The sequence below is a fragment of the Emys orbicularis genome, chromosome 3 (genome assembly GCF_028017835.1).
Source record: "Emys orbicularis isolate rEmyOrb1 chromosome 3, rEmyOrb1.hap1, whole genome shotgun sequence".
Classification (NCBI taxonomy): domain Eukaryota; kingdom Metazoa; phylum Chordata; order Testudines; family Emydidae; genus Emys; species Emys orbicularis.
This window is the reverse complement of record NC_088685.1, coordinates 82,651,290-82,773,185: the sequence shown is the minus strand read 5'-3', so window position 1 is coordinate 82,773,185 and position 121,896 is coordinate 82,651,290. Positions and strand designations below refer to the sequence as shown.

Here is a 121,896-nt window from a genome sequence, read left to right as displayed (position 1 = left end):
CACTGGTGACTAACTTTTACTCTATGCATATTTTCAATATAGTTACATTATTCCATAAGTATTAGGAATACATGTATTAGAAAATACATTTCACCGTGATTGAGTCTTGATCAGTTATGAGTTTTCTGTAGATACCTCACTTGCTGTTCTTGATGGATAAATAGACTGCAAGACATGTGCTTGGTGTAGTGAGTTTGTCAGGCCTGAGGTGAGAGTTGGTTGTAAAGAGCAAGGGACTCCTTGCCAAGGAGCCTCAGGATCACAGAACCTCCTTCCAACTCTTTCTCCAGCTGTGCTTTATCATTAATTAGGCCAGGCCCACCCTCCTGGTGCAAGCAGGCAGGTTAATTTGCCTCTCAGGCCCATTTTTACCCTTTTTATGAGGTGTGTGGGGTAAACACCCCATCACAAAGGGAAAATAGTTCTTTGCAGGTGCTCCCAAACACAGTCCTTATTCTGGCAGCACACAAATCTTCCAGTAGGTAATTATAAGATATGGCTAGAACTGAGGCACTTTTAATCAGTCACATGCTGGCTTCTGAGCCATGTCACACTACAGCTCCATTACTTCCATCCACAGATTTTCTGCCATCTTCTCCACATCACTAGTCTGCTGATTCAAAGCCTAAAACAACTAGAACAATTTTGAGTCGCCACTTAATGATATTTTGATTGCATTTTTGTTCATTACAATGGCAGGAAAGGGCTGGTTAAATTAATTAATAACTTTTTTACATGAGTAGTACTATATGGATATTCAGTGGCAAAAACCTACATTAACATGGAGTTAAGTGTTAGAGATGGAAAGAAGAAGCAGGAGGACCCAGAGGCGGATTGAGTAAACGGACTTCTTTATTGCGGTACTTGTTCCACTCGACCCAATCGTCAAGTAACTCCCGAGTTAATCACATCACACTCTTTTATCTAAGTTAATATGTAAATACCCACATTTACTACAACGCCCCCAAAACCCTTATTTAATAATATGAATGCCCATATAATGAATATTAATAGCTATATACTGAATATAATTATACCCACCCCTGTTTACTGCATTAAACATATTATACATTTTTACCTTGAAGATACATTTCTTTGCAGTAATTGTAGTCACAAGTTCCCTTAATCAGCAGTTCACAGGGGAGGGAGGAAGGGGCCATGACTCCGAGCTCGTTTATGTAGCTGGGAGCGGAAGGGAGGGGGGAGATAACACTTCTTCACACAAAGGGTATCCTTCAGACAATCATATTCCTTATGCAGCTACAACGCTTATCTATCCTTAACAAGCAGAAGGGAAGGGGAAAGGATAGCAACTTTATCTATCAAGCGAAGATATAGTGCTTGCCTGTGCCTTACTCCCTATTACCATGATAGCGGTTACCCAGGTCTTTACTTAACCCTTACATACCCCAACATTAAGATTGCTTGGTGGTAAGTCTTCTCCTTGCAGGATGCTGAGTTGAGCAAAACTCAAACTTTGGAAAACCAGGAAACGTACAGTTAAGGTTGCCCATGCAACCTTAACTCTGTCCTCTTCCAGCAGTGCCCCAATATGTTTTGTTAATGTGTGTAACTTTACTCTGCCAACCCCACTGTTGTTGAAGTGTACAAATGCCTCCTTCTACAACCCACTCACTCTCACCCATGGAATTCCATCTAACGCTCTTAAAAGACAAAAAGGAAAAAAGAAAAGGTTTCCCATACTACCTTCCCTCTACCCTCTTCGAGCAATGCCTTAATGTGCACATACTCACACTGGCCCTTGGCACTATAAGATTCAGGAGGTTCCAGATCGTGGCATACACTTACTGACTTAGCCAACTCCCCAGAAAATACTGCATGTGAGCAATTTAAGAACCACTCTTACGGCCTTTTACAATGTTCTCACCCTGACAGTACAATGTACATTTGAGCTGGGCTGTGTGATTCCCAGCTTACATAGATGTACCTGTGCTAGCTCAGCTTGAGCTAGCATGCTAAAAATAGCAATGTAGCTGGGGTAGCATGGGCAGCAGCTCAGACTAACTGCTTGAATAGATAAGCAGGGGGGTCTGCGCAGGTTTGTGCCTGGGCAGCTAGCCGAAGCCACTGCCCATGCTACCTTGGTCACACTGGTATTTTTAGGATGCTAGCACAGGTACGTTGATGCAAGCTGGGAATCACACCTCTCAGGTCAAATGTAGATGTACCATTCCTCACAGGATACCATATCAAACTACACTCAATCATCATTAAAGCATTAGAATCCTCTCATATTCCACTGCTGCCAATATCCTTTGTAATAAAAGCCCTATGCCTTGCTACTGACATTGCCTACACCAGGGATCAGCAACCTTTGGCACGCGGCCCGTCAGGGAAATCTGCTGGCGGGCCGGGATGGTTTGTTTACCTGCAGTGTCCGCAGGTTCAGCCGATCGCAGCTCCCACTGGCTGCAGTTCACCAATTGATTAAGCTCTTACAATAAGCAAGTATTCTAATTTCTGGGATGGCTACCCTACATCTAACACCGGCAATGTTGTACATTGCTAGACCCACTGACTACGACACGTTGAATATGTGCATTGTATATGTACATGCAATATTGGAATTTCTGATTATACACATGTGATTATCATTATCCTTTACATTAGGGCTATTTATTGTTCCCTTTCTGGAAAGATTTGAACTAGTTGCCTCAATTATTGGAAAAATCTATCAAGTAATACAAGAAATGATATCCTAAAGGCCAAAGGGACGGAAGTAATATAGTTCCTTTTGGTGGATTTGCTTTATTCTTTGTCAATAAAGTAAATTTGTTTGACTAACAGAAAGGAGATATCCTTCTGTTGAAATAGGCATTTGGAAAACAGTTTATATTAGAGCTCTTCCGAACAGCGAATGAGCCAAAATGATCCCTCATGTAACATCAAGAGCGTTCCATAAAAAGGTCAAACTCTAAGGGTTTTAAATTTACCCCTTGATGAAATATTGGCAACCACATTATCCCTTCCCACAGAATGAACTGGAATAAAAAATAAACCCAAACCTCCTATTTTACTCATTTCAAAACCCTTAATGGTATTTTTTTCATCCAAGGAGACTTGATTTTATCTTTCCTTTCAAGTGCTACTGTCTTAATGTCTTGTCAGTACTTGAACATGCTGAACACTGATCTGAATCTGAAATTTTGGAAGACATTTCCAAATGACTTAATCCATTTTGTTGCTAGCAACTTTTCTTATACAGACACTTCTTCATTCAGTTACTTATTTTTGTTTTAATGAGACTTTCCAACTTACTAGTGAAACATTGGTCTTTAAAAAAAATCTATGGGAGATAGAAGAGGATCAGGGTACTGCTGAAAAAGTGTCAGTTGTGCTTTCCAACACATTAAATCCATTATTATTTATAACACACTAGCACTTGAAGGCTTTAATTAGAATAATAGGCCATTCATTGTGCTAAGCACTGTACAAATATGATCCCTGCCTGCAGAGAGGACAAAAGTCACAAAGATCTGATCCAAATCATCCTACCACATGGCCTCCATCACGGTAGTATCTGAGCACCTCCCAAGTCTTTAGAAATAGAAATAAGAATATACATTTCTCTTTTTCTGCCTTCTCCAATGGTAGTATACATAGTGTGTGTGTGTGAGAAAGAGAGAAAGAGAGAGAGAGAGGAATGCACAGAGGGAAAGCTAAGTCAAAGATCTGAGGTTTTAAAAAATAAATAAATAAAAGAATTCCCAATTAGATCACAATCACGTGTACTGCAAATCTGTCTGGAATAAGACTTACTAGCTAGATCCAAGCTTACTAAGTCTTTCAACTTTTCTTGAAATAACATACTTTTATATCTCTATGAAATAAAGGCTGATAAAAAATAAGTGCAACCTTGTCCATTGTTTTAATTGTCCCGATACTATTATCTCTCTGCAAAGAAATGCAATATCCTTTCTGTTCTCTCTAGGATATTCAAGGTTATAGACAATGAACTTACTGTAAAACCCAGGAACACTATCTCTCACAGGACTAATAACTGACTTGATTTAATTTATTATGAAAGAGAGAAATTTCAACAAATGTTTTAATGCCTGGATAATGACATCTTCAGATATCCTATTGGGTTGGATAGATATATTAATATGTGCTTTTTCTCTGTGCTAAAGAGAAGACTGCTGATTGCATTCACTGTGTAAAAGACTTGGGCTTTTGATAAGCTGTGACTCTCTACCTTTCATTGATACAACAACTTTTCCCTCTGGCACTTGGCAAGCCTATGAAACTCTGAAATATTGTTGATAAAATTTGCACATTTGTCACTTGACATTTGTTATTTATACTCTCCAAAAAGCCTGCACCCTTCAGTCTGTCAGCAATCTAATCCACTCTAATATTTTATTTTGATAAATTCTTAACAAAGAAGAGCTTAAAATAATATTCAGGTGTTCTGCCTCACTAAGGGTGTAAGAGCTCTAGTTCCCTTTCTTATTCCTCAAATAAGTGTATATTAAATACAAATAACTTTGTTCACGAAGCCTTCTAGGGCTTCATTCAAGCCTTCACTCCAAAAACATCAACATTAGCAGGAAGACAGGGGTGGTGAATTCAGGTCAGGTCAGGATCCTACTCTTCTGTCAGACCTGCAAGATCAGCAGGAGCTGTTCTACGGTACTGGATTAAGGCCTGGTCTACACTGGGGAGGGGATCGCAACTAAGTTACGCAACTTCAGCTACGTGAATAACATAGCTGAAGTCGACGGACTTAGATCAACTTACTGTGGTGTCTTCACCGCAGTGAGTTGACTGCTGCCGCTCCCCTGTCGACTCCGCCTGCGCCTCTCGCGGCGCTGGATACAGGAGTCGACGGGAGAGCGCTCGGGGTCGATTTATCGCGTCTAGTCTCGACCCCCGCTGGATTGATCGCTGCCCTAAGAGACTTACTGGGGCAGCAACAGTCACATGGACTCTTCTGGGACTCTTAAGGTCTCACCAACCACCAGAAGAGCTCTCGCTCCAGTGGCAGAAACACAAGGAGAAAGGCATGCCTTTGCAACTTTCAGTGCCTTAATCCTGTGAAGCTACAGGAAGGAATGGGGAATTATTGGTTAGAAGGGAGCAGGAAATATTCCTGATAGAAATGAGTTTTAAAGAGGGATTCAAAGGAAGAGAGCAGGCAGGCAGACAAGATGATGGGGATTTTTCCCAGGGAAGGGAGCACACAACACAAGGCACAAACCTAAAAGTGTGAGAAAGGTAAGAGAGAAGGGGTGTAGGGAAAGCAGGTGAGTAAGATGAAAGGAAGGAGAGGTAGTTGAGCAAAGTTATGAAGGATTCAAGGATAGGAGTGACAAACTGAGAATCTAACTTGCAAAGCACATGAAAAGGAACTTGTCTGCCCTACAAGCAGACCTTTTGGTTTCTTGCCAAAACTCAGACAGCCGCTCTGGTAGAATATAGCTGTGAGCTGACCAGACCTTTTTGGTTCTGATCTGCAAATGGGCACATTAAGCATCCACTAGCAGCTCCATATACAAGACTTACTCCAAATTCATAGGAATACATATAGTCAAAGTGGTCAAAGACATCTTTGCTACATCCGTTTATAATTTAGTAAAAAATATGTAGCTTGTTTAAACATGGCCTTAAACAGTAAGACTAACATTATTACAATTCTAATAAATCACTTCAAAGGAAACATAGACTGTCATCGTTTTTGTCTTTCTTGAGTAAATTTTGGTACCAAGCAAGCATAGTCACCCAGTCAATGAGCCTGATCATTTCCCTTAGATCCACATATGGAGGGGATCCTCTACTTGATGATCTGTCCATGCTCACTTGAGAGGGGAAGCAGAGTCAGCTGCACCCCTGCGGAACAGCTCACCTTTCCCAGAGCCAGCACAGCATTCCGCATTGGATGCAGGATCATCTGCACAGGTGAATGGGTGATGTAATCTGGGTTTGGGGGCAGGAATGCCCACTGAGGAATCTGCTCAGGAGATTATACATTCAGAAGCTGTGTTAATTCTGAGTGGAATCCCTTTGTACCGTGGAATTCTCCTTTACAGGAAGCTCAAGAGGCAGTGGCTGGCAAGGAGAGCCCCAATCAGCTGAGACACAGCTGACAGGCAATAGGGGTAGAGCTGCAGCAGCCCAGGAAATTGTGCAAAAGGCTCAGGCCTCCAGATGATGGTACTACAATTTTTTAGAGCTGACCCACCTGCTCTACTCCAGAGGCTGGGTAGAAGCCAGCAGCCCCTCCTTCTATCCACAAAGAGAGTTGCTTGATCTTCTTCAAGCCTGAGTTGGCATAAAGATGTAGAACTTGCAGGCATATGCACTCTTGCAATATAAAAGGCTTTAATTTAAAACAGGCAAGATCCTTAAATTCATATTATTCTTTTGACTGGGTCAGTATCCCCAAAGGGGTATTCTGGTCTGTGAAGACAATGAATCTTACCACTGAACCAAATATATAGCAGAGCTGTCAACCCTGAGGGTGTTCAGACCCTCCTACAGAGTCTGCTGGAAAATCTACAGGGAAAACTGATTTGCTATCTTCCCCCCTCACCCACCTGCTGGGGAATGCAAACAAAGAGAGGTAGCAAAGTCAGAGAGATTTCTTTCCCCTCAATGACCGTGGGACTGACACAAGTTTTTGGGTAAAGGGTAGAGAGAATTAATACCATTTTCACAAGTGGGGAGATAACATAAAGACCCAGCAATTCAGGGCAGCTCTGCTTTCTTCTTCTCCTTGCCTCGTGTAAAGTGGGTCAGCTCCCCTCTGTTCCTCCCATTCTGGTCTTATCCTCCCTACAGCCCAAGTTAAAACTGCCTGGGGGAGAAGGAGATGGTGGTGGTGGTGGTAAAGAGCTGCCTCTCCCCTCCCCCGAAAGATAGTGGGAGGTTTGAGTGAAAAGTCTGGAGTTGCTTTTCAGGCCTGGGAGGAAGGAAAAAACTGCCATAACTGCAGGAGGAGCAGTGGTGCTGGGGGGCAATGAGAAGATCAAAGGCTGGGGGCGGGGGCAGTGCAGAATTGATGGTGATTGAAACAGAGGTGAGGGGTGGAGAGAGTACAGAATTAATTGACTTGTTGCTGGGAGGTGCAGAAGTGATTTAAGGCAGTGACTGGAGAGTTGGTATGGGGTGTGTGTGTGCAGAATTGATTGCTGTGAGCAGCTATTGGGCTGGAGAGACACATAATGAATTAATTGGTAGTTTGGAGTTTCCAATCAAGAATCCTTTTATGTAAATTTGTGTGATTTTATGCAAAATAAAATCTACTCTTTTTTTTTTTGACACAGGATGTTGGTAGGTATGAATGGTTAAGTGATGTTTGTAAACAACCAATGATGACTAATTCAAAGATACTTTTAATTGTCAATTTTCTTATTTTAATCTGCATGGTTTATATACTATTTTATCTTCAGAGGCTTTCCTGGCTGGGCTATTTTCCTTAAACAAAATACATACATGGACGGAAGGGACATCCATGGAAATTATATCAGATTAATGTTTTACGAAGAGCCAAGTAAATTAAAAATCACAAACAGTTCCTTCCATCTTGTCCGCAAAAAACCCTGACACATACAGCAGTGCCTGGGAGAGTAGTGAGAGGGAACAGACTTTTTGTTATCTGTTCACTGACTATACCTCCAGAAAGCTTTCTGCCTGACTGACTGCAGGTTACAGACCAGTTATGTTTTAGAAAAACAACATCCTCTGTTTAAAAAGATGTTAGCTAAGGATTTTACATCACTGATGTAACCATCCAAGTATTCTACACGCTAAATGAATGTCTCAAATTCTAAACTCATTTAAAAATGGGTTCTACTATGCTCCTAAAACTGAAAAAAATTCAGTGACAAATGTAACCTTTTGCAGACTATACTAACTTAAATATCTGTGCCAGTCATGAAGCTTTTCTGCTTCATTCATTGTGTGTTCTTGAAGCGGAATACATAAAAACTTCCACCATAAATCCAGAATAAAAAGAGAGAAGCAATCACTTAATCTTGTGATTTATTTAAAAAAAATCCCTTTAAAACTTAACAGAAAAGAGCTGAATCTTTAAATTCTATCCCAAGACTTTATTAATAGTCCCTGTAGCATACACATGGCCTTATTTAACCTCTACATTAAACCATTAGGGCAGATTGTGAGATGCAATGGGCTTTTGAGACCAGGAATACGATGATGACACCCAGCTCTCTTTAAAATCTAGTGCAGACAATGCTATTACTTACACCATGCCATTATCTCTCTGTCCCAGTGCTTGTAAGAAATGAACACATAGGTGAAAAGTAATTGGCTAAAGCAAAACTGGGGGAAGACAGAGATGCTATATATTAATGCTGCTCCCCTGGACACCATACAGCTGCAGCAGTCGATGCCTTTTTCCATCTTCAGTTGGCCAGAAGCCTGCACCGTTTGCTTAGGTGAGGAATACCACATCCCAAATCACTGTGCACAGTTTGCTCAGTGCCTCCATGCTTGCTGGGAACAACAGCCCAGGCAGCTAATGGCGATGGAACAAAGTGGAATGGGGTTGCCAAATGTGGCAAAGTTCAGGAAGCAGAATCAAGTGAATGAGGGAAGAGGAGGGCCTTGCTGCATCTGCTATACTGTAGGAAAGGGGGACTTAGTTCTACCCTCAAGTGAAGCTGTGTTGGACAATGGTGGGACCCAGAAAATCCAGCCCGGAGCATGCAGAGACCTTGTAACCCTTCTGCCAGGTAGTGTCGGCAGGAAAAGGGCTGGGTTCTATATTGAGGGGTTCTTCTTAACATTACAAAACAGAAGAGGATCGAGCCCCAACCCAGCAATCTGGGAAAACTACACACCACCAAGGAGCACCTCTAAGAGGCAATACTGCCCCACTCACAAGCATTTAATCAGTGTATAACAAAAGAAGACTTTTACTAAGAGCAGAAGGATATAATAATTAATTTAGGAAAACATCTCAACAATTCAAAAGGATGCACATCATAAGTAAACACCTGTCCCACAGCATCTTGGGCAGTGTCCTCTGCTCAGTTTCCCACCTTGCAGCTTGAATGTCTGATGGACTAATGTCCCTTTAACATGCCACTCTCCTTTCCTTCTGCTCCTTACTCACAGTTGGTTGTCCAAGGTCAGCAAAATCTCAGAATTCGGGGTGCATTCACATGGGTTCACCTCCCATCCCTGAAGGGGAGGTTTGAGCAATGCCTCTGCTGTTGCCGTTGCTCACTCTGCTGCTGACTGGTGCCTCTGGCTGTGATGCTGTGTTCTGAGGTTCTGCACTTAGACCAGTTCTTAGTGATTTCACTGAGTAATGGGGGAACTCATTGCTGTTGCAGCCTCTGTGTTTCCTTTCACTGCAATACTATCTCCACACCAGGTCTAAGGTTCACCCTCGCACCCCCAGACCTGCCCATCAGTGTTTTCAGCTCTAGTGATTCGAAACAAGGACTCTAAGCTGATCCTGATCAGCTCCATCTTTAAGCACTGGAGGAGGGGCAAGGGGTCAAATAGTATCTAGGACTGTTTAAACAGATTCCTTATGCCCAGATAAGAACACCTGTGCCCACCCTCCTCTGACTTTTACTTGGATTTGCTTAGTGAGGTTCAAGTAGGATGACCCCTCAATTAGAGCATATTAAGTGTAGTTCTGCTCCCTTTAGTTGTACAATGAGGATAACAACATTTCATAACCCCTGTGCACAATACTAAATGGAATTTAAACCCAAAATGGATCACTTGGACAAAGCTGTTCACCTAGGCATAGTAGTTGTGTCTGTGCACATATGGTCTGCTCCTGCGGTCTTTCTCCCCAGTTCATCAATAGATGGCAGGGGAGAGCTCATTCAGATCCTGGCTTACAGGCACAACCTTGATGCTCTCCACAATTCACTTTGGCACCACAGATGTCCAAGTGCTGAGCCTCCTCTCAAATTCACAATAAAAACAACTGGTTTTCTTCCTGGCTCCTGAGCATCTGTAGCACACTTACAGTGCAGTAAGAAAATCCAAGGCCTCCATCTCAGAATACCTAATACCCATCTGGGCTAGATGCTCAGTCACCGGAGTTCAGCAGGGTCTGGATCTGTATCACCCCAAAGCTGACCACGAGCTTGGGCAAACTAGTAGCACAGTCATAGGAAGGTTTCTTTTGAGAAGTCATGATCACAGCTCCAAAGTTTGCACTATAGAGAACAAACAGAGTGCTGGTGAAAAATTTGGGCAATGAAAGCTAAGGTTTGTGGAGCCCTCTTTGCATGTGTGTGAGAGACCCAAAAACAGGACTGCTAAGCATTGCAGTACAGAAACTCAACCAGAGATGACACCTTGGTGGTGTCCAGTGCACTGTGGGACCACCAACTGAATTGGTGCAATTGCTGTTCCAGAGTTTGATATTTACACTAGCACTGATGCATAGAAGACACACTCAGGGCAAGTGCAACCACAATAGTGCTGTGAATCCCTGTGCACCACTGCAAGCTCTTTTTGAGTGTGGCTGTGTTGTGTGTTACAATTAAGCTTCGGGATTGCAGCAGTGCTGGCAATACCAAAATGCTTTAGTAGAAATAATTCCCAGGATGCTTTGGTTTGACAGCCCAGCCAGCCAATAATGCCTCCTGACAGTTCTTAGAATCATGGAATCATAGAACTGGAAGGGACCTCGAGAGGTCATCTAGTCCAGTCCCCTGCACTCAGGGCAGGACTAAGTATTATCTAGACCAGGGATCGGCAACCTTTGGCACGTGGCCCGCCAGGGTAAGCACCTTGGCAGGCCGGGCCAGTTTCTTTACCTGCCACGTCCTCAGGTTCGGCCAATCACGGCTCCAACTGGCTGCGGTTCACCGCTCCAGGCCAATGGGGGCGGCGGGAAGCGGCGGCCAGCACATCCCTCGGCCTGCACCGCTTCCCGCCGCCCCCATTGGCCTGGAGCGGCGAACCGCGGCCAGTCGGAGCCATGATCGGCTGATCCCTGATCTAGAACATCCCTGACAGGTGTTTGTCCAACCTGCTCTTAAAAATCCCCAATGATGGAGATTCCTAGGCAATTTATTCCAGTGTTTAACCACTCTGACAGTGAGAAAGTTTTTCCTAATGTCCAACCTAAACCGCCCTTGCTGCAATTTTAGCCCATTGCTTCTTGTCCTATCCTCAGAGGTTAAGAACAATTTTTCTCCCTCCTCCTTGTAACAATCTTTTATGTACTTGAAAACTGTTATCATGTCCCTTCTGTCTTCTCTTCTCCCGATTAAACAAACCCAATTTTTTCAATCTTCCCTCATAGGTCATGTTTTCTAGATCTTTAATCATTTTTGTTGCTCTTCTCAGGACTTTCTCCAATTTGTCCACATCTTTCCTGAAATGTGGTGCTCAGAACTGGACACAATACTCCAGTTGAGGCCTAATCAGCGTGGAGTAGAGCAGAAGAATTACTTCTCATGTCTTGCTTACAGTACTCCTGCTAATACATCTTGCTGCTTTCCACTGCATTAGTGTTCTTTCGATGCTGTGACCCTTGTTCATTAATTGAATTAATGTAAAAGTAAAATAACTGTATTTGGTGAAATTTTAATAAGAACGTTTGTTTTCTTTCCTATTTCAAATATTCAGGCTTTCAAGAGGTGCTCAATTCACTTAACAGTTAGAATTGGTACTTTTCAAGGCATTTAATCCTCCTTTCTGGATGCATGTGATTTGGGATAACTATAGAAACATTTGTAAATTTAAACTCCATATTCAGCCCAGGAATTTTAAAATAAGAGCTGAAGTACTTAGAGTGGATAGACTGTTTATCTTTCTGTGATTAACTGTTGTTTCATCATATTTTAGATATTATTATATTTTGGGCAAATATTTGGAACACAATAATAGCATACATTTAAATACTTAGGGTTTGAATAATATCAGGAAGTATTTTTCAAATAAGTCCTTAAAGTCATAGATCCACTTTCATCCATGTCTATCTAAGGTGAGGTATCTGACCCCCATTATCTCAGTCTCTGAGCACCTTATAATCTTGAATGTATTCATCCTCACAGCACCCGTGAGGTAAGGAAGAAGTGCTGTTGTCCCCCATTTTACAGATAGGGAAGTGAGGTTTGCCCAAGCCACACAACAAGGAACTGAACCCACATCTTCTATGCTATGGCTTGGAATCCTAACCACTAGACCATCCTTCCTCTCCCTGCTACAGATCTCTTGAAATGGCCAGTGTTTCCCTTTTTTCTAAGGACATGTCTTCACTACAATCTTAAGCAGACCTATTGTAACACCGACAGACCCCGGTTGTCGGCAGGTGGGATCAAACCTGGGACCTCTGGAGCCTAGTGTATGAGCCAAGAGCCATGTGGCTCTTAGCTAAAGCCATAGAACAGACTCATTAAGTGCTCTCTCTCTAAGTGGTCTCAGTACCAGTAAATGGGACAGAACACCACAACCAGGAGGTGTATGGGTTACATACTTCCCTTAGCTGTGGAAGTGCATCCCGAGCTTGAGAGACTTCCAAGTTGAAATCCCAGATGAGCTCCCAGTTGTAACACCAATAGACCTCGGTCATCGGGATCGAACCTGGGGCCTCTGGAGCTTAGTGCATGAACCTCTACTTCATGAGCTAAAAGCCATGTGGCTCTTAAATAAGGCTGTAGAGCAGACTCATTACTCTCTCTCTAAGTGGTCTCAGTGCCACTATATAGGACAGAACACCACACCCAGGAGCTGTGTGGGTTACACTATGTTAGGTTGACTTACAGCCACCTCAGTAATTACTGCGGTGGCTGATGTCCACACTACCTTCCTTCTGTCAGTGGTGCATGTGTTTACTAGGAACACTTCCACCGACTGAAGAGGAGCAGTGTGGGGGGGCTGAGAGTCAGGGCTCTCAGCTCTGCGCAGCTCCCCACCATGAGCCCAGCTGCTCCCCAGCGTTTCTTGCCTCCCCACTCCCAGCCAGAAGAGAGGTGGAAGGGGGCAGCCGCCCAGGGCTTCTTGTCTCTGGCGGGGAGATCCGTGCCCGGCGTCCAATTGGCTGCAGTGCTCCCAGCAGGGAGTGGGTAGCTCGGGGGGCAACAGGGCTCCTAGCGGGGAGTGGGGAGCCCGGGTGGCAGCCCAAGCTGGGAGCCTGGGTGGCAGCCTGGTTTGGAGCTGGGAGACCTGGCAGCAGCCCCGCTGGCAGTTGGCTTCCTTGTCAATTCCATGGCTCCTCCCCCGAGCCGTGAAATTGACAAGACAGCCAGCAGCCTATGTAAGGAATGCAGTGTCTACACAGACACCGTGTCGCCCTAACTACACCAACATAAGCCCTACGCTTCTTGTGGGGGTGGAGTTATTATGTCGGTGTAGTAAGCATAGGTGCAGGAGCTGGGGGTGCTGCCACAACCCCTGGCTTGAAGTGGTTTCCATTATATACAAGGTTTACAGTTTGGTTAAATGGCTCTCAGCCCCCCCACTATAAAAACTGTTCAGCACCGCTGGAGGTATGGCACTTACATCGGCAGGAGCAAGGGTGTAGTGTAGACACTGACATAGTTAGGTCGAGATAAGGCAGCTTATGTCGACCTAACTCTGTAGTGTAGACTGAGTCTGATCTTTCATTTCATTTCTACCTTTTTTTCTCTTGTTGAAGGCAGCCTTCAGAATTTAAACATCTGCTTTATTTTTATCTGTTATATGTAAAGGAAAACTGAGCCTTAGAAAGTGTGAATTTCCCTTATTCATCATCAATGGGGTGTTTATAGTCTTGTCTGCACAATCAACATCTCAATTACCTTTTAAAAATGTTGTGAATAAATATGATACAAAAACTAGAAGCCATCTGATAACTTCTAAGGATATGTCTACATGACAAAATTATGTTGACCTAAGTTACATCAACGTACAGCCACTGCAGTAATTAAATTGCTTTTGCATGTCCACACTATGCTCCTTGTGTTGTCCTCACCGGGAGTGATTGCACTGATTTTACTGTCAGTGTGGGGCACTGTGGGATGATTTCTGAAAGGTAGCAACATGTAAGTAATGCAGTGTCTACACTGACATTGCGTCGACCTAACTACATTAACATTGACTTTACACCTCCCAAGGAGTTGGAGTTATTAAATCAGTGTAGTGGGCGAGTTACATCAGTGGGAGCAACAGTTTAGTGTAGATGCTTACAGAGTTAGGTCGACATAAGCTGCCTTACATCGACCTAATTCTGTAGTGTAGACCAGGGCTAAGAGTTGACTGCAGTCTGGCTATAAACACACAGAGTTTTGTTTGAGTCAGGATTGGATTGACACAGGATACCATAATTTTTCCTTTTTTAGATTGACCAAAAATGTAAACATAATATAGTCAAATATTTAAAGTTGAGCACACAAAACTATGCACTTATAGGTTTCAGAGTAGCAGCCGTGTTAGTCTGTATCCGCAAAAAGAACAGGAGTACTTGTGGCACCTTAGAGACTAACAAATTTATTAGAGCATAAGCTTTTGTGGGGTACAGCCCACTTCTTCGGATGCATATAGAGTGAAACATATATTGAGGAGATATATATACACACATACAGAGAGCATGAACAGGTGGGAGTTGTCTTACCAACTCTGAGAGGCCAATTAAGTAAGAGAAAAAAACTTTTGAAGTGATAATCAAGATAGCTCAGTACAGACAGTTTGATAAGAAGTGTGAGAATACTTACAAGGGGAGATAGATTCAATGTTTGTAATGGCTCAGCCATTCCCAGTCCTTATTCAATCCTGAGTTGATTGTATCTAGTTTGCATATCAATTCCAGCTCAGCAGTCTCTCGTTGGAGTCTGTTTTTGAAGTTTTTCTGTTGTAAGATAGCCACCCGCAGGTCTGTCATTGAATGGCCAGACAAGTTAAAGTGTTCTCCCACTGGTTTTTGAGTATTATGATTCCTGATGTCAGATTTGTGTCCATTAATTCTTTTGCGTAGAGACTGTCCGGTTTGGCCAATGTACATGGCAGAGGGGCATTGCTGGCACATGATGGCATATATCACATTGGTAGATGTGCAGGTGAACGAGCCCCTGATGGTATGGCTGATGTGAATAGGTCCTATGATGCCACTCTATATGCATCCGAAGAAGTGGGTTGTAGCCCACGAAAGCTTATGCTCTAATAAATTTGTTAGTCTCTAAGGTGCCACAAGTACTCCTCTTCTTTTTGCGGATACAGACTAACACGGCTGCTACTCTGAAATCTGCACCTTACTCACTTACTCGCACCCCCAGCTCCTGACACACCCCAGCCCCCCTCCCACGCCGCTGAGCCAGCTCCTACCGGGCTCACCCCTCGGCTCCTGCCCCGCCCACAGCTCCTAGCCACGCCCCCGCTCCTCATCCTCCCCCCGTAGTATTGTTGGCAACGCTGGGTGGGCGGGGCGCGGTTGCGGGTAAGGGCAGCCACTTCAATGAGGCGCCCTTCCGCTGGTGGGCACGCGCGTAGGAGCGCGCATGCGCCGCGGCTCTGGGCCCGTGTGGGTGTGAGCCTGCGCAGAGGGCCGTGGGCTCCGCTCTGGCCGCACGCAACCGGCGCCGCGATGGGCTGAGGCGGGTCAGCGGCTCTGGGCGGAGCGGGGCCCCCCGAGGATGGAGAGAGCCATGGAGCAGCTCAACCGTCTCACCAGGTCCCTGCGCCGCGCCCGCACCGTGGAACTGCCCGAGGGTAAGAGGGGCGCGGGGGTCCCTCGGTCCAGCGCCATCCCCATCCCCCGGCGAGGGGCGCCCGTGCCCGCTCAGCAGCGGGAGCTGCGTTCCCCCGCCGGCGGCTCCCAGCGCGGGGTGACTCGCTGCAGCAGCTGGCCCCGGGGCCTGCCCCGCTTCCGAGTACAGAGATTTACAGCCCCATAACCCCCCGCTTGGCAGCCCCCGCATCTGCGCCGGGGCGGGAGACACCGGCGGGCGTTTCCCTGCGGCGCCCCTCACCGCAGCCCGGCTTGCCCCGGGGACTGGCTTCTCCTGGCACGTCGCCATCAGTCAGGAGAGGCCTGCCGGCCATGATGCCTGTGCCAACTTCTTGGAAAAACTTGGGACGTGTCCTGCCACCTCGGGCATCAATCTAGGACTTGATGCCCCTATGGGCAATAGCTTGGGATCGCGAGCCAGGACCAGGGCAGAGTCCAGTCCGGGCCCCACCAGGCTGCTTTTGGGCATGGGAAGGATGACTGGGATTCTGAAACCTGGTCCGCACCTAAAATGTAGGTTAATTTAGCTACGTTGCTCAGGGGTGTGAAAAAAAGATGTAGTTCAGTTGACCCAGGGTGGATACCACTACGTGGACAGAACAATTCTTCTATTGACCTAGCTAGCACCTCTTGAGGGGATGGATTTACTACAGCAGTGGAAAAACCCCTTCCCTTGCTGTCTACGCTACAAGCACGACAGTGGCATAGCTGTGGCACTGTAGTGCTTGTAGTTTGGACAACCTTACTGATGTACTGTCCCTGGACCCTACTAAGGGGCTTGTTTTACACTGTTCTCTGGCTAGTGGCTCTCCATTCCTCTCTTTTCCTACTGGAAGGGAGGAAGAATTTCTTTTCCTCTTCCTCCCCCTTGCCCTGCCTCAAGCATCCTGGCTACTGGGGGGGGGGGGGGTGTCTTCCCTCATGCTTTTAGTTACTATGGTAAAACAAATAAATAATACTGAGGGGGAAAGGAGTTAACCTCTAGCTTTTGAAGAGCAGCAGTAAAAACTGAATAATCCTTTTAGGCTTGGTCTAAACAGGAAGTTGTACTGACATCAAATCATATAACCTTTAATTGTACTGACTTTGTTAAACTGTTGCAACTTTGCGTGGACAATACACAGATGTGCTCTGAATTGACATAAACAGTTCTGTGCAATGTTGTCTTAGTTGGGTTGGTCCTAGGCATTAGAGAGACAAGATGTGTGAGGTAATATTTTTTTCTTGAACCAACTTCTATTGATGAGAGAGACAAGCTTTCAAGGTTACAAAGAGCCCTTCTTTGGGTCAGTTATAAACTGATATAAAAGAGTTCAGGTGCAAAAGTTGTACTGATTTAAACCAGGTTATGTTAAACTGATGCAATGTCTGTGCAGATAAGCCCTTATTTTCATTCTGCAGCTGTTTGGGAAATCTGTGCAGAGGCATGAGTTTTTTTACATCTGCAGACTCAGGAAGATACTATCTGTTCATGTTTAGAAGGTTGTTGTAATCTGTAATGGATAGAAACTTCATTTTTAAATGAAAACTTTAATTCTCAGAAGCTAATGGCTTAGGCCCCCTCAACTTGGCAGGAAAAAGACTTCTACTCATCAGTAATGAGTAGGCAAATATCTCTTTAAACAGTTTTAACGCAAGGCTTTGTGTCTACGCTGACTTGTCAATCCTTAATTTTAAAAAAAAAAGACAGGCTTTGTTCATTGCTTAATTTTGTTACAAAATATTCACACTTTACAAGTAAATCAGTGTTTTGTTTTTTTTATAACTGACAGCCCTGCAAACTCAACCCGGGCTTTGAGTCAAATTGCGTTTTCATCTCCAGCATCATCACTAGTAATAATGGTTCTTCAGGGAAAATTATGCCCTTAGTGATACTAGAACATCCCCAAAATCTTCAATAGTAAACAAGTTCTGTTGCTGATATGCAAAGTGGAAGAGAATCCAGCTCATTCACTCTTAGTTGTGTTGGCTGTGCAGGACTAAACGGAGTTTAAAATATATATACTCTTTGTCTTCAAGCATATATCACTCTGCACAAAGGTTGAATAAAAAGCTTAATTTCATGGACAAATAAGAGTCACATCGTAAGTTTCATTATTTAGCTAAGTAAAGAAAAGATTTCTCTCTTCTTTGTGCTGTACCTGTTCTTTGAATAAATAGGACTTTGTTTACTAATTCCTCTTAAGGGCTGGATTTACCAAAAACTTCACAAAACCAACCCTAAACCACCCTTTCTAAGAGCTTGTCTATGCACAGTTTTTATAGTGATTTAACTATATTGGTTAATTGTCACAGTTAAATCTGCCCAACCATCTAGTATGGAAGCAGTTACACTGGTATAAAGGTGCTTAAAAGAGGTTGTGCAGATTTAATTGCTATAAGTCTGTTTCTAAATTGGCACAAACTGTATATGGAGTAAGACCAGTCTTAAGTTTCTGAGCCAAGTTTAAAATTACTAGAGAAAAAGCATTTACAAAGTATATTTCATACTAATTCACCTGTTTCTATTTATATTCTTTTGTTAATGCTGAATATTTTGATTCCTTCATATCTTATAGTATATCAAAAATCAGTTTAGGTATTGCAATAAAATGTTTTGGGTTTTGTTTTGTTTACATTTTCTTAAAAGCATTAACTTTTTAAAACAATAATATTCCAATACTCCTAGGGGAATTCTGCACCACTGCACGTATGCGGAATTAATGTCCCCTGCAGATTTCTTTGCTTCCCTGCAAAAAAAAGACTTCTGATTGGGAAGCAAAGGGAAGCTGCAAGAGCAGTCACGTGCCCCTCCTCAATAGCACGGGTGCGTCATTTTGGGCACCTGGAGCATCTGGTGGAGAGAGAAATCTTGGGGAGAGGGGGTTAGGGATGCCCTGGTCAGTGGCTCCTACCCTGCAGCAGGCTCAGCTGCTAGTCCTGGCTGGGCTGGGGGCAGGGGAGGACAGGACTTCCTCTTCCCCTGCAAGGAGCGGCTAGGGATGGTTCAGACCCACCCCCAGAAACCTCATAAGGTGTGCCCCTCCTCCCACTTCCTTCCCATATTGTTCTTCAGCTGCTGGGGGAGGGGGCACTGTACGGGGAGTTGCTTCTCAGTCCACCCAGAACCCCCTCCCGCCAAGTCACCTGCACCCAGAACCCTCCCACTGAGCATCTCCCCCTGCATCTGGACCTCTACCTCCGTTCCCCCTGATGAGCCTACATTCTCTGCACCTGAACTACCCTGATGAACTCCCTGCACCTGGACCTCCACCCCACTGAGCCACAACCAGCTGCACCTGGACACCAAGCTCCACTTCCCCAGCGTCCAGACCCACCTCCCACTGAGCTCATCCCCTCCATACCCACCCTGCTGAATCCCCATCCCCTTCTCCTGCACTCAGAACCCCCCCCCCCCAATGAGTCCCTGTGCATCCAGATTGCCCCTTACCTGGATCCCCCCCATACTAAGTTCCTCCACACTTGGATCCTGCCAGGCTGAGCCTGCTTGCCACACACCTGGATTGGAGGCCAGGGCTGGGCGTGCATGTGAGACTCTGTTCCTCTTGCTCGCTATCTTGGTGTGGAGGTGCAGGGCCCTAGGGTGTTTCTGGGCCAGGCCCAGGCCTTGCACTGTCAGGGTCGGGTACAGCCTCACCGTTGAGTCCATGTCCCGGGGCGGGAGGGCTGCAGGGTGATCTCCCATCCATTGACCCATGCTTCCCACTGCCATGTAGGCGCCTCCATATTTATTTGACAAATAAAATATGCAGAATTTTACAGAATTTTAAAATATTGTGTGCTGAATTTTTATATTTTGGTGCAGAATTCCCTCAGCAGTAATTCTACTACAGTGTTTGAACCCAAACACTGTAGTTTTGTGCTAGTCAGAACCAGGTTTTGTCAGAACCAAAAAGAGAGAAGGTCTAGAAACAAAAGGGGGAAATTGACTATTTTTCAGTGTACAAGTTGAGACAAAAGAGTTGACAGCATTAATAGTGTTAAGTAGATTAGATTTGAAAAAAAATCATTTTTAGTAACATCAGTAACACAACTATAGAAATAATATGTAAATACAGGAAATCTAAAATATCCTTCGCTTTTAAATTAACTTACATGATACTGAGACAATTCAGTAATGAGAACTTAGCAGCAATCAGAAGGATAAAAGGATAGACAAAAAAAATTAAAAACTAAAAATAAAATTAGCAGCGTACATTTTTCTTATTTAGAAAGAACAGTTTGCTTTCACCTACAGTAATAGCAGAACTACATCATAAAATATTATTTTAACATATTTTCCATATAAATGTTAAACAGCAGTAGCTTTTCTTTTAGAATTGTTCAATAATTTATTTCAGTCAGTTCCATATACAGATCTATCATACAGTGTAAATAGTCTATTCATCTACAGTAACTTCTAAAAACAGACAATAACTACTGGATAAATTTACACATAAGATTTTATGGTAACTGAATAATCTAATTTCTGCACAGATAATGAAACTGCTGTCTACACACTAATGCCAATGGTTATGGCTGACCAGCACAGGTGAGTGTTTCTTCCTACATAAATTACTATTGTGCATAAATTACTATTTTTTAAATTCTCTTATTTGTAAGGTTGCAAACATAAGTCTGTAACATCAGTCTAAATGGTAATAACAATAAACATCGTCCATCGTAGCAGTCTACAACTAAATATTTTTAAGGGCATAGAAAGCAACATGTTTAGTAGAGCTGTATTTATTAAAGTAGTGTTGGCTCCGGGGTTTCTCTTGCTGAGCTGCCATCCAGGGTCACAAAGGCCAGGTCTGTATACATACGTTCTTTGGTATAAGTACGTTGCTTACTGGTGTGGATTTTTCGCACCTCTATCAACGTGGTTATATTGACTGTAACCCCCTGTGTAGACCGCAGTATGTCGGTGGCAGAGCTTTTCCTGCAGACATAGCTACTGCCTTTTGCGGAGGTGTTTTCTGTCTAAAGCATCTTCTCCAGAAGCGCTAAAGTGACACATCTGCATTGATATAGCTGTGCTGATGCAAGTTTGTAGTGTAGACCTGCCCAGAGAGAAGATTTTTGCATAGCTGGGGCCCAGCCCACTGAATGCCCAAACTTGCATATGACTATGTATATACTTTATGTACCTGAGAAATCTGGTTGACTCAATCCTGGAAATGCCTGGGTGTGTGCTTAAGACCAGGAGTTTGAAGTGTGTCCAGTGATGGAGAAGGAGCCAGTATATAATGAGTACTGGGAGAAGAGAACAATGGCAGTTTCTTTGTGAATGAGATGTAGCGCTAGGAGTTGATGTACTGTTGGTATTGAAACTCATAGTATCTTATCTGTAGAGGAGATTGTCCAACACGTATTGATCAGACAAGACTGATGGCTGGGGGACTTCTTAAATGACAGCTGTTTGGGAAGTGGGGAAGCTGTTGGAATCTGTCTGAGGGATGTGTCAAGCAAGTTTGCTGCTACTTCCCCGCCCCTGTTGAGTTTTGTAGGCAAGTAAGAAGCGCTGAAATTTGTTGTTCTGATATCAGCGTGGATGTTGGTCCTTCTCCACAATATGTTTATGCGGACAGGTATACTAGAGTTCCAATTATGCAGCCGCCTGGACAGCATAAACAGAACTGCAAGTCACCAGGTTGTTTCAGCCTGAGGCTAATTTGAAAGGTGTGTATCTTGTAGTCAGACTTCTTGCATAATAATGGCAATTCAGTCTAACAATCTTCCTTACATTTCATTATACTGGCACTTTTTCCTTCTAAACTTGGTGTATGCATAGGGAACTTGCCAGAAATGTGGAAGGGAACATGTAGTGGAGTGGGGAGAAGTATTGGCATACATTTATTTATAATTGCCCAAAGCAAAGTCAGTATAGTGCTTAGCACAGTAAAGAAATGTCTTGAACATCTTGTCCTAGTCCACATTAATGTACATTCAAAATAATGACACAATATGGCATATTTGCTGATGTCAGTTTGAACTAGGAAGTGGAAGAGCAAGGGCGTTGCAGTTTAGTATTCAGGTATTTTAACAGAGCTGTGGAGCCCTGCCTTTTTTATAGGCTGTAAGGGAGAAAAATGGTACCCTGAGATGATTGTAAAACAGATAAAGTATTCAGTCATGCAAATAAAATGTATGTTGTGATGCATATCTGAAAGTGGGTGAAACTATCTTTAGACTTTTTTCCCTAACGCACAGTTTTATCTGCTTAAGGTCTGTTTCAGAGCTACTGTCAAATTCAAAATTTGATGTGAATTATGCATTTGGACGTGTGAAGAGGAGCTTGCTTCATATTGCGGCAAAGTAAGATTTAGCACTTTTAAGTAATCAGGGAGATGACTTAAAGGATTACATTACCACAGAAATCTAGAGCATTAAACTGGAAAAACCTTCAGTGCATATTTGTTGCTATATTTTTTTCCTCACTTTTCTTGAATTAATTACCAGTGTGCACACTTGCCCCTTCAAGAATAACTTTTAACACAAAACCAGGCAGCTTACACTCAGGATTTCAAGTGGCCTTCCATATCCTAACAAGCTTGTGTATAGGAAACATTAACTACTGATGGTTGCTTTTTCATCCTTTTTTAAATAAGACTGCTGTGGGAGGAATACAGCCTGTTTATCGTGTATGTTAGTTAAAGAGTTATCTCTGCCATTGCTAGCTGCCTGAGCTTTGCTATTGCAGACTTGCTTTCTCCCTCTCTAGTAAACAGTTTTGCTTTTTTTGTTTTGTTTTTGTTTTGGAAGCATTCAGTCATTCTGTCTCATGGTAATGACATCAAGGAAGTGGGAAGTACTCCACTACTGATTAGGTGCTTTGCTGTCATGTAGTACCTGTATGGTGGGCATGTACTTCTCTGCTCAGTTACGAGCAGACAGGGAAGAATTTGAGGCTGTGTACTGAATATTTCTAATGCTTTTAGATCCAGGCTGAAGTCCTTGCCTGTAAATATGAAACAGATGATGTCAAATTATTTTGAATCTGTCAGGTAGTAAAAATAGGCTTGTCCCCTGACCACCCTCCTCCTCAGAACCCCCCACCCATCCAACCCCCCCTGCTCCTTGTCTCCTAACCGCCCCCTCCCGGGACCATCCACCCCCCGGGACCCCCCCATCCAAGCCCCCCTGTCCCCTGACTGCCCCGACCCCTATCCACACTCTCGGCCCCTGACAGGGCACCTGGGACTCCCACGCCTATCCAACTACCCCTCTTCCTCATCCCCTTACCATGCCGCTCAGAGCATCAGGACTGGCAGCCCTAAGGGAGGGAGGATAGCTTAGTGGTTTGAGCATTAGCCTGCTAAACCCAGGGTTGTGAGTTCAATCCTTGAGGGGGCCATTTAGGGATCTGGGGCAAAAATCTGTCTGGGGATTGGTCCTGCTTTGAGTAGGGGGTTGGACTAGATGACCTCCTGAGGTCCCTTCCAACCCAGATATTTATTCTATGATTCTATAAGTAGTACACAGTAAGTAGCACATTCCTATGGGGAGCAATTTAATACACTACACCCAGCCCCGCTCAGCCTGCTGATGGTCTGGAGTTCTCAAAATATGTTCTCGCACCCCTTATCAAAAATTACACTACAATTAGCTTTAAAACTTTGTATATTACAGTAATCGTTTAAAAATGTATAATGTTAATAAATACATAGGTTTGATGAAACAAAGTAGTTGTACTTATGTGCCTGTGCTTAATTTGTGTTTTTGATGATTTACCTTCTAAAAAAATCTTGCATGTCTCACACCCCCAGAAAGGGCATATCACACCCCCAGGGGGTGCGTGCACCCCAGGTTAAGAACCACTGCACTAAACTGATAAGATTTGCATTTTAATTTAATTTTAAATGAAGCTTCTTAAACATTTTAAAAACCTTGTTTACTTTACGTACAACAATAGTTTAGGTATATAATATAGACTTATAGACTGGCACGCGAAACCTTAAATTAGAGTGAATAAATGAAGACTCGGCACACCACTTCTGAAAGGTTGCTGACCCCTGCTCTAAAGTTTTATATTGTTTTATTTTTTAATGCAGTTATTTTTTGTACATAATTCTACATTTGTAAGTTAAACTTTCATTATAAAGAGATTGCACTACAGTACTTGTATTAGGTGAATTGAAATATACTGTTTCTTTTGTTTTTTACAGTTCAAATATTTGTAAGCAAAAATAAATATGAAGTGAGCACTGTACACTGTATTCGGTGTTGTAATTGAAATCAACATATTTGAAAATTTAAAAAACATCAAAAAATATTTAAATGGTATTCTATTGTTTAACAGTGCGATTAATCGAGATTAATTTTTTTATTCGCTTGACAGCCCTAATAATGACCAATTAAATTGCAAACAGAAAATAAAGAGAAAGCAGTTATGTAACAAAACTAATGGCAGACTCAGGTATTTGGATGAATCCTGTAACCCTCAGTCTTTGTTTTTTCTTTTTGCTGTGCTTACATTTGAGTATCTACCTTCCTTCTGAAAACTAAACCTTTTTAACATATTTTTTTAAAACAAGTAATATTGTAATTAAAGTGTGTTAGAGGTTTGATGGCCAGTCCAATGCTGCAAAAGGACAAATTGGTTGAGGGAAACATAAACATAATGCCATGGGTGGGCAAATCCTATGTCTTTGAGGTTTCCTTGCACCTGCGTCTGCGATTTGGTCTTGAGTCCATTAAACTAAGATTAGTAACTCTTTCCCTGTAATGTTAACCAAATATTCTAGAATCAGTTCTCACTCCAGCGGAGTGTCCTTTTTTTTTTTTTTTTTTTTAAGCTTTCAAGTTGTAAAAACCCTAGTGACATTAGAGCCAAATTTTGTGCTGACTTCAACCTATGGAAGTTAATGAAGTTGCATGATAGTGTAAGTCAGTGTAGAATTTGACTCTTAAAGATGCTTGCTGTGCTTTATCATTAAAAAGCAACAGAGAGTCCTGTGGCATCTTTAAGACTAACAGATATATTGGAGCATAAGCTTTCATGGGTGAATGCCCACTTCGTCGGATGGATATTTCCATTACATGCATCCGACGAAGTGGGCATTCACCCACGAAAGCTTATGCTCCAATACATCTGTTAGTCTTAAAGGTGCCACAGGACTCTCTGTTGCTTTTTACAGATCCAGACTAACACGGCTACCCCTCTGATATTTATCATTAAAGTTTCACTTTACTGATTTTGCCATTTCCTTTCTTTCTTTCCATACCTCCATCCAAGCTGTGGATCAGTTGAATGTCTAGTTCTGCTGTTAAAAAAGGGAGCAAATCCTAACTACCAAGATATTTCGGGATGTACACCCCTTCATTTGGCAGCTAGAAATGGGTAAGAAAACTTTTACCTTCTCAAAGCATGCTGATTTTGCTTAACACAGATTATAGACCTGTTTTAAGAATGTTTTATAATTTTGGTTTGCATACTGGTTAAATTATATATTTTGCACTTTTGAAAGTACAAGTAAAACCACAGAATGTGTACCAGGAATTTGTAGGATATTTTTTTTTTTTTAATTTTAGAATATTGATCGATCTAAATACAACCAAGCAATAAACATAAATTTCTATGACTATTTAAGCATTTTTGCTAATTATCAGTTTGATAGTTGGAGAGATTTTATTTAGTGGCTAATAATAATAAAACTCTTATTGCAATATTGTAATTGTATGTAATACAACACATGACAAATACATTAAAGGAGTAAAGCATGGATCTGGAAGACGAAGTTGAAGGGGTTTCACTGTTTGGATTGATATTTAGATATCAAGCAATTAACTGTGTTCCCTGAAGGATCATCTTCTGCAAGACAAAGAAGACTCAGGCCTTGTCTACACTACACAGTTTTGTTGACAAAAGTGAGCTTTTGTTGAGTAAACGGTGTAGGTGTAAACACTGAAATGCTCCTCCCACCGATGTAACTCCCCTGCTATGCCGACATAAGACAACCACCTCAACAAGAGGCTTAGGGCTTATGTTGACATAGTTAGGGCGATGCATGTCTGTGCTGACACTGCAGTCCTTATGTTGGCTGTTGGCTGTCGCTCTTGGCTGCTGGAGGCATGAAATTGATAAGAAGCAGGTTTCTGGCTCCTGAGCCCTGCTGCTTCCCGGTCTCCGCTCCAAGCCGGGCTGCCACCTGGGCTGCACACCGCTCCTGGCATGTTTGGCCTGGCTCTGTCTTCCACACTGCCCCTCTTCAGTCGGTGGAAGTGCTCCTGGTGAGGATGTGCACCACTGACAGAAGTAGGGTAGTGTGGACATTAGCCACCACAGTAACTAATGCAGTGGCTATAAGTCGACCTAACATAGGTCGACTTATCTTTTAGTATAGACATGTCCTACTAATGCCATACATGTAATATTAGGCTAAGAGGGCTTGGCCTAGCTGTGCTCCCTCTTATCTGGTAGTGGATTTCTCTAGCCATCCTGCTGATGGCTGGTTAAGTGTGGGGTTTTTTGGGCATCTTGAGAATAACACCACTTAAGAGCTCTGACTCGCTGCCTCCCATCCGACCCTTTTCTCTGTGTACATGCATGTCTGTTGCTTCTTCACTCTCCACTTTTCTTGTCGTGTGACTGGCAGAAACCCTCTTCAAGGGCCTGGGAAAGAATATACTTATAAGTTCTCTAGGGCAGCATATGTGAGTGATGTTATGCTAGTGCAGATGATGGGAAATGCAATTAACCATCAGCTGTGTCAAGTAAACAAAGTGAAATGAAAAAAACTGAGAAGTATTTTCTTCATTCATCTTAAGTGATGGTTGTAATGGTAATAGTTACAGAATTTTCAGAAGGAAATCTGACTCTTCAAGTTGTCCCTTTAAAGGTAGGTGCAATATTAGCAGTGATTCTAGGACTGGATTATTTTGTTAAAAGAACAGATTATTGCTGTCAACAATCACACTTGCTTGCACTAAAGCAAAAATCCACATGAAATTAACAAGACATGCCTATCACCCTGACCACTTTGCTCTTTGAAGCCTGGAGACGGGGATGGGCTTCATAGCCCAAGCTCCAGCCTGAGCTGGAATTTGAAAGCACTGTCCCTGCAGCTATTTGTAGTACGAGCCCGAATCTGTTGACCTGAGCTTGGACGCATGCTGCTGCATGCTGTGTTGACATACCCAAAGGGACTAAGTGTCTTGCCTAAGGTAACACAGGTAAACTGTGGTGGAGCAGGGAACTTAGCCCAGGTATTCATCCTTCCTTCCATATAGAGTAAAAGCTGTTTTATCCGGCACTTCACCAACCGGAAAGCTCTATAAACTGGCATTTCTGATCTTCATTGAAAGTCTGGTTTATAGTCCGGTTGGCACGGGGACGGCAGGGGTTGGGGCGTGGGAGGCAGTGCGGGGCGTGGGACAGGGTGTGGAGTGCTGGATTGGGGGCTGCTCACCTCGGTCAGGTCCTAGGCGGAGGCACGGCAGGCAGCTCTGTGCGCTGCATCTGGCCACAGGCACTGCCCCCACAGCTCCCATTGGCCGCTGTTCCTGGCTTATGGGAGCTGCGAAGGCAGCGCTCAGCACAGAGCAGGGGCAGCGCGCAGAGCCACCTGCTGTGCCTCCGCCTAGGAGCAGCCGGGACAGGTCGTCGCTTGCAGGGAGCCACCCGAGGTGAGCACCCCTGGGATCTGTCACCCCGCACCTCTTCCCATGCCCCAAGCCCCCTCCTGCACCCAAACTCCTTCTCAGAGCCTGTGCCCCGCACCACCTCATGCACCCAAACTCCCTCCCTCTTAGTTAACCAGCATTTTTTTGCTTCTTGGCACCCCGCATTCTACCAACATGCCATATAAAACAGCTTTTACTGTATTTTGAAATAATGTGTTAGAACAGGACACTTAAGTATTCTGATACTTGTAACATAGAAACCTATCTAATCAACCCACCATTCTCCCTCTCCCTCCTATAAGCTAAAACTCTTGGCTGTGTGTGTCTTCTATGGCATTGGTGAGCATTTGCTTTTCTTTAAATATCAGTTAATGGTGTACTGTTATGAAGAAAACTTGCATACTGCAGTTGATGCATGTGATGAATTAGTCTGAAAGGGGCATGGGGAAGATATTTGTTTTCTGCAGACCCTTTTTCTTTTTTTATGACTGGAATTGCATATGTTCTTTCCTTTACAGACAGAAGAAATGTATGAGCAAGCTCTTAGAATATAGTGCAGATGTCAACATTTGTAATAATGAAGGTCTGACTGCAGTAAGTGCTATCCATTTTAGTTACTGACGTGCTTCTCTTGAAATTAATAAACCAGTGATATGCTAACTTTACTGAAAATGCTTATAGCTTGTGCCTACTAAGTGTTTGACTAGCTCTGCAATCATTAAAACTGGAAGGGTCCCTGTTAATATATAATTGTAAAGTATTGTGGAACTGTTAATTTAGTGACAAAATTGATCAAAATATTTCTAAAACAGTAAAATCTTTGGTTCAAATAAAACACTTTCAGAAATGCAACTTTATATGCTCAGGGTTAATTTTTTGTTTTTTCCACCTCCTTCCTCAGTGACCAGGCAACATAACAAATTTTCATTTTTATACAGGATTTTAACTTTTTTCCATTCCTCTGTGCTGGTATTGTAACAAACTGCTTTGACTTGAAATTAAGAAAGGTAAAGTTGTGGAACCACATGGTATTATATTTGCAACTGCTAGTTTTGCTGGCCTGAACAATGAATGCGGACTTCTGATATCAAAGCAGAGGGCTCCTCCCTCAAACATTCTTGATTGTCTTAGCTGGCACCAATCCCTCTCTTCTTGTGCACCTCATGAGTGTCAAGAATCTAAATTTAACTCTGTCCTCTGGTTGTAGCTCCTGTCAGTAGGATATTCAGGCAGTCTACTGGTTACGTTCCTCAGCAGGTACAGTGTTTGAGGATCCTTTCTTAAACGCATTCTTGTAATCTACTCGTGATCAAAGGGAGCTGCTGTGATTTCAGGCACAGATTTAGACTTCTAGATGCATATTTAGGCAGCTAATTCTAGGATCCTATTTATGAAAATCTTGGCCACAGGGCCTTAAGTTTTGTACACTTGTGTTTATGAAATATATGTACGTATTGAATAATAAGAATATTAGTAATTTGATTTTTTTATTTAGATTCACTGGCTTGCTGTCAACGGGCGAACAGAACTACTTCACGATCTTGTACAGCATGTCAATAACGTAGATGTTGAAGATGCAATGGGACAGACAGCACTACACGTGGCTTGCCAAAATGGTCACAAGACAGTAAGTTCATAAAACTCATTTGAACGGACTGTAATTGTTAAAACCTTGGTAATACTTGTCTCAATTTTTTTTTTTAATTGAAACTATGGCTAGTCATACACCTTTATAAAGGTTAAATGATAGTCATGTGAATAATTCTATCTTAATACACCTCTACCCTGATATAATGCTGTCCTCGGGAGCCAAGAAATCTTACTGCGTTATAGGTGAAACCGCGTTATATCGAACTTGCTTTGATCCGCCGGAGTGTGCAGTCCCGCCCCCCCAGAGCACTGCTTTACCGTGTTATATCAGAATTTGTGTTATATTGGGGCGCGTTATATCGGGGTAGAGGTGTAATTCTTAACTACATGTACTCGTATAGGAATAAGTGGTTTATTCTTGTGTGGGTGATCCTGCAGTCTCCTTTGAGAGTTTAAATAATTTAATGCGCATTCCACAGCTGTTCGTACAGTTGATTAATCTATTATTGCATAGTTGATTGCAGATATTGGTGTAGTGTTTCATTTTCTTGAATATTTTTTTCATGCATTACTCACTATAATGTGTAGTATTTTGAGCCATGTTTGTCAGAATGACTACATACAGAAAAGCATATATGGCAGTTTGGTTACTTTTAATCCGATACAGTTAAGTGTTTGTATTCTATCTTGGGGATTGATTTTGCATTAGGATTAAGTATATACATGTAGAATAGATGTGTGCAGATGTGAAACTTTTTTTTTTTTTTTTTTTTTTAAAAGGATTTTAAGATCATATGGAACAGTGATCCTGTTATCCAGTGATAGACCACTTTGAGTAAGAAATGGTCTCTAGACTGGTTTCAGAGTAGCAGCCGTGTTAGTCTGTATCTGCAAAAAGAACAGGAGTACTTGTGGCACCTTAGAGACTAACAAATTTATTTGACCATAAGCTTTCGTGGGCTACAGCCGACTTCATCGGATGCATGTAGTGGAAAATACAGTAGGAAGACGCGCACACACACACACACACACACGGTGTTACCATACACACTATAAGGAGAGTGATCAGTTAAGGTGAGCTGTTATCAGCAGGAGAGAAAAAGAACTGTTTGTAGTGGTAATGAAAATGGCCCATTTCCAGCAATTGACAAGGAGAAGTGAGGAACTGTAGGGGGGGAAAAATAAGCATGGGGAAATAGTTCCCAGCCCAATTCTCCATTCTACCACAGTCAAAAAGTTACTCTGTGGACCACCAGACAGGGCTCCTGATGGCAAGCTGTCAAGGGTTACAAGTTTCAAGACATCAGCTAGCAATCAGACTGATAATTATAGACACATTTACCTCATGTGGATGGGATAGAGTTGAGGTTAAGTACCTTAGCTCAGCATTTTCATACTTTACAGTGTTTGTTTTTATTTAGAATTTCCTCTTAATATATTTTTCAAAACTACAATATTTTTTTACCTCAATTTACTGATAAATATTTAAACTTCAATATAAACTTTTTGGGAGGATCTGATTTCACTGGTCTTACAGAATGGCCAAAGTCCTATAAAAAGCATTTTTATTAAAAAGCCAAGTCCTAGAAATAGAGACTAATGTGAAAGCTTTTCAGGGTGTAACTGTCATAATCCTTTTCCTAATGTTTAGGTATCTTGTTTTTGAGATGTATTACTGGAAATTAAATCTACTCGTGTAACTGAAGAGAGATGCATAAAACTAAACAGTTTCAAGCCAAGTGATATTTTTGTTAATTTCTTTCTAGTTTTGACACTACTTTTTTTCCTTTTCCCAAAAGACAGTGCAGTGTTTATTAGACAGTGGTGCAGATATTAACAGGCCAAACGTGTCAGGAGCAACTCCACTCTATTTTGCTTGCAGGTATGCTATGTTTGACTTCCAAATACTGTACAAAATGTAAAATTTTAATTTTTAAATACACAAAACTACACTAATTCAATGCATAGTAAAGAACCCAAATCAGGAAATATGAAAACTAAGAATGTATTTAGTCTAAACTCTGCCTCTTGCTGGAATGCTGTATGGTATAGTATTTGAATATTTTGTCAACAGTTTTAGACCTGCACATGTATATAAGATTACATGTCTGTTAATATTACAGGCGAAGCACCTTTCTACCAGGGTATACCCTAATAAACTAATGAGTCATAATTTTAGATTTAAAATAAGGAAGCTGTTAAAATAACCAATATTTAACCAGCTTTGCATGCTGGGTCAATATTCTAGGTATACAATATATTCTTGGTATACAATTCTCAAACAACACTGTGGATAAAAAAATCAGACAGTCAAAGGTACTAGTCTTCCAGGAAGGTTGTATCCGTGGCAAGTTTAAGACTTCATTGTAAGGCTAATTTTGTTCCAATTCTGTTTTTAAAACAGTTGTTTGTTAAAAAAATATTTGAGGGGGTTGCAAATTGAGCATGTGAAAAAGGCAGATTATAATGGAAATGGTTTGGAACCATTGCTGTAATGGATGCTAACCTATATTATGGTCAAACGTGCCTTTATAAATCATGCCCTGTTATAAACTAAGCAACATAAAGTGAATCAGCTATCTAAACTGCTTTGTCATAAAATACACACCCATGTCCTAAAGCAGGGGTGGGCAAACTTTTTGGGCCCAGGGCCACATCTGGGTGGGGAAATTGTATGCGGGGCAGGGGGTTGGAGTGCGGGAGGGCGTGCGGAGTGTGGGAGGAGGTGTGGTGTGCAGGAAGGGGCTCAGGACAAGGGATTGGGACAGAAGAGGGGTGCGAGGTGTATGAGGGGACTCAGGGAAGGGGGTTGGGGTGCAGGAGGGGTGTGGAGTGCAAGAGGGGGCTCAGGGCAGGGGTGCAGGAGGGGTGTGGAGTGCAGGGGGGGGCTCAGGGCAGGGGTGCAGGAGGGGTGTGGACTGCGGGAGGGGGCTTAGGGAAGGGGGTTGGGGTGCAGCGGGGGCTCAGGGGGTTGGGGTTCATGGGTGCAGGGTGCAGCAGGGAGCTCAGGGCAGGGAGTTGGGGTGCAGCATGAACGAGGGGGCTCAGGGAAGGGGGTTGGAGTGCAGGAGGATTGTGGGGTGTGGCAGGGGCTCAGGGCAGGGAGTTGGGATGCAGGAGGGGTGCATGGTGCAGGCAGGGGGCTTAGGGAAGGAGTTGGGGGGCGGGGTGCAGGAGGGGTTCAGGCTCCGAGGTGGCAGCGGTGCGCACTGGGGCCAGGGCAGGCTCCCTGGGGAGGGGGGGCGAAGGGTTCCGCGTGTGCTGCCCTTGTCGCGCCTCCAGGTACCTCCCCTGAAGCTCCCATTGGCCGCGGTTCCCCGTTCCCAGCCAGTGGGAGCTGCGGGGGCGGTGCCTGGAGGCAAGGGCCCAGGGGCCGCAGGGACATTGGGCCGGCCGCTGCTGAGAGCAGCGGGGGCCCATGACACCACGGGGGGCAATCCTGCAGGCCGGATCCAAAGCCCTGAGGGGCCGGATCCGGCCCACGGGCCGTAGTTTGCCCAGCCCTGTCCTAAAGACTTAGTATTGGAGTGAAATTTTGTTTTCTACGTTGTTTAATTCAATTTCCAATAGTTCCTTATTTTAATTGGATCCGTTCAGCTATTTGTTGGGACATCTACAATGCTATAATCCTGGTGCTTTGATTACAGGTTCAACCTGTGGTGAAATTATAAATGTAAACAAAGTGAGAAATGGGCTGACCTGGTGGCCTGCTAAGAGCTAAATTGTGGGAGACTGGTCTGCTGGAGGTCAGACATACGCTGGCTCTTGGCAGTTGGGGAGAGGGGAAGGAGAGAATAAATAGCGGCTAGCTAATTGAAGGTCTCCTGGCACTCAATTTAGGGATTGGTATTGATATTAGAAGAAGCAGCTGAGTTGCTCCAGATTAGAGGCATTTAAACCTTTCAGAAAAGAAAGGATCATGTGGTGGGTGCAATGGTGACTTCTAGAAATGAAAAATCCTTGGTTGAGAAACTGCCTGGTTCAGATTAAGTCAAGGGGAGAACCCCAAAATGCTAATTTTATATTCCAGTTGCATTCTAATCAGGGTGGATTTGCTTTAAATCAAATTGGTTTAAATCACTGGTCAGGAAGACTCGATGTAATCATGGTTTTCTACATAAAAGTGCATTCTTGTTGGTTGTTATAACCTTAATACATATTCTTCACAACTCAGAGATAGATGTAGGTTTCATTTTTAGAAGGTACATACTATACATTTTTAAACAGTGATTTATTCTGAAAACTTTTCAGATTAGTTTTACAGCTATATCAGAAAATGAATGACAGAAAATTTCATTTACCAAAGGTAATTGAAGCAGATAGTTCACCTCCCAATGACTTCATAAATATCTCCAATTCAACAGGTTAATCATTAATATTTGGAGGATTTTCTTGTCATGCTGTATTAGGAGGAGAACATCACCAGACAGACATTTAAATTGTTTTATTTAACTAAAACAATAACATTAAGTATTCTGGATTTTTTTCTTCAACAGCAAACATAATATTTTAATAAAAGAAGCACATGTCCCTCACTTCTCACATTTATCTCCAGACTTCTTCTCCTTGTCCAGATCTATTCCACCCCCAAAATTCTTCTATTCATTGAACTTTGCACTTTTAGAGAGAGGTAAGGGATTGACTCTGTGCACACAAATTTGCAGAGGGACAATAGAGTTGAGGTCTGTTGTTTGTTTTGTTAATAAGCAAACATTTTTCCTGTTAACAAGCATGTTACCTCTGGAGACCCAAATCCACAGTTTGAGAACAGCAAAACTAAGCATCTCTGATAGTGCTCAGTCTAGAAGATACCGAGTCCCATTGGGTAGATAGAAAGATTAACCTAAATAATCTATACAGACGCCTGTGGAATCCCTAATCAATAAAAAAATCAGATTTAAAAAAAATCATTGATTTTTGTCCACCCTGATTCTAATATTGTGTATATCCGAAATAAGACTGCTAAATATTTTCTATTTTTAAGGGCATACAGGGGTTAAGACTAATTATTTTCGGAATGAAATTCATGTAATACACTTAAAGCCACATTACTTGGGCGTTGTAGGAGATGTTTAAGGGCTGAACAAATCTAGGATTAGGGCATTGGAATGCAGCATAGAGCCTCTGGCTGGAGTAGTAATGGAAGCTCTCATGCAGGGTTTTAGGCCAATTGGTTTTGAGTAGTAGTCAACCTAGTAATCCTCTCCTGTGCAACTGCTTCATTTGCAGAGGGTAAAGATTGTCCTTGATTGCTGTAAAAGCCTTTGTGCCAGGTCTTCCTGGAGGGCTGAATTTCACCCATTCTGAATTAAAAACTATAATTGATGGTATATGCCTAAAAATCGAGCATTTGTAAAGGCTAACACCAGTTTATAACAGGCTATTATAGTATTCTGGTGACTATAGAAGCACTTATATCTAATCTTTCCTTTCTCCTTTAACATTTAATTGGAAAATTAATTTTCTTAAGTGCAGCCATATGGAATGTGTGGCATAATTACCGCTTTTTGGTCTTTAATGGGTCACCACCGGCTGCAACAATAAAGTAGCTGATTATATGTTACATAAAGTAGTTATACTGTTTCCTTGACCCAGAGCTTTGACAATGAGATGTATTAGACTTTGGAATAGTCTCCCAAGGGAAGTAGTAAAGCCCATCACTCTGAATACTTTTATCTAGATTAGTCAAAGCATGAAAAACTTATTGTAAAAAAACCACGCATGCACCACATTATTACACTGTCAGGATGATGTACTAGGTGACAGAATAGGTCTGTTTTGTATTTCAAACTCCACTTATGCAAATATAGTATTTAACATTGCTGTATTTGACGAGAGTTTTTTTTAATAACAGATAACTTCTGTTTTCTTACCCTTATAGTCTATTGTAAGAACATGGTTAGTTAGAGACAAATTATATAAGTGATTCTTTTATTTAAAATGTATTGGATGAAAGCTTACTAGGCATCTGGAAACAATCATATCTCATCTTCTCTAAGTACACTTTTCCAATGTAAAAGTAGCATTAAAATGCCTATATTTTCCCTTGTGCTCTGTATTAAACTCAGGAACCATCAAATGGGCATAGAGTCTACTTCTGGTCAGAGTGTTCCTGCATGAATATGCAAAAAATTCCAACTCAGGCCAGTGCTTGTAATATACCTTTGCAGTAGGCTGGAGAACAGCCACTTAACAGTGTGTCAGAGGGACCAGAAGAGGGGTCATCTTCCATGCTGTGCTTCTACTTATGGATTTCTGTAATGTAACTTTATGCATTTGGTCCCTACTTTGTATTGATTTGGGAATCAAAGTTTGTGAGGAACACCTATTGCACTGTTAGCTATTTAATGTAGACATATGTACCACTCATGGGCTAAATACTTTTTGGTAAACCTTCTCCTGTGTTTCATGTAGCCATGGTCAAAGAGACACCGCACAAATCCTTTTGATGAGAGGAGCCAAATACTTACCAGACAAAAATGGAGTTACACCACTGGATCTCTGTGTGCAGGTATAAATTTGCTTTACATTAACCAGTGTTTTGTGTAAAATTGATATGAAATGACTTTTTTTCTCCTCCTTTGTTTCTGCTATCTGAAAACAATGACTTCATCCCTAGAGGTCAGAGACCTCCTTTTGAGGAGTTTCAGGGAAGCAGCTTCACCTGACTCTTTTGGTTTGACTTCTTGGATTAGTTCAGAATAGCAAAACATATGCAGTTTTTTGTCTATTAATTCCATTAGAAAATGTTTTATTCTTCTTCTCGTGAGTAATTAGGAAGAATGTATATTCTTGCTACTCTCCAGATCAACCAAGATTACCTTCTTATTAGGGTAGGCATATAGAAGATTGATGCTTCTGTCACAAAATAGCTGCTCACAAGATTAGGGTCTTAAAAGAAGTAAACAGACAGCCATTCACTTAGTCTCTTCTTAAAGGCCACATTTATTCAGACCATAATTACATCATCTTGGGGTAACAAATTCTTTTTTAGGTGTTCATGTGCAAACTGCTAAAACAGCTAAGAGCCGAAGGCCTGTATGTAAGAGTAACTTATTACTTCAGATGTTAACTTTTCAAGGAGCTCAAGAAGATTTTGCTGCTGAGCCTTCAGTTTTTCAATGGTATTGCGATCTCTACATCCAGGCCTCTATTTTAAAAAGGATGAGGATGTTATGACTTCCTGTTCCTACACCTTTTCAGCTGCCATGCAAAACAAAATCTAGTTTTGTCAGAAGTCTACGAGGTTTTATAGAATGTAAGTAGATTAGCGAGTATCTTCAAAAAAATAACAGGAGTACTTGTGGCACCTTAGAGACTAACAAGTAACTCCAGTGACCTGTTTCTTTTTGTTTGGCAAGACAAAGGGTCAAGATTCAGGATATTAAATACACTATTTCCAAGTCATCTTTAAAAGTTAGGAAAGGTCTCTTAGGCAGCAATTCTGCTATTCATGCTTCTGGAATCTTTTTAAAAAGGATGATTCTGAAAGATTTATTTAATAGATTAATCTGTAAAATGTCTTGCTCAATTCACAACACTTTTAACATCACCTTTGTATCTAATAAGTTTAAGGGTTTTAATTACTATCACTTTGGGCACAGTTCCTCAGCTCCAGTACACTGCTTTCCCTCAGTCTACATCTTTGCTAGCATTTCTTTTGGTTCTACAAAAACCTTAGGGAGTAACATACCTTTAATATAATTCCAAATCAGGTTTAACCTGTAAAGTGTCTTTTAGTTTATCAATCATGAGATCAAACTGGAAGAACTCATGTAACACCATTTAGCATATGCAAGATTCTCTGTAAGTGGAAAATTTTGACATTAATTAGAAAAATTAAACAAATAGCTGGTTTGTTTCCAGCACAGTAGGTGGAATCTACACAGTGTAAGTTAGGAAATGGGTAAATGATACATTGATATCCTAGAGATAGGAAAGAGTATTAAGGATGTTGCTGCCTCTAGGACAGTACTAAATAGAACATCTAGAGGCTTTAAGATGCTTTATAAGAACGGCCATGGCCCATCTAGTCTGGTATCCTGTCTTATGACCGTGGCAAAGGCCAGACACTTCAGAGGGAAATGAACAGAACAATTATTGAATGATCCGTCCCCTGTCATCCAGTCCCAGCATCTGGCCGTCAGAGGCTTCAGGACACCCAGAGTCTGGGTTGCATCCCTGACCATTTTGGCTAATAGCCACCTATCCTCCATGAACTTATCCAATTCTTTTTTTAACTCGCTTATACTTTATCCTTTTAAATACTACACTAGGCCATCCTTAGCATGTGCCTTTCCTATATAGTTATCAAAACTGTATTTCCTAACCACTACTGATTTATATTGCTCACTCCTAATAGTTCTGCATTGGTAGCTCAACTCATTTGTGATGAGAAGGGAGTGCTTACTGCTCCTTTTGGTGCATTTAATTTTGAATATATCATTCTTCTCGCTGTCTTCCCCTTGCCCCCGCCCCCAGTCTGAGAAACCAGATTGCAGAACTAAGACTTATTTTAGACTCTTATAACAGTCAGCCAGCTAATCTCTGCTGGGATTGTGTTCTGTGCTGAGTGAGCAGTGAAAGGAATGCAAACTGGGGATTCCTTTAATATGTATAGTTTCTTATTTTGCATATTTTCTTCATCAGCCAGCATATTCTGGCGTGACTCTAGTTTGATACCTGAAGTACTGTCCTCCGTGGACTGACAGGAACTTGGGGTGTGTTTGTGCAAGTGCTCAGTTCTGGGGGGATTACACTTGGCTGACTTCTAAAGTGTCATTTACTGGTGCTTAAAGGAGTCCTGTCTAGTGAGCTTTGTCTGTAAAGATGTTTGTGACACAGGACCTTGAAGACGGTGCTGGTGTGAAACTGTTGAGGAAACTGAGGGTTATGGAGACCTTTATTAATATTATAATACTTTTAAATATAATTGAAGCATAAGTGCTGTTGACTGGTAGGGAAATCCAAAAAGTCATCTTAGGGTAGATTTCCTGAAACAAAATTAGAGATGTGATACAATTCAGAACTCCAGATTTTGGGAAGTTCGTTTCTAAACCTGGTGTCTTGGGCACATATCTAGTCATAATACTTTGATTTTTTTTGTCTTGTTCATTTTAATTTAAAAAATTATACATTGTTTATGGGATTATCCTATTGCCAGGATCTATAAGATTAAAAAAAATAGTGTCCAAAGAGCTTGTGGATTGGGAACCTTTAGCTAAGGCATCTTAACCTGGTTTTGGGGAATTAGTTTTCTGGGTGCAACAAGCTAGATACTCACCAAATGTGAAAGCAGGAGCTAATTCCATTATGATTTGTGTATAAATCTATTGTTTTCAGCATTCTTCTTAATTATCAGTTAAAATGGCTGCTGGAATGTAAAGTTATTGTAGTTTCTCAAGGATTAAATTGATTACTTTGAGAAGAGAAACTGAGATTACTAATGATTGACACATGAATGTTCATTTATCTGTATTAACAAAGAATCCACTCAATACCTAAAGTCCACTTTTTATTTAACTTTCAAAAATCTTTACTTTGAGATTAGGACTTTAAGAGTCTTTTGCATTTGCTCTTTAGTATCGGTCCCTGAGGATGGATTGCCTGGCTATAAGTGTAAATATAGCACTTGTTTTTAAAATCGTTTTATAATAGTTGCTTGCTTTAAAAATGCTGTCTTACAGGGTGGGTATGGAGAGACTTGTGAAATTTTAATACAACATCATCCTAGACTCTTCCAGGCAATTATTCAAATGACACAGAATGAAGAGCTACGGGAAAACATGGTAATACATATTTTCTATGCTGTGTCTACGCGTGTGTCTGTGTCTGTGTGTGTCTCTCTCTCTCTCTCCAAGTCCCCTAAGGCCTTGCTCCCTCTGTCTACTTCTGTATCTTTCCCTACAATTTAAACATCTCAAACTTGATGTTTAAACCCAAATTCAGTGAAGTTGAACCCCACATTGTCACATTACAATGTGTCCTTAAACCTGAAATTTTTGTTTGTTTGTTTTACATGCAGCACCTCAATGACAACTGGAGACTTCCAGCAGTTCTGGGGCAGAACCCATTAAACATGGAGAACTGGGGAGGGGGGCGTATGTATGTATATATTGTACAGAACTTCATGTTCTGATAAAGATGTACTGATTTAACATGAAAATGTACAATGAGGTAGTCCAGTGATTGTTAATATGTACTAATTTCTACCATGGAGTGCTGGCCTGAAATTCAGTTTAGGTTACAAGTAAATGAGTTTGGATTCTATCTAGAGCCCTGTTAATGTGCTGTCTGGTCTGGACAGAATAAGAACTGGAAGAGTAGCCTTCTGTAGGTTCTTAGCAAAAAATCTTTGGTACAGCACTCTAAATGCACATCGTACTTCAGAATGAGGCATATTCTCCTTAAATAATAGCTTCTGCAGATACACTCTAAAATGAGTATGTGATATATGCCCTGAATCATTTGGAAGATAACGATTATTCACGTCCCTCCCTCCCAGATTCTTCTCTAATCTGTACCCACAGTTGATAGGTCTTGAAATAATTTCCAGCCCATTTCCTTCTCAGTAGTTCTCTACCTTATTCCCTTGACTAGTATAAATAGGATCAGCCTTAGGGAAAATGGCATCATGGGCAAACTCGTATTTTGGTGCCCTGCGGGCTCCCCACTCTCCCATCAGCTCTGGCCCCCACAGGCTCCCTGGGCTCCCCACCCCCCTCATCTCCGTGCCCCACTGCTTCCCCACAGTGCTTAATTTGTATTGAAAGAGGTGCCAGAGGTCAGCCCCAGCACCAATTAAGCACTGACTGGACAACCTGATGGTGGCTGCTGGTCAGGTGCCCAGCTCTGAAGGCAAAGCCACTGCCAGCGGCAGTGCAGAAGTAAGGGTGGCATGGTATATGGTGTATTGCCACCCTTACTTCTGCGCTGTTGCTGTGGCTCGTAGTGCCTGGTGCTCAGCCTGCAGCTCAAGGTGAGCTTTGTGCTGTCACATGGGGGCTGTATCTTACCAAAGCCCACAGCCCTTCTGCAACCCTCTGGCCACTCCTGGCTCACCAGGGGCACCATTTCAGATTTTGTGGGATGGAGGGCAACTTCAGACGTGATTCCAGGGGCTACTTAGACATCTGAAAACTCTAGGTTTTTTTGCAGTTAATAACTTAGGAATTAGCTGACAGGAGCACGGTATCTAATTGCTATATAAAGAGAGAAAAATATATACAAACTCAAACTAAAGCCACATTTTAAGTTTATATGTAAATTTAGAACAATGAGGGGATAATGCAGCAAGATATTCCCAATCCCAAGCCTTGAGGAATCCATTCTGGAGCTTATTTTATATCTTATATATCTTAATACAGATATCAGAAACACAAGTTTGATATTTTGGACGTTATCTTTAGTAGAGAGAAATAAAATCTGCTTACTTTCTCTAACATACTCTATGTTACTGCCATTATCTACTGTATTTTAGTCAATTGTTTTTCACTCCATTAAAAATGTATTTATTTAATTTTAACATATGTGATTAAGGATTCTTCTCTTTTAGTAAGAATGGGAATTCTCCTAATTTATTTTGGAATTTGTTCACCGATGACAATCATGTACGTGACTCACTAACCTTTGACTCCATCATTGCTATGAGTATCCTACTTTGAACTGCATTTATTTTCATACAAATTTTGTTATTTTACCGATATAACTAAAAATAAGTGACCTTCCTCTGCACGGTGTCTAAAGTTATGTGTTTAGCTAACTTTTTTTAAACTGGCTCTGCTAAAGTGAATACAAACTAAATTTACATTCTAGAAGGATACCGTTATTTGGTTGTACCACTTTAAATAATGAATTACAAAGCACAATATTGTAATAAAAGTAGTAATGATAAATTACTCCAGCCAGGCATTTTAGAACTCACTACTTTTAAGCATAAGAGAGAAATAAAATTATGAAATGCGCAGACCAGTAAAAAAACTAAAATAACAGTACTGTAATCCTTAACCAGCTTTGAAAGAATAAAATTACAGAGAATATATGTGCATTGCGCATTTCAGCAGGGAAGTACCAAGAAGTAACAACAATAATACCAGTATGTGTTGGGGGGAGAGTGTGTGTGTGTGTGTATGAGAGAGAGGGGGAGAGAGAGACTGAGACAGTGCGCTATCTCTTTAAGCACAGCACTCACTAGTCTGAAGTCCAGCAGCTCCCACTCATTACTAGGGCCCTACCAAATTCACAGTTCACTTTGGTCAATTTCACGGCCCCAGGGGGCGGAAGCCTGGAGCTTAGGCAGGAGCTGTCGGGGGTGAAAGCCCCGAGTCCTGGCTGGAGCAGCGAGGGGTGGCAGCCCCCAGCCGAGGGCTCCGAGCCCAGGTGGGAGCCAAGGAGGTGGGGGGGTCGGCAGCCCTGAGCCTGGCAGGAGTTGCGGGGACTGGAGCTGTGGGGGTGGCGGCAGCCCCCAACCCAGGTCCCTGAGCCTGGGCAAGAGCTGCAGGGGGTGGAAGCCCCAAATCCCGTCTGGAGCCTGTCTGCCTCCAGCCCCAGCAGGAGCTGCTGTGGGGGGCAGGGGTGGCTGTCCCGAGTCTGGGAAGGCCAGCCCGGGTGCCCTGAGCTTGGGCAAGAGCTGCAGGGGGAGGCAGCCCCCAGCCCAGCTCTGGGGCTGCTGCAGTGCAGAAGTGAGGGTGCTGTGGAGGTGCGTCTGATCTCCCTCTGATAACAGCTGTGAAGGGGAAGGACAAGTCCTGTCCCTCCCCAGCCCAGCTGAGTTCAGGGAGATCAGATTTCACTGGGAAGGGCTTATTTCACAGTCCCTGACAAGTTTTTCAGGTTGTGAAATTGGTAGGGCCCTACTTATGACCCAGAGGCAGCAGCACAGACTCCTGCCCCCCACTCCAGCTCAATGGAAACTGGGTACACGGGTGGGGAGATGGGGATGCCCCAGAATCAGCCGCCCACTTGTGCTCTGCACAGCAGACAGGATGGTCTCAGGAGCAGCTTGGCCGGGGCAGCTCCAAGCTGAGGTGGAGACAGGAGAAGCGGGCGGCTGCAGATGGCCACGGAGCAGCAGGGGGAGGAGGGGGAGGATACCCTGCTCTGAAAGTGCCCCCCTCAGCAAGGCACCAGGGTCAGTCACCCAGCCCACCCACCCACCCCAAAGTCGGGTCCTGAGAATAAAGTAGTTGTGATGGAGTATACAAACCCCATATTGGCCAGGAAGGGGTTAATAAGCTGCAGTGACCCCAGTCAGCCTGGGTGTCAGGCCGGAAGGAGGAGTTGGAAGGAAGAAGCACTGCTCAGCTGGATGCTGACCTGGAATGAGAGGAGACTGGCAGCTACCACATCATGCAAGAAACCTGGGTAGGGCTGGAAACTGACTAGAGACTGTAATGTGCCAGAGACTCCCTGCGGGAGGGTAGGTCTGACACAGACTGTTCATTTGAATGGTTACCAGAAATCCCTTGGTGTGCATGAAGGCAAGAAGCTGCAGCTGGGGTCTGTATGAAAAGAAGAGGGCTGAAAGCTGAGCTCAGCAGGGCTGAAGATTCTTTTGGGTTATGTTTGAGGGAAAGTTTTGTTTTGTTTTTTGTTTTTTTGGGGTGGGGGGGAGAATGGATGCAAGAATATGCATGAAGAGAAAGGAATAGGAAAAGTAACAAGGGATGACAGCAGGCATAAAAGGATGTAGTGAAGAGCACAGATAGATTTTTGTGACTGGGAAAACTTCCAAGGTCCTGGACAGTGAAGGGTGCAGGTGGGTGAAAGGAGGAACTGAAGGTAGAGAAGAGACTTTGGATGTTGGCAAGATAAGTCTGCTTGGGAGAAGTAAAGTTGTTTAGCAAGGAAGAGGAGAGAATGAATTTAAAGAGCTGGTGGTTAGCACAATTTGGACTTTGGAGCTCATCACTATTTGAATAAGAATGGAGGTAGTGAAAGGTTGAGATTCAAAATTTGGGATCAGCCAGGCTATTGGTATAACATTATAGGGCAGCAAAGGAACAAATCAAGAAACTTAGTCATATTGGCAGAGTGATGAAGCTTGTGCTGGACTTGAATTTGCATTCTTACAAAAAAAAAAAAAAAAAGAATGGCACTTTGCTTAATGATGAATTTTATTAGTACTTTCAGAGCATTTATTCATGCTATATTCTTAAGTCCTATAATACAAAAACTAACTTCTAAAATATACATTTTTGAATAGATTTTCAGTTTAAAAGATCTTATTGAGTATTAGTTGCTAATTATGAAATGGTTGGGCACATACATATTACTGTTTCTATGGGGTTCCTGCCTCACCTAGCTATGTTATGTTTTGGATTAATCTGTAATAGAACACTTAGTAATATCACATGTTATCTTCTTTATTTTATATCCAGTTGCGGCAAGTTCTAGAACACTTGTCCCAGCAGAGTGAAAGCCAGTACCTTAAGATCCTAACAAGCCTTGCTGAAGTTGCTACAACAAATGGTCACAAACTACTGAGGTAAGTGTCAAAATATGTAAGTAGGTCAGTAATGAAAAATATGTTTAAAGACACTTGTTATATCAAGAACAGAATATTTATTTTCACTTGATTTCTTGCCCGACTGGCATGAAGACAAATATCAGTCATATTTGATAGAAATATTTGAAGAAAGGCCAAGCTAGTGGGGCTTTCATATTGCATTTTAAAAGAATCTCTTTAAAAGGTTCTTTAAAAGAAACAGTCCAGTTTTTTTTAGTGGAGATCAGCTGGTATTATGATTTTTGGGGCTCTGTAGTGCCAGATCTAGGATCTAGTGGAGTTTTCTGCCACCTCTTTTCACTTGAAAGGGCAGATTAGGGTCAGGTAGTAAGCTACAAAGCATGGGGCCCATAGTCCTTTTTTGAGATTTTAGGTAAGTACATCTTAAGGATGGGTTTATTATGGGTTAATGCATTTTGTTTGGTTGTCAAGATCATCCAAATTCAACTGTTGGACAGATTCGGTAAGCTGTCTGCCGAGCTGTGAAATCCATATACCACCTCCTGGCCCTTCCTGCTGCCTATTTCCTAGTCATCTCTTTTGTACCTTTTTAATCTTAGCTTGTGTACCTGTGTTGATAATACTCAACCATGTGTCTTAAGAATCCTTAATGACTGTGTGATGGGTTAGACCCCCTTTGGGATGCCACCTGATGTATTAAGGTTTCATGAAGACCCTCCTCCTGCTCCACTAGCCTGGACTCCCTCTCCCTGTTTTGCTGAATTAGGCTCTCCAGCCTCTTGCAGCGCGCACACACACAGGATTGGAAAAAGGAACTATAGTGCCCATATTTAAAAAAGAGAACCCGGGGAACTACAGACCAGTCAGCCTCACTTCGGTCCCCGGCAAAATCATGGAGCAGGTCCTCAGGGAATCCATTTTGAAGCACTTGAAAGAGAGGAAGGTGATCAGGAACAGTCAGCATGGATTCACCAAGGGCAAGTCATGCCTGACCAACCTGATTGCCTTCTATGATGAGATAACTGGCTCTGTGGATATGGGGAAAGCAGTGGATGTGATATATCTTGACTTTAGCAAATTTTTGATACGGTCTCCCACAGTATTCTTGCCAGCAAGTTAAGAAAGTATGGATTGGATGAATGGACTATAAGGTGGATAGAAGGCTGGCTACATTGTCGGGCTCAACTGGTAATGATCAATGGCTTGATGTCTAGTTGGCAGTCGGTATCAAGCGGAGTGCCCCAGGGGTTGGTCCTGGGGCCGGTTTTGTTCAGCATCTTCATTAATGATCTGGATGATGGGATTAATTGCACCCTCTGCAAGTTTGCAGATGACACTAAGATGGCGGGAGAGGTACATACGATGGTGAGTAGGGATAGGGTCCAGAGGGACCTAGGCAAATTGGAGGATTGGGCCAAAAGAAATCTGATGAGGTTCAACAAGGACAAGTGCAAAGTTCTGCACTTAGGAAGGAAGAATCCCATGCACCGCTACAGGCTGGGGACTGACTGGCTAAGCAGCAGTTCTGCAGAAAAGGACCTGGGGATTACAGTGGATTAGAAGCTGGATATGAGTCAGCAGTGTGCCCTTGTTGCCAAGAAGGCCAATGGCATATTGGGCTATATTAGTAGGAGCATTGCCAGCAGATCGAGGGAAGTGATTATTCCCCTATATTCGGCACTGGTGAGGCCACACCTGGAGTGCATCCAGTTTTGGTCCCCCCACTACAGAACGGATGTGGACAAATTGGAGAGAGCCCAGTGGAGGGCAACGAAAATGATTAGGGGGCTGGGGCACATGACTTACAAGGAGAGGCTGAAGTAACTGGGGTTATTTATTCTGCAGAAGAGAAGAGTGAGGGGGGATTTGATAGCACCCTTCAATTACCTGAAGGGGAGTTCCAAAGAGGATGGAGCTAGGCTGTTCTCAGTTGTGGCAGATGACAGAACAAGAAGCAATGGTCTCAAGTTGCAGTGGGGGACGTCTAAGTTCGATATTCAGAAACACTATTTCTCTAGGAGGGTGGTGAAGCACTGGAATGGCTTACCTAGGGAGGTGGTGGAATCTCCAGCCTTAGAGGTTTTTAAGGCCCAGCTTGACAAAGCCTTGGCTGGGATGATTTAGTTGGTGTTGGTCCTGCTTTGAGCAGGGGATTGGACTAGATGACCTCCTGAGGTCTCTTCCAACCCTAATATTCTATGATTCTATCCTCACATACAAGGTACTCCTGTCTCCCATGCTGCATGTTGAATTCTCTTCTCACATCTAGCCTCCCTGCAAATCAGGCTTCTGCTGTTTGACAGCATTATCTTAAGCATTCCTCTGAAGCATCTGAACCATGTTGTTATTGCAGGCTGGATCCTGGTCTACATGGGCATCATGTCTGATCCTGTATGGCTATGTATGCCACTGCCTCAACTTCATGTCTGTTGCCATCCTCATCCATTCCCTCACCACCTCTCACTTTAATAACACCTGTATAAGTATCTTATGTCTCCATTCGTCATACTAATGTGCAGAAAGTGGATGTCCGCATTTTTGCATACAAGTGTACTCACTTCTCTAGTGTCAAATTATTATGCTGGCTCTCTGTACGTTAGAGAACTCCATTCAAAGAAGATTTTTTGTCTTTGTAAGCCTACTAAAATGCCCTGGTAGGATCTTGCCCCTGGATATGTCTGCTGACACCCAGAAGAAGCTGGTTCTTTCTTTGAATTTGCTCTAAGGAGCACTTCTGAGAAGCAGCTCCTGCCATTGACAATATCTTTTCTGCACCTTTCTCCACCTCAGTCCATTCTTCCTCTGTTGTTCTACATCTTTTTTGCTGCACGCAATATATAGTGTGTCGTGGGATATAGGTTTTAGCTCAGACCTTGTATTCTACTTGCTAACTCTGTCTTGTACTCAAGTATCAGAGGGGTAGCCGTGTTAGTCTGGATCTGTAAAAAGCGACAGAGTCCTGTGGCATCTTATAGACTAACAGACGTTTTGGAGCATAAGCTTTCGTGGGTGAATACTCACTTCGTCAGATGCATGAAGTGCATGCCACTACATGCATCTGACGAAGTGAGTATTCACCCACGAAAGCTTATGCTCCAAAACGTCTGTTAGTCTATAAGGTGCCACAGGACTCTTTGTCTGTCTTGCACTGACCTTCTTTGTTACTTCACACAATCTCGTTGTCGGCATAAAATACCTCTTACTTTCTACAGGAAAGTTTACCAGATTTAATTGCTTTCAGTAGTAATGGATTGGCACAGACTCTCTTGTCCCTTGCTAGAGAAGTGAATGAAACTTTCTCTAAAAGGGCTAACTTAAATAAGATAACTCCAGAGTGGAATTGCCTCATTAAAACCTTCTTGAAAGCTTTCTGGAAAAGGAGTGATTTAGAGAGAGGGTGTTAATTGGATAGATTCTCTGCATCAAGGAAAGGAAAGGACTTGTTCGGGCAATGCTCATGAACTGTTTGAGGGAAGTTGGCAGCTTGCCCTTTCAATCAACAGGGGATCAAATAGGTCCCCTTTCACTCCCAACAAAATTTGTTTTACCAGCGTTGTTGAGTATGGATCCAAATTGTAGGTCAGAGCTTCCTACTATGTCTAGAACTTCAGATTCTTCCACAGACTCATTTGTTGCCTTCTCCTTTTGACATGGATCTACTTCACTAGATAAACATTAAAGGTATATTTAAAAAATATATTCGTTCATCTCTACTTAAACAACATTAAAGTGCATTGGTTTAATGCCATTTTAATTGTATGTATTGCATACAAAGATGAACTCACTTTTTTTTGTTCTTGTTTTAAAAGACCTGTAGACATTTGAGTTGAACACCAGATTAATTGCATACATTGTTGCAATGCATTTTTTTAGGTTTCTAAATTCATGGAGTCCCAACAAATGTACCACCGTGTAAGATGGTGGTATCACAAACAGCACAGAATCCTGCTGAAGCATGAAAGCAACCTATAGGAGTCAGCTAATAGAAATGGAGTGGCATTTTTGTATATGCAATGTGGAGTAGTTTCAAAAATATTCTTAATATTTTATACCTCAAAGGGTATAATTAAAAAAACTTGGCAAAATACTGTCAGATTTTCAAAAAAAACTCTTTGTTGATTATTCCCCCTTCCTACATTTCAGGTCATCTCTATGCTTCAGCAAGGTTTTTTAGTGGTTATTTTATTACCAGCATCGTGCAGATGAAGAAATGGTACTTGAGAGATCCTGTGTTTAGTTCTCTGCCACAAGCTTCAAGTGATTTGCCCAAGGTCATACTTGAATCTCTGTGCCTCAGTTCCCCATATGTAAAATGGGGATAATACTTCTCCACCTCACAGAAGTGTTGCAAATAAATTGAGGTAGTCAGGTATTAGTGTTGGGGGTCATGAGTACCTAGACCGTGTGTGCTGATGCTTGTATAGTTAACCTTCTTTGTAACTAAGGGAGGCTAGTTTTGCAGGTGGAGCAATGCAAGTAGTATCTCTTTTTAATACTCAGCATGTCTAGTATAGCTTTTCTGCAGCATATATAGCAGATGTGGTGGGATACTTTTGGCAGAGGAGGACTGGATGGAACGCAATCCAGGATTCATTAATACTAGTTTAGGGAAAATGTTAGCTTATTTCTTCTTTTGTGCTGGTCATATACTTATGAAGCATTCTAAGCCTGGGAAGCAAAATATTGGAACCAAATTCTAATGTGGAAAGAATTGCCACTATGCCATTGGGCTGATACACGTGCATGGATTAAGTTTTTCTCAGATATTTAAATTAAAATGTCTGTATTCAGAAACTTTGGTGGTGGCTAGATAAGAATCTCCCAAATGATAAAGGTATGGCTATGACCAAGGCCTTAGGTGACCACAATTTTGTTTTTCTTTTTCCTTTTTTTAAATTTAACTGGGGAAAATGCAGCCTTTTCTATCATGTTGTAATACTATTTTTTGTTAATCCTGGTTTACAAAAAGCTCCCTGGTCAAAGATCAAATAACAGCAGGAAAGATGTGAACTCTACATATCACTTTTCCAAAAAGGTGTTATTTTAAATCCTCAAATATTTTACTAGTAACTTTTATTTAAAAAAGGCAGTCTTTAAAAATGCAGTTTTCCCCCTTCTTTGTTTCCTTTTTTAGAGGATGAACTCTTTGACCCCATCAAAATCAGAACAGGTGCTGTCTTTCTTTGTCTAGTACAGTGCTTCATATGCTGTTGGCACTCTAATGTTGCTTGAACCAGTTTTACATGTGGTTTGGTCTGGTTTAGGTTATCTTTGTTTAAAAATGGTTATGCTACCTTCTGTGACGGACAGGCAAACCATGTTTTAAGAAATATTGAAAACTGGCTCATAAGACATTGTAATACCCAGTGCTTATATACTATGTATAGGCTATTGCAGCAGATCTAGGCTGCTTCCTCACTGACAAATCTTCTTTAAGGAATATTATAATACTGTTGAGGCATTATTGTGGTATGGTGTTATTTGGTATGCTGCATAGATTGGAACAACTTATGCTATAACATTAACATTCGCTAGTTCAGTAACCTAATCAGGGCACTATAACAACACCTTTCAAGATAGTAGGCGAGCAGGTATATGGATTCTTATAACCATGTCACCACACACATCTCAAAAACCAGAGGGTATAATTTATTGCAGGGGTTTTCAACCTTTCCTTTCTGAGCCCCCCCCAACATGCCAAATAAATTCCATGGCCCACTTGTGCCACAACTGTTTTTCTGCATATAAAAGCCAGGGCCAGTGTTGGGTAGCAAGCAGGGCTATTGCTTGGGCCCCCACGCCACAGGGGGTCCCATGAAGCTAAGTTGCTCAGGCCTGGTTGGCAGGGCTTGGGGCCCCTGGGCTTCAGCCCCATGTGGTGGGGCTTTGGCTTTCTGCCCTGGGCCCTAGCAAGTGTAATGTCGGCCCTGCTTGGCGGACTCCCTGAAACCTGCTTGTGGACCCCCAGGGGGCCCCAGACCCTTGGTTGAGAACCACTGATTTATGTATTTAAAGTCAGAGTTGACACTCAACAATTGTATTTTAATATGCTAGATACTAAGTTTAACTCCTTGAAGTTGTTTAAAACTGTGTTATGGTGTCTTCAGATTTTTCATAGAGGATAAGCATCCTTTTTACCAGGCTTGAAAAATTCTTGAAGCTTGGTTGTAAAGCTTGTTAACAGAAAGCAATCTGAACATGGTTGAGTCTGTGGTGTTTAATGAATACACTGATATCTAGATTATATATTAATAATTACACTGATGGTGCAAGGATACTGGTCTACAGTTGAAGTTCTGTCCAATCTAGTCACACAGGTATTAAACTTTTTATTTATTTAGTAAGTGTGACTTTTTTGAATATTATTACATATATTACATTATTACAATATTACTTGGGGCAAAATACTAGCTAGCATGCTGTTCATCACTTAACTTTTTTTTAGTGGAAGCAGTGTGATTTCTATCATCCTGGTCCAATAGCTGATCGAGGCAGATTGGTCTAATTTAATGTATTCAGCGCAGTATTTTGCTAATACTGGACTTTAGCACAGTCTCTTTGGCTGGCACAGTTCTAGCAGTAGGCTGAAAGATAATTTCACTTGGAGAAAACATTTTTCTTTTGAGTCAGCTTGGTTTATGATTAGTGGTGTGCCAAGACCTTACTGTTGTAGATAGCATCTCTTACCCATGCTTCAGAAGTGGTGTAGGTATATACAAACACTAACAAAATGTACCCTAAAAGTTTGTATTTGCTATTTTTATTTAGCTATTATTGCAAAATATCTGGAATTTAAATATGGTTAGAAATCAATAAAAATTACAGCATGTGTTCCTTGACCTTTTGGGCTAGGGAATAGGTCCATCATTTGTTAGCCATGTGTGTTGGAGAAGCATTAAATCCCCAAACATTGGGCTGTGTTGACCCCTTTATATACTGAATCATTTAATTTAGGGAAAAAATACTTAAATCAATTTTTTTCCCCCCCCAGCTTGTCAAGTAACTATGAAGCTCAAATGAAGAGTCTCTTAAGGATCGTGAGGATATTTTGTCATGTCTTTCGCATTGGCCCATCCTCTCCCAATAATGGAAATGACATGGGCTACAATGGAAATAAAACTCCAAGAAGTCAGGTGTTCAAGGTCAGAAAAGTATATGACGTTGTTAGGAAGATAGACGTTAAAGAGATGAATTTCACAAAGCATGCATTCATTAATCAGACATCTCATGAACAGGAAGTAAGTTTGGTTGATACCCATATCTGTTTTTAAACTAGGCCCACCTCTTTACTTTTTGTGTAATCAATTTTTTTACATTACATTTTTTTACTGACCTATATCTTACCTATTCTTTTTCTCTTCTTAATTTCTCCTACTAATAATCTTATGTCATTTATAAGACATTTTAAATGTTTTAATTATCAATCTGTGTTTATTATGGTAGATCTTAGTTTTTTATTTCTGTTTTAGGTTTAGTAGTATAGCTTGTAATCTCAATGCTATAACATTAGGAAATATACTAGAATGCATTAATGTAAATCCAAAATACAATAATTAGAGGTTTATCAGGTTTTGATCACTTCTCTTATCTGATTTCTCAAAATAGATTAAATTAATTTAATCTGTTTCTCTTTTTACTTTCATCACCAAGTCTTTTCTGAAGTAACCTTGTTTAAGAACTTTTAACCAATAACTTTATTATTGAATACTTTAAAGCTTATAATATCTTGAAACATCTGCACAAAGCTCTGTTAATGAAAAGTCTCACCTCTGAATGTATATTTTTCATGTATATGATACTTCAGTAGGAAATTGTGTAACTTGCTATTTTGTAAAGCATTCCGTTTTTGCTATCCTCTAAATTCCTTCTTTTCAAAACACATCAGAGTTGTTACATTTTCTTTGACGTGAAAATCACGTTAGCATTGAGGTATGTATGTATATTGAGGTATGAATATATTGGTAGAAACAAAGCAGCCCCAAAAAAGAATACTCAAAATTCAAACCCTGTAATTCTTCATTTTGTTGAATAGTGTCACCTACTGGAAGGAGGGGAGAAAATATATAAATTAAAAAGCCTCTGTTTCAGATATTGTCTAATTCTTGATGGTAAAATAGTCTGTCCTTTTTCTCAGTGACTCTACTGGGAAATATGAAATCTCCTGCAGAAGAAATATTGCTAATATAACTCAAGCTTTTTCCTAAAACTGAAATATTACAGTTGAATAACTTGATACGCAGGTGAACATCACTAAACTCTACTCAAACAGTGCCCTCCTTTATTGTCAACAAAGATTTAATGGCAGAGTGCTATGGGGAAGGTTTGAATTACTAAGATCACATTGCTTTCTCAAAATACACTGGTAATAGCCTTTTTACGCTATAAAGCAAACTTATATTTTCAAATACATGAGCTTAGTATATTTAACTATGTACTGTACTAACATGGCTTTAAATCTTAACTTGCTAATTAGCAAAAGTGAGAATTGCATGATGGGTCTCAGTTTGTTTTGTTTGTTTTTAGTGAAGTTTGTGTTTAGAAACCTTAAAATTTTGAAGAAAGGATTCTGCCTTGGCTTCCGATGGCTTTTCTGTCTGGGTATTTTAGCACAGATTAATTTTCACTTTCAGGTGTTAACCCTCATCTCCAGTTGTATATTTTACTTGACTAGCAATGGGGAGAGCTAGTTTAAAAGTCTCCAGTGGCATGTTGCAAGTAGTATGCTCCTTTTGGACTCACAGTATTCAGGTAGCTTAGCTGGTGGGGGCCAGACAGTATTTGGCTCCCAGAAGACATGTTTTCCTCTTTAATCCTTCCTTAGGTATGTAGTGGTCCTGATCACTTTAATCCTTTGGGAAGGAAGAAATGTCATACTGTGTCTGCCAGTTAGCAGTGGTTACTGTTTGTGCTGTAGAGATCAGTACAGGCCTGGGAATTGGTCCTCTCTTCCCCCTCCTGCCCCTGGGTATAAAAGAGAAGCAGGGTGTCCTTTGTGAAGGAGCCCTTTCCTTTGGAATGTAATCCCTAGGGTCCAAAAGACCCTGAATCTGCTGACATTTTGGACATGCTGGAAGACTGTTTAAAAAGGCTGCAAATGGAGCAAATGTTACCCATGTTGTTGTGTAGGAAATGTGTGGTTTAATAAATATGATCATATGCAGTCTGGTTACTCCTCTTAATATACTGATTGAGGGCCCCTTACTGAATGAGGGAGGCAACCTAGTGACAGGATGTGAAAAAAGCTAATGTACTCAATGCTTTTATTTGCCTCTTGTCTTCACGAACAAGGTCAGCTCCCAGACTACTGCACTGGGCAGCACAGCATGGGGAGGAGGTGACCAGCCCTCTGTGGAGAAAGAAGTGGTTCAGGACTATTTAGAAAAGCTGGACGAGCACAAGTCCATGGGGCCTGATGCACTGCATCCGAGGGTGCTAAAGGAGTTGGCGGATGTGATTGCAGAGCCATTGGCCGTTATCTTTGAAAACTCATGGCGATCGGGGGAGGTCCCGGATGACTGGAAAAAGGCTAATGTAGTGCCCATCTTTAAAAAAGGGAAGGAGGAGGATCTGGGGAACTACAGGCCAGTCAGCCTCACCTCAGTCCCTGGAAAAATCATGGAGCAGGTCCTCAAGGAATCAATCCTGAAGCACTTAGAGGAGAGGAAAGGGATCAGGAACAATCAACATGGATTCACCAAGGGCAAGTCATGCCTGACTAACCTAATTGCCTTCTATGACGAGATAACTGGCTCTGTGGATGAGGGGAAAGCAGTGGATGTGGTGTTCCTTGACTTCAGCAAAGCTTTTGATATGGTCTCCCACAGTAGTCTTGCCAGCAAGTTAAAGAAGTATGGGCTGGATGAATGGACTGTAAGGTGGATAGAAAGCTGGCTAGATCGTTGGGCTCAACGGGTAGTGATCAATAGCTCCAAGTCTAGTTGGCAGCCGGTATCAAGCGGGGTGCCCCAGAGGTCGGTCCTGGGGCCGGTTTTGTTCAGTATCTTCATTAATGATCTGGAGGATGGCATGGACTGCACCCTCAGCAAGTTTGCAGATGATTCTAAACTGGGAGGAGTGGTAGATACGCTGGAGGGTAGGGATAGGATACAGAGGGACCTAGACAATTAGAGGATTGGGCCAAAAGAAACCTGATGAGGTTCAACAATGATAAGTGCAGAGTCCTGCACTTAGGACGGAAGAATCCCATGCACTGCTACAGACTAGGGACTGAATGGCTAGGCAGCAGTTCTGCAGAAAAAGAGCTAGGGGTTACAGTGGATGAGAAGCTGGATATGAGTCAACAGTGTGCCCTTGTTGCCAAGAAGGCCAACGGCATTTTGGGCTGTATAAGTAGGGGCATTGCCAGCAGATGGAGGGACGTGATCATTCCCTTCTATTCGACATTGGTGAGGCCTCATCTGGAGTACTGTGTCCAGTTTTGGGCCCCACACTACAAGAAGGATGTGGAAAAATTGGAAAGTCCAGCGGAGGGCAACAAAAATGATTAGGGGGCTGGAGCACATGACTTAGGAGGAGAGGCTGAGGGAACTGGGATTGTTTAATCTGCAGAAGAGAAGAATGAGGGGGGATTTGATAGCTGCTAGGGGTTGCAAAGAGTCATAGATTCATAGATTCTAGGGCTGGAAGGTACCTCGAGAGGTCATCGAGTCCAGTCCCCTGCCCTCATGGCAGGACCAAATACTGTCTAGACCATCCCTGATAGACATTTATCTAACCTACTCTTAAATATCTCCAGAGATTGAGATTCCACAACCTCCCTAGGCAGTTTATTCCAGTGGTTAACCACCCTGACTGTTAGGAACTTTTTCCTAATGTCCAACCTAAACCTCCCTTGCTGCAGTTTTAGCCCATTGCTTCTTGTTCTATACTTAGACGCTAAGATGAACAAGTTTTCTCGCTCCTCCTTGTGACACCCTTTTAGATACCTGAAAACTGCTGTCATGTCCCCTCTCCGTCTTCTCTTTTCCAAACTAAACAAACCCAATTCTTTCAGCCTTCCTTCATAGGTCATGTTCTCTAGACCTTTAATCATTTGTGTTGCTCTTCTCTGGACCCTCTCCAATTTCTCCACATCTTTCTTGAAATGCGGTGGCCCGAACTGGACACAATATTCCAGTTGAGGCCTAACCAGCGCAGAGTAGAGCGGAAGAATGACTTCTCGTGTCTTGCTCACAACACACCTGTTAATGCATCCCAGAATCATGTTTGCTTTTTTTGCAACAGTATCACACTGTTGACTCATATTTAGCTTGTGGTCCACTATAACCCCTAGATCCCTTTCTGCCGTACTCCTTTCTAGACAGTCTCTTCCCATTCTGTATGTGTGAAACTGATTGTTCCTTCCTAAGTGGAGCACTTTGCATTTGTCTTTATTAAACTTCATCCTGTTTACCTCAGACCATTTCTCCAATTTGTTCAGATCATTTTGAATTATGACCCTATCCTCCAAAGCAGTTGCAATCCCTCCCAGTTTGGTATCATCCACAAACTTAATAAGCGTACTTTCTATGCCAATATCTAAGTCGTTGATGAAGATATTGAACAGAGCCGGTCCCAAAACAGACCCCTGCGGAACCCCACTTGTTATACCAGGGGTAGGCAACCTATGGCACGCGTGCCGAAGGTGGCATGCGAGCTGATTTTCAGTGGCACTCACACTGCCCGGGTCCTGGCCACTGTTCCGGGGGGACTCTGCATTTTAATTTAATTTTTAAATGAAGCTTCTTAAGCATTTTAAAAACCTTATTTACTTTAAACATACAACAATAGTTTAGTTACATATTATAGACATATAGAAAGAGACCTTCTAAAAACGTTAAAATGTATTACTGGCATGCAAAACCTTAAATTAGAGTGAATAAATGAAGACTCGGCACACCACTTCTGAAAGGTTGCCGATCCCTGTGTTATACCTTTCCAGCAGGATTGGGAACCATTAATAACTACTCTCTGAGTACGGTTATCCAGCCAGTTATGCACCCACCTTATAGTAGCCCCATCTAAGCTGTATTTGCCTAGTTTATTGATAAGAAGATCATGCGAGACCGTATCAAATGCCTTACTAAAGTCTAGGTATACCACATCCACCGCTTCTCCGTTATCCTATCAAAGAAAGTTATCAGATTGGTTTGACATGATTTGTTCTTTACAAATCCATGCTGGCTATTCCCTATCACCTTACCACCTTCCAAGTGTTTGCAGAGGATGGATCTAGACTGTTCTCAGTGGTATCAGATGACAGAACAAGGAGTAATGGTCTCAAGTTGCAGTGGGGGAGGTTTAGGTTGGATATTAGGAACAACTGTTTCACTAGGAGGGTGATGAAGCACTGGAATGGGTTACCTAAGGAGATGGTGGAATCCCCTTCCTTAGAGGTTTTTAAGGTCAGGCTTGACAAAGCCCTGGCTGGGATGATTTAGTTGGGGATTGGACTAGATGAGCTTCTGAGGTCCCTTCCAACCCTGATATTCTATGATTCTATGATTTATTATATTTTAAAATAATTTTCAGAAGTGCCTCATGTCTCGGGCACCTCTTCTTCCTTTAAACCAGGGGTGGGCAAACTTTTTGGCCTGAGGGTCACATCTGGGTATGGAAATTGTATCGCGGACCATGAATGCTCCTAAAATTGGGGTTTGGGCTGCAGGAGGGAGTGTGGGCTCCAGGAGGGGGTGCAGGTTCTGGGCCAGAAATGAGTTCAGGATGTGGGAGGGGGCTCCAGGCTGGGGCAGGAGGTTGGAGTGTGGGATGGGGGTGAGGGCTCTGGGGTGGGGCTGGGGATGAGTGGTTTGGGGTGCAGGACTGTGTTCCTGGCTGGGACCGAGGGATTCAGAGGCTGAGAAGGGGGATCAGGGCTGGGTCAGGGGGTTGGGGCGTGGGGAGGGTCATGGGTGCAGGCTCCGGGCGGTGCTTACCTCAAGCTGGTCCCGGAAGCAGCGCCATGGCCTACACGGAGACGCGGCCAGGCAGCTCTCCACACTGTCCTGTCTGCAGGTGCTGCCCCTTCTGCAGGTGCCATCCCTGCAGCAGGAGCTCGAGCGCCAGATTAAAAGGTCCAACAGGCCGGACATTGCCCGTGGGCCGTAGTTTGCCAACCCCTGTTTTAAACACTTAAATAAAAAAAAATAGCCACAGTAATCTGGCATGGAGAGATGTAGAGAGTTTGGATAGACCCTGAGCATGGGCTGACCTGGAAAAAGCTCACATGTTGAGGGAAGAGAATAGCTGTGTGATCTTACTGGAGGCATAGTTAAGATTCCATCCTTAACTCACTACAACAGACCCAGCCAAGCTTCATTTAAGAGATTCCAAAGGTATTAAAAGTGGATGTATTACCTGTGTCATGCAGATGATAGAATTCACTAGGAGTCAGCCCCTCTTCGTAGGTGAAGGAATCACTAGCTAATTAAAACTGACTGCTTGATTATACTGAACTTTGGCTGTGCAAAGAAATTCTTTGGTTAATATATATTTTGTTTAGAAACCCAAGTTTGAAGGAAATCCCTTTTAACTCAAATTAAGTCTACCTGTGAGAAGCCCCTTTTCTGTTCAGTTTGACCAGGTTCTAGTCTCCTCTCCATTATATTCCATTGAATACCTCGAATTATTTCAGATTCAAGGTCCCACATCACATTGCAGCTCTAATTTGTCAGTGATAGGCATGGATGGCTGCTTTGAGGTAGTCATTAGAAAAGGATCAGAACTTCTTGTTCTGCATTGTGTGTTCAAACTCACTGTAGATTACCTTTGCTACCTTGTAAACTGGAGGCAATTGGTCCAATAGGACCCTAAAAGAGCAAACTATCTTTGAAAAAATCATGCAGGCACTACTTCTGCTTATTCTAAATGTTTCTCCCTGCAAGCATGCTTCTGTCTTACATTGCTTAAGTCATAGCCAGTTTGCTTTTATCTGGGTCTAACACTGGGACTATTTTAAGACTGTAGAGCTCAATAAACTTGGCTAGTAATTCCAATAAATCCTAGTGTGAGCTGCACACTTCCAGATTTACAAATTAACTGTATTCCAGGATACTTGGATTTGAGAGTCATGTCCTTGAGAGTGGGCATCTTCTAAACCTGAGATCAAATACCTCTTTCCTGGTCCGAATTCAGTTCACATTGGACTTAGTACCTAGCTGAAATAAGATGAACTAACACAATGCAATCCAGTTAAGTGGTGGTAGTATATGCAAGGTTAGATGCCTCATCCATGGGTGAATTATAAATTGTGATGGTCTTATTATTGATTAAGCATTAAACAGCCCAAAGTTGATGATGCTGTTGACCAATTTCCCTGTGCATTCAAAGCAATATCCTTTAAGAGATCACTGGGACAAATAAACGTTAGACATGCTAAGCCTGAATTGTGGCTTAGTATTCTTTAGGCTTCAGTGCCTGTATTAAGTTTTTAATCATCTTGTTCTGCTGATTTTTTTTTTTAAGTCTTTGATTTTTTCTGATAGTTTTGTTAAATATGAGAGTGTACTAATGAACTTCTTTGCATAATCTCCCTGTCCTAATCAGAGAAGCCTGTAACAATTGATTCTCTCATTTCTAGAATCAAATTATGATTTTTTTGTTGTCATACGGATATTGCTTTTATGGACTAGTGGTTCCCTGCTCTAAATCTTTTTAAAACTAAAACATTTGTCAGTTGGCTGGAAGGTATTGCTGTATACTGCAGCATGAGAGCTGGGTTTGATTTCTGGCATTCTAGGTCAGTAGAGCAGTGGCTCTCAACCTTTCCGGATTACTGTACCCCTTTCAGGAGTCTGATTTGTCTTTCGTACCCACAAGTTTCACTTCACTTAAACGACTTGCTTACAAATCTGACATAGAAATACAAAAGTGTCACAGCACACTATTATTGAAAAAATGTACACGTACCCCTGGTTGAGAACCACTTTAGTAGAGAATGAAAGTGCTGCACAGGCAACATGAATAGGTTTAAGAGAAGGGGTAGTGCCATGTGTTACTGAATAGTAGACTTTCTGGACACACAAAGAATAAAAATGATGTGACTCAAAGGATGTTTGATATGTGTACTAGAATCATAGAAATGTAAGGCTGGAAGGGACCTTGAGAGGTCAAGTACAGCCCGTTGCGCAAGGAGAAAATGGAGATCAGTTACTCTTTCCTGATTCATCTTGGATATAGAATAGAATTAAATTCATTCTTGTCATTATAGAATGAAGTGTAAGGTCTGCATTTTTAAAAGCAAACTAAGTTGGTTTCTTGGTGACAACTTCAACTAAGTCATCCTGCTTAGGCGTAGTCATTAATGTTGGCATAAAATGTAGACCACTTTGGAAGTGTGTGTGGGGATTCGCATTTGATAAGTCATAATGTTGAAATAGGAAAACAGGAACTGAAACAGTCTTGACCACAGCTCTGAATACAATCTGAATGAATTTGGGGTCAGACCTCCAGGAATACCAGTTTGGTGCCTGCAGGGCATAATGGAACAGAGAATTAAAAACAGGAGTCCTAAGAAATCAAGAAGGGTGTCTGACAAGCATCTGAAATACTTAGGAGAAAGCACGCTTTAGAAATGCAAGGCTAATCGAGGAAATGCCTACCTAGCTTTGTCTTTCTGAGTATATATGTTAAGCATACAGCTACTTTTTAATCTGACTTTTCTGTAATTCAGTAAATCTTGTTTTTAATTACAACATTTAAGTCTTGCATTGTTTTGTGGTAAAGTCAGTCATGGATCCTTGGAGGGAAGCTAACCTTCTGATCTCTTGTGAGAAGTAATTGCAGTAAAAATGACACCTATGTTGAAGCACTTAATTGAGGTGACCCCCAAGAAGTGTCATCCGGATACTGTTTTGTCAGCATGGGTGCAAAGAAAACAGATATCAGTAAGTGGCAGGAACAGAGTACTGAAGTTATAAGGGGAGAGGTCCAGATCCCACTTCTCAAGTACAACAGAACCCTGTTTATCTGACTCTCCCTGAACAGGCTCTCCACATTTACCAGACAACCAGGACTCCAGGACCAGAAGCGGGCGATTTCTCCTGTGGCCGCTAGATGGTGCTGCAGCATCACATTTTCCCATTTTCTGGTTTTTCCGGAATTTTGATTATCTGATCTGGTCTTGGTTCCAGTTAAACCAGATAAACGGGGTTCTATTGTACCTCTGCAATAACGCTTTTAAGAGGGAGAAGGGATGAGATGATAATACGTGTGTGCGTACAAAAGCTGCCTTACTTATTCCATACTCTTCAGTTACACCTCTAGTGAACTGTGGTCTTAAACAAAATAGATACTAAATATCTTGTCCTGTAAAAAAAATTAAACTGCTCTATGAATATCTTTGCAAAATAGTGAATGAGATTGGTTTTTAAAGGGCAGTGGGGAAACTTGCATAATTATTACCAGTAAACTTGTTTCTATCCAGTGAAATTAATCATATTAGCAATATGAACTCTGAGACGTTCATGATGCTAGCAGAACTACTCATAAAAATATTAATTTTGGTCCTGCTCTGGCAAACTTTATGTTGATGGTCAGTGTGCTTGCATAGAGACCTGTTGACTTAACTGGAGCTCTGTATAGTTGCAGGGGTCCACCTGATTGGAGCAGCTTGCTTGATCTAGATATAAAAAAGAACAGACTTGTTCAGACGTCTAACATTTCAAATAGTATGCACAGAATTGTTAGGACTTGAATTTCATCTCTCTGTCTCACTGCCTGACCCTAGCAGTTAGGATAGCACTACCTCTGGTCAGTAGTGTGTACATAGCAACTGCTGGACCAACATGTATGTGTGAGTTTTATAAATTAAAGTTGGTATAAAACACAAGGTGATCATATATCTCTTCTTTATCTACTACGTGATTCCCTTCTCCCCCTCCTTTCTCCTTGGTTTTATGTGGGTTTTTTTAGATTACTGTATGGATATGTGAAAAGATTTTACGTGAACAAATACTTGACTCCATCTATGAGATGAGCTTTATTAGAATTTAATTTAGCAGCTTCACCATTTGCATGGAAGTCATGCTGTACTTGTCTTTGTTTATGGTGTGATCTTATTTCTAATATTCACAAATATGTCCAATTACATTTTTGTCATTTCCTTGTGCATTGCAGCCGCTGGAATTACTCTGGCACTCATTAGATGAATGGCTAGTTCTAATAGCTACAGAATTGATGAAAAACAAGAGAGACTCTGCCAACATTACATCCATTTTACTAAAGCAGAAAGGGCCAAATCAGTCTGCCTTTGACGCTGCAGGAACTGAGAGCAGAGAAAAGCTATCTACTGACACAGGGGATTCTAAAGCGTATGATGTTGCCAGGAAGCAGGAAGCTTGTGCAGATTGCCAGGATGTTATCTCAGTGACAGCAAACAGGTTGAGTGCTGTCATTCAAGCGTTTTATATGTGCTGCTCCTGTCAGATGCCTCAAGGGTAAGGAGGATTCTGCTCATTATCTAAAATTTTATTTTTTAAAATTAGTCTGATTTCTTGTGAAAATATGAATGCTGACATATTAAACTAACGACAATCAAGGGATTGCTCTGTGCTTCTTTCATTTGTTCAAGTATTTTATTATTTTTCATAACGCTTCTAAACAATGCAGCAGACCTTCCTTTTCGTAGTGTTGCTGCTGTCTCATGAAAACTCTTGGTGCAATTCTGCTCACATTGAGTATCTTGAGTAGTTTTTGCCTTTTTTGTCTTATTACATGTGATAGTTATGGGAAAACATGATCTCCTGGGGTTCAACTACTTCCACTTTATATTCCACATGTGAAGTCCTCCCTAGTTTCACATAATTGTCTTCATAACTGCTACTACAATTTTGATGTCAGAAAAATCAGAACTGTCATTTCATGCAAAAATAAGCACCAGCGGCAGAACTCATCTGACTTGATGTCGCAGAGAATTGTAATGGGATACAAAACCTTTCATCTCTAGGTCATGCCCACTCTGAATTCAGTCCCAGGTTAGCAGACACTAAAACGCTGTTACCACATGACATCTGTTCTAATGGCCCAGGTGAAGTAGATTGGTGGTCTCAGTCCAATACCTAGTGAGTAGACAAGAGTCTCCATTATAACTGAACTCTTCTTGTTAATCTATTTGACATAAAGGATTGAACTTGTCTTGATAATATGCTACTTGCCCTATAAGCATAACATTGTTGATGTTAGTAGGATAGTGTAAGAGAGCTTGTACTGCTGCTCCCTCCGTTTTTTTCTAAGGCTAGAGTATTTCATTGTATAGTATTGTCCATGCAACACTTTTTTCACAAACTCAAATCTCAAAGAAAATGCTTCTGCTTTCATAAATATACTTAGCAGTAGGAGTAATAAAATAAAATAAAAAAAAAAAAAAAAACTTCTCGTCTAACTCTAAAAGATTAGATTTGAATCCGGAGGATATTCCCAACAGAACAAAATTAATTGAAGGCTAATCAGTTGTAGATGACAGTTTTTCTGACACGTTGGGCAACATGTCCCCCCTTTTTTTTAAAAAAAAAGTTGAGAAGGGACTCAAACTTTTACAGTCTCCAACTCTTTCTAAATATTGAGTATATTTTGGAAAATAGATTAAAGAAAACTAGAAAAATAGGGTTCCCCCTCTAAGTGAGGATTATAATTACACACAACTTTTAACCACTCAGTGGTTAGCACAATACTGAATGTAGATACAGGGTAGGCTTAAAAACATACAAATTTTTAAAAGCATTTGATATATTTAAAAATAACTTCCTCTTAACTGCCAAGACCTGAAGTTTCAGAACCGTTCTCCTGCAAGAACTGATAAATCAGAAGCCTAAAGCAGTGTAAAAGATGCAGTTCCCTAAAATGTTTGAGGTGTTTCATGTCATCACCTCTTGCTGGAGAAATACAGGTTTCTGAGATCAGGTGTGGGCAGGTGAAAGGTAATGATCATGTTGATATCTTTTGGCTTGGTCTATACTACAGACTTATGTTGGTATAACTATGTTGCTCACAGGTTTGGAAAATCCACATCCCTCAGCGACGCAGTTATGCTGACCTAACTCCCAGTGTAGACAGTGCTATGTCAACAGGAGGGCTTCTCCTGTCAGCATAGCTACCGCCTCTCTGGGAGGTGGAATACCTACTGGGGGCGTAGGTAGCGTCTCCACTAAACGCTATAGTGATGCAGCTGCAGTGCTTATGTGTAGATAAGGTCTTAGTATCTGTGTTGTATTAAATGTTTTCGTTCACCTTCAGATGTTAATACCTTTTGAGATCTAGGTTAAACAGTTAAAAGCTCCACTAAAAACATAGTAATGTTAACATGCTCTGTATATTTAAATATAAACTCAAGATGTTAGGTGCTCTTAACATTATAGTAGAAAGGATGTATGCTAAATTGTATCATCCAGTGCATGTGTTCCCACCTGCATAGTGAAAGAAGCAAAAGTCCTGCAGAAAAAGCATGTGATGATGCAGTTAGGCTGTAACCTAAACCATACGCTCAGGAGAGCAGTTACCAGTCAGGCTGCATGGCCAGGCTTTGACACTTGACACTTCTTGCCTTCTTGATTGCTTTACATTGCATCCTCAGTAGTAGTGTTTTAATCTTCTAGTATATCTAATTAATTATATACTTGAAAAATCCTTTACCGCAACATGATACCGGGATTACATAGGATTTTTTTACTTAAAATTACAAGGTTTGTTGTACAATCTTAAATTCTGCATTTGTTTTATTTTCATTGAAGAAAATTATTTACAACTTAATACATTTTATTTGTATTACAGGATGACGTCACCTCGTTTTATAGAATTTGTCTGCAAACATGACAATGTTCTTAAGTGCTTTGTTAACCGGTAGGCCTTCAAAAAATTTAATATTTTTATTTGACTAAAATGTTAGTTACAAATTCATATTTAATTGTGATTCAGAGGTGTGTGTTTGCTGGGTACAATCCTGATCCAGCATGTATTCATACACATCTAACTATGCACATTAGTAGACCCATTGAACTAACTCCGTGGAAGTACTTCTGTGCATAAATGATGTATGTCCACAAGCATTGCAGGAATGAAGCTTAAATGAGTACGTACCTAAGCAACTCTTCTGTATGTTTCATATCCCAAAACTTGTCAAGAAGGAACTAGAACTATTGGTCTGTGAGTAGGTGCCATCTCCTACCCTGCTCCAAACATAGCCCACACGACAGGCCAAATTACCCTCCCTCTCCCAAGGTTTTGGTTTACTCACCAAAGGAATGCTGAATGAAACATATGCTTGGCTGCTTCCAAAGTTCCTCTGAGGATTGCTCAGTATACCCCCTTGTCCTCTCTCTAGAGAGCCTCTTTAGGTGAGGTGAGGTAATGCAAGCCTCCCACAAAGTGAGGCAGGAAAACACACTTTATGCAATGTCAGTGTTTCTTGAAAATATCCTATAATTTTTGTTTTGTTAAACTTTTTAAAATACCTTTTCAGGTATTCTCAGTTCTGTCATGAGATTTTGGTTAGTTCTGTGCACCTGCAACTAGTAAACTTCCAACGTAAAACATTTTTTTTTTTTTTCAGAAACCCCAAAATAATTTTTGACCACTTTCATTTTCTTCTTGAGTGCCCTGAACTGATGTCGAGATTCATGCACATCATAAAAGCACAGGTAAATGTTAAGCACTTTTTATTTATATCTTTAATACAACACTTCTTGTTTTTTTTCATTTGCACATCCATAAATTACTGATCAACTCTAAAGCCTGAAGGTTAACTACCTCTAGTATTTCAGCTTAAACAAATAGATTGATATTTGCCAGGGTGAACTTTTTATCGGCTATCTTTTCCATTTAAAATATAACTGAATTACTTTGAGAACAATTGTGACCAACTGTTTCTGGCCCATAGCTGCACAATAATTAGTCTGAGTCTTCAATTTATAATTCTGCTATAGCTGCTCACTTCAGTCAGATATCCTGTTGCCAGGACATTCTCTTGCTCTCTGTAGAATACCTCCTACCACCTGTCACATGCCATCTGAGGTTAAAACACTTGGGTATTATTGCAATTGCTTGCTTTCTTTTTTGTGTTCCAGAGAGTTAAGTAAAAAGGCAGGAAACAAAACCCAGTACAATCAGTGTATTGCTGCTGCACACAAGGCCACACATGTGAGCATTAGCTGCAATGTGATCATTATCCAAGTCTGCACTAGTACTGCTAGTGGGTGGCTTGTGGGCAGCACTTTGTTTCATTCAGTCTTCAACAAATTACACAAGAGAGTACCTTTACTTCTGCGGATAGTCTGGTGATTTCCTAATATTCTCTGTAGTTCTGCTTATTAGAAAGACCTATGATAAGAAACCATTTTTGTTGGTTCTTTAGACCCATTTCTCTAAAGATTTGCTCAAATCCTAAGAAGACATGTAGGCTAGCTCTGGGCCATGCTGCCTGAATAGCAAAAATCTCTTTAAAGAAATTCTGTATTTTGAGAGTTGTAAAGGTCTGGAGAGAATTCCCCTCTCCTCCATAGTCCACAAAGCAAAACATTTATTTTAAGAACTTAGAGTTTATGAACCCACCTCCGTTGCCATGTGACTAACTTTTCAGGGTAGGGTGTGAAGGTTGTGCTAGCTGTCAGTCCCCTGGATGATTTTCAGTTCTGTTCCATATTGTACTCAGCCAAGCCCCGTATGCTGGTATCCTATCCACTAAAGCAAGTAAAGGCACGTTCTGCTTCCCCCAAGTAATAATCAATGGGGAGTGAACACACCTTTTGTCAGGCCTTGTTCTAAGCAAAATCCCATAACAGTCACCACAGTTGTTTGAATTTCATGAGTCAAACAAGATGGAACTACGTTTCTGGTGAGATCTGCTGAAAAACATGTCATTTTGTATGGATTTCTAGGGAATCCTGGCTGTTTCCATTTCCATAGGTCTTATTTGCTATTGAATTAGAAGTCTCAAAAGTACTTTGAACTACTGTAAATCATACCTTTCATTATTGCTGTTATTTTAATGACAGTATTGACTTTTCTATCAAGGGAATTATACTTGTTTTTTTGTTTGTATCTTAGAACAGCTTCTACTTTTAGTTTTAAGATAAACCTGCAATGGTGGGCAAAACACCAGATGAATAAGGATTTAAAATATTCAATTTCTGAGTCAGTGATTCTCATGGTTTCTGGAGTATCGGGGACTCGACAATAAAACATTCTGAGAATCCAACAGTGCGGGTTTTGGGTGTTGAGGGGAGGTGGGTCCATGAGTCTTTTTCCTTTATTAAATGGAGGAAACAGAGAATCATTGCCCTAAATGAGGAAAACCTCTTTCATCAAACAGCTTCTTAAAAACCGGAGCAGTTTCAGATTAAGGCCCTGTCTCTGCTACATAATTTAAATAAATTTGTAACCACTTAACGGCATGGTTGGCCATAAACATGATTGGTCTCCACAACTCACTGTTCAGTCAGCTGCCACAGTTGATAACCTGAAAACCAACAGTGTGGTGTTCTGCCAGAAACCTAGTTTGCTATATGATTGTCTTCCTGTAATCAGTTCTGCATTTCTTCCGCTATCCTGTGTGGAAAGGACCTTTAAGTTTGATGGTGTAATTGGTGAGGCCAGTCCTCCTTCCCTGAACACGTAATCCGCGATGCTGCTTCTGGCATTTTCTCTAAGCATTCTGTCTGCTGAGATATGTGTGAGATAGCTGCCCACGTTTCCCACAATGCACTGATGCAGATCGCATAGTAAGTGCACATGCACAATTGTATTTTAATTATGGTTGTGAGATAGAAGTGACGTACTGAAAGACAAATATATAACTTGGTCGCATAGGTGTCATGAACTGGTTACAAAAGCATGGCTGTACTTGTAGTATGGTCATGGCCTAACTTGGGTCAAAACCAAACCAGACCTATTGAATTTCTCTCAGAATTGAAGAAAATAAGTGACTTAAAAAAACAAACAAACCCAAACCATACTGAGTTTGCTTACTTTTACAGAAGACCTTTTCCATCATCCTATTCAATGAAGTCATATTATTGTCAGGTACTATTGATTATGGCCTCATTAGCATAGAGGATCAATGAGGAATAAGAATGGAAGCATATGTTTGTGTTAATATGCTAAATAGACAATGTGGAGGATAGTTTCAAAGAAAACATTATTCATGAGAATTCATTATTGAATTTAAAAGTGAGCTAATTGGTTGCAAATGTATTCAATTACAGATCTAACATTCAAAGCATCTGGACATAAGCGTTTGAATTGTTAAGTGTCGTCTTTTCCAAATGCAAAAATGAGCTATACAAAATGTTTGTGTATTCTTTTAGCAGGATTAGTGCTTGATTTTGCTTTCATTTCCTTTGTGAAATCTTGTTGAAATGTCTGCTAATTACTCTTTAATGAAGTCCCTCACTGGAGCTTAATATTTAAAGTGAATTTAACAGAATGCTTTGATTATTAGCCTTGAGAATGATTGAGTAATATATTGGGCATGTTTCACCTGTTTTGTTTTGTAGCCCTTTAAAGATCGTTGTGAGTGGTTCTATGAACATTTGCACTCTGGACAACCGGATTCAGACATGGTGCACAGACCAGTCAATGAAAATGATATCCTGTTGGTTCACAGAGGTATTACACTACAAGGAGAAGGAATTAATGTATAAAGTGCATAATATTTTTGTGATTCTTTTAAGATATAAAATTAACTAGTGTTTCATATTTAGATTCTATTTTTAGGAGTAGCTGTGAAGTTGTGTCTAAAGCAAATTCAGCAAAGCTGAAGCAGGGGATTGCGGTGCGATTCCATGGCGAAGAAGGCATGGTAGGTAAAACCTTCATAAACAATTTTTTGATATGCATATAAATATAATTTATACCAATTCTAACTAAAATTTGAATCTAAATGAAGTTTTAACAATACTCTTATACTTTTGCTTAAGGAATATATTTGGTTACTCATTTTGTTCAACTATTTGTAAAATTAAATTTCTTTGTGCTGTATTTTTTATCCTTTTGACATGTAGGGGCAAGGTGTGGTACGTGAATGGTTTGATATCTTATCCAATGAAATAGTTAACCCAGATTATGCACTCTTCACCCAGTCAGCTGATGGTATGTTGGTATCTCTTGTTCTTCTAACTTTAAATTTTGCTTCAGCAAATGTTCATAATCTAAGGAAAAGGTCCGATAAGTTATTCATAATGTAAACCGTTATCAATTAAGGTATAATGGACAGAAAAAGTCCTTTGCTAATAAAGAAATAATGTGCACTGTCCATTAACTACAATTGAGAACTAAGCAACTTTTATAAGTTGACGTGTTGCTGACTGACTTGCCAATATTGCTCTTTCTTTGGCATGGGTGGAGAAATTCTATTTTAGCTCCTTTTGAGTTCCCAGTTTAATCTTCCTTTCATTTTCCTGGTAGCAAGAAGACATGCCTCACGCATCAGCAGCAGGAGGGTGCTGTCTTTCCCCTTGCAGTTACTTGTATGTCTGGGCTGGTGCAGGCAGGATATGGGGAGTTTTTTTCTTCACCTTTGACATCAGCCCCACAACTGGTTTCTGCAGTAAAAACAGCTGTTTATCTCCCTGGAATTGCTCTTCAGTGCCTGACTTCTTGTCTCTTGGGTACTGAACAGATCATCTAGCCACAAAGCTTTTCTCAGAAGTAGGGATTGTCTCACTCACACCTTCTACCAGTTTCTTAGGAAACTGCAAAGAGAACTCAGCCAGCAAATGTTGCATCCTGAAAGCTGGGAAAAAGGGTTTAGGAAGGTGTGTGAGAGAGACTGAACCTTCTGTCACTATGCTTTAAATAAATGAAAAGGAGTGGTTAGGCTCTAATCCTGCAAACACTTAAAGTATGTTCACAAATTTAGCCATGTGAATAGCCATGGAACTGCTTATGTGAGTAAAATGATGCCTGTGAATAAGTATTGTCGGGATTGGGGCCTATATGTAGTAGCTCATTATTACCCTTATGATGAGGGCATAATTCAGAGTCATCCCTGATTGTCTATTAAAATTCCATTTTAACCCATTTGTTTCCTACAACACTTTAGTCCTGCTGAATGTAGTACAGAAATTACAATCTGAATTAGAATATGCTAAAAAAAACCTAAAAAAAACCCCAATGAACAAATTTTTACTTCAGTGTTTCAGATAATCAAACAAGTAGATTAATTACTTAAGTAGAAGAAAAATAGCTTTGAAATAGACCACAGATGAGTACAGCTACACTTAAGCAAGTTGTTTGGCTCTAATTATAGTCTATTGAACAATGCACGCTAATTCTAAAAATCTGGAGAACTTTCTTCAACTTTTTGTTATGTAGAAAGATACTGAGAACTTGAGATTGTATAATTATGTAAAGGAACGTTTCCTCCTACTTTTTCATAGTGTCAGCCCTTGCCTATTGTAAGTTGTGTCCAAGTTTTGGCTATGCATGTTTTATATTCGCTCTGGATGGCCTTTGTACTTTAATTCCAAACCAGCAAGAATGTAAATATTTCTGATAAATATTCAAATTTTTGTCAATTCAATAGATTGAGGAGAAGAAGGTAAACACACTGTGGCCCTGGAAAATGTAATTTTTGTTTGAAATGTTAAGAATGTGTGTGTGCATCTGTTGCAGTTTTAATAAGTTGCAAAAAGTAATTACAAGTTTTATCCTGTTTTTGCCTTTTGATTTTTTTGATTTTGGTCACACCAAGAAAATAGATCTATCAGAGAAGAGGGTAATGTGGGTGTGTGTTTTTGTTCTTGTCCTACGAACAAATTACAACTGTTGAATTTATTTGAGAGGTTCAAATTACAGTAAAAATGTATAGGCTGCAGTTGTAAGATACGGGCTAAAACTATGACTAAATATAATGGCACCCTTTGTTTCATAGGAACAACCTTCCAGCCAAACAGCAACTCTTCTGTAAATCCTGATCACTTGAACTACTTTCGATTTGCTGGACAGATCTTGGGTTTAGCTCTGAATCACAGGCAGCTGGTCAACATTTACTTCACAAGGTCATTCTACAAGCATATTCTTGGTATGGTTCTATTAAAATCCTGTTTTAGACAACTAATTCATTTCAGTAAATGATATAAATGATGTGGCTCGGTGGTACAGTTACTTATGCACTAGGCTTTCATCTTTGGTGACCTATGGTAAAAAACGGTGGATGTGAAAGTAAGTCTTTGTTTACATCAGAGTTACAGCACAATACAGCATGACTGGCATTCTCTGAAGAAAGGCTTAGATTGGAATAGTAAAGTTGTCGAAAATGGAAGTACACTGGGTACTTCTGTGTGGGGAAACTTAGTAGAGCAACTTTTGCACTATATCAACTGGAGCAAATAGCTAGTCCTTCACTCTTATTAACCAATATATGAAGCTCACTTGTGGATTTTTCTTAAGAAAAAATTAGTGCCACTGCTATAACCCCTTTAAAGTGTAGATATATAAATTAGTGGCCATTGCCTCTTTGTATTCAATTGTCTTTTTAAAAACATTCTTAGTTCAGAGACAAGAAGTACAGGCATTATAGCCAGCAGGTTCATTAGTTTCATCATGTAATAACACCCTGTTTGATATTTAAATGGTACGTTCATTCTAGACCTTGTTTTCCATGATTTATAATTTCTCAGATATGTTCTGGTCTGAAATTACTTATGTTCTTCAGCCTAGAAGTATATGAGACCTTTCAGGAATTCTGATAAAAATCTCTTCATAGTGGGTCCTTGAACTCTAATTCAAACATTTGGGGTTTTAATGTAAAACTCTATCCCTCAGTGAGGGTGCTTGGTTTGATAACTTTGAAAAAGATTGACTAAAGTTTTTCCAGTGAATGAAAATAGTCTCTCTCTTCTCTTCCTCCCCCCCCCCCCCCCCCCCGCCCCTTAGTTAAGACAGCGTTGCAAATTTATCGAGGAAACTTGCTGGATATAGGTGGGGGGGAAATGTACTACTCCACTCTTACCATATATGCCCATATGCACACTCAGGTTCTCGTCACATAGCACCAAAGAAAATCTGTATTTTTACCACCACCAATATTAACAATTCCTTCCCCTGACAAATTTATTACTTCTCAGTAGTGGCTCATTGGTGCTGCTACAGTAGCCTTCTCAGCCTTTTTCCTTTTCAGTGGAACTATTTGAGTCATCATTTAGAATGTAATGTAAGTTTGTGTCCTTTCTATAGATTCCTAGAGGATAAAAATTCTAATAGAAAGGAGATTATTCTTGCTCAAGTTTTCAAAGAATTTCATACCAATTTCTATAGTACCCTTTTGGTTTCACCCACCTTAAATTCTTTGGGCTTTTTCCATAAGAGTCTCATGACTGCCATAGCGGCCTGTCCAGCAAAACCTCAAGTCTTTCTCCATTGGGAGAAGCCTAGTGTCTCAAAGATTGCCCCAGATGCAACAGTACTGTTCCAGTCCCCAGAAAGGTGCTGGAGTTCTGCTCTTTCTTCTTTAGGAATGGGGACACTAAGAACTGCTGGTGTCTTTGGCTCCTCCCTGAGGAACAAGAACATATCTGTTCTTCTTTGAGGACCTCTGTGCAGTACCCTTATGGGGATATGTTGTCCCTGGCATTGAGCTGCAGAACAGCCAGAAAACCAGGGTCCTTTGGGGAGTGCACGAGAAGTCTTGCACGAGGGTGACTTCATTTCCCTACCCTACATATGAGAGTGCACCCCCTAAGTGCCTCAGGTCTTTTGCTGCTGCCACTGCCACAGAATGCTAATGGAACTTGCCTTCATGATCCCAGGGCTAGATCTTCCTTTATCCTACCTTAATATCTTCTTGTAATTAGTTGGCATAGAGCAGTATAAGGTAGTTTGTTGTAAATATCCCTTCCCTTGTCCCAGATACCTTTTACCAATACTGTGTTGAGCCATGAGGTCTCATAAGGGCATCAAGAGATGTGCCTCCTGCCCAGTGATCATACCAGAGACAGGTGCTTTCATCTGGTGCTTGCTATGTCTGGCCGAGACCCACTAAGTAACTGAAAGTACAATTTGCTGTCGCGTCCCTCCCTGCTCTAGAAGGCAGAGTCATTTCAGGCTCTAGGCTCATCTAGCTTCTCAGTGTGCCTACAGCCTTGATAGCCTGGGCTAATTAATGGTGCAGAGACCCCAGCCTCAGCGCAGAAGTCTTCCTATGCAGGACCCATGATGCGTTTTACTGCTCTGGCCTCAGTGCCAGCTTTTTATCATGGGCTTGAGACCAGAATCTCTTTGGCCCCATGCTGGGAATGAATCCTTCACCTAGCACCAAAGCTCAAGTTGGCACCACCTTAAAGGTTTCCTTAGTCCCAGTGCTAACACAGGAAGTGCCCATCTTGCCACCTGCTCCTCACATGATGATTTGGCACTCATTCTATTCATCCACTGATGCCTCTGCCTCAGCTGTACAGGGGCATTCAGAGGTCCATTCAGGTAAAAGGAAGGAGAAGCAGCACATCTCATGAGGCCCAAAAAAGAGAGAAAAGGAGTTGTTGTCTCTCTCTTGTATTCTCTGACACACAAGTGCCTCAAAGATTCTCAAATGGCATCTCTTTTCCATGCTCCTGTGGAGCTGGACATCTCCGCACCAGTTAACTTGGACTTCTAACCAGTTTAGATCCCAATAATACTTTGGATCTTTCTGTGTCTGAATCTACTAGCCACCCTACAGCATGCTTTTCCACTGCTTGACTCTGCACTGAAACTTAAACCTCCAGTCCCAACCCACAGGTGCCTCTGAATATCTAACCCCTTTGGAGATGAACTTTACACGGTCCCCAGAATTGATCTCAGGGCACTGGACCTCTGCTCTTGTCTTAGGTCCAGAAGTCATGGAAATCTACCATAGGCTTTCTTCAGCTACTCATGTGGCTGTACATACAGGACTCTGAAGACCCTTTTGGAGGCTGAGACCAGTCCCGGCACTGACTGTGGCACTAGTTCCAATGCCCCATCTGGCACCAGGCCCCCACTTGGCATTGATGCCCTCATAGTACCTATCACTCATCCAGTGCCAAAACAACCTTCCTCATCAGCACTGATGCTGCCATTGAATCCAGTGGATGTGCAGGAAGACCTACCTATATCTAAGGAATGGGATGAGACTCTTTCAGAGTAACCATCTGAGTCCCCTTTGGAGGAACATACAGATCGTACCTTTCCTGAAGACCAAATTGGTGCTTCATCTGTTTACATTCCTGACAATCAGACTGTTTCAGGGGCTACTGGGAAGAATGGCAGATACACGTCCGCTGCAAATGGGTTATGGCACCAGAGATATCCAATCCCCTGTTTGACATATTACAGGTACGGACTAGTGAGAAGTAGTCTCTGCCTCTTATTCTTTGATGGGCTGAGGATGACCGCCAAATAGTTCTATCTCCTTTTTCTTCCTTACCTGTGTCCAGGTGAGCAGACAGTGGTGTCTGCAGCATTAGAGAAAGTTAAAGGTGGCAAAGTGTCTCTTTCCACTCCTAGCCGAGGGATGTAAGCTGGATGCTTTTGTCAGGAGAGCCTACATGTCTAGACCTCCCAAATGGCTGACTACTAAACCATCTTGTCCTTCTGCAGTTACACTTTGGGGGGCCATGAGCCCCAGCTTGGAATCTTGACTGGAGGAACAGAAGGAAGTAGCTAAGTCCTTGGTCACAGAGAGTTGTATGCTCACAAGACACTCTTACGACCAGCATATGATGCCTCAGACACAAGTGCAAGGAAAATGGCTTAGTTTCTCCTCCTACTGTTTCTGGTGCATGATTACTTTGGATCAGTGGATAGTGGACACCATTGATGGTGGATACTCCATCCAGTTCTGCACCAGGCCACTTCACCATTCTCTCCCATCTCATGAGAGAGTCCTATTGGAAAAAGTGGATTCCCTCCTCAAGAAGGGAACCATAAAAGAGTTTCCATAGAGGAATACTGTGGGAAAGGATTTTAACACCACTGTTTCCTGATTCCCAAGAAGAGTTAATTTCTGAGGTCCATTCACAAACCCCAACAGATACAGAAGAACGTCTCTTCCATTTCCCTGATTCCCAGGGTCACATAAGGAAGATCAGGTGGCTGACAAAGGACTCACTAGATCTCAAGCTGAAGTTCCTTCAATCTTTGAGTACCTTTTACACTTAGTCTCAGGATTTAGTAGTCTCAGCCTCTCCCTGAAGGTCCACATGGCAGCAATATCTGCTTATCAGAATGTTTTGTTAAGGACAAACCCTTCTTTCACTTTGCAGGTTCCTTAAGGGCATATTAAATGTTCCACCCCCTCGCCAATTAGAGAGTCCCTGTCGACACGGGATCTAAATCTTGTGCTGGTAAAGCTAATGGGACCCTCCTTATGAGCCTCTCGCTCAGACTTCTCTCAAGCATATATCAATCAAAATGGCCTTCCTGATAGCAGAGGTAATTGGTAGGAAGATGAGCAAGTGAGCTTAGTGCTTGGATCACTGCTTCGCCCTATGCTGTGCTCATAAAGGACAAAATCATCCTGAGGCCACATCCCAACTTCATGCTTAAGGTAGTCTCAGATTTCCATCTATCTAAGGCCTTGGCTACACTTGCAAGTTACAGCGCTGTAAAGCCTCCCCCAGTGCTGTAACTCACTCCCCGTCCACACTGGCAGGGCACTTACAGCGCAGTATCTCCCTGGGTACACCGCTGCAGGTACTGCACCTCCCCGAGAGGAATAACAGCTGCAGCGGAGTGGCTGCGACTCACGGGTGTGAGTGTAAACGCTTGCAGCGCTGTACTAATCATCTTGTCAAGTGGCCAATCCTCTCCATTGTTGTGACCGGCTGCAGGAATGCGGAAGTGCCGGTTTCAAAGCTCGTACCACAGAGAAAAGCAAACAGTTTGCAGATTGCTTTGAGTGAGTAAATGAATGAGCAGAGGGCCGGGAGTTCGGAACTTGCAAAATAGAGAGCTGACATGCTCCAAAAAGCACTCTCTCCCCCCACACTCCCTGTCACAATCCATCCCCCCCCCCCCCCCGTTTTGAAAAGCACATCGCATCCACATGAATGCTGGGATAGCTGCCCATAATGCACCGCTCCCAACACAGCTGCAAATGTTGCAAGTGTGGCCACACCACTGCGCTGGCAGCTGTCAGTGTGGACAGACTGCAGCGCTTTTCCCTACTCAGCTGTACGAAGACAGGTTTACCTCACAGCGCTGTACAGCTGCAAGTGTAGCCAAGGCCTTAGTCTGTTTCCTTTCTAACACCTCATTCCCACCCAGGGGAAGCAGGTCTCCATACACTAGATATAAGAGGCTACTGTGCTTTAGCTGAAAAAAACTAAGCCCTCCCACATACTACAAATAACCTATTACCAGACACTCTCACAAGACTACATGTTACTATGTTCCATACATCATCTTAGCTAGGAAAACAGTACCTTATTTGAAGACCCATTCCACAACCACCACCTCAGTGTCAGTGGCCCATCTTAGGCTGGCTTCCCCTGGTGGAGACTTGCAAAGAAACTGTTTGAGAATTCAGTGTACACTTTCACCAGATGCTTCTCCTTAGACTTAGCTTCATGCTCCAGTGCCCGGTTTCGTGTGGCAGTTATATGGTCCATATTTAGCTAAGAACTCCTCACCCACTATCTACCTGGTTGAGCCATGCTTGCTAAACTCCCATAGGTGAGAAGCATATAGGTTGGTAACTACTGTGGTTAGAGAATTAGCTCTCTGTATTCAAGCTACTGGCCCTCCTTCCTCTTTGCTGTGGAGTAACATCAGGACACTGTAGTCTGGAAGAAGGAACTGGGGCAATTCCTTATGTAGCTTAGGGTGGTGATGTCACTCGTACATAAGAACTCTCCTGCACCTGCCAGTGGAGGTGGTTTTGCAAAGTAGCTTGACACCAGGGGTGCCACATTGCAGTGAACTGTACAGAGGTAGTTCTTGAACACTTACTGGTAAGTAATCTTTCACATTACTGTGCAGGCAGAAAAGAAAGCTGGAACTAAATGTGAAAGAAATTTCTTTGGCTCTGGCTGTGACTGTGTGATAGGCAAGGAGTGACCAGGGCTGAGATTGGAGGAGCTGTTGATCTTCCTTCTTTCTCCATGGGTTCACAGTGTGGGGAAGATGTGGAAGGATCAGGTTAGCAGTGGTGCTTGCAAAATGTATGCTGTAATTGGATGTGTATTTGGGGAAGGGGATAAACATAGGAAATTCTAAAACTTCTTTCTGTGCTCAGCTGAGCCTGTATAACAACTTTTGCTTTTTAGCCCCTTTACATTATAAAAGCAAATCTGGAAGTTGCTTTAGAGTTTCACAATTTAGTTTTTGTACTGAAAGTGATTTGTAGCTGGACCACAGTTGTTGCTGAAAGAGTAGCCGGTCTCATAGGAAATGGGAGGGGAAAAAAAATCTAAAGAGCCAAGGAAATTAATTTATTCTGAGTATATAAAAGACCTCCATAACTACTTCCTTAGTATTTTTCTTCCAACTACAAACTGCTTTTTAGTGAAAAGAGACATTTTTTTAATATACTAAAGCAACTGGTTTTGTAAAACTTACTGGTTGTAAACACTGTTGGACTGGTGTATTTTCGTGAGGCTGAAGGTGCATGGTTGAAAGCCTTGGGTTTCACAGTGAGGCTTGAGTCAGTGTCCCAGGAATGTACACTTGTTATAGCTTATTGACTAAATGGTGTGTGACTTCGGTTCACCAGGAGAGTCTACCTCAAAGGACATGTTTTACTTTCTATGGCTGTGTCCAAAATACAGAAGATATGGCGAGTTTAAATTCTGCTGTGTATCATGACTATATAAATGTTTTTTCATCCCTGCATTATTCCAGTCACTCTCTAGAGGGCAATCTTCTACCATAGAACAAGCAGGCTAAGGCAAACTGAATATGTGGATTTTGATTTTATTTTCTCAGGTATTCCTGTAAATTATCAGGATGTGGCATCTATTGATCCAGAGTATGCAAAGAACTTGCAGTGGATTTTAGATAATGATATCAGTGATCTTGGGCTGGAACTGACCTTCTCTGTCGAGACTGATGTGTTTGGAGCAATGGAAGAAGTGCCTTTGAAACCAGGGGGTGCAAGTATTCTTGTTACACAAGACAACAAAGTGAGTGTTCAGGTTTATCCAGAAGTTACTGATGAGAACAATTGAACTGACTTATGAGTGAATAGAAGCATAAATTATGTACCTAAAGTAATCATACCTACAATATTAAAAAGCTGGCAAAATGGTCCCTGTTTGTATGTGTCAATAAATTGGACCACTCTTCTGAAGAAAGTTCTTTAAACAGCTCTCGGAAATTGTCTGTCTCCTCTTTTGTTAGAGTTTTTATGAAGAAAAACAAGGTAGAACTCAAATGAAGGATTTTTTAGAAGTGACATCATACCATATTGCACATGGTCAAGCTCTTGGTGGGGGGTGGGAGTGTGGGGGAGGAGGGGGAATATTAACAAGGAACACCTGTGTGCCTTTCAAAAATACAGCTGTAGGTAATGTTGTTTAAGTGTTGCAAAATTCACTGTTAAACATGGCCTGCTCACTAAACAGTGGAGTATTTAAGGTGTGTTGGGAAGAGAAGTGCAAAGCACCCAAAACTTCATTTGAAGTCAGTAGGAATTGTGCTGCTCAGCTATCCATACAGTTTGGTTTTACGTTATCATTGAACAAAACACGATGCGAATTCATTCACTAAACGGAAAGGAATAGGATTTTGAAATAAACTTATTAGGCCTTTCATCTTTCAACGATTCCAGGCTTATTTTATGAGCCAAAAACAAAATTTAACGATATAACATTTTGATCTATGTAAAGCAGAAGCTGACAGAATTATAACTGGGTTAAAATCTGTGTGCTAGTGCAGGTGGGCCTAATACTTAAACACAGTACTAAAGCAAAGTCTGTTTCTGTTCTATGTGTTAAATATTTTGTAAACAACTTGCTGCTGCTTGTGCTACAGAAAAACTAAACCTAAATTAAATATGTACTGTATACCCTGTGGCTATAAACCTCTGAAAATTGAATGATATAGTGAAATGTAAAGAGAATTTCTTTGGAAAAGATATAGAGTAAAGTAGACTTCTAAAATTTAGTACTGTGATTTATGTTTCATACACTGCCTACATGAAGAAAGTCATTAGTCTGTGGTGTATAATTACCATAACAAGAGTTAAAATAGTACCCTTTGCCCAGCCTCTTTTTAAAAATTTAGTTCTAAATTATGATATAACTTACCTTTTTTTATTGAATTTTGTCCTTCATTCAATAGCTAAGTGTATTCTTCATACTGTCTTTAATGTTCAGTATCTGGTAATATGCCTTCATGCTACTGACACTTCGGAAATTTACCATTTGTGTTTTCTTCTTTAATCTTTCGATATGTATTAAATGGTTGTGTGGTGGTGGTTCTGTTACCAGTATAAGTACACTGTGTATGAATAGATTTTAAAGGAAAACTGTGCTCAGTTTATTCAATGTAGTGGTCTGAAAGTTTCCATGAGAAGCATTTCCAACCATGTATAAATTGTTTAGTATATATGAAAATAGTTTTAATCACAGTTTTATTTGTGACATTAACAGTCTGGGAGTCCAGCATTGTAGAGTCATATAATCCTTTTCAGTGTTAAGCAAATGAGCATCAATATAGTTGGTGTTAAAACTTTAACACTTCGTAGAAGAGTCAAGCAGACATTGTTCCAGTCAAATTCTGTACTTCCTTTGCACTGGTTCTGATTTCAGCATACTATGTATATTATATGTATACATAAATTATATGTATTTATCTAGCTTTTTGTTGGTAAGATATTCGGCTGTTATATTGGCAAATGACCACTTGGTGTCCTCATTTATTTAAAATTTTCTTGTTTCTGGGACTTTGACAGTGAATCCTTAAGCATAAGCTTCCTTTCTATCAGGACAGAAATGTCATTCAGATAACTAACATGCATATTATGAGACTGATTCTCCACTGTCTTGTACCATTCATAATTGGTTTTCCACCCCTTTTGCACAGGTGTAAATGACTACACAATGCAAGTCAGTGGAGATTTGGCCCCTTTATCAATATTATAAATGGATGGAGTCAGGGAACAAATACACTGTTGCTTGATTCCAATCTCTTTTAAATTTTTAGTATAATATATATATATATATATATATATATATAATATATATATTCTCTTAGTATAATATATCCCACAATAATTTGTGGTTTCAATGTTGCCATTATAAAGTCTATCGTCAGTTTACAATGCTCTTTTCAATTTGAATGAAGTTGAAAATTTGCTAACATGTCATCCCTAATCTAATATTTAAATTCTTCTGTTTGACTTACCCTACAAGAATTTTACATATTTTAGTTTGATAGTTATATTTGCTTTATAAATAATCTCATACTACCTCAACTACATGCTCAACCCTGACATGAAGAGATCACCTCTAGAGGTGATATCTCTATTCCCTTCTTGTCCTTAGCACCTTTTGATGTTGCTAATTGTTATGGTGACTTTTGAAATATAGATGTTAGTCCCTTAGGAATGTGGAGATTATCAAACTATTTAAGGACACAGTCATACAAACAGCAGTTAGAGGGCAATGACTTTTTTGCTTTCTACTGATATGGGCTAGATTCAGTCTAATGCAGGGGTGGGCAAACTTTTTGGCCCGAGGGCCACATCTGGGTATGGAAATTGTATGGCGGGCCATGAATGCTCACAAAATTGGGGGTTGGGGTGCGGGAGGGGATGAGGGCTCCGGCTGGGGTTGAGGGCTCTGGGGTGGGGCTGGGGATGAGGGGTTGGGGGTGCAGTAGGGTGCTTCGGGCTGGGACTGAGGGGTTCAGAGGGTGGAAGGGGGATCAGGGCTGGGGCAGCTGGTTGGGGTGCAGGAGGGGGTCAGGGGTGCAGGTTCCGGGCGGCGCTTACCTCAGGCAGCTCCCAGAGGCAGCGGCATGTTCACCCTCCAGCTTCTACGTGGTGGCATGGCCAGGTGGCTCTGCGTGCTGCCCTGTCCACAGTCACCACCCCTGTAGCTCCCATTGGCGGTGGTTTCCGTCCAATGGGAACTGTGGGGGTGGCACTTGGGGCGGGGGCAGCGTGCGGAACCCCTTGGCTGTCCCTCCGCATAGGAGCTGGAGGGGGGACGTGCCACTGCTTCCGGGAGCCGTGTGGAGCAAGGCAAGCCCCCGACCCCGCTCCCTGGCGGGAGCTTGAGGGCCAGATTAAAACGTCTGGGGGGCTGGACGTGGCCCTCAGGCCTAGTTTGTCCACCCCTGGTCTAATGATTTAAAAGTCAAGGACTCTGTATCCTATGTCAGTTCTTGGACATACCTATTCAGTAAATTATTTTCTTAATGACCTGGATTTGTATTGTATAACTTAATGGCTCTGGCAGATTTGAAAAATGCCTTTTTTTAAAAAGGATCCAAAATATGTAATAATTTTATACTGCAGTCTTTCTTCTCCAATAAGTTTAGAATATTTTTCTGTAGTCTACAGTGTAATTGTTTTTGTAATTTAAGAATAAAAAATTGCCCTTTACTAAAACTTGTACTAACATCTGTAGGAGGAGGGAAATTCAGTCTCTGAAGAAGTTCATTATTGTGTGTCCAGTAGGGGGGTACCTGTTGAAAAGTAATATCATCCCAACCAATTCAGAAAGTCATGGGGCACAAAGGGAAAAAAATGATGCTAATCCAGTCCAGTAGAAGAGGGATGTCAATTGAGAATGACACATACTTATTTCAAACAAACATTTAGTTCAGCAGAACTAAAAAAAAACTGAAGAAATTTGTATGGATGGTGTTGAAAATAGGATATACAATTTCAATAAAATAGTCTATAGGTTGCTATCCAACAATGACAACTCACAGGGTCACGTGCTCTCATGTGGCTTATAATACGATCTGTGAGGAGCAAGATCATGAACAAATGTCACACAGGAATGTGCATGCTCGCACTGAAGTCTCAGCATAATGCGTGGCCCTTTTTTCAATCATTTTTTCGCACCTGGCTTCCTCAAAGTGTTAACTTTTATTGATAGTTGCTCTCTATTCTGTCCTTGGCTATGTCTTCAAATGTATTGTTCTTTATGCTGCATGAGGTGAGTTTCGACTTATGGGTGTCTCTTTGAAGTGTTTTGTTGACCACCCATACTGTGCTTTCTATGAGAGTGCCAGCTCATAGAAAACTTCGTTTTCTGGAGTATGTTGTTGCCCACTCTGATAACATGATCTGTCAGGCTAAGCTGAGCTTTGATCATTTACTTGGCCTCAACTGGCCTCAATTACTGTTTTTGTTCTTTCAAGGATATTAATGTTTGAGACTTTGTCTTGTCAGTCGACTTTCAGAATAGAGTGGAGGCAGCATGTGTGACATTTTTCAAGTTGCTTAATGTGTCTGTGGTAAATTGTCGATGTTTCACACCTGTCTAAAAGGGATGCTATTACTGCTGCGTTGGGTATTATCAGTTTTGTTAAGTATTGGATGGTGTGCTGGTTGAGTATCCTATGGCAAAGTCTTCTGAAGGCCTGGCTTACCTTTTATATTCGACTTAATCTTTCATGATCCAGCGAACCATCTGTTAAGATAGTACTGCCCAGGTATGTAAAGTTATTGACCGTCTTTGGCTTAAACAATCAGTGGTGATATTTGGCTGGTGGTTGGTTGGAAGAAGACTTGTTTGTTTTTTTCCAGGCTGATGGTGAGTTGAAACTGTTTAGTTGCCTCAGAGAATCTGTCAAGGATAAGCTGTAGATCGTTTTCACAGTCATCCACAAAAAGGTCTTCACATGAATTCCTCAAGAATTTTTGTATTTGCAGTAAGCCTTTGGAAATTGAAGAGTTTTCCATCAGTTCCGTACCTTACGTAGATGCCCTTTGGAAGGCTGGACTTTGCGTAATTCAGAACAGCTGCAAAGAAGAGACCAAAAAGGGCCAGTGCCAGCACACAGGCTTGCTTCACTCCTCCATTATATATGGGAAATTGTTTAAAAGGTCACTATCTGAGAGGACTTGACCAGTCACGTCTTTGTGAAATTGATATATGATGTTGGCAGATTTGGTGGAGCAGCCAAACTTTTCTAGAATTTTCCAGAGGCCATTTCTGCTCACAGTATTGAATGCTATTTTTAGGTCAATGAAGACAGTGTACAGTTCCGTGGTTTTGTTCAGTATTTTTTTTTCCTGAATCTGTCTCTCAACAAAAACCATGTCTGTGGTGCCCTGACCTGATCTAAATCCACAGTGGCTCTTTGGTAGAAACGTATCTGATACTGTTTTGACAAACTGATTGAGCAAAATATGGGTGGTGAGAATTTTGCTACTAACAGATAGCAGGAAAATACACCAGTAGTTACCACAGTCAGAGTTGATGCCTTTATTTTTGTATAGTGTAACTGATTGCATCTTTGAAGCCCTGAGGAAATTGCTTGGCTTCCCATCTTTGATTTCATGTAGATAATTGACAGCATTTAGGCCTGAAAGTTTGACAAACTTCATTTGTTTGATAGCTCTTTGCACTTCCTCAACGGTAGGTAGGTGGGCGATTTCTTCATATATGGGGTCAATTCCTCTAGCACCTGTGGATTGATAGTAAAGGGTGATTCAGTGGCTCAGTGAAGTGTTGTACTCATCGTTCAGAGATGCCTCACTTGTCCTTGATTAAGGTAGATCCATCTGAATTCTTTAGTGGAGCTGGTCCAGATTTTGATGGGCATAAATAGCTTTCAGGAAATCCTAAAACAAGGTTATGCTAGTATTGACATAATGCAGTGTTTCTTCTGCTTTCTTTTCCCACCAGTTTTCCTGTAGGAACGAATGCAGTCTTTAAACCTTGGCTTGCGGGTACCTGAATTTCTTTCTTTAATGTTGGTTTTTGTCATTTTGCCAAGACATACACGTTCTTTTGCTTGAGGATTTTTTTCATTGAACCAATCCTGGTGCCATCTTTGATTTATGGCTAGAATATCTTCTGAACCTTGAAGAATGGCCGATTTGAATATATTCCACTTTTACAGTACAGTATTGGTTGATGATGTAATGTTATCAAACTTTCCCCTAAGTCTTCCCTTAGTTTTTCTTGAAGAAATGGATGTCTCTGCTTTGCTATGTTCAATTTTAGATTTAATATCTTCAGCCGAGGGGCAGCAGCATGTAATTTAAAAATGACTGATCATTGTGTGGTGAGTCCAGCTGTTCACCCCTTGCATTGCTCTGGTGATATCAATGTCCCTTTGCCGTATAATGACAGTCATTCAGGTGCCAGTGCTTTGATCTCAAATGCATCCAAGAGGTTTTATATTTGTCTGCTTGCTTAAATACTGTGTTGGTAATAGAGCTCATGCTCAGCACACTTGCTGAAGTAGGAGACTATTGCTGTTCATTTTTCCAACTCCATTGGTCTTTATTACACCATTCCAAGCCTCGCTATCTTTTCCTACTCTGGTATTAGTCTCCCATGGATAAATCTTTCAGTGACTTCAGAAAGCTGTTTCTAATGGCAAAATAAATGCCATAAATCCTTTCTTCCTCTGCTGTTTTCTCTTTCCAAAAGATGATTAGCCACCTCCTAGTTCAGCGAGCCCCAAACTTTTGACAGTCGTGCCCCCCCCCCCCCGTCCGCATCCCCCCATCTACCTGGAGCTGGGAGCGGGGACATGGCTCGGGGGTAGGGAGGGGGGAGACACAGACAGGGTAAGGGGGCCAAGGGTGGGGCTGGGAACGGTGCCGAGGCTGGGGACGGAAGCAGAGCTGCAACTGGGCTGTAGTGGGGGCCAGCAGCTGGCCCATGGCCAGGTGCTGCTCCGCTCCCAGCCTTACCCCTAGCCTTCGCCCCGGACCAGGAATGGAGCTGTGGCCAATGGGCGAGGCTGGGGGCTGGTGGGGGGACCAGGAGCAGAGCCATGCCAAGGCTGGCAATCGGGCCAAGGCACAGGGCCAGGAGCCAGGGACCTGGCTGGGGGCTGGGTGGCGCTCCCTGCCTCTATGGGGGCTGGTCTGGGCCCTGTTGCGCCCCCTCTGGATGTTCCTCCATGCCCCCCTAGAGGGGCACACCCCACACTTTGGGGACCTCTGTCGTAGTTCCTTTCTGGAGCCTTCTTCTGCAAGTCATCTTTTGCTGAGGGCAGCCATATTGATGCTCCATCTTGCAAGTTCCCTTGCAATTAATAATGTACACCTTTCAGGTCTTGATGTGTTATCCATTAGAGTCCGTATGTTCCATATCCCCATGGTGAGAGCTCTTGTTTTGCTTACAGAATGACCACATGTGTGGATGATCCACCAGATGTGGTAAACTGTCCAGATTAGAGTTGGGCAGGCAATATTATGACACTTTTGCTGGCCTCTTCCTTTATGGGGGTGAGCAGTGCTGTCTTAAAAGGGGCTATTCAGTCACCTAGGATGTTGCCTAACATCCTTGGTGCCAAGGATGAAGGTTTGTGACTGACTTCCGGTATTCACCTACACCTGACACTTCACCACTTGGCGTTGCTGGAGGGCTTCCTTTCTATGATGCGTGAAAGGCAATCTTGGTCTCTTGGCTGCTGAAGTCAAAGACCAGTGGCTTGAAGGGTCATAAAGACTGGTAACTTCATTAGCTACATTGGATAGCCACTGATGTCTTTGTCAAGCGGTGCATATATCATGGAATGTTCCTGCAGTACCTTTCCCTCTGTTGAACCAAAAGGACTCCTCTGCCCTGTCCACCAAAGCAGATTTAGTACAGATTCATAGAGTCTAAGTCCAGAAGGGATCATTGTGATCATGTAGTCTGACCTCCTGTATAACACAGGCTGTAGAACTAGAGCATATGGTTTTGATTTAAAAATTTTCAGTAATGGACAAGACACCATGACCTTGGTAAGTTGCTCCAATGGTTAATTACTCTCATTGTACTTTACATCTTACTTTCAGTCTGAATTTGTCTAGCTTCACTTCCAGCCATTGGATCATGGTATACCTTTCGCTGTTAGATTGAAGAGCCTATTATTAAATATGTTCCCCATGTAGGTACTTACAGACTGTAATCAAGTCACCACTTAAACTTCTCTTTGTTAAACTAAATAGATTCAAGGAGCTCAGTCGCTATGAGGAAGGGTTTCTGATCCTTCAGAGATTCTTGTGGCTCTTCTCTGAAGCCTCTCCAATTTATCAACCTATTTGAATGGTGGATACCAGAACTGGACATGGTATTCCAGCCGCTGAGGTGAAATAACCTCTCTGCTCCTACTTGAGATTCCCCTGTTTGTTATGCATCCAAGGACTACATTAGCCCTTTTGGTCACAGCGGCACACTGGGAGCTCATGTTCAGCTAATTATCCACCACAACCCTCAAATCCTTTTCAGTGTCTTCCCAGGAGAGAGTCTTCCATTATGTAAGTAAATGTTTACATTTAGCCCTATTAAAGTGCATCTTGTTTGCTTGTGCCCAGTTTACTAAGCGACGTAGCTTGATCTGTATCAGTAACCCGTCCTCTTCATTATTTACCACTCCCCAATTTTTGTGTCATCTGCAAACTTTATCAGTGATTTTGTTTTATTCCATGTTGTTTAATAAATTCCATGTTGTTTAGCGGTACCCCACTAAAAACACACCCATTTGATTATTTCCTGTGTATAGATACATTTTGAGACCTATCAGTTAGCTAGCTTTTAATTCATTTAACGAGTGACAGGTACATTTTATATATTTCTAGTTTTTTTATCAAAATGTCATGTTGGGACTAAGTCAAAGTATACTACATAAACGCTATTGCCTTAATCAAGCAAACTTTTGTAATCTCATAAGAAAAAGATATCCAGTTAGTTTGATAGACTCTGTTTTCCATAACCCATGTTGATTGTTGTTAGTTATGTTACCCTTCTTTAATTCTTTCCCGTATCAACTGTTCCCCTATCGTGCCCAGGGTCAATGTCAGACGGACAGGCCTATAATTACCTGGGTCATCCTGTTTCTTTTAAAATATTGCCACATAATGAGCTTTCTTCCAGTCTACTGGAACTTCCCTGGTATGTTAACTTACTGAAAATCATCATTACCAATCCAGTGAGCTCTTCAGCCAGCTTTTAAGACCCTTGGATGCAGGTTGTCTGGAACTGCTGATTTTAAAATGCCTAACTTCAGTAGCTGCTGTTTAACATCCTCCTTATATACAAATGATTTTTTTTATAGCCGCCTTTCCTTCCCTGTTAAATTAGTTTTGTGTTTTTGTTTTTTAAAATCATTATGGCCTTCTTCCTCGACTGTGGGATTGTGGCTTTTTGGGCATCTAGAAAAGTGTTCTTAGCCCATTCCCAGTCCCATGCATGTTGGAAATAAGTATTTCCAGAGGTGTGTCTCTCTCTCTGTCTCTCCATGGGTTCCCTCAACCTGTTTTAGCCTGCCATTCAGTGGTGTCCTTGGAAGAGACTGGAATCTTGGTTGAAGATGTACTTAAGTAACCCTTCTCCTCTTGCAAGCACTTCACAAACATTTAACTAATCATTCATCTCACTCTTACGTTACTACTACTTTTACACTGAAAAGAGAATTTCTTCCAATTTTGAAGAGACTACCAATTCCTGTTAGAATAAAGTATAAGGGATTTCTTTGAAATTGGGCAGTCTTTCAAAATAGGGATATTTTTTTAAATGTTGCAAAGAGTCCTGTGGCACCTTATAGACTAACAGACGTATTGGAGCATGAGCTTTCGTGGGTGAATACCCACTTCGTCGGATGCATGACATGACTGGGAATGGGTTAAGAACACTTTTCTAGATGCCACAATCCCACAGTCGAGGAAGAGGCCATAATGGTTTTAAAAAACAAAAACACAAAACTGATTTAACAGGGAAGCGAAGGCAGCTATAAAAAAAAAAAAAAATCATGCATCCGACGAAGTGGGTATTCACCCACGGAAGCTCATGCTCCAATACGTCTGTTAGTCTGTAAGGTGCCACAGGACTCTTTGCTGCTTTTACAGATCCAGACTAACACGGCTACCCCTCTGATACTTTTTAAATGTTGTCACTTTAGACTTACAATAGAACCTCAGAGTTACGAACACCTCGGGAATGGAGGTTGTTCGTAACTCTGAAATGTTTGTAACGCTGAACAAAACATTATGGTTGTTCTTTCAAAAGCTTACAACTGACCATTGACTTAATTCACCTTTGAAACTTTACTATGCAGGAAAAAAAAAATGCTGCTTTTAACTGTCAAGGCTGCTTCCCCACTCTGAACTTTAGGGTACAAATGTGGGGGCCTGCATGAAAACTTCTAAGCTTAACTACCAGCTTAGATCTGGTCCGCTGCCACCATTCCCAAAGCTAATTCCCTTCCCTGGGAAGCCTTGAGAAACTCTTCACCAATTCCCTGGTGAATACAGATCCAAACCCCTTGGAACTTAAAACAAGGAGAAATTAACCATCCCCCCTCCTTCCTCCCACCAACTCCTGGTGGATCAAGATCCAACCCCCTTGGATCTAAAAACAAGGAAAAATCAATCAGGTTCTTAAAAAAGAAGGCTTTTAATTAAAGAAAAAGGTAAAAATCATCTCTGTAAAATCAGGATGGAAAATAACTTTACAGGGTAATCAAATTTAAAGAGCTCAGAGGACCCCCCTCTAGCCTTAGGTTCAAAGTACAGCAAACAGAGATAAACACTCTAGTAAAAGGTACATTTACAAGTTGAGAAAACAAAGGTAAACTAACACGCCTTGCCTGGCTGTTTACTTACAAGTTCGAAATATGAGAGACTTGTTCAGAAAGATGTGGAGAGCCTGGATTGATGTCTGGTCCCTCTTAGTCCCAAGAGCGAACAACCCCCAAAACAAAGAGCACAAACAAAAGCCTTCCCCCCCCCAAGATTTGAAAGTATCTTGTCCCCTTATTGGTCCTTTGGGTCAGGTGTCAGACAGGTTACCTGAGCTTCTTAACCCTTTACAGGTAAAAGGATTTTGGAGTCTCTGGCCAGGAGGGATTTTATAGTACTGTACACAGGAGAGCTGTTACCCTTCCCTTTATAGTTATGACATTAACCATGTTAATTTAAATGAAACAAGCACAAAAACAGTTTCCTTACCTTGTCAAATCATTTTTACACTTTCCCTTCATTTTTTTAGTAGTTTGCTTTTAATACAGTACTGTACTGTATTGCTTTTTTTCTCTGCTGCCTGATTGCGTACTTACGGTTCCAAATGAGGTGTGTAGTTGACCGGTCAGTTCATAACTCTGGTGTTTATAAATCTGAGGTATCTCCATTGTATAAATGGGGAATTGGAGGCAGAAAGGTTAATTGATTCTCCAAGAACCAGATGCTTAGATGCTGTGGTGATGGGTATGGTATAAAAACTTAAGTAGAAACTGTGTCCAAACTTGTTGTTTTGGAACAAGACAGTGTCACAGATCTGGCAGAGTTCCCCCTGTTGGACTTTCACTAGACAGCTGTGAGGGGATTCAAATGCTGAATTCTCTGTGCCCTTCACTTGCTGGGACTGGGCAGAGCTTAGGCACTGTTCGTGGCTTTGGGCCTCTAAGCACACACTCGAGAGGCACACTTTGTGTCTGATGCCCCTCATGGGAGTGGGGACTCCATTGTCCCATTGCTTAAGCCCTGAAACTAGTGCAGTCTCCCCCAAACATCCCCAGCAGCTCTTGAACAGTCCCCAGAATCCTACCAAAGGTGTGAGCCTTCTGGTTTACAGTTCACCTCTTGAGAGGTTTGAGAGCCAACAGACAGACTTTGTACAGGATCCAGAAACACCATTGTTCTCCACTTAGCACAAGAAATATACAGATGTGTACAAAATAAACACACCTATATAAATTTCCCTGTCTTGGGTTCTTCGCCATTTTGAGAGTTCTTTGCGCTTGGGCAGAGTCCCCTGGGGTGCCCAGGATCCTTTCCCTGCAGCTCATGACTTTTCCTCAGAAACGTGGAATCTTTCCAGCTCAGCTTGCTTTCTCTGACCTTGGTTGGTGTCACAGTTCAAACAGACCTCTGCTACAAAAGCATACTTGTTTCTTCTACGCCTGCCCCAAGCTTTCTGTCCCTCTAAAAGGCTTCTCCCCGTGAGTCCTTTTTAAATCCTCCTCTGTCACCTCCCTCTCTTTGTTCTGTTTGGGGAATTTTCCAGTCTCTCTACTTTTCCATCCTTTCAGACAAGTTGGAGGAAGCAGCGTCTTCCAGCTCCAGTCAGCCTCCTTAGCAAAGCAATTTTTTCAGTCCAGCACACGTTAAGGTTAATGACTTTCCATTGTCCCTGGTCTGGTAGGTGTGCTACAGTCCATGTTAGCACATGATGGATTCCACGTCCACATAGAAGAATTCCCCGATTAAATTTTTATAACAACTTTATAACATCCAAGCAGAATTTATAAACTGTACATAGATTCCCCAAATCATCACAGACATTAACTCAGTTAATCTGTTTGGCAGGTAAATCTGGAAATACCTTTTTTTTTTTTTCTTCATAATTAGAAATCATGTATCACTTGGAGCCAAAGTTGATTTAACTTAGTTTTGAGAAGTCTTGGCGTAAGTTTAGATTCCCAAGTAGAAAGATGTCTACATTGAGTAAAGAGAATGTGTTGAAGACTTAAATAGTGTGCATCAAGATGAGCTGGAATAGACTGGCAAGCTGTGCACGAGCACATGGTGCTGTGTTCATGGTCCAGGCAGTGTAAAGCTGGAAGAGGCTGTCTTTCTGCCCCCATTTGAAAGTCCCTTTTCCTTTTTGACTGCTCCATAGTAGTAGCAGTTTGAATGATAAAAAGGGCCTTGTTTCATTTAGTGTGTATCTTGGAAGGTGGATAGTGAGAGGTTCCCACTTGCAGATTGCTTAAAATGTGTGAGGTACAGTATTTCAGTGGTGTCCAACTGAATATTTTCATATTGTAGGTCTTTTGTTTTTCTCCTGTTTAGTTAAAAAACGAGAAAAGGAAATTCCATCCAAACTGATGTTTGAGGCTGTATTGTTCATTCAGTCAGAAAATGACAATGTAAAATTCCATTAACATTCTTGGTCTAGATCCAAGCCCCTGCTGGGACTGTGCTGCATTGTCATTCCAGAAGTAGTCTCCAAAAACATGCCCCACAAGATATGGCTGTGCTACATATATTTGTATGGGCAAAAAGGAAATAGAAGGGTGCTTGCGCAAACTTTGTAGGTGTCTTTTTTTTTTTTTTTTTTTTTGAGGCCTTTTGAAAATGTGGCCATGTGTGCTGCAGTTGCTAGCCTCAGTTAGGTGAGTGAAGAATCCATTCAAAGCCGCAGCTAGAATTTGCTTTGAATTATAATCTTAATGTAGGCAGGACTATGTTCGTGCATATGTATGTTTATATATTTTTACCATAAAATATCTCATTTTAATGTTCTCAATATCTTTCATTGCAGGCTGAGTATGTCCAACTTGTTACTGAACTTCGAATGACAAGAGCCATTCAGCCTCAGATAAATGCTTTTTTGCAAGGATTTCATATGTTCATACCACCTTCTCTTATACAGCTTTTTGATGAATATGAACTGGTAAGTAGCAGAGCCTATATTTGTAACTGACAGCATTCAGCACTTCATTGCTAATGTAACGAGGTAGAAGTAAAGCTCAGTGTTTTGAAAGATAATTTGATATTCATGCTTTGGTTTTCACTTCTATAGACCTGCTCTGAAACTTCTGTACTTGTTCACTCTGATTACCTTAGGTGAGCATTTTCCTGAAAGATGGTAGTATTGATCACTCATTACAAGAGTAAAGTCTTGCTTTGTAATACCCAAGATAGAAAGTGAATGTCTTGTGGTGTCCATAAATCCCTTCAGTAAACATCAGGAAACGTTCCTATTGCCTAGTTTATTTATCTTCACCCACTTCCTACTTTCTGAATCAAATTTACTTTCCTAAAAAATCTTTGTGTAGTTGCTCCATTTTTCATTTCTGACTACATATATACTTAATACCTTGGAGAAAGTGACCACCAGTCAGGGTCTTTTCTGCCTGTTTTCCATGATATTCCACGGTTGTTTCCCTATCTGTTTGGATGTTTCTCCTCTTTCCTTCTTCCTAAGCCACAAAGTCACTTGGTGTAAAATTTTCACAATGATTTAGGAGCCTAAGTCTCACTGAATGTAAAAATATAGATCATACTGTAAGCATTAAATATTATTTAATGTAAAATTAAAGATTTTTTCCAATTTAAGATTGGAAATTCTACGTATACCCGAGTATTGTAGTTAAACTAAACACCCAAATCTTTTACTAAAACCAGAAAATTCAGAGCAGAAATTCCACAAAAATCCTTCTTATGCAGCCTTGCCCCATTTATTTTATTTTGAAGGGTAAATTAGAGTTCCAGCCTCCACTACGTACATGTGCTGATGTTACAAATTTATAAAATGCCCTCATGTTTTTCTCCTGCAAAGTATATGTGTATTTGTGCACACATTTGGGGTGTCATTGGAGGGGGAACAGAGAAGCCACTGAAAATTAATTTCCTTCCCTTGTTCTCAAAGAAATACAGACTTCAATTTCTTCAGCATTTTGTCCTTTGTCTTGCTGGTAACCTAAGATCCTGGTGTACATAGATAGTGCACATGTGCACACACATGTAAGCTCAAATACAATTCCAAGTTGTCATGTTGGGGACACCAGTTCATTAGACACACTATCTGAAGGAGTTGAAATATTGCCCCGTGATTCGTTATATATGCTATTTTTGGTAGAATGTTGAAATTACCCTCCCCTCCCCCGCCCCCCCATATTGTAGATTATGCTATACTGCCAGTCCACTGAGTTCTAATTAGAGGCCTTCACAAAAGTTAAGCATTTTTTTCTTCTGTCCCCTTTCAGGGATGCTTTTTTGATCATTAAGTATATCCTCCCCTCACTCCTGTTCTGTCACTGTCACCTTGATTAAGGTGGTGGGGTCAGTCTAGAACCCGATCTTCCATCCTCACATCAGCAAGGTGTGTCAGACAAGTGTTAAGAACACTGTGCCTCTTTTGCTCCCTGTCCTTCTCTTCTCCACAGTGCATTCAGCTCCTGCTGGGCAAGGAACAAAACACAGCTTTAAGCTCCAAATTTGGCCTTCTGAATAGTAGTTTGTGGTACAACCACTAACCTGTGCTTCTATACATTTAAAAACTGATATTGATATTTTAATATAGCATTTAAAATATTATGTTAAAATTATAATAATGTTTTATTATTATTAAAAAGGAAAACCTGTCATTTCAGGTGATCACTTACAGGCTTAAAATTTCTTAACCTGTAAAATCTTTACCAGGTCTTATTGTATAGATAGCAACTGATCCAGACCTTTCAAAATGAAATTAACAACTCAGTCTTCCAGTTATGCAAGTGTTTTGTTTTTTAATATTCAAGTATGCTTTCTAAGAGGATTTTTTCCTGTATCAGAAGTCTGTGCAACAATAAAACACAAAGGATTTCTCATTCTGATATAAGGGATTTAATGTATTTTATATTAAGGTTGAATATGTAGTTGTGTAGTATAGTGTAGACCAACTTGGCAGCCCTCATACACTTAACTATTCCACTTAGAATCTGTTTTATTAAAAAGGGATTCTGGTGGCTATGAGACAACGCTTTTACCTACTTTGACACTGTATCTTTGACTTCTAGTTTCATATCTAAAATATTAAGTTGTCTTAGTCTGGAAGTAATGAATTAGTAGGGTGCCCCTTCTCATTGTCTCAGCGTAGGTTGATCCTCCAACTCAATGGATTTTTGGCATCACTCTACTGAGAACAGCCTGTTTAGAAAGATGCCAGTCTTCCTTCTGTCTCACAGAGATTTGGATTATCTCTGCCGAAAAGGATGAAAGTTGCTTCTCCCTTGCCAGGAGAGGAAGCCAAAGAAAAACGACCTCTAGCTGTGGCACTAGACTTTTCCAGTCAAGGAGAGAGGTTTTTCAGCCAATTCATTTCTGTGCATTGGAGGGCTGGTAGTCTGCAAAGATCCACCTTGCCTGCAGGATGGGTGGATAGGTTGGCTCTAGTGGAACTCCAGTACCAGGACTGTACTAGCTCCCTTGCTTACGCTGCACTGATGACTTGCAGGTGGAATTAAATAATACACAAAGGTTTGCCTGTCTTTTTTTAAAATGTAGGAGACTCAAGGATCTTGTATTATAAGCTTTGATATCTTATTTATTATTAGGAGTAAAGTATTGAAAGGAAATTGGAACAGAAAAGGCGTTTTGGTTTCATTCAGGATTATTCTTTAATTAAAGCAACTGCACTCTTCAAAATTAATTGTTTGTAGAGAAGACTAATCAAGATTTGTTTTTCCCCCTGAAGGAGCTGTTGCTGTCTGGTATGCCAGAAATTGATGTGAGTGATTGGATAAAAAATACAGAATACACAAGTGGCTATGAAAGAGAAGACCCTGTTATTCAGGTAAAGTCCCAGCTGAATGGATGGAGAATATTGTATTTTAATCCTTCAAAGTTTTTGCTACTTTTGGATGAAAACTTACATTAACCAAAGTATTCCTATAAATCACTTAAGATGGGAATGTCTCATAATAAAATGAGGTATGAATCTGACTCGGAGCTAATTTCCATAATTTAAACCATAAATTTTTAAATGTGCCCATATTTGTTTATATCTTTTTTCAAATTTTAAAAAAAAGTTTTTTCATTTTCCATTAAACAAACTTATTTTTCATTTAGTGGTTCTGGGATGTTGTAGAAGAACTAACTCAGGAAGAGCGAGTGTTACTATTACAATTTGTTACTGGCAGGTGAGAAATATTTCTGTTTATATTGCATATATTACAAATACTCTAGAGTCAACTGCACTGCAAATGGAAAGACACATTTCATGACCAAGAACTGTTTACTTAACTGGGCAACCTGAATACTCACTTAGGAGTCTGTTTGTTGATATGTAAACAGTTTTACTGTTTGTTACCACCAAAATGGCTAATTAGTATTTGTCAACACTTACTGTAATTTTGGTAGTCACTTAGTTTTATTTCATCACTTATTCCTGTGCATTATACCTCTTGTGTGGTTAACTTGCTATCTGTAGCTATCATAGATATTAACTTTTGCCCATTGTTGTGGTATCTGAGAGTTTTACAAATATGTACGTAAATCCCTATCTGAACGGGCAGTTGTCATACTGCTCTACCATAGAACACTCTTGAGTGTCCAAACTCCTCTTTCTTTCCAAGTTGGTTCTTTTATTGGCAGTTAAAATAAACAATGCAATATAAAGTTTCACTCCAAACTAGGCTGTTCCAAGAGTTTCCCCCCAGGATGACTCTGTCCCAAATACTAGTTCCTTCTGTTATGAGTCACTTGTGTCTCCCTTTTAATGGGGAAGTTATATTCAAGCAGGGGTTAAGGAGCTCCACCTGCCATAGGGAGTACATGAGTCAGTGAATGTCACAATTTCCATGCAAGGTTCAAATACCTGGTTGCAGGGTAGGTCAACAGAAGATCCTGTTTATACCACTTAAGTGGTCAGTGTGTAGGCCTAATTTTTCTCTTGCCCTTCTTTCTGGGAGGCAGGTAGAATTTAAAAGACAAGAAAAATTACTTCTGTCTTCTCTCCCACATCTTTGAAATGGCGGAGTAGTGGATTTTTCTTTTTACTGTTAATTTTGTGGGCAGGCAATAAAAAGAGGGTATTGCATTTTTCCCTGGAGGGAACCAAGTTTGTGGTCATCCTTTGGTCTTGTGGCAAAGAGTTCCACAGCTATAGGTGGCCACCAAAAATGTCTCCAACCCCCATTAGTCTCATTGTATCTATTAAGAGCTTCACTATCTCCAAGGATCATGGTCAGTTTAGGGGTTATTAGTGAGAGTCTTGATCTGTTCTTCCATCCCCTGCAGAACTGACTCCTGCAGTTCTACCTGCATTACTTCCAGGTCTCAGTTTCTAGCGTTTCTAAATTAGCGAAATCTGTTTTTTGCATTAGTCCAGTTTTGCTATTCCTAAATCCAGAATGGTACTTTGAAAAGCACTGGTTTGGGATATGTGCTCTAAGTGGAATCCATTGTGTTTATAGCCTTGTTAATGAACTAGGGGGGATTCTGACACGTGTCCCCTGAAATTGACTAATACCAGCCTTGTTAGAACAGTGTTTGTTTTGTTTACAGATCACATACTGCTATGATGTTAGAGCTTTTTTTAACAGTAATTAAATTTATATTGTTGTTGATGCCTTTAAAGCTTAGGACTGGAACTTGGCAGAAATGGCTCAGATTACTATTACTTTTCTGCTATGATGTATCTGCTTATGGTCTGAGGTTTCGGCTAAGCACGGCTGGTGATGGAAACCTATTGTTTCTTCAGTGAGCAAGAAATCTTCTTGGCCTTTGAGCATTATAGATAGGCTTGGAAGCATCAGCTTTTTATTGGTAAATGTCGGTAAACGTCAATTTCACTATACATGCACAAACCGAAGAAAAAATATTTCCATTAATAATAATTGAATTTTACAGATAGGGAAAGTAAGAAAAATTATGCTTGATAACTTAATAGTTTGATTTAAGGATATTTACTTTGTGTATTTTGACATGTGGTGTTGACCATTTGTGTTTTAATGGCTATAAAGCTTTAACTTTTTTGAATCTCAACGTCTATCATTAAATAATTGTCTGACCTGCCCATTGTTTGTTCCCTCATAATCTTGCACAACTGTGAAAATTTAAATCAACATTTGAAAAAAATGCTTAAAAATAAACCAATATTATCCATTGAAATTTATGAAAAAATAAAATAAAATCTAATTCTGCCAAGCTTAATTATAGGCAACAGTGAGAGGACACTTTCAAAAGCTACCAGAGCTGACATGTGCACATATAAATCCAGTGACATCTCTGGAAATATGGGTGTCTGGGCATGAAAAATGTAGAAGCAAGGTTGAGCGGTCTATTAGCCAAAACTCTAGTCATAATATACATAATACAAACAAGTGTACTGAGGTCTGATTTTGTATTTATAAAATACCTGTCAACAAACTCTTTGCAAACCCCTTAAATTTTTCCACCTGGATGCTTTGCATTTTCCTGAATGAGGAATTTGTTTTAAGAGTCTGCATTTGCTGGGTAGCACTTTTCATTAAGAATTTGCATTATTTTTTCATTCCTCTCATTCCAGCCCGAGTATACCTTTAGTGCTACTTAAGTGAAAAATCAGATATCCTTTTCCAGCCAGAGACCATAAAATGTATTCAATGGATCTAGTAAAAAAAAATTATGATAGTAGCTTTAATGTTTCATTGACGTCTTTAAGCATATCTTAAATGTCTTTTCCTCTTGCAGTTTTGCCTTCACTTAGGAGTAATGGAAGTCTGACTTTTGATGATTTCAGTGTAAAACAGTATAATTTTAGATATACTGGGAAAGTCCTTTTTTAATAGGCTGTTCTTCATGTTTTCCGTAACACATGAGTGGCACAGTTTGTGCAAAAACCTCCAGGTGACACTCAAGAGAAGGTGATTAGGTGGTCCTGCGCATACTCCATGCCCTTTGATTTTTGGATAGTTCTGGCCTAAACTCTGTGGTAAGGCCCTCTGGTTTCTTTGATGCTGTAAACTAGAAATTCTGAGGCAGCTTCAAGTAAATCCAAAACCTGAGGTATTAATTGAATTAAATATGGAAAGGAGTAATGCAATCACTGCAATGTTGCTTACTGGTGGCTTTTATATCCATTTTTTTAATTCTGTGTCTAAATTTTCAGTGACACAGATTTTTGTATTGACAATAATGGAAATGACATGAGATGCCAAGCCATAGAATCGGTAGCTAATAGCTGGATGAATGAGAGACTTGTTGCTAAGTTAGAAGGCCTGAGTTTTATTTTGTATTTGAATGTGGAACTCTAACTGTTGGTAGAGCAAAATATCATCATTCTCAGGAGGAAAAATCATGTTGGGGAGATACAAGCGGTAAGCACATTACAAGTGGATACTTTTATAATCTTTTCTTGTAACCATTCTGAATTGTAGCTCTAAGCACAGTTCCATTTGAGAAACTTTGTTACTGTAGAAGGTATAAGCACAAGCCTATATATCCATGGGTGACCCTAAATACTGGAAGAAGAAAAGTTGTCTGCTAAATCTCATTGTGGTGATGGTTTGTATTGGTTATCTGTTGGATATGGATAACTGGTACTGATATTTAGCATGTAAATATTTTTGAAGTACCATTAATTGGATTACTGTTAGACTATAAAATCCTTTATTTAGTCACAAAACATACATGGCAATGCAAGCCCTCTCCTTTTCCACTACTTCACCCAGTAGGCTCTAACCCTGTTTGAAAGAGAGAGTGCCACCTAAAATTGAGGAGGTATTTCATTCTTCTTCCCCATTCAATCCTTGCAAAGACTCAGTGTTTTTTCATTATTTTGCAAGCCTATTTTTAAAACTGTACCTGAAATCCAGAATTTTAAGTCGTATTCAAATTCTTTAGAAGAATGTCCTTGTTTCAGATTATTTTATTCTAATACAACTCTTACTGAACAGTATTTTAATATTCCAAGTGAGGGTCTCATAGTAATGTCATTTATATTTTAACATCTTCATGTGCACTTTTTACCAAAATAAGAATTTAAGTTGATATAAAATAATGGCTGTATTTTTATTATACTTTGTGACTTTTCATTAGTGAGAATTTGGGTTGAGGGATCCTTTGGAGTTATGTCTCTATCCGGTTGTCTTTTTTTAAAATTGTTTTTGAATACCATGGGAGGGGATCATGTCTCCTGAGAGAAAACACCACTACTATACAAAACAAAAAACAACACTCCCCGCCCACACCATTGAACAGGTTTTTATACCACAATTTTAAAGATGGCCTCTAATGGTATAGGTACTATGTGTGAGTCTCGCACTAACCTACAGTATGAATCACATTATTCAGGGTGAGAATGGATTTATAGTCAAGCTTACAGAATTTCTTTGGTTAATATTTTTCTTAGTGTTCCACAATATTGCAGTAGGTAATTACTCTATTAAGTCACTTTTCTCTAATATACTGGCTTTACTGTGAGAAATACCACACTGTTAAAGTCTTGATTCTCTTATAAAAGCCAAAGCTCTGGAAAAGACATGTCAAGAATATTTGGTAGATTAACTTACTTTTATAATGGAAGGGTAGTTTTTTAACTGATGTTTCTTCAACTATAAAGACAACAGGTTTATATATATTAGGAGAATCATCGAGTGCTAACAATGGGCAAGTTACTCAAACACATGCTTGCATCTCTTATCTAGCGTTTAAACAATTTAACAGCTATCATAAATGGGACAATCCCATTTTCAACAGCATTACAGAAAACATGAATGAGGCAATGAGATTTTCACTATTGGTGAAGATTGGGACCCATTGCTAACAATCATTCTTCCTTGAGTGATTGCACATGTCCATTCCACTGTAGGTATGTGTGTGCCTTGTGCACAGTTGTCAGAGAACTTTTTCCCTCAGAGGTACCTGTTAGGGTGGCTTGAGCACCCTCTACTGCTGCGTGCCAATATAAGAGGCTGGAACTGCCCCTCATCCCCCTTCAATTCTGTCTTACAGCCAGTGACTGTGGTTAGAGCACTTCCAGTCTTGCTATCACAAGTTTAGTTCCCTCACTCTCTGTATATAGTCTTTTCCATTTAGTACTTAGTGAGTGAGCTATATTATATAGTTAAGTTTCAGTTGTTAGGTCCCTTTTGGACCAAATTTGATTTTCGATATTAGAGCCATGCCTTACTCTCCAGGTTTCAAGTCTCACCGGTCATGTGCCAGACTGATGCCAGTCAGTGACCCACACCCCAGCTGCCAAAAGTGTCTGGGGTCCCACATCAGTGACAGGTGACACAAAGCCTTACTCAAATAAAGACAGAGCAGCGAGACTTAACTCTCTCTTTATGAGGGTGGCACTTCACCCTTCATCAGAGCCATTGGGTTCAGAACATACTTAGACCATCAGTGCAGAGTGTGCCTCCCAAGCCATCTTTGGCACCATGTTCTGTATCTACAGTACCTAAGAAGAGAGAGAGATCTGCCAAGGACATGGTACCTTATCCAGTAAGATCTTGGTACTGAGGTCAGCTAAAAGAAAGATTTCTAGGAGGGACTGTGAATGGAAACATTCCCTGGAGTGCTCCACTGCTGCAAAGCGAGGTTCAACAATTCCAGAACCAGTGTCAGGTCTGTCGAGGCCAGCCCCTGAAGTTTCTGTTTCAGACCCAATCCTGGTACTGAGGATCCTGGAAGTCTACGCTACTGACAAAGAGTTACTTAACCCCCTGGCACCGGTGTCCCTGGCAGTGCAGGAAGGGTTCCAGCTGCTACCGGTGTCTGGTCTCTACACCAGCTCTGCAAAAGCAGGTGGCGCCAATGTCGCTCCCAATACCTAGGAGGCTGGTACAGTCCAGGGGCATGCCACTGTTAATATCACCGGTATCACCATCTCTGGGTTCAGCTAAACTGTCTCCAGTGCACAATGATTCTGCTCGACCGTTCTCGCAGGACTGAGTCATCTTTGTCAGATTTGGAAGTGGGATCTTTTGTGTCCCATACCAGACGGGAAGTTTGCCCTCCATTAGAGCCCTGGAGTCCATGGAAGTCAATGCAGTCTCAATAATAGGTACATTGCAAGTGACAATGGTCTGTCAACCAGGGTATCCACCACCCCCATACCAGTGATTGCTCTGGACACCATGGAGTGTCCTTCCCTCTGCTAGGACCTTTCCTCACCCATCTGAGTTGACTTTCTCAAGGATGCACTGAGATCATTGGCACCACAGACAACAATTTTGGAGGCCTAGTACCAGTACAGGTACTGAGGAACTGGAAGTCTGAGAGCTCCTCCCTGCAAGAGACAGACCAGCCATTGCCTCTGCATCCTGGTGCATCACCTTCCTTATCACCAAATGAGGCTGTAGAGATGGTGAGTGATTCACCACCACCAGAGTATTACAAGGGTCACCAAGAACTGCTTAAAAAGGTGCCCTCTGTTTTAGACATTCTGGTGGAAGAGGTCCATGAGAAATCCCACAAACTGGTAGACATTTTACCTTCTGCTGGATCCTCCAGAGTGGCTGTTCTGATTTAATGAAGCCCTTCTGGAACTGGTTAAAATGCTTTGGCAGATCCCTTCTTTCCTCTTGCCTATGATAAAATGGGCAGAAAGGAGATACTCTGTCCCTTCTAAGGGCTTCAACCCTCACTTGCCCCTAGGCTTTGGTGGTGACAGCAGCTAATGAGCACAAGAGGCAGCGTCACCAAGCATCAATGCCAAGGAGCGAGGAATAATTTTATTCAACAGGAGGTCTACAACTAAGAATTGCTAACCTGCAAGCTCTCCTAAGATGCTAGGACAGTGATACACAGACTATGGCTTTTGAGCCACAAGTGGCTCTTCAATGTCTCTCCTGTGGCTCTTTGCAGCACATATTAAAACACTGTGATTTAATTATTAACCAGTCTAACTTATTAACCAATCAGGAAGCTTATACTCTGTTATTAACCAATTGTATTTGATAAAATAATACTTGCTTTGTCATTTTGTTGTGAGAATAATATATATAAAAACTAGGGCTGTCAAGCGATTAAAAAAATTAATTGTGATTAATCGTACTGTTAATAGAATGCCATTTATTTAAATAGTTTTGGATATTTTCTACATTTTCAAATATATTGACTTCAATTACAACACAGAATACTAAGTGTATAGTGCTCAGGGGCACGGGTGATTTAAAAGGGCCCGGGGGCCCCCAGTAGCACAGCGGAGCTAAGGCAGGCTTCCTGCCTGCCCTCACTCCACGCTGCTCCCGGAAGCAGCTGGAACGGCCCTATGGTCCCCGGGGATGGGCAAGGGGTCTCCGTGGGCTGCCCGTGTGCCAACTCCGCAGCTCCCATTGGCCAGGAACTACGGCCAGTAGGAGCTGTGGGGGTGGTGCCTGTGGGCAGTGGTGCGTGGAGACTTCCTGGGTCCCCTGTCTAGGAGCCGCTGCCAGAGGAGTGTGCCGGTCGCTTTTGAGAGCCGCACAAGGTAAGCACCGCACCCCTCCTGCACCCCAATCCCCTGCCCCAGCCCAGAGCTTGCACCCCCTCCCACACCCAAACTCCCTCCCAGAGCCTGCATCCCCTCCCATACCCCAACCCCCTGCCCTAGCCTGGTGAAAGTGAGTGAGGGTGTGGGAGAGTGAGCGACAGAGGGAGGTGGGATGGAGTGAGCAGGGGGCGGGGCTTGGAGAAGGGGCGGGACAGGGGCGTGGTCTCAGGGAAGGGGCAAGGCAGGGGTGGGACAAGGGTCTTTGGGTTTGCGCAGTTAGACAGTTGGCAACCCTACTGGGCGGGCATGGGGAAGCCCTGGCTGTGCCAGAAAAGTGTGCACGGCGAGCAGCCAGCAGCTCGCTGGGCACCAGCCAGCACAGGTGCAGCACTGCCCAAATGTCAGGCAGACTGCGTCTGTGGCTTGTGCTTGTGTGGGGGCCCATTGACTGTTCTACCCTGAGGCCCAGAATTGCTGTTGGCGGGCTTGGCCCCAGTCAAGGTTCAAAATTGTCAGAGACCTGGTATGGGTAACAAGTACCTTTTGTGGTGCAAAATGCCCAGCTAGGACTCGGGACTCTTCAAGGATGGCTAGTGTCAGTGTACACCCCCTGTGATCGTCTAGGCCAGGGGTAGGCAACCTTTCAGAAGTGGTGTGCCGATTCTTCATTTATTCACTCTAATTTAAAGTTTCGCGTGCCGGTAATACATTTTAACGTTTTTAGAAGGTCTCTTTCTATAAGTCTATATTATATAACTAAACTATTGTATGTAAAGTAAACAAGGTTTTCAAAATGTTTAAGAAGCGTCATTTAAAATTAAATTAAAATGCTGATCTTACGCCACCAGCCTAGGGGTTCTGTTCACCTAGGCCGGCAACGGGCTGAGTAGGGCCTGCGGCTGGGACCCCAGACCTGGGGGTGGGTGTTTCAGGGGTCAGGGCAGAGGGCTGGAGGAGGAGGTGCAGGGCAGAAGGCTGGGGTGTGTGGGGGGTGTAGGGCAGAAGGCTGGGTGTGTGTTGGGGTGTGGGGGGTTCAGGGCAGAGGGCTGGGGGTATGGGGGTGCAGGGCAGAAGGCTGGGTGTGTGTTGGGTTCAGGGCAGAGGGCTGGGGGTGTGTGGGGGGTGCAGGGCAGAAGGCTGGGGGTGTGTTGGGTTCAGGGCTGGGGGTGTGTGGGAGTGCAGGGCAGAAGGCTGGGTGTGTGTTGGGGTGTGGAAGGTTCAGGGCAGAGGGCTAGGGGTATGGGGGTGCAGGGCAGAGGAATGAGGCTGTGGGGGTGCAGGGCAGAAGGCTGGGTGTGTGTTGGGGTGTGGGGGTTCAGGGCAGAGGGCTGGGGGGTGTGGGGGTTGCAGGGCAGAGGGATGGGGGGTGCAGGGCAGAAGTTTGAGTGTGTGGGGGGGTTCAGGGCAGAGGGATGGGTGTGTTGGGGTGGGGTGTTCAGGGCAGAGGGGTGGGGGGGTGCAGGGCAGAAGGCTGGGGTGCTTGGCTTGTGGGGGTGCTCCCAGCCCCCTGCCCTGAGCAGCTCATGGCAGGGGGCTGGAAGGGATATGCCCTGTTCCACCCCCTTCCCCCAGGCTCTGTCCCTACCTCTCTCTGCCGCCTCCTACGGAGCTGTGTGCACGCTGCCACTCTTTTCCCTCCCCCTCGCTAGGGCCATCAGCTGATTGGCCAGGGACGGAGAGGAGGCGGGGCCGGAAAGCACCACACTGGGGGAAGAAGCGGGGGAGGGGGAAAGCTTGGCTGCCGCGGAACCAAGCTTCTGCCTCCTACCCCCACAGGGGAGAGCAGTGGGCGGGGGGGCTGAGTGGGGCTGGGGCCGGGACCGTGGCAGGGAGCTGCGTGCCGCTCAGAATCGGCTCACATGCCGTGTTTGGCACGCGTGCCGTAGGTTGCCGACCCCTGGTCTAGGCAGTGATTCACATTCCAGAGGTATTTTTGTCCCTTCTGGACTGGTGGACAGACCCTCTGAATGTTTGCGCGGGAGTTCCCTTCATTTCTTCACAACCAATGTGCACACTGGTCACGGATGCCTCATCCCTGGGTTGGCGGGCACACATTAGAACCTCTTGAGTTGTAGTCCTCACAGGATCTGAGGACTCATATAAACATCAAGAAACTACATGCTGTCTAGCCTTCTCTGCCTTTAATCCACATATTCTGGGAAAAAGTCTGTTAGTTATCTTGTCTGTTAAACACTATGTTTTATGTAAACAGACAAGAAGGTTCATGTTCCTCCCAACTGAGCCAGGATGTATGCATAACTAACTCCATTCACCTCAAAGTTGCTTGCCTCCCAGGAGAGTAGAACATGTTGGCAGATCACCTACCCCATGAACGGTCACTACATCTGGACATGGGCAGGTCCATCTTCCAGCTGTGGGGAACTACTCAGGTGGATCTGTTTGCAACAAAGACCAATAGAAAATGCCATCAATTTTGCTCCCAAGGTGGTCTTAGTCTTAGCTCTTTGGACACTTTCCTGCTATCATGGATGGAACTCCCTACTATATGCCTTTCCTCCAGTACCATTACTACTTAGTCATATTTGAAGCCAAGCAGGATCATTCTTGCCTTAGCACCAACATGGCCTTGGAAACACTGGTCCTCGACCTGTTAGCATTGTTAGTGAGGCAGCCTCTACTTCTCCCATTAGATTCAGATGTAATTTTCTCAGGACCATGGCCATCTGCTCCGTCCCAACCTACAGACCCTCCACTTGATAGCATGGATGCTTCACGGCTAACACCATGACTTGCTTGAAAATCATTCAGGAGCTGCTTCTGAAAGCCTGCAGCTAGACAGACTTACCTGGCCAAATGGAAACATTTTTCTAACTGCTCTCAGCTGAGAAATCTCTCCAGTGCAGGCTTCCACATTTTGGGATTATCTGTTGCCCCTAAAAGGGCAAGGTCAGACAGTTAGTTCCATTAAAGTACATCTGACAGTGATTTCAGCGTTCCATCCTCCAGTGGGTAGTTATGGGTAGGGCCCTACCAAATTCACGGTCCATTTTGGTCAATTTCACGGTCATAAGATGAAATAATAAAATTTACAATCTATTTAAATCTGAAGTTTCACGGTGTTGTAATTGTAGGGGTCCTGACCCAAAAAGGAGTTGTGGGGGAGTGTTGCCAGGTTACTGTAGGGGGGGTTGCGGTACTGTTACCCTTACTTCTGTGCTGCTGCTGATGGCAGCGCTGTCTTCGGAGCTGGCAGCTGGAGAACAGTGGGTGCAGGCCGGGACCCCAGCTCTGAAGGCAGAGCCGCCAGCAGCAGCGTAGAGATGTAAGGATGGCATGATATGGTATTGCCACCCTTACTTCTGCGCTGCTGCCCGCAGAGCTGGGCCCTCAGTCAGCAGCTGCCACTATCCAGCCGCCAAGCTCTGAAGGCAGCAGCGCAGAAATAAAGGTGGCATGCTATGGTATTGCCACCCTTACATCTACACTGCTGCTGTCAGGGTGCTGCCTTCAGAGCTGGGTGCCCAGCCAACAGCCACCGCTCTCCAGCCGCCTAGCTTTGATGTCAGCACAGAAGTAAGGGTGGCAATACTGCAACTTCCCCTAAAATAACCTTGTGACCCCCTGCAACCTCCTTTTGGGTCAGGACCCCCAATTTGAGAAACGCTGGTCTCCCCTGTGAAATCTGTATAGTAGAGGGTAAAAGCACACAAGACCAGATTTCACGGTCTGTGACGTGTTTTTCATGGTTGTGAATTTGGTAGGGCCCTAGTTATGGGGTTGGGAAAAAAGCAATCTACTATCAGATTTCTAAAAGAGTTGAACAGATTATACCCTTGAGTATAAGAACTTGTTCCCCCATGGGATCTCAACCTTGTGCTAACAAAATGAATGGGGCCTCCCTTTGCACCTCTTGCGACATGCTCTCCCTACTCTACCTCTGTGTGAAAGTGTTTTCTCTGGTTGCTATAACATCAAGGAGAATCGGTGAATTTTGAGCCTTGGTTTCAGAACATCCTTGTACCATGTTCCATAAGGATAAAGTTTACCTTTACCCTCACCCAAAATTCTTGACCAATGTGGAAGTTTCCACATTAGCAAATACATTGCCTTATTGATGTTTTTTCTTGAAGCATCACATGCATACAGATGAAGAGAAGCTTTATTTGTTGGGTGTGAGGAAAGCATTGGCCTTCTCCTTGGATAGCACCAGACCCTTTAGAATGTCAGTGTGGTTATTTCTTGTGATTTGTGGACAGGGTGAAAGGCACACTGGTTTCCACTCGGAGGATTTTCTCTCGTATTTATTTGTGCTGCCAGTTAGCTAATGTCATGCCAACCCTGTGATTACTGGCTCATTTGAGTAGAGCACATACAACTTCAGGAGCTTTCCTAGCGCAAGTACCTATTAGATATTTGCAAAGCAGCAGCCTGGTTATCAGTACTCACTTTTACTGCTCATTATGCAGTTTCCCATCAGTCCAGGAACAATGCCAGTTTTACGATGACTGTCCGAGCCCACCTCCATGTTAATCTGCTTTTGAATCACTTATAATAGAATGGACATGTGCAATCACTTGAAGAAAAAACTGTTGCCTACCTTTCTGTAACTGTTGTTCTTTCAGATGTGTTGTACATGTCCATTCCACAACCTGCCCTTCTTCCCCTTTCTATCAGAATCTATCCAGTAAGAAGGAGCTGAGGAGGCTTGGGGGTGACTCCGCCCTCTTCTACCAGCACGCAGTGGGGCTTGGCAGTAGAGGGTGCTTGAGCTGCCCCAGTAAGTACTGCTGAGGGGAAAATGTTCTCTGAGAACTGTGTACGAGTTGTATGTGCACCTCATATGGAATGGACACGTGCAACACCTCTCGAAGAACGATCGTTACGGAAAGGTAGCTAACCATTTTTTAGCAGCTGGTCATTAGCAGTGGCAATACAAGATTCCTACAGTGTGCTGGTTTTTCAGCTCCCAAGTGCCCTTTTAATGTGTTGTTAATCGGTGGATGCTTTCAGTTCCAGGGTTCCTCATGGTGGCTTTGCCCATATAATGGGTGGCAGTGGATTGCAGAATTTCACAATTGCAGCTGTGCCATACACTCGAAATTTGCTACCAACATCAAGTACATGGTATGTTAAATAGCCTCATTTAAATGCATTAAGAAACTGAGCAGAATCCTTTCATTGTTTTCATTATTTGTTTTACACTTCAGGTGCAACCCTCTTGTACAACCTAATTAAAAGGAAAACCTAAAACTGGTTGTTAAGCCATAAGTAGTTATATATTTGAAGGAAAAACCTTAACTACTCCCATGTAGTTAATGGAAGGCAGTACAATATCACTAAGGGATGCTTCAAGCTAAATTACTATATTGCTTTTTACTTTAAACCACAAGGAACTTATTTTCCTGCAGTACATTTGAATGCAGAAGGGTACTGCAATGCAGCAGTGCATTTTTTCATAAATATGACAACTTCAGGGTTTTCTGATTTGAATACATATTTGAGAGGACAATTTCATGTTAATTACCTAGTACAAAACAATCACATTTTTACTCCTGCTTCTCATATTTAATGGCGATGCTTTTATTTTAGTATCAACATGCTCAAGTTACCTGAATACCCAAGCAAAGAAATCCTTAAGAACAGGCTTCTTGTAGCATTACACTGTGGAAGCTATGGTTACACAATGGCATAATGAAGTCTGGAAAACTCATCTGACTACTGATGCGCAATTCAGAGTGGCAGAAGTAATTTTGGAAACTGTCAACACAAAAGCAGCCTAGATGCTGCGACTCAGAGCCAGGGCTGACTTTTTTTTTTTTTTTTTTTTTAAATTAATAAAGGATCTGTTTCCTGTCCATTATGTTGTGTAGTCTGTGATACTGTTACATGACTTAAATTTCATAGTACACTGTATCTTTGTTTTTTAATGTTAGATTAGTATTGAAAGCAGTATACTTTCATTAGCATTAACATAACACGAAGAAGAGTGGGTTTGTCAAAATGTTTCTCACCAATTTTATTTCTGATTCTCAACTGTGTGGATGAATGAGATTTTCTTTTAGTTGACCTCCTCCTCACATGATATGCTATTAACACACACACTTGTATTGTGTGTCTTGTTGCATGTAAAAGTGCCATTTATTTTTGCAGAGAACACTGTATAGAAAGTTTGATTTAGATAGTGTACAAAATGACAGATCTAATGTATTTTCCCACTTATTGAATTGTACCTATATTAAAAGGTTTTTAACTTTTTAGTATTTTAATGTATATAATATGTAAAATTTAGACCATTGTCACTGAAAAGTAAATGGCGGATGGAATTAAGATCTAATTTATATTATATATGAAAATGTACACTATATTGTACTAAATATTAAAGTATTTGTGACTTCATTGTCAATTTGCAGTTTAGAACTTATATATATTGTTTTAGATGTATATCTGTTCTTTATTCGAAGAATACCTTTTCTCATGCCTTGCTATAGTCCTATGTAGAAAAGGTATAATTAAATTTTAATATTTTAGCAGAATCTGTGACTGGCCACTGTTTGTTTTGTCTGGACCGAATTCATATATTAATGGTCTGAACAATCACATTGCACCATCATTTGCATGAGTATATACCTTTCATTGTGTTGACAAAGGCTATTGCTTTGAGTAGGCTTTCACATTGCACAAAGGAAAAAAGCTTGAATATGTTGAGTTACCACGCAGACTGTAATCATTAGGAATCCCTATGCCACATCTCATAGAGAATTAGCAAAGAAAACATACCACTCCTGAGTAATACTTCACATTACATTGAAAAAAGGTTCTTTAAATTATTGGAGGACTCCACTATTTTTTGGGGGGAAGGGGGAGATCTCAAGATGCTTGTATAGAGGGCAACCCACCTACACACAAGCTCAGTTCATTCATCATGGTAAAAGTTTTTTTCCCTGATTGTATATGAAGTCCTGCACCATAAGGCTTTTGAATAGAGTTACTACCATCTTCTTTTCCTTCCGTAAAATAAGCATTACTTTCTACGAAATTGTAGTTTTTGCCTTTTCTAGTTAACCTGGGATTTTTTTGCTTATGTCAGGGGTTTAACTTGCAAGTGCTTTTGTTTTGTAATGACCAAGCAATTTCTGTCAAATATTTACTTCTCACATTTTCTGTTTCATTGTAGTGTACAGCTGTTTGCAAAGAGCATAAAACTCTGCCTGCTAAAAAGAAATATCTAAAACACTAAACATCAAATGGCATAAGACTGAATGCACAATTTTCAAACTTGTATTTATATTTGCCTTGTACTTTTCTATTAATGGATTTGCAACAGTCCATTGATGCAGAAGTATTGCCATGTATATGGAGGGAGGTCTGGAAAATCTTCAAATGAGTGTTTAAATCCTTACGTATTCTTAATGATCCTGGACAGCGAGCCGTGATGTTAAAAGGACAGTAATTGACATGGGAAAAGGAGGACAAAGCTCACACAAGTAATTCACTATTTTTAAAAGTAATTTCTTATCAAAGAAGTAAAATATTTTGATCCATAGGACAATCTAACCACTTTGTACCAAAACATACAGGGCTAATGTATTAGAGATTTTACCTATTAGCATAATAGTATTGTCAAACAAATAGTAAACATTGTTTTCAAATAACTTGATTTATACATGGATACTTGTGTAGTTATAGGTGGCTGATCAAACATGTTGCAATTTTATTCTACAAAAAGATAGGGACTTGCATATTTTACCATCTTTCTCCTACGTTGAGAGATGCTTTCTTTTAAATATCTTACTTTTAAAAGATTGGAGCTAGATTATTATATTTAATTCCAAGGTGGTATCCCTGGCACCTTCCATCTTAAAAGGTCACAGATGTTTACATACAATACACTAAACATAGACAATGTAAATACTAGTTGAGTTAAATAAATGCTGTTCTCAAAAATATTCCTAAAGTATTTGGAGGGTGGTGTACATGTATGATAAATTGCAAATGGCAACTGTGTTTTCTGTTACGTTTTACAGTGTCACCAATCACACCATTTCTGACACAGATAAATGGTGAGAAACAAAACCTTTCACTATTCACATGCCATGTCTCTTGGCAGCTGTCTGTACTTCCATTTAATTAACCTGTTGTGACATACTAGGGTACAATCCAGACTAATGAGCAGCTGCCCTGCAACCCTGAGTGCCTTGCAATGCCTTGCTGAAGTAGCTCCCACCGGAGCTGCTCACAAACAGCCCTCCTGCATGCAGGCTACACCCTGAATGTCGGTGTGTAACTGCAGCCTTCCGGCCACACTTGGGTTGCACTCGGGCTCTCATCTGCCTTGATTATACTGCAGGATGACCCCAACACACCCCCAGTCTCAGATTTCCCTCCCAAAATGTATGTCCTGTACTAACCCAGCCCTCTCCTGGACAGAACAAAATATTTTAAGTCTGTTATTCCTTAAAGGGAATAATATGCCAGTTTATTATCTCAAATAGTTATTCGGACACTTCAGTTTAAACACACTGGATTAGTTAAAACAGTAAAACAAGTTTATTAACTACAAAGAGATTTTAAAGTGAGTATAAGTAATGAGGTATAAAAGACAGAAATGGTTAGAAGAAAAATAAATATAAGACTTTTACTAATACCTAACTTAACAAACTATATCAGATTCAAGCAAAGTTTCTCACCACAAGCTTTCACAGCAGTCTTACTGACCAAACCTTGTAGGTCTGGACCCCTCCCCTAGAGTCTAACGACTGCTTCCTTTGTCCCTTCAGGTGCAGTGAGTGCAAGGGGCGGGGAGTGTGGGGTACCTTGGGGTGTTTGTCCCTCCTTTTATGTTGTTTCAGTCCCTCTCTTGAGAAACATTTCCAGCAGGGCACCTGGAGACAAAAAGTCTATGTGGAAGGATGGTCCCTGTTGCTTTATTCTCACCTGTTAGAACTTTTGTTGTCTTCCCTCCCTGCTTGCTGTTTACTGCTTAAATGCAAATTAAGCAGAACACACGTTCCTTTGTTTATGACAGACCTGTTTACCAACTTCTGTGTAGTCAGAGCTGTGGGATTGGGAACATGTGTTATACAGGGAAATCTTATAATTTTACATACAACGTTGCCATACATATTTTATCAGGATGATTCCAGCAAACTACGAGTTTTCAAATGATACCTTACAATCATAGACTATCAGGGTTGGAAGGGACCTCAGGAGGTCATCTAGTCCAACCCCCTGCTCAAAGCAGGACCAATTCCCGACTAAAGCATCCCAGCCAGGGCTTTGTCAAGCCTGACCTTAAAAACCTCCAAAGAAGGAGACTCCACCACCTCCCTAGGTAACGCATTCCAGTGCTTCACCACCCTCCTAGTGAAAAAGTTTTTCCTAATATCCAACCTAGACCTCCCCCACTGCAACTTGAGACCATTGCTCCTTGTTCTGTCATCTGCCACCACTGAGAACAGCCGAGCTCCATCCTCTTTGGAACACCCCCTCGGGTAGTTGAAAGCAGCTAATTTGTCTAGGTCCCTCTGTATCCGATCCCTACCCTCTAGTGTATCTACCACGCCATAAATCAGGCACTGCAAAGCTCAGCATCACAATGCCTAAGTCCCTTTGTGGATTCGGGTCTTAGTTAAAGCTGTAGTGACATATGCTTTTCGCTTTGGAGATGCCCACTTCAATCCCCAGTCATGAGTCATCACCAAAGCAGGGACTTGTCTGGGAGGAGTTTCAAAATCTGTAACATTTTGGCAACAGGCAAGATTTCCTAGCTGACCACACAAACTGAGAACAAGTCCATTATTAACAGAGGATTGCTGCCAGCCAGAAAGAGGCCAAATTTTCTGTTTACTCATAAGGTAAATTAAACTGGTGCCACTCGTGTAAAGCCCTGAGAAATGGTCTCTGAAGCTCAAAAGGGGAGAGGGTGTAGAGAGAGAGAATGTAAATAGATGTGAGAGAACAGAAGTGTGTAAATATTATTCTGAAATCCTACCTCACGATACAAATGCTACAAACGATATTTTCATTCCATGAGCATGCATTGCTATAGCAGCAATAAGAGTTTGGAGAAGTCTATATTGGAAGAACATAGTGGTGGGCTTAACAATGTCTTTTTAAAAAATGTAAAGTTTTTCAAATTGCTTACAATGATTTTATTAAATGTAAATATATGTACACTAAGCAGTTGTTTAGTCCTCTCTCTTTATTAAGACTTGCAGTCCAGAGCTGCAGAAAGGGGAGTGTAAAACTTTACTCCTGGGGGAATTCTGTGCCATTGCACACAAGCAGAATTCATGGCCCTCGCAGAATTTTTTTTCCTCTGCAGAAAATGCATTCTGCCAGAGAGGCACTGCAGTTATGCCTTTCACCCCCCAGGGGCTGCTATGGTACCAGAACAGAGAGCAGCTCCCAGGTGGGAGCAGCCCAGCTTTGGATAGGGAGAAGAGGCTTTGTTCCTCCAGTGCCCTGCCCCTGGGGCCAGGTGAGGAGGCAAGGGTTATGGAGGGAATGGACTGCTTGGGGTACATGGAGCTGCTACATGGTCACGCACTTGAGAAAGGCTCTGAAAACTTTCCAATGTAAATACAACCTCAAAAGATTTTTTTTTAAACATGAATTGCCAGATTTCTTAAGTGGAGTTGGCATTAATATTTTTAATACTATAATCTTGGAATCCTCAGAAATTAGCCTACAGAAGATTTGGCTCAAAGAAGTTATTACCCTCCTTCTTCCACTTTTAGCCTATTTACTGTATATTCCATGTGAATTACAACTGTCACAGTCATTAGGTTACTTCTCACAGTTTATGGTTTTTGCAACATTAGATGCACAACATTTTCAAGCATCAAAAACCAGGCTTTGCTATCTAACATTTTTATAAAGATAATAAAAGTTAATGAGCACTCATGATCTATGATCTGAAAAGACATCTGTTCTTTTCTTTCTGAGATGATAAAACACCCACCATGTCTTGTTCTGGCACAGTGGGAGAGAACAAATATGATCCAATTAATCATTCTAAACTATAAGCTATATTAAGTTCTAGTTTCTCAACAGGCTTGTCATACTCTGTTAATAGGGTGCAGGTGTTCTAAAATAGCCTTTGCAATATGATTATTAAATCTTGCTTTCATCACGTGGCTAGCTCCAGCTAGTAATCCTGTTTATGTATATTAAATAAAAAAAATTGTTATTGCACATTTAAGACTGAGCTTCAAAACCTGCAGAAGCAAGGATAGGGAGTTCTACATATCATGGCAACAAAAGCTCTACTTCCTAACGTGTATTTTAATAGAATTTTTCATTACATACTCAAAAAACTTGGCATTGATACACTAGCAGGCAAATATTCTATAAATATGTATGTAACAGAATAGACCCCTGTAGCCACACCCTATTGTAATAATTTTGTACAAGACATGCCCATGGATTCACCAAGGGCAAGTCATGCCTGACTAACCTAATTGCCTTCTATGATGAGATAACTGGCTCTGTGGATGAGGGGAAAGCAGTGGATGTGTTATTCCTTGACTTTAGCAAAGCTTTTGATACGGTCTCCCACAGTATTCTTGCTGCCAAGTTAAAGAAGTATGGGCTGGATGAATGGACTGTAAGGTGGATAGAAAGCTGGCTAGATCGTCGGGCTCAACGGGTAGTGATCAATGGCTCTATGTCTAGTTGGCAGCCGGTTTCAAGCGGAGTGCCCCAAGGGTCGGTCCTGGGGCCGGTTTTGTTTAATATCTTTATTAATGATCTGGAGGATGGTGTGGACTGCACTCTCAGCAAGTTTGCAGATGACACTAAACTGGGAGGCGTGGTAGATACGCTGGAGGGTAGGGATAGCATACAGAGGGACCTAGATAAATTAGAGGATTGGGCCAAAAGAAATCTGATGAGGTTCAACAAGGACAAGTGCAGAGTCCTGCACTTAGGACGGAAGAATCCAATGCACTGCTACAGACTAGGGACTGAATGGCTAGGCAGCAGTTCTGCAGAAAAGGACCTAGGGGTTACAGTGGACAAGAAGCTGGATATGAGTCAACAGTGTGCCCTTGTTGCCAAGAAGGCTAACAGCATTTTGGGCTGTATAAGTAGGGGCATTGCCAGCAGATGGAGGGACGTGATCATTCCCCTCTATTCGACATTGGTGAGGCCTCATCTGGAGTACTGTGTCCAGTTTTGGGCCCCACACTACAAGAAGGATGAGGAAAAATTGGAAAGAGTCCAATGGAGGGCAACAAAAATGATTAGGGGGCTGGAGCACATGATTTATGAGGATAGGCTGAGGGAACTGGGATTGTTTAATGTGCAGAAGAGAAGAATGAGGGGGGATTTGATAGCTGCATTCAACTACCTGAAAGGGAGTTTCAAAGAGGATGGATCTAGACTGTTCTCAGTGGTACCAGATGACAGAACAAGGAGTAATGGTCTCAAGTTGCAGTGGGGGAGGTTTAGGTTGGATATTAGGAAAAACTTTTTCACTAGGAGGGTGGTGAAGCACTGGAATGGGTTACCTAGGGAGGTGGTGGAATCTCCTTCCTTAGAGGTTTTTAAGGTCAGGCTTGACAAAGCCCTGGCTGGGATGATTTAGTTGGGGATTTGTCCTGCTTTGAGCAGGGGATTGGACTAGATGACCTCCTGAGGTCCCTTCCAACCCTGATATTCTATGGTACTGGGCAAAGGGTTGGTGATTTAGCCCTCTGTCATGCCATCTCTCATTTAGGGAAATAAATTAGAGCTGGCTGGAGATGACCTGGCCCTAATTGGGGAAGCAGAGATAGCTGTTGCCTAATTAGCCTGGGGCTGTATAAAAGCCTCAGGGGAAGGAAGCCAAACAGAAAGAAAAGGTAGGGAGTGGAAGTGGGGAGGTAGTTCCCCTCCCCCCTGTGCAGATGGTTAAGGGCCAACTGTACATGGTGAAACGGTGGTGGGAACAAGCCTATGAATAAACTGCACCAGTGGTGACTAACTCGAGAGTCTCAGAGTGACTTTGTGGACCTAGCAGAGGCAGGAGCCCGCGGGGCCCTGCCATGCTCTGCTACACGTGGGGGCTTGTCCAGGATTCCGTGCTAGAGCAAGTGTTTGGCAGCCCAGAGATGGATGAGACCCTGCAATAGCTGGTCAAGCAGCAAGAGGGGGTGAAGAAGGCAATGCAGAGTTTTCAGCAAGCCCAGAAGCTGGAGAGACAGGCCTTGCTCACCTGGAAGGCAGAACAGCAGAAGAGCCTGCAGGACTTCATTCGGGAGCAGGCCGGCATCCCACTGCAGCTCCTGCAGAAAGTGGTGAGTCTCCTGGGAGGGGATGGTGTTCAGGTGCCGGGCTTAGGACTTAGTGTAAAATGGGCCTGACCGATGACCCGATGCCTTCCTAGGCACATTTGAGCGGGTAGCCATGGGGGCTGGATGGGACTGGGCAACCTGAGCCCTGCGACTGGCTCTCTACCTCGCTGGTGAAGGCCAAGCAGCCTAAATGGCCCGAAGTGAAGAGCAGGCCAGGAATTATGAAGCGGTAAAGGCAGCCATCCTGGATCTGGTGGGGCTGTCTGCAGAGAAGTACCACCAGAAGTTCTGGTCGGCGAGGTGGACGGGGGATTTGCGGCCCTGGGCATTTGCCCAAAAGTTAATGGACTGGGCCATCTGCTGGCTGAGGCCGGATGCCCAGACAATGTGGGAGATCATGAATGAGCTGGTCCTAGAGCAGTTTTTATGGGGCCTCCCCGAGAACATACAGGTGTGAGTGAGGAGGCACCAACCGAATACGGTCAAGCCAGCTGTAAAGCTTATGGAGGAGCATGTGGAGGCAGACTTCCCCAGGAACGAGGGACGGACGAGCAGGGAAGTGGAGACTGGGAGAAGGCCCAAAGAACCCCCGCCCGGAAAGGCCCCAAAAAACAAACAGGAGGATTCCCGAGGGGCCCCAACGGGGTCCAGACTGATTGTCTCTGGCAGTGCGGATGACCGGGACACAAGAAGGGACTGCCCGCACATGGATTGTGGATGGACAGTTTTGTGGATGGGCAAACGCTGGAGGGCTGGGGAAGGGGCGGAAACTGTCCACCATTCCAGTAATGGTGGGGAGGAAACCTTAGCAAGGCTTGGTGGACTCTGCCTTGGCCTGCTCTCTGATACAAAGGAAGCTGGTGAGGCTGCACTGGTGGATTCCTGGTGAGAGGATGGACATAGAATGCTTCCATGGGGATAGGAGGCAACACTCTATAGCCCAGGTCCCCCTCGAGCCCAAGGTAAGAAAAAGGGGAAATTCCCTGAGGACAGGGGTAGAGATCCCCGACCAGAAAGCCCCTAGACAACAGAGCCTGAAAAGGGAGAGGGAAGGTATGGGCGAAATGTCCACCCCAGGGTCCTTGACTGGAGAGCAAGGCCCAGCGGAGGCCCTTATTAGCGGACCCCCAAAGAAAAGACCCAGGCCCCGGTAGACGAGCTTGGGAGACTGGAGGCCCTAAGTGTCTGAGAGTTGTGGGTTGCAGCAGAGCTGTGGGGCCGTCCACCCCCCAGACAGTGTAGTTTCTGTGGGTGGAAAACCCCCCCCCCGGTAGAGGAAGGAGAGGACACGGAGGGGCGAACCGGGCAGTTGGAGAAGGGGTGTGTGTGTGTGACAGGGTGCTGGGCAAAGGGTTGCTGATTCAGCCCTCTGTCATGCCATTTTCTGTTTAGGGCACTAAAGTAGAGCTGGCTGGAGATGACCTGGCCCTAATTGGGGAAGCAGAGACAGCTGTCACCTAATTAGCTTGTGGCTGTATAAAAGCCTCAGGGGAAGGAAGCCAAGGGGGGAGCAGAAAGAAAGGGAAAAGGCAGGGAGTGGAAGTGGGGAGGTAGCTCTTCCCTACCTCCCACCTGCAGATGGTGAAGGGCCAACTGTACATGGTGAAACGGTGGTGGGAACAAGTCTGTGAACAAACTGCACCAGTGGTGACTACCCCAGGGTCTCAGAGTGACTTTGTAGACTTAGCAGAGGCAGGAGCCAGAGGGGCCCTGCCGCACTTTGCTACAGCTTCCTATACAGTTATGTTAGGGAAGAGTCAACATGGCTTTTAGAAAGGGAAATCATGCTTCACCAATGTGTTAGAATTCTCTGAGGGTGTCAACATGTGAACAAGGGTAATCTATATTGTACTTGGACTTTCAGAAAGCTTTTGACAAGATCCCTCACCAAAGGCTCTTAAGCAAACTAAGCAGTCATGGAATAAGAGAGAAGATGGGAAACAAATGGTAGGAATAAATGATTAGTTTTTGAAATTGAAAGAGCTAAATTATAGGTACCCCAAGGATCTGTAGTAGTACGTGGACTGTTCAACATATTCATAAATGATCTGGGAGAGGGTGTGAAGCATGAGGTGGCAAAATTTGCAGACAATACAAAATTTCTCAAGATAGTTCAGTCCAAAGCTGACTGCGATGAGTTACAAAGGGATCTCTCAAAACTGGACGATTGGACAACAAAATGACAGATAACACTGGTCTACAATTTTTGAGAAGTCGTCTGCTTCAGAGATAAAATGTGCTATTTATTATGTATTTTGATGTGCTGAATTCAAATATGACAATTAAAACAACTGGCTACTGTTTCTAAGATATTTAAGTTTTTACATTTTATGTCTATGTATATTGTGTAGATAGTAGAGTTTTAATCATAAATTGTAAACCCAGGTCTTTTCATGTGTTTATGGTTGCTTTACATGATAATATTTCACCTGTCCTGTTTATGTAACACTTTAAAAATCAGCAAAAGGGTTATATAAATAAAATTTATTATGAAACAAAAGGCAAAAAACTATTCTGTACATAGTTTAGTCCTATTCAGTGTCTACTCGGCGCTTCTTGACTTGTCTCTTGTATTCATTAAATGGAGCATCTCTTGTCACTGTCCAGCAATAGCCTGCAAGCATTGATGGGCTCCATTTGCCCTGATAGCGTTTCTCCATTGTTGCAATGTCCTGGTGAAATCGCTCGCTGTGCTCGTCGCTCACTGCTCCGCAGTTCGGTGGAAAAAAATCTAGATGAGTGCAAAAAATGTATCTTTAGTGACATGTTGCAACCAAGGCTTTTGTATGCCTTGAGGAGGTTTTCCACCAACAACCTGTAGTTGTCTGCCTTGTTGTTTCCGAGAAAATGTATTGCCACTAACTGGAAGGCTTTCCATGCCGTCTTTTCCTTGCCACACAGTGCATGGTCAAATGCATCATCTCAAAGAAGTTCACGAATCTGAGGACCAACAAAGACACCTTCCTTTATCTTAGCTTCACTTAACCTTGGAAATTTTCCATGGAGGTACTTGAAAGCTGCTTGTGTTTTGTCAATGGCCTTGACAAAGTTCTTCATCAGACCCAGCTTGATGTGTAAGGGTGGTAACAAAATCTTCTTTGATTCAACAAGTGGTGGATGCTGAACACTTTTCCTCCCAGGCTCCAATGACTGTCAGAGTGGCCAATCTTTCTTGATGTAGTGGGAATCTCTTGCACGACTATCCCATTGGCAGAGAAAACAGCAGTACTTTGTGTATCCAGTCTGCAGACCAAGCAAGAGAGCAACAACCTTCAAATCGCCACAAAGCTGCCACTGATGTTGGTCATAGTTTATGCACCTCAAAAGTTGTTTCATGTTGTCATAGGTTTCCTTCATATGGACTGCATGACCAACTGGAATTGATGGCAAAACATTGCCATTATGCAGTAAAACAGCTTTAAGACTCATCTTCGATGAATCAATGAACAGTCTCCACTCATCTGGATCGTGAACGATGTTGAGGGCTGCCATCACACCATCGATGTTGTTGCAGGCTACAAGATCACCTTCCATGAAGAAGAATGGGACAAGATCCTTTTGACGGTCACGGAACATGGAAACCCTAACATCACCTGCCAGGAGATTCCATTGCTGTAGTCTGGAGCCCAACAGCTCTGCCTTACTCTTGGGTAGTTCCAAATCCCTGACAAGGTCATTCAGTTCACCTTGTGTTATGAGGTGTGCTTCAGAGGAGGAGGATGGGAGAAAATGTGGGTCCTGTGACATTGATGGTTCAGGACCAGAAGTTTCATCCTCTTCCTCTTCCTCGTCTGACTCGAGTGAGAATGATTCTGGTGCATCAGGAACCGGCAGTCCTTCTCCGTGGGGTACTGGGCGTATAGCTGATGGAATGTTTGGATAATGCACAGTCCACTTTTTCTTCTTTGACACACCTTTCCCAACTGGAGGCACCATGCAGAAGTAACAATTGCTGGTATGATCTGTTGGCTCTCTCCAAATCATTGGCACTGCAAAAGGCATAGATTTCCTTTTCCTGTTCAACCATTGGCGAAGATTTGTTGCACAAGTGTTGCAGCATATGTGTGGGGCCCACCTCTTGTCCTGATCTCCAATTTTGCAGCCAAAATAAAGGTGATAGGCTTTCTTAACCATAGTGGTTATACTGCGCTTTTGTGATGCAAAAGTCACTTCACCACAAACATAGCAGAAGTTATCTGCACTGTTCACACAAGTACGAGGCATCTCTGCTCACTTTGGCTAAACAGAAATGTGTCCCTTTGCAAAATCAAACACTGACAAATAAGAGAGCACGACACTATGATTTCTAGAGCTGATATAGGACAATTTGTTCAGCAGAGTGATGTAAGCTTTGTTATGATTGCATCATCCATGACTTCTAGGAATAACATGATGCAATTCATATCATGTATGACGCAATACCAGCTTCAGATTGCATCATTCATTGTTTTGCCTAAAAAGCAAGTACTGTCCAAACCCAGTCATAGATTTATTCATAGATCCAGTCAAAGATGTATTTTAGTCATTTCTGGTTTAAATTGAGATCCCTTCCCTTTATAACTCACTTATCCTCCGCCATTCCCAAGTCAAGGGTTGTATATACTGACCCAATAGCATATCTTGAAAACTAGAGCCAATCAACAATTTTAAGCATCATTTTCGTTCTCAGTGACCCAGAATTAGTAAAGTTTGACTACATTTATTTCAGAAGCATTTTGGCTGTAGAGCAGTGTAATTCAGTAATGATACATGCAAAGTAATGCACATTGCAAAACATAATCCCAATTATACATACAAAATGATGGGTTCTAAATTAGCACTCAAGAAAGAGATCTTGAAATCTTGTGGATAGTTCTCTGAAAATATCTGCTCAATGTGCAGCGGCAGTTTAAAAAAAAACAACCTAACAATGTTAGGAACCATAAGGAAAGGGATAGATAATAAGACCAAAAAAATCATAATGTCACTATAGAAATCCATGGTATGCCCACACCTTGAATACTGCATCGTCCCATCTCAGAAAAGGTATATTAGAAATTGGAAAAAAGTACAGAGATGAGCAACAAAAATAATTAATTAGTGATATAGAACAGCTTCCATACAAGGTGATATTAAAAAGACTAGGCCCATTCATCTTAGAAAAGAGACGACTAAAGGGGGTTATGCTAGAGGTCTATAAAATCATGAATGATGTGGAGAAAGTGAATAGAGAAATGCTATTTACCCTTTCACATAACACAAGAATTAGGGGTCACATGATGAAATTAATAGGCAGCAGGTTTAAAATAAACATGAGGAAGTATTTCTTCTCACAGCCAACCTGTGGAACTCATTGCTTGGGGATGTTGTGAAGGCCAAAACTATAACTGGGTTCAAAAAAGAATTAGATAAGTTCATGGAGGCTAGGTCCACCAATGGCTATTAGCCAGGATGGGCAGGGATGCAACCCCATGATCTGGGTGTCCCTAAACAACTGACTGCCAGAAGATGGCACTGGACAGCCAGGGATGGATCACTTGAAAACTTCCCTGTCTGTTAATTCCCTCTGAAGAATCTGGCACTGGCTGCTGTCAGAAGACAGGATACTCATTGCAGGGTGGTCCTCCAATAGGAACCTTTTCCCCAGCAAACCTTTCTGGGGCAGGTCCTTTACATTTAACAGAGCCAAGCATCTGCAGCCCTAAAGTAGTCATTTCGCAACTGGCTGTTGTTTTTGGAATCTCCTGTTTCCCACTGTTAAGTACTCAGTTCCCTCTGTGTTTTCCCTTTCTTATTCCTGAGGAGATGACAGTCTTAGAGAGAACTTTCCTCACGCTTCAGAAAAATGTTTGAAAAACCCAGCTGTGTGGCTGATTGCAAGGTCAGTCAACAGGCTGCTAAACAAGAACTGAGGGAGAAGGAGCGATGTGCTTTGTCTCAGTGCCAAGCTATACAGGTGTGGTGGCCTGTGGCCTGTTTCTAAGTGTTTTGAATTAATCTGAGACCCTTGGGACATGGCGCAGACTCCAGAGAATGGGGAATTGGGGAGACAGATTCACAAGGGAAAAATCTACTTTGTGTTTTTCAGGCAAGCTTGTACTATTGTCTTAATTATGTTTATAAAATGAAATAAACACATTAAAAAGAATGCAAAGTACTGTAAATTTGATTTTCTTCCAGGCTGTGAGGAATCCAGCTTTCCTTTTTTTTTTTTTTTTAATTACTTGTAACTGAGCTACTTTTGGGCAGAGAAAAGGAAGCTTTCTGTTTTCAGCATGGGCAGAGAGATTTTTGCACTGAATTTATGCCTTTATTAGTTTGTACAGTGTTTTGAAACTGGATAACCTTTCAGTGAATCTTTTGAAATCACCGGCATGTTGGTAAACCCCAGAGTAACATATTTACACATGAGATGGTACAATGAACTTCTGAGCATGCCACACAACAGTGTTATTTGTCCAGTTAAAACATAAAATTAGCCACTTGCAGCTGTAAATTGATATTAGGAGTCAAAGCTTCAAATCAAAATAATTCAAGTTCCTTAGGGGTTCTTGGGCTGTAAGAATACAAAGTATTCTCTTCAGTTCAACACATCTGTTTATGACCAGATATAATACAGGTAATACACAGCCTAGGGTAGAGACTGTGATAGGTTTTATAGGCATACAGTACACATACTAATTCAAGAAATCCACTCCAGTTTGTCTAAGATCAGCAAAATTTAAATCAAGGAACTAACTTCTCTATCGACTAAGCATAGTGTACAGACAAAGGGGACCACAGCATGAGGGGCGGTGGGCGGGGAAAGCTAGGAAATGATGTGGCCCTTTATTTTGCAATTCTTGTAGTTTACGTACTAAGGCCTTGGCTACACTTGCAGCTGTACAGGGCTGTGAGGTAAACCTGTCTTCGTACAGCTGAGTAGGGAAAAGCGCTGCAGTCTGTCCACACTGACAGCTGCCAGCGCAGTGGTGTGGCCACACTTGCAACATTTGCAGCTGTGTTGGGAGCGGTGCATTATGGGCAGCTATCCCAGCATTCATGTGGCTGCAACGTGCTTTTCAAAACGGGGGGGGGGGGGTGGATTGTGACAGGGAGTGTGGGGGGTGAGAGAGTGCTTTTTGGAGCATGTCAGCTCTCTATTTTGCAAGTTCAAAACTCCCGGCCCCCTGCTCATTCATTTACTCACTCAAAGCAAGCTGCAAACTGTTTGCTTTTCTCTGTGGTACGAGCTTTGAAACCGGCACTTCCGCATTCCTGCAGCCGGTCACAACAATGGAGAGGATTGGCCACTTGACAAGGTGATTAGTACAGCGCTGCAAGTGTTTACACTCACACCCGTGAGTCGTAGCCACTCCGCTGCAGCTGTTATTCCTCTTGGGGAGGTGGAGTACCTGCCGCGGTGTACCCAGGGAGATACAGCGCTGTAAGTGCCCTGCCAGTGTGGACGGGGAGTGAGTTACAGCACTGGGGGAGGCTTTACAGCGCTGTAACTTGCAAGTGTAGCCAAGGCCTTAAAATAGGTCAGCTATTTTAAGTAAGATAAAAACTTCAAAGTAAACCACTGAGTTAAGTTGACTGCTCGAGTGAGTGAAATGCTTAATTTGTAATTTTGAGACCATGGCAGCTTTGGTTTGAAGGTCAACAATTTTCCATTCTATTTTGATTGCAAAAAAAGTTATTTGATGCCCATTATTTCTAATCTTTCCCTCTGTGCCATGTCATGTGGGTAGAACACATTCCTTTTCAATGAGCTTTTCATGCATTTAGAGTGCATCACAGGCGTTAATGTCTGCAGGGGGGGCTGTAATGAGCCATCATCAAGAGATGTTTCCTCTAAGGCCAGTTTTCTAACCACCTTGACTTCCTTCCCATCAGATTGGTTGCCAAACACCGTACCGTCTTACTCCTAACAAACATACCCTCTTTGCCCCCTGAGGGAGAGCTCTCTGAAACATGTTGTGACGTTGTGCAGTCTACATGGTTTTATAAAAACATGATAATAAGTGAATATAATGTAACTGGGATAGTTTTATAAAAAATTTGATAATAAGTGACTATAATGCAAATGGGATATGCTTTGTGTAAAAGGTCTCTTGTAAGGTATCATTACAAAGCTCATAATCTACTGAGTGTGATCATCCTATTTGTAGAAATGTACCACTCTTGTATCTAAAACTAGAAATATAAAATGCAACTCTGAGGGCCTATTGTAATTATGTAAAGTGTGGGCCATTAATGATGGTTTGGAATCTTGATGACTCCCATTGTCTGCAGATGGCTGTTTACCTGTGAGTCTCCCTGTATGTGTGTGTGCTGGCAAGTGAGTAATGAAGTCTTGCAGTGACATGTGATCATGTCACCTGAACTGGAATCCATCTTTAACCTGGTGCT

At 42.0% G+C, this 121,896-nt stretch overlaps 1 protein-coding gene across 3 annotated transcripts; it reads left to right on the top strand.

Moving 5' to 3' along the window:
• The first annotated feature begins 15,572 nt into the window (after positions 1 to 15,572).
• Positions 15,573 to 105,938, top strand: HACE1 (HECT domain and ankyrin repeat containing E3 ubiquitin protein ligase 1). Of its 3 annotated transcripts, XM_065400727.1 has the most exons (24): positions 15,573 to 15,648; positions 20,144 to 20,198; positions 21,875 to 21,964; positions 24,885 to 24,989; positions 27,790 to 27,865; positions 28,767 to 28,898; positions 30,661 to 30,743; positions 35,276 to 35,372; positions 38,548 to 38,649; positions 43,240 to 43,346; positions 50,320 to 50,470; positions 60,444 to 60,763; positions 63,093 to 63,161; positions 63,871 to 63,958; positions 66,812 to 66,923; positions 67,019 to 67,116; positions 67,319 to 67,406; positions 69,190 to 69,339; positions 76,200 to 76,396; positions 89,663 to 89,794; positions 92,579 to 92,677; positions 92,953 to 93,023; positions 105,257 to 105,370; positions 105,836 to 105,938. In XM_065400727.1, the coding sequence occupies exons 1-24, from the start codon at positions 15,573 to 15,575 to the stop codon at positions 105,936 to 105,938; spliced, it is 2,715 nt and encodes a 904-aa protein (XP_065256799.1). The 3 variants fall into 3 exon arrangements, with proteins under 3 accessions (XP_065256799.1, XP_065256800.1, XP_065256801.1); XM_065400728.1 differs by lacking the exon at positions 28,767 to 28,898; XM_065400729.1 differs by lacking the exons at positions 27,790 to 27,865; positions 28,767 to 28,898; positions 30,661 to 30,743.
• Positions 105,939 to 121,896: the final 15,958 nt, after the last annotated feature.

Excerpts from the sequence above, each read along its gene's own strand:
- HACE1 (XM_065400727.1), top strand. The coding sequence starts at position 15,573 with ATGGAGAGAGCCATGGAGCAGCTCAACCGTCTCACCAGGTCCCTGCGC. Across the intron at positions 15,649-20,143 it reads CACCGTGGAACTGCCCGAGG|ATAATGAAACTGCTGTCTAC; the intron begins GTAAGAGGGGCG and ends ATTTCTGCACAG. Across the intron at positions 93,024-105,256 it reads TTACAATTTGTTACTGGCAG|TTCCAGGGTTCCTCATGGTG; the intron begins GTGAGAAATATT and ends GGATGCTTTCAG.